The 144,179-nt window shown below is 32.7% G+C and overlaps 2 protein-coding genes and 2 long non-coding RNA genes across 27 annotated transcripts; 2 read left to right on the forward strand and 2 right to left on the reverse strand.

Annotated features, from left to right (window-relative positions):
* The first annotated feature begins 38,126 nt into the window (after window positions 1-38,126).
* LOC127711228 (metalloproteinase inhibitor 2-like) lies at window positions 38,127-63,747 on the forward strand. The gene is made up of 5 exons (XM_052217221.1): window positions 38,127-38,300; window positions 41,847-41,929; window positions 47,441-47,543; window positions 62,349-62,473; window positions 63,352-63,747. Exons 1-5 carry the CDS (start codon window positions 38,177-38,179, stop codon window positions 63,490-63,492), a joined length of 576 nt encoding a protein of 191 aa, XP_052073181.1. The 5' UTR covers window positions 38,127-38,176; the 3' UTR covers window positions 63,493-63,747.
* Window positions 63,748-73,386: 9,639 nt separating this feature from the next.
* Window positions 73,387-99,175, forward strand: LOC127711220 (pescadillo homolog). Of its 23 annotated transcripts, none has more exons than XM_052217197.1 (18): window positions 73,387-73,491; window positions 78,574-78,653; window positions 80,923-81,076; window positions 82,372-82,481; window positions 82,944-83,071; window positions 83,612-83,655; window positions 84,257-84,346; window positions 85,240-85,308; window positions 85,499-85,546; window positions 87,954-88,019; window positions 88,814-88,903; window positions 90,179-90,312; window positions 90,647-90,772; window positions 93,387-93,571; window positions 95,541-95,645; window positions 96,196-96,275; window positions 97,046-97,222; window positions 99,055-99,175. In XM_052217197.1, the coding sequence occupies exons 1-18, from the start codon at window positions 73,468-73,470 to the stop codon at window positions 99,136-99,138; spliced, it is 1,794 nt and encodes a 597-aa protein (XP_052073157.1). In that variant the 5' UTR covers window positions 73,387-73,467; the 3' UTR covers window positions 99,139-99,175. The 23 variants fall into 23 exon arrangements, with proteins under 23 accessions (XP_052073157.1, XP_052073156.1, XP_052073155.1 ...); XM_052217196.1 differs by lacking the exon at window positions 85,499-85,546 and adding an exon at window positions 85,658-85,705; XM_052217195.1 differs by lacking the exon at window positions 85,499-85,546 and adding an exon at window positions 85,706-85,753.
* On the reverse strand, window positions 85,755-86,342 carry LOC127711230 (uncharacterized). Of its 2 annotated transcripts, none has more exons than XR_007986602.1 (2): window positions 86,303-86,342; window positions 85,755-85,879 (listed from the first exon to the last, which is right to left on the reverse strand). It is a non-coding gene; the product is annotated as an uncharacterized LOC127711230 (long non-coding RNA). The 2 variants fall into 2 exon arrangements; XR_007986603.1 differs by lacking the exon at window positions 85,755-85,879 and adding an exon at window positions 86,040-86,116.
* Window positions 99,176-102,327: 3,152 nt separating the features above from the next.
* On the reverse strand, window positions 102,328-110,969 carry LOC127711231 (uncharacterized). The gene is made up of 2 exons (XR_007986604.1): window positions 110,908-110,969; window positions 102,328-103,499 (listed from the first exon to the last, which is right to left on the reverse strand). It is a non-coding gene; the product is annotated as an uncharacterized LOC127711231 (long non-coding RNA).
* Between the last annotated feature and the right edge of the window lie 33,210 nt (window positions 110,970-144,179).

Here is a 144,179-nt window from a genome sequence, read left to right on the forward strand (position 1 = left end):
TTATCTTATTGACGTTTGTTGTCTAATTGTAGTTTGTTATACCATTGACGTGTGTTATCTCATTGACGGTTGTTAACTCATTGACGTGTTATCTCATTTACGGGTGATTACACCTTGAAGTGTATAATATCATTGACGTGTGTTATCTCATTTACATGTATCATCTCACTCATTGAAGTGTGTTATCTCATTGTCATTTGTTATCTCATTGGCATTTGTTATCTCACTGACGATTATTATCTCATTGACGTGTGTTAACTCATTGACGTTTGTTATCTCATTGACGTGTGTTAACTCATTGACTTTTGTTATCTCATTGACGTGTGTTAACTCATTGACGTTTGTTATCTCATTGACGTTTGCTATCTCATTTACATTTACCTCACATCTATTTTTATTGACCATAAGTTAACACTTTTATTGTTGTCTTTGCATTCTATTCAACAGCCTTATTTGGAGTAATTTTGAAACGGACACCAACAGGTCAACACAATATTAAATACACAGTACGAGTCATGAAAGAATCAAAGTAAGTATCAGGATGGTTGTTGTTTTATAATTTAACATATTTAACATATTAGTGAGTTTCAGAAACAGCTGAAAACATATAAGTAGAGACGGATACAGTCATCTATCTATAGATAGAGACAAAAGAACCATTTAACATTTCAGCTCCAATTTTGGAAGGGTTAGTGTTGATCTATCTTTTATTTCGTTGAAGGTAGTAATCACTGTACTCTCTTTCCTTTTTGATTATTTTCTTCTTCGACTTATGATTAAGATTGATGACTTTGTGTCGTCTTTTTTATTTTTGCACTAACAGATACGTGTATAGTCAACACTAACATTTATTACATTTTGGGTTTTGATTGGTCCCTCGGTATCGTCTCCCTTTCTTTTATAACTTATAATAAAAAGTTGAAATTACGTTCAAAATGTAACTGACTATTGTGTGGTCTATTCCCTTGTGGACTATAGTCAAACAGCGCCACTGACCCAGTTGTAACAAAATTGTATAGTACCAATTTGCAGGCGCACTTCATGTGTTTCTTAAATGCTAGTTATCGTCATCAGGGACGATCAATAACATGGGTTTAGAAGGCAAAACTGTAAACCATTTAAGAGCATCAAAATCAATGAAGTATTGTTATAATTATTCGCCAACAGCAAAAAGCTTCATGTGGTCAAGTTTGAGATCTCAATCCTCTCCTATTTGATATTGAGCAGTGGACTAATAAAATAGAATGTGTATGGATGAGGGTCCTGCTGAGGGTCCAGTTGAGGATTTGTGCTGATTTGCTTTGACGACACGTAACATATTTAAACCAAAAAAGTATTATCCTTTTAATTACATGCGCATAATTTTGATAAAGAAGAAGCTGTTTTATATAAAGGGGGTAAATCATTGAAAACTTATGATAGATTATAACATGTCCTTTTTCCATATCGGCCCTGGTATCATTATGAGACTCCCATATCATCCCAAAGCACTAGCCGAGGGCTCATTTGGGTCAAGGTATGATACCATGGCTGATATGGAAAAGGACATGTCATAATCTTTTTAGCACATATCACACAAATGCTAAAAAAGTGCAAAGAATTTTGATCATACATTTGTTTTCCTCCACTGAAATGACTTCCTTACATGTATTACAAAGCCCCCAAAGGGTTCAAAACTACATTCCTTGAATATTATAATTTCAATGTCAGACCATCGTTTTGTATTAGACAAGTGTTATTTAATATTTCTATGATAAATTCCACTGTAATTTTATTAATCGACAAATGGCAAAACGAGCATCTTCGTTGTGTTGTTGTTCAGGGGCGCTTATGACATCATTAATAACAGGGCACAAACACCGGTTATTTGCCCTGGCCGAAATAACCTGTTATTTATCCCGAGAAGAATATATGACTTGGGCAAATCTGCGGTTATTGTATATGCAAAACTCAATGTTTTCGAAACAAATATGTGATAATAAAGTTTATTCAATATTCTAAAAATGCTTTGACATTGTATTAGTTTTGACAGGATCTTGTATGTTTCTATAGTTGCACTATCCGCCAGAGACCAAATGACGTAGATAGTTAAACGCGCGTCTGGCGTAAATACAAAATTTAATTCTGGTATCTATGATGAGTTTATTTACAACCACTGGGTCGATGCCACTGCTGGTGAAGTTTTGATTCCCCGAGTGTATCACCAGCCCAGTAGTTAGCACTTCTGTGCTGACATGAATTATCATTGATATGGTCATATTTATAAAATAACTGTTTACAAAACTTTTGAAATTTTGAAATAATAAGGCTTTTCTACCTCAGGAATAGATTACCTTAGCTGTATTTAGCAAAACTTTAAGGAATTTTGGTCCTCAATGCTCTTCAACTTCGTGCTTTATTTGGCCTTTTGAACTTATTTGGATTCGAGCGTCACTGGTGAGTCTTTCGTAGACGAAACGCGCGTCTGGCGTAAATACAAAATTTAATTCTGGTATCTATGATGAGTTTATTTACAACCACTGGGTCGATGCCACTGCTGGTGGAGTTTTAATTCCCCGAGGGTATCACCAGCCCAGTAGTCAGCACTTCTGTGCTGACATGAATTATCATTGATATGGTCATATTTATAAATTTACTGTATACAAAACTTTTGAAATTTTGAAATACTAAAGCTTTTCTACCTCTGGAAAAGATTACCTTAGCTGTATTTTGCAAAACTTTTAGGAATTTCGGTTCTCAATGCTCTTCAACTTCGTGCTTTGTTTGGCTTTTTAACTTGTTTGGATTCGAGCGTCACTGGTGAGTCTTTTGTAGACGAAACGCGCGTCTGGCGTAAATACAAAATTTAATTCTGGTATCTATGATGAGTTTACTTTTCGGAGGAATAAGCTTAATTAAGTACATTGTTAGTACAAAATTTTGCAATTATCATGAAGAAGAGGTTCCTATTTCTTTATCTTTAGTTTGCAGTTACACATTTTTCCAATGTGTGCGATATCTTTGTCTGTGTGTGGTTGTCCTTTAGATAACGGTATTTGCTTCCGTTAAACACAGTAGCGCCTGTATCTCCTTGTTTTTATATTTGATTTTGTAGAAAGTAAAATATTGACCTCATGTTTTAGGGAAATATTGGTGGTGTTGGCTCCGAATTTGAATTTAACACACCCTCAACCGGAGCATCATGTGGAGTGTCATATACTAACGGGACAATGGAGTTCCTCATGGGTAAATATTTTATATTTTTTTCTCTCCAATTGCATATCATTTTAAGATAAATAAGACTTTTACTTGCCAAGTTTTAGGTACAAATAACAATGTCTGTCATATCCACTGTGTATCATCGCCACCGGAAATTGGGTACCAACGAAGCGGAGAGGAAGGACAAAACATAAATAAACAAGGTAAGAATTTGTTTAATTTTATCCATTTCTACAGTTTCGATGAGGTTACCGCTTTTGAAACGATTTTCTAATATATAAAGCTTTAATAGTTTATGATAGCAAGTAGCGAACAAAGACAATATTTTGCTTGTTTTACTCCAGAACTGTGCACTTGGTACCAGAAAATTTCAAGGTCAATCGCCCTACGTCGCACCGTTGGCCAGCTAATCAACTTTTTTTTCTTCTCTTTCCAGACAAATTTTCAGATTATGATAGTGTAACTTCATATTTACTGAAATTCGCTATCAAAAAGACGTTTTCTAAAGAATATGACCAAAACAGTTTGTGTTTATTGTACGGCGAATTGCATGACGTTGTACGGCGAATTGCAAAATAACAACTTGTTTTCTGTACGGCGTCTTGCAATATACTGTAAAGTAAAGATGATATTAATCACTATATAGATAATAACAAGGGGTGGTATGGTGTACATATCAATGTGTTACCAGCTTAAAAATATACGAAATCAACTACATAGCAAAAAATGTATGCCGTTAATCTCATTCAGATGTCATAAAAAAAAATGAATTCTTCGAGATATTCTAAATATATTCATATATCGTTATATGTTTTATTAGTTATAAGGAAAAAGGATTTTTTTTTTCGAAAGTTCAATACAACACCTACCATTCATTTTTGTGGTTTGGTTTTTTTTTCAATACATTGTTTGATTTTAAATTTCTTGAATAAATGATTTAATTAATTACCTGTTTAAAAGGAAAGTGAGAAAAACAAAAATTTTATCGGGGGGATTAATAAAACACTGCGTTTCGAACTAAATGTCTAGTTCTTGTATATTATTGAAAAATAACTCATTTTTTTATATTTAAGTCGAAAAATCATGCCCCCTGAAAGGATAAACATTTGGTGCCTTAAAAATAATTTTATAAAAACAAAATCAGCAAAGAAACCGCCGGTTTGGAGGATTTAGTTCTTTTGTAGGACCTTGAACATCCAAACTACTATTACGACAAATAAATGTGTGGTAACCAAAGACAAAAAGTTACAGCTTGAGGGCTTGAGGTGTATGCTCTTAATAATATGTTTTTTTTTAAGTTATGATTAATTCATTCTAGAGATAACTTCTCTTATGCGTGCAACATCATTATCTCACTTTTAGGCCAGTTTGTGTACTAAATTTTAAAAGACGCACACCACCTATTTTTGACCCCATTTCTTTCTATGTTTAATTTTTCAATTTCAAGCATTTATTGGGGTAGGGGTCAATATACCGTTATTTATATATCAGAGCGTACTACTCATCGGAACAGGTACGTAGTAATTCTTCCCTCAGAAACAAGCAATACGCAATAAATGCCCTCCTTTCTAGATTTCATTCATTCATTTTTTTTATTTTTCAAAATTATCAGTTAAAAGGTGTTCTGCAAGGATCAGCAGTCTTTCGCCTTTCATTTGATACCTAAATTACCAATATATATTCTACATAGTTTGATGTTTACAACTATGGATATGAAAATTTTTTTTAAACAATATAATACTTCCCGGTATGTTCTTATAGACCGGGTCCGAGTTGGTGGTGTTACATCTTACAAAGTCTTCACGAATTAGTTGCCCTATGCATACGTTATTTTCTGCCAATTTACCTAATATATATCTCGATGTGCCCCTTGGTTGTCTTATTGTTTGCATTGTTTAGTGTGATTGCCGGGATAATTTATGACAGAAATGTTTGATTTCTTTGCCAGATTTATTTCATTGATATAACTCAATGGCTTTGTTCTTCAATTCAGTTGTGGCGTGTATATCCCGCAGCTCCTGTAGACACGTTCCGGGTCTTATTCTTTATCTAAAATTGTTCCGAAAATTTCTGCGGTGAGTGTTACGTCCTCTGTAACGATAGTTATCATGGTTTGAATAATTATCGTCTCTTGTCCAATTCGTCTTCTAGCTTATTGATTTAATCTTGCATATGTTCTTTTTCGCGTTGTAATTTGTATTGCTCATCGATAGCTTCACATCTTTGATTGTACATTCTAGACCTAGATTCTTCGAGATTGGTTAAGCGTTCCCGTAATTTTTCCATATCCTTTTGATCATCTGCACCTTGTGTTTGTGTTTGTGTTTGTAGTCTAAATTGCTTACAACAGTAGTATGTTTTTGTTTCAACTCTTTAAATTTTCTTTTCATAATGTACAATTTTGATTTTGAATTTCACTCTTTCTGAATTCACTCGGTCGTGCCTGAGTCTAACGTTATCTATGAATTCCTTATTATAATCTAAACTTGGAAAGAAGTCCATTAGTTCAATAGTATTAAGTTCTGCACAAGAAAAAAATGACATAGCTTTCTGTTCTTTGAATTTTGCTCATTCTTTCTGCGTCTCGAGGTAAATTTGATTTAGATTTCATCTTGACATCTTTCACATTCGGTTGTCCGTGAAAATTACACATTCTGGCGAAATGTCCAGAACTTCTGCACTTATAGCGAAATGAAGTTGCATCAATACGTGATGTATATAGCTCCTTAGATATAAACATAAACTAAAAACGTAACCAGTCACTCAAGCGTAAAATGTAGGTCGTTGTGTGAACGCTCTTTATTATCCAAGATGCATTCATTAATGACGTTTCATTAGTATGTGATGTATAGTGCACTAGATATACATGTAGACCGAAACCCAACACTTAATCACCCCGTTTTTCGGTGGCCGTTAATGTTCTTAACTGTGCAAAGTATATGTATTCAATGAAAAAATGTCATTGGAATGGATAAATTTAAACCTTCATATTTATATCCTGACAAACTATTAAAAAAATAGAATTGAATATTTTTAGCAATAAAAGCTCTTATTTTAACGGAATTCATTTTTGTAGTTTTGTTAGACTTTTAATCACAAAGTAAGCATTATCAAATCCTTCTGACTTTATTTAGTTTGTCAGCGAGTCGGTGAATTAACACTCTATTTGATGAAAATGAAAAAGATTTCTACTGTAAAAACTCACCACATATACAATAGAAATGAATCGCCCCTACAGTGAAAAAAAAAATCATTATTCCACAGTTAACATGAACACTTTGGTAGAATTTAACTCAATATCAATAAACTGAATAACAAAATCTGTTTAAAGTTATACAAGATTAATGCTTATGTTAGAAGGTATATTTTTCTGATAATATAACTTTACTGCAGCTTTCACGACGGGTGCCACATGTGGAGCAGGATCTGCTTACCCTTCCGGAGCACTTGAGATCACCCCCAGATTTTGGTTGGGTTCGTGTTGCTTAGTCTTTGGTTTTCTATGTTGTGTCATCTGTACTATTATTTGTCTGTTTGTCTTTTTATTTTTGGCCATGGCGTTGTCAGTTTGTTTTCGATCTATGAGTTTGACTGTTCCTCTGGTATCTTTCGCCACTCTTTTAAATCTGCTGCACACTCTGTTCGTGAAATATTCTTAATATTTACCTATTTGATTTCACACCTAGGTTGCTGTATGTGCTATATAAACCCGTCTGTATCTCTTATACCTGTATCATGACTTTATCAAAACGATCCATTTAATATATTATTTATTATTTTATTCCAAAATCATCAATTTTTCGTCTGTTTATTTATCATTCTACATTAGAAATTCGTGGCATATACAGTGAAAATGGTATTTCAGGATCAGCACTTTATATACACTGGATACTAGAAGTTAGTAACAATTTAAAGGGTTTTATTAACGGAAACTTCATGAAATGTTTTATTATGTTGTAAGGGTAAATATTGACATAATATGTATCAATGGTAAAACATATATTTAAGGATTTTCTTATCTCAGACATATAACCTTAGCCGTATTTGGCACAACTTTTTGGAACTTTTGGTCCTCAATGCTCTTCAACTTTGTACTTGTTTTGGCTTTCGAACTTTTTTGATCTGAGCGTCACTGGTTAGTCTTGTGTGGACGAAACGCGCGTCTTGCGTATTTAATTTTAAACCTGGTACCTTTTGTTAGCTATTATTCGTATGTTTCTCTGTCCGATACGTTCCCTCATTTATTTGTATTGTAGTCCTATCATGTAAAGTTGTCATTTTAATGTTATATTTAACATTGCCATAAAAGCGGGAGGTTTGGTTAGCCAAAAAACCAGGTTCAACCCACCATTTTTTTCTTAAAATGTCCTGTACCAAGTCAGGAAAATGGCCATTGTTATATTATAGTTCGTTTCTGTGTGTGTTACATTTTGATGTTGTGTTTCTGTTGTGTCGTAGTTCTCCTCTTATATTTAATGTGTTTCCCTCAGTTTTAGTTTGTAACCCGGATTTGTTTTTTCTCAATCGATTTATGAATTTCGAACAGCGGTATACTACTGTTGCCTTTATTTATCACCATCGGACTGGAATCTCTGCTGGTGGACAATGTGTCCCCGAGGATTCTACCAGTCCGGTAGCCTAACAGCATGAAAACTAGTAGAATAAAAAATATTATACTGGATGACACGCCGCCCAGGATAAAAAGGTGTCAATCGGATGTTGTCAAGGACACAACAACACCGATTTTATCAGGTGTCCCCAGGATCATCTTAAATGATGTAATGAAAATGACACATGTGCAGTCTTCTCAATCCTCATTGTACTATAAAAATTCAGACAAGTTTGTTTATATTCGGCCCTGTACTGTTCAACTTTCAGATATTTTAGATTTCAATGACGACCACCAATATTGCTCAATTTCCAAATGTAACCGTAAAAATTGTAAAACCTGTGATATACTGATATCGGATACCCACGGCCAAAGTAATTTAACCACCAAAAGTTACAATACACACAGTCATGAGGATTTGAATTGCACTGCTTCCAATATTGTGTACGGTAGTGAATGTACTCTTTGTGGACAGATCTACGTCGGAGAAACTCGACAAAGACTCAATTTTAGAATGAATGATCATCGGTCTAATGTAAATGATCCTAATAACAACAAGTTTCTCTATAAACATTTCAATCAGCCTGACCATTCTATTGTTTCAATGAAAGTCCGGATAATAGAGAAATTATATCATTCAACAAATGATCCCATATTGAGTACACCATATCGTTTACAAAGAGAAGAATTTTGGATAAGAGAGTTTGGAACAGCCATTCCCTATGGATGCAATGACAAAATTGATGGTGTAGGTATTTTGTCTAGTCCCAGGTGTAGTACTGTCAATACATTGCAATTATTTAATACTTCTGCTCGACGAAATAGAAGTCATGGTCACAGAAAATATATACCACCTGCTGTACACACCGTGACAATTGATAGTCTGTTAACGATTGTTCAAAAACCTTTAGGAATTCATCATATCAGAACTAAATTATTCTCCATTCCATTGTCAACACTTTTTTTACTATTTCAAAAGGCCCAAAATACTTCCGTTACTGATTCGCCTTCTGTTTTGTATAGATTAATTGCAATAGTCATGGACATTGCTAACCATAGACTATTCAAACCCGTATCGACTACATCCAAAAATGAGGAAAAACGTAATGTTCTTAAGGTAGAATTCGCCAATAAAGATTTAGATGCTATACATATTAGCAATATTTTCCACCAGAAATCTGTACAAAAAACTAAACCTGATTACTTCAAAAATAAAGCTACACCTGTTATTTATTATACTTACACTAAGTCTATTGCATTCAAGATTTTCAATCACAAGAGGGTTTTAGAGGCCTTTAACCTCAAAGATGAAATCCAAGCCTCCGGATTGCTTATGTGCATCGTCGCAATACAATTATAGTCCAGCTGGTCATATTATTACTGGCGACCTTGGCATCGTTACCAATAAACAACTAAGAGAGTTGTTAGCCAAGGGGCCAAAATATAGAATTCCCCAGCACATCAACTGGAAAAAGAACATCAGGTTACTGATGGATGCAGTTGAGGACTATGCAAGAAAATGGGTAAAGCGCGAACCAGACGAACCAGAACTGGACACTTTGTATGAATGGATCAAGGCTATTTGATCATGCATTCAGAAGCGTATTCAAAAACTACGATGTACTATGAGCACAAGAGTAACTAACCCTTTCAAGAATCCGGATGTTGTGGATGCTTTATCCTCTTTGCATGACAAATATGTCGTTGTTCCAGCAGATAAAGCCTCCAATAATATTGTCTTCATATGTGAAAACCATTATTTGCAATGTCTCACAACAGAGCTTGGAATAAATAGAACTACTGGTAATCCTACATATTCTTTAACGTCATATACCAAGGACGAAATTTTACAAAATCACAAATCTGTCCTTCTTTCTTTTGGTATCAACATCAAAGAAAACGAAAAAATCTACCATCATTATACTGGATATTAAAACTTCACAAAACTTCACAAAACTCCATATAAAGAACGATAAATAGCTGGGTCATCAAAATGTTCGACTAAACATCTTTCTAAAGTACTGACTACTATTCTTTCTACAGTTAAAGATGGGCTTCAAAATATTGTGATGATATATATTCTACCAGAGGTGTTAACCAGATGTGGATTCTCAAAAATTCGAAAGATCTACTGCTTAATCTTCGATCACCTACGCTTTACACTACTATTTCCCATGCTCAGTTAAAAGATCGACTTCACCATCTCATTAAACAGAGTTTTTTCTATAAAAATGGGAATCGTAGATACAAATTTCTTGTTTTGGGTTACAATAATTCATATTTTGTGAAGAACCACACTGAATCTACCAGAAAATATACTGAAGATGATATCATCAAAATGCTGGACTTTTTGATCGACAATATATTTGTCGAGTTTGGAGGATTTATATTTCAACAGACAGTCGGTATTCCAATGGGTACTAATTGTGCACCCCTACTAGCCGATTTGTTTTTTGTACTCGTATGAAGCAGAATTTATTCAGATCCTTCTAAAAGACAAAAAGAAAAAGCACCTTGCGAAATTCTTTAATTTTACTTTCCGATATATTGATAATGTCCTATCATTGAATAACCCATATTTCAGCCAATACTTACATCTCATATATCCCAGTGAACTTGAAATTAAGGATACAACTTTTACTAGAAGGACTGCTTCATACCTTGATCTTTTCCTCAATATTGACACAGATGGACGACTTCACATGAAAATCTATGATAGACGGGGCGATTTCAACTTCCCAATTATCCATTTCCCATTTCTCAGCAGTAACATACCCTCTGCCCCTTCGTATGGTGTTTACATATCTCAGTTGATACGTTATGCTCGTGCATGTTCACACTATACGGACTTCATATACAGGAGTGTGCTCCTAACGCAGAAACTGCTCCAACAAAGTTATGAGGAGGACATATTAAAAATGACACTCCGTAAATTTTACGGACACCATCACGAATTGGTCGATCCATATGATGTGTCTTTGTCCAAACTAACTAAGGACATTTTTACCACGTGTTAGATTGTGGTTTGACATTACGTCGTTTGATCTTTTAATTACCGAACGTGACTTATTCCCGATTGTGACTGTTTTGCTGAGTGTGAATTCGCATTGCTATAAGACGTGTCACGGTACTTTTCTATCCAAAATTCATGTATTTAGTTTTGATGTTGTACATGTTATATTTGTTATTCTCATCGGATTTTGTCAAATGTCTTATCGTTTGTAGTTGTAAATCTTATTTTTTTCTGTTGTATTCGTGTGTTATGGTAAAGATAATTAATCACCCAGTTTATTAATTAGATTTTAGTATGGGTCAACTAAATTTATACGATACATTTTAGTTACAGTTTGATTTAGAAGAAACACCGACATAGCTAGATAATACTATTAATTATCTAATAACTACCACATTGTATATTAATTAGTATTGTAAATTTCATTGTAATTAATAAATGTTATATGAGTATTTTAAACAAAATCTTGAATTCTATCCTAATTCTATCCTATTTTGGGGAAATTTCAGAAATTCAAATGTGACGTCACCTTTTTTTTTTGCGTTGATCTCTTTGGCTAACTCGGCTGTGAATTTTTATGTGCTGGTTTATGTTGTTTTATGTATCGATTTATGAATTTCGAACAGCGGTATACTACTGTTGCCTTTATTTGGTATGATGCTTGAGATCTAATTTAACTGTGTATCATAATATTGTGTATACTAAAATCTACAATGCCGTCACTCAAGTGGATTGAATTTCTATCAACTGTATAATTAGGTATATTTGAACTATTTCTTGAAAAGTCGGCATATAAATATTATAAAACTAGCAAGTTGCCATACAGTTCGAGAGCAAGTTGCCGTTCTCTTGGCTGGATTCGTTTTGACTGATAGTCTTTGGAAAACATCTTTTTGAAAGCGAATTTCAGAAAATATGATGTCACACTGTCATAATCTATTCTTTGTCTGGAAAAAAGAATGAAAAACAGTTGAATATCGGACCAACGGGGCGACATAGGGCGATCAAACTCGAAAATATCTGGTACCAAGTGCACAGTTTTGGTGAATAACACCAAATTTTGTCTTTGTTTGCTACTTGTTGACATAAAAAATTAAAGCTTTATATATCAGAAAAATGTTCCAAATGGTTAAAATTAAAGGAATTCTTACCTTGTTTAGTTATTTTTTCCTTTCTGTTGGCTTTGTTGGTACCTAATTTCCGGTGGCAATTATACACAGTAATATCAGTAATTAGAAAGGTGAGTTAAGAAGGCATTTTAAGTTCGGTTAAGCGCCATACTTTCGGAATAAAATCCGCCTAAAAAATGACAAAAGGTGTTCTTATTTTCTGGTAAGATTTTATAGTAATGGTGACCGGTTACTTCTGCCTGTGAATATATTCTCAGTATGACATACATAATGCCTTTATCAGACTTTTATACAAATTCAGTTATTGCGTATCAAAAACGCGTAAATATAATATCAGAAAATATTTGACTTTCTCAATAATGAAAAGGACTGAAAAAAGTAACTAATTACATGCATTCCAAAAAGGATTTCAGACGAAATTTTATGGGAATATGTGATAAGAAAATATAGGTCAGCGTGACCTGCCTTGCATTGAGATTGTCATACTGGCATAGGTTTATATGGAACGGGACTCAGAATTACATTTAAGCCTTAAAACAAGTCTATTAATCATAGAATGAAAAAATGAAGTTACATATTGGAGGTTGCTATACTCTCAAACGTTTATCTTTGTACCAAGTTCTATGATTGTAGATATCCTTTTATATTTTTTAAAAGACCCTATCTATGTTTTGAAATTTATAATGTGTCGTTTACATAGATTTAATTTTACTTTGAAAATAACTTTTTAAAATCGCTAGTTTTTTGTGTCTGATTGACATATAAACCGTTTATAATTTGTTTTTGCTGCATTTATAAACTCAAGATCTGGTAAATCACTATCACAAACTGACGAAATATGACTGCTATGGTGCTAGTAGGTAAATCTACGAACGTTTTTACATAAAAATTACTATATTTTATTAACTCCATTTTACAAACATCTGCGATACAGTAATCATCAATATAAACTATCAATTAAACAAATTATTAGATTATTTGAGTTGTAAATGATTTTTTGTTGCTTAAAGTTCAGTAGCAAATAGTTCATGCAAGTTCCTAATATAAAGTCCATCCGGGATGTTGTTCGGTGAAATTTTGACTGCCACTAGAAAATTAGGATATATTGGATAGAGACGGACAATTTGCTTTGCAAGGGGTCATCTGCGGACCCCTGAAAAGAGTTGTTGCAACGGTTCTTAACGTACAGAGAGCGTAGCACTCTCTCTACACGTGACATCGGCTTCACCAATCTAGTTCTGAACGAACGTGGCTGTGAACTTGTACATCCTGCACGGCCAAACGGACGCCCAACTTTTCCATTGGATTTACTGCTTGTCGGAAGACGACATAAGTGACCCTATATCTATTCCTCAGTCATTCTTGGGGATTCGAGTTGTAAATATGTGTTAAATTGTACAGCCAATGTAAATGTATATACTATGAAATTAAGATATTGATATTGAAATCTAGATATCATAGTATATATACCTTTCCATAGACTAACAGTTACATAGACCTGTATTTAAGACAAGTTCTCAGACACATGGAATTGTAAAAAATGGACAGCTTATAAATGTAATGTAATTAATTGGTTAATAGCAGCTGTGATATGACTTGCTTATTTTTGTGTAGAGATTTGTAAATGTATCGTAAGGCCATAACTGCCCTATTCCGACTAGTTCCGATTGTCCATTTTCTCTTATTATTTCCACCTGTGCTAAACGATAATAACTTATTTCTATGAAGAATAATTGACTGACTCTAATTTGGATTTACCCAAACTTGTACGAAGTACAGTCAGACGAATAATGTTTAATGAGTTACAGTGTGGAACACTTGAAGGTGGAAAGAGACAACTCGCATATTTGAACGGTTTGATACGATTATGTCCTTTTAATTTCTATTCATTTCAGGGAGTTCGCAATCGAATGGAAACACAATCGAAATTTGCAACATGTTTTTTCTAAAGACGTTTGAAAACTGGGTTTATCTCCTTACAAGAGGAAGAAACTCGTACATTCAAAATTGTAGATGCAAGGTATGGAAAATTGTGACTGTAAAATGTTCAATAAGTGTAGGGGTATATAAATGGTGGCAGCTATTTTAATATAGAAATTCAATTTATTTGCATGACTGCTTTACAAAATGAGGGCATTTCTAATATTTTCTTTTATGGTAAAATCGGATCAATGTCAAAATTCTTTATTAAAAGATAGCTTGATGCGGCAATGCTGATCTTTTTGGTTTTATATCATTCCTTATTTTACAAAAAAAAAATCTTGTATGGAGTCCTCACATGTCCTTTTTAAAAATTTTGTCCATCTGTCCATTGTTATAGATAATAGATTGGTGGCGATAAACCAATGTAAATCAATTTCAAATATATCTTCCAACTTAACTTTGCTTTTTGGAAATTATAATCTAATAATTATTAGCCTCATACAAATATATAGTAGATTCTTATCTATCACCGCATAACCTATTTCAGCTAAAATGTAAAAAACTGTTACAAATATCATATTTGATCAAACATATACTAATTTGAATACATTATCAATAACAAAAACAAAACTGCAACTAGACTAATTGTTCACCCACAATTAAATTTATCGACACACCGACCTCGTTCAAGACAGTGAATTAACAAAATATGTTAATAAAATTGAGTATATATATATTATATTTAGATGTATTATTTAAATGTATTATCATAAAGCTTTGCTCCAATAGCTATACCGAGTGTGTTTTCATTCTAGCTAGACATGTACGTATACCTCTAGAAAATTTATCTCAGTGAAATATATGCGAATGCGTAGGTTAGCATGGTCATCGCGGTTCTTTGAATCAAAGTAACTTACTTTGTATTTTATTTGATCAAATCATGTTTTTGCAGGTTCTAGAAGAGAGTGCTGCATCATCGCCAATGAGTTGTAGATTGTCAAGCAATTCAAAATCTTGTTACCTTGAGACCGGCATATGCAGAAGACAACAAGGAGGCAAGTGTGAATGGAAAAACGATGAACAATGTTCATAGCTGATAAAATAATGTTTTTTTGTTGTTGTTATTTTTAGTTTTTAAATAAAAAAAATATGAATAAAGAAACATAGATATATAGTTGTTGGTAGACATGGTATATACGATCAATTAACATTCAGATTAGGATTTCTTATTTCATTTATATTTTCTGTATTTAACATTCGTTGTACTATCATGTTGTGTTATTTGTTTTGTTTTTTATCGCTTGTTAAATTAATAAAATGTTACGTACATGTATGATAAATTTTACTATTTGACTTAGACAGATAATGAAGATTCAATGCATACTATAAGTGTTATTGTCATAATAATCTTCAAAAAAGGCTGTTTCTTTTCTCTTATGAATTGTTTCACATTTACATTTTTAAGTGTACTATACGGAATAGGTTTTAGAGCTAATTTCCTAATGCTTGTGGAGTGAAACTTTGGTCGGCTTGCTTGCTTAGGCGGAGTTAAATCTGTACATGTATACTTACATTTGATTGGATATTATGCTGTAGGTTAGGAATCGTAATATAATGTATACAGGTTTAACTCCGCCTATCTATATTTTTTGCAGATGTCAATCTTATATTACAATGCTTGAGCAAACATTTATACGAACAAAGCAAGCAAGCCAATCAAAGTATTTTTCTACAAGCATTAGGAAATTAGCTGTAAATTACAGAAGGCCTTTTGATGACCAGTAGTAGTTTATTTTATCTTATCGGACTTTGGACTTTGGTGATAGTTAGTTGTCCTATTGGTAATTTTATAACATCTTTTTTACACAATTCAGGAAAGCGCTTTGAACCATGAAATTAAGAAAATTTTGTTTTCATTTCTTACTGTTATATTCACAAGGTGCACTCAAGAAAAAAATCAACGAAACGGTATGTTAATCGGTTTACTGAAGTTCTTGTCTCTCTTATTTTACCATTAGTGGCATATAAAAGGTTACAGAAAAAACAACAAAATAGACTACATAACAAGCTCTTTAAAAAAAAATATTAAAGAGTGTGTTCTCCTGACTATCGCTCACATTTGCAACACCAAGGTCACAACTAGCGCCTATCGATAAAAGGGATTTTTTCAAAGTAGAGAATAGTGAAAGGATAGTTGGTTACATTTTACTTCACAAAGCATAAAGGAAACAACAAAACATCTGGTGAAATATTGTTCATTCTAATGTGTACAAAAAAATGAAAGACTCCTATTTTCAAATCAATTTTGAGAGGAAAAAAACTATTATTATCGTTAGCCTATCGTTATCACACTTTGTTTTATGTCTATATCTTTCTTTCGAATTAATATTTTGTTTATGTTTAATCTATAATTATTGATATCAATGTTGGTTTATTGGGTTTTTTTTATGTTCGTGAGAGTCGGACACCGCATTAAAGTGATCCGAATGGACAATGAGTGACCAGACTAAATCTTCAGCAAACTAGTTTTTCTTTTACAAATTAAATTGGTATATTTCAGTGGAGTTTAGAGTGTGGACACGTTTTATTTTTTTTTTTGGGGGGGTGGGGGGGGGGGGTGTTGTATTTTATATAATATTATTGACCAAAACAAACTTTGATTTAGAACATATTTGTTCGGTGGACATTTTTATCACCACACAGTGTGTATTACCATATCCGCTTTCTTCTGACTTTATTCGTATGACATATCTATTATACAAAGGCTTCTCATGAAGAATGGAAATATTTTTGTTTGATTCTTTACCATCACTTTCTGCTATAGTAATCATATGTAAAGACAAATGTGTTACTGAAAAAATCAGATTAATTTAGTGCATTACTCTATCGCTCGCATCTTTCCCAATGAAATTTAAACAATGGATACCACTATGAGATAAAGCTAGGTATGACTCATACCTTGACTTACACACAGAAATCGACGATTGGTGTCAGATGAAACTTAAATTTACGATAAAACATATGATTTCGATATTCGTATCTTTGTATTGATTTAGTAAATTTCAAGCCGTATATCATTTGTACATTGCATGCGGAGTAATATCTGCATCTTAATGCGATATTCATTGCTTGAATTTCCAGTCTGCATTTTTCTCGATATAACTAAAGGGTTCATTAAGGGTTAAGTTGAAGTCATTTTATTGACTAATATGTTCGTATAGCTTCACTACTACTTCATGTTGACAACGCCGAAGTCCCTTCCATTAAAAACAGTGCAGGGTATATCCAATGTACAACAGATATACATGTCTAGTATGATGAAGTCGTAGAAAGGCGGTGACAAAGTCTATGCTGGTTGTTTTAAAACAAAATAGACATTAATCTATTTTTAAACACTTTAATGGTATTTTTTTATTGTACCTCTTTTTATTATATGTGTAGCTATACTCAACTTTTTGATTCCTTTTAACCTAAAGCTTCAACCCCACACAAAACATATAAAAGATCGCTTAAAACGAAATGTAAAACCTTTTCAGTTTAGAAATACAAAACCATATTATTTTAGAGTGACCTGCCTTGGTTTGTCTTTCTCGTCGTTTTTTTCTGTTTGTCCATGGGCTTGGCTTGTCTCTTTTTCTTCGACTTGTGGTTTTCGACCTCCAAGACGTCATAATTATTTGGACTACAAGAACCCAGGTTAAATGCTTCCCCTTTTGACAGAGAAGCACTGTCTCGCTACAATATAATAAAGGGTCAATAATACCTTGTGTTTTCGTCCATGAAGAGCATTTTTTTTCAAACTAAACAAGCTATAGTTTTACGTTATCTGATAAGACAAATTGATTCAAGATAACAATAAACGGAAAAAAAATATGACAGACAGCGGCCATCGACAACCACTGAATTACAGGCTCCTGGCTTAGGACAAAAATGTAACGAATGTGGTGGGGTTAAACATGGTATTGGTGCTCAATTCTCCGGCCTAACACCGGAGAGTTGTGAAACAGCACAACACAAGAACTATCTGTAAAGATCAGTTGGAAAGCAGATTGTTACGAAGCAGATAAAACATCTAACATAAAAACCAAAAAATATAACATGCACAATTTAATTTAATTTTCTCATCGGACTATTGTATAATCTATTTGTTGCTTCTAAAGTATAAAAAGTATAAGAAGATAACCAGGAGCAATTAAAGTTCTAAGAACAAACAAGATTATGACCAAAAGTACAAAAGACGAAAATGCAAACATGCAACAGTGCATTACACGCCACACAGAAAACAAAAAATTGAGCAACAAAATCCTTGTGAAAATTAGTTTAGATTGGGGAACAATCGATGCTTAGACTTGATCATCATACATTGTAACATGAATACGGCGAAATATATCGAGACCAGTTAACGACCCTAGAAATCTCCTTCATACATGTACCATGCTGGCGTTTAGAATTTTGAAATGTGATGTTAGCTTTGTAATGCATGTTTTCAAGTTTTACTTACATAGTCGTTTTTTTTGCTCTACATGCAAAAATTGAAAAAGATGAATGTTTTGTATTAAGGTAAGTTGTGAACGAAAACCATAACACAAAGAAGAACATAAGAAAGGCTAACTGATTCAGATCACAAAATATTACACTAAAAAGTCTAAAAGCTAAAAGCTAAAAATTGGGGAACAACGAACCCCACCAAGAAACGAGGTTGAACTTGATGTGTGTTCTGGAAAGGTAAGTAGTTACCGCTCCACTGGTGTCAGTCATTCGTCGTAAAATCCGATGACAATTTGCATTCAGTGGTGCTACAATCGAGGAAAAGAGGACGGGTTAGTGATTAAAACAACTGGAACATACATCCGTGGCCACCTGTGACACACATTTATTCCATAAAAAACAGCCAAATCACGAAATCCGCATCGTAAACCACGTAAGCAAATGGTGTATTTGATAATATTATTCTCAAGAAACTTTTGCACATTGACCTGCAATGCTTACGCTATTAAAGCAATATGAGTCCTATTAATGTCTGTCCCTGCTTGACTTATGATAAACAATGCCTTTTGAAATTGGTATTTTCATATACTTTTTGTCGAAGAATTAGAAAGTAAATGTATTATTCAACATGAGTTCATTGGTATGCACCTAGTCATCCTTATTCCATGAAAACCTGCATATTTTTCAGTTCCAATTTTCATGTTTGGACAAGTTGTAAGGGTTAAAAAAGGAACATGCATACCCGATAGTATATAAATTTAGTGATTTCATATATAGGTTTCGGCAAAAGACTGTCGACCTGTCATGGAATAGAAGTTCCACCATAATATTTATTCCGAAGATAATTTATTATGTATCGAAAATGTTTAAGCATAATAAAAATACCGATGCCTCGGAATTTTTATCACATAAAATAAATTCCAACAGGAAGTTTTGTTACATAATAAAGTTTCTTTGGAATAAATATTATGGTGGAAGTTTTATCGAATGACTGGTATAACAATTTGACTTTTATCATTCTGCCAATTTGACATGTTATTCATTAAAGTGAAAGTAATCAGAAATCACGGGTAAATTGCATTAATAACATATTTACAAATCAGTACTAAAATGATGCACATTTTACAGGTAAACAAATTAGAGTTATTTGGATTTTTTAAGTATAGGGAAATATTCATCAATCCTATTTCTCCTCTCAATTACTTTTCTCTTTGGTCTGCATACATGGGAATTTTTCTTTATCAGTTTCGATTTGCTTATCATCAGTGTCCTTTATTGGTGAAGGTGATGGCATTATTAAATCTTATATGCCAATATCAAAAGTATTCTCATTAATTTCATTCATATATGATGATTTAAAGTATTATGTAAATTATCTATTCCGAATGGCAAAAATATTATGTAATATCCATTCCAAAAGGAAAACATATTATGTAATATCTATTCCAGACGGAAAAAGTATAATGTAATATCTATTCCGAATAAAAAAAGTATTATGTAATATATATTACGAATGGAAAAAGTATTATGTAATATCTTTTTCGAATGGAAAAAGTATTATGTAATATCAATTCCGTCTTGAAAATATAACTGTTATGTTCTATCTATTACGAATGCCGGAATGGTAAATTGGTATGTACAATTATTATTCTGATATTGCTAGTAGAGAGAATACTAGTAAAAGAACAGGTATCGTTAATATGGGAAATAATTGTTCCCAATGAAGTTGACATTCAATAATTATTTCAAATTATCCACAATTACTGGCATCCATATTTTTCATATAAATGATATTTGTCTCATTACAATTTATATCTATATTTCACAGCTGAACTTGTTAATATATTAACTTACCTTCAACATATGATCCATCATTAAGAAACATAAATATTTTTTCATATTCATCAGCCTCCATGTTTGTTTGTACATACAGGTATTGTGTACAGGTGAATATATCTAACCCATTAACACTTTTCAAATTACATAATCAGCATGTAAAACACTGTTTTGATTTAGATAATAATCAATCAAGTGTAAAAAAAATCACCAGCTTAATAGGAACATTTGTTATATTAATCAGTATATAACATACGTTCCTAATATCAGTGGAACAAATATAATACAGATGGAAACAGTATTCCGTGACAGAAATTCCGCCGAACATATATTATTATAATATTGTGTCCCTCATGAATAAATATTATTAGGAACAAATATACGTTGGCAGACCAATTACGCTTTTGCGTGGTACTTAATTATACTCTAAACTTATATATGACAATTGCACGTGTTTATCCATGCATGCACGAGGAAAATGTTTCACTACTGAGCGGATATTGAGCTTCTGATCCTTTCAGAACAAAAAATCAGATGAGATCACTATTCTTAAAGTCCTTCAATCTTCATAATAACATTCACAGGATCGTATCTAATATTGTGTACATAAAGAATGTGACAACATTGCAGTACTGAATGTCATTTCAAGTCTTTTTGTTATGGAATACGATATAAATGTTAAACTTAAAAAAAACATGGTTTTTTTTATAGTATAATTCTTTTAACGACTGTTAAATATTCAAATACAATGTTTTACTTGAATTTCTTAATCATGCAAAATTGAAGTTAAAGAAAAAGGTTTCTCAACAGAAATACAGAGTAGACCCAGTAAGAGTCAATGTTACGGTAATCAGTCTATTTATATGATATATTGTAAGTTATATGTGATTTTATCTTTTAAATTTCCAAACTATTCAATGTAATCAATTGTAAATTGTGAATCAACGATCACGTTTAATGGCCATGATGTCAAAAAACAACATAAACAGGTTGAAAACAAACCCCCTATGAAACCGGGTGGAAATAGGCATCATTATAACAGCACTCGGTTGTAAATATTGTAAGGATTCTTTATTAAAGGTCTTAGGACTTCAACAAAATAACAGTAGTCTCATATAAAGACCCTACAAAACACAATTATAAAATACTATAATTACTAGTGCAAAGAAAGATAACTCTGACATGTTTATGAGCAAGTACATTGCACTGTATAACATTCTAAGTAAAATAATATTGTCATTCTCTTTTACATCTATATTTTCTGTCTCAAAGACTCAACTTAAACTTGTGTCTTACATGTATTAATTTATGTATCTCATAAACTTAACTGCGATAAATATTCTGTTACCATGTAAATAATATACTCTACATGAATTCATAAATATAAATAAATGAAGCAAAAAAGTAAAGCATTAAAACATCTACATGCAGCAACTAAGCAAAGCAAAATAAGCAAATTATTAACTAAATTATAAAACAACATAATACAACTCTTTGCTTACCTCAAGTGCTAATTTGAAGGTCACAAGACTAACATCATGTTTGGCTACATCAAATAATAACCTGAAGATAAATATGAATTTATAACTAATGTGTTCCATGTCTACAATATGACTTCATAATATGAACACATACCAAAAATAAGAAAATCTGTTCCCTTAGATACTAAAACATAATAAAGGTTTAAAATGAATATTTAACTATTTATTTACTTCTTACTTATACAGAAGAAAACTCTTTCTTTCTATTTAATATCATTTCACTCCAATGCTCCATTATAATCTATTATTTAAGATTATTTAATATTTTAATATTTTATCAATCTTTAATGATTTAAAGCATTTTATGGTTAATTAATTGTATTTATCATTCATAAAGGTCAGAATCACACTACAGATTCATTTCTTCATTCAATCAATCAATCTAACCAAATCTTGCATACTCTGTTAAAAAAACTCTAGGACTATTAAAATAATGTGAGAAAAGTATATACAACTGACCTGTAAAGTAGTAATTAAGATTCCCAAAGATTCAGCAATATATATTATAATCAAGCAAATTTACAAACTCCAGAATTGTAGAATATAACTGGTCAGTAAGACAGTTGAAATAAGAGTGTCCAGAACAATAGAAATTTCCCTCCAAAAAGAACATGTGACCAAAATCACTATCCATATAGAAATATAGCCTTAATTAAGATTCTAAATATAGAAATCAAGGTAACATAGACAAACAAGTAAACTTGTCAGTATAACAGTATTCAGACTGAACAAATTAAATACCATTCAATTTGTAACTAATAATATCAATAGTATGAAAATCATTTTATTCCAATAAATTTAATCAATATATACAAATTTACAATTACCAAAAATATACTAAATTTCACTCTACCACATACACCCCCCAGCCGGAAAATGACGTCTCGGCATTTCCTGCTAAGTAGAAGCATTGGCAGATGACTTCAAAATGTCCAGAATGGTTCGACCTGCCTCTGTCTGTAGATCTTGGAATAAAGTTGTCTGGTCTGCAAAAGATTTCAGACACTGGATCTTCTTTTCCCAATCAGACATGGTGGTGATTGCAGACTTTGCCATATCGAATTCACCAGTGGTAAACCGGAGTGGTGGTCTCCGCTCTCTGGTTGAACGACGAATAGGAACCGGTTCATCTTCATCATCTATATCCATCTGAGAAATATCCTGTTCAAGTGTATCTTCTTGGACAATCTCATCTTGTGAAGCGCTTCTTTCATCTTCAGAAGTCAGGTCCTCATCAACACTAATAGTGTCTGCTGAAGATTGGGCGTCCCCTCCTGTCTCTGTATTCTGTAACTCATCAGTTTGAACGTTGGGTAATTTTTCAATGATGGTTGAATCACTGTCTCCTTGTTCATCTCTGATGACATATCCCCAGTTTGATTCCTCATCAGATGTTGTATCCTCAGAGTAGTCATTCTTGGTGGTCGGTTCCTTCTGTTTTTGTCTCCTCTTGGCAGGTGTTGGTCTTTTTCGTGTTGTCCTAGGAGCAGGTGTTGGTGTGTCACTTAAAAATCCTATAGGAAGGAGTAAGTTCCTGTGTAGAGTTCTTATTCTGCCTTCGCCATTCTCCTTCTTAACTGAAAATACTGGTATGTCGCTGTTCGGTTGACTGATGACATGATAAGGGTCATGCTCCCATCTGTCAGCCAACTTGTGTTTCCCTTCCTTGAAGGCAACTATCTTCACCAGCACTCTGTCTCCTGGTTTAATTGTACCACCTCTGACTTTCATGTTGTACGCCTTCTTTTGTTTGGTCCTTGCGTTATCTGCTGCTGCAGTGGCTAGTTCGTGAGCCTGAGTTATCCTGTGTCGCAACTCCTTGATGTATTTCGAGCTTGGTTCCTTCTCGTTCTCTCTTAAGCCAAATACTACGTCAATTGGCAATCTTGGATTTCTACCAAACATAAGCAGATAAGGTGTCTGTCCAGTGCTGTCATGACGCGTACAATTGTAGGCGTGAACCAATGGGGCAACATAATCTTTCCAAGCAGCTTTCTTGTCTGGTTCCAAGGATCCTAACATTTCCAATAGTGTTCTGTTGAACCGTTCACACATTCCATTACCCATTGCATGGTAGCTGGTAGTTCTGGATTTTTTCATGCCAGTGATGTTACACAGTTCTTTAATCACTTTACTCTCAAAATTGGCTCCTTGATCCGAGTGTATTCTCTCTGGTATCCCGTAGTGGAGAATAAAGTGATTATAGAACGCTTCAGCTGTAGTCTTGGCTAACTGATTTCTTGTTGGAATGGCCATGGCAAATCTAGTAAAATGATCTGTAATCACTAACAGGTGCTGATGACCTCCCTTGGATGGTTCCAGTGTCAAGAAGTCCATGCAGACTAATTCTAACGGAGAACTAGTTGTGATGTTCACTAAAGGTGCTCGTTGAGTGGTAGGAGTCTTCCTTCTGATACATCTACCACACTCTGAAATCCAAGTTACAATATCACTGTACATTCCTGGCCAGTAGAAACGGTCTTTTATCAAGGATAAGGTCCTATCTTTACCAGGATGACCCATGTCGTTGTGGATAGCTTGGATTACAGTTGGTACATGTGCTATAGGCAATACTAACTGGTGTCTTTCTTCTTCATCTATAGATGTTGCTCGATGAAGTACTCCATCTATCAACTTCAGGTGGTTATACTGCTTGAGTAAAGGGTTTATTTTTTTTTTTTTTTTATATATATTAAAGTTCAAATTTAGACTACAAGATTATTTATGTAAGTTTAAACTAAATATTATTTATGTTTAAATAAGCCTTCAAAATATTTATAATATACCCTGTATAAATTTGAATCGTGTTCACAAACGATTACACACTAACACTGACAAAGTACAATGTAACTGACAAATAAACTAAACTACAGTACAAACTATATCTACAAAATTCACATACAAACAATGAGTACGGTTACATATATGACATACAACGATACTAACTACACAACATATACACATATATGATAACACACATCAGTAATGTAAGTAATAATAACAATAAATAAATGCTACATTGATTTAATATGTATAATGTAAGTGTGTGTGTGAATGTGTATATGTGTACGAAGCTGTATGTAAATACTCACAGAAAAATTATTTTCAGAAACTAAAATCCTTTTATGAAAATAATTTACATGAATATGAACAAAAAATGCAAGTCTCAATCTCGTATACCTTGTCAAAACCAAATTTTTAAATGTGTACCAAGTTTTTTAATGTACCTAAACAGCTGTGTAATGTAAACAAACCTACTTCCGGTTCAGTGACCTTGACCTCTGTGTGGGTGTGTCTGCAAAGGGGGTCGGGTCAAGTATCGATGACTGTCAACAAAGTCCACAAAGATCTACTAAGTGACTTTAAATTTTAAAAATGTCTTCAACTCTCATTGACATTTACCCAAGTGTGGTGTATAATCAATGCGTTATGTTTAAAACAATAAGCAACACTTGCTGTAATATTCACCAGTCACAAAATCAACCACAAATTCTGCACAAAAATTTCAAACTGTTTACGTTCAAATAACAAAGTTATTTTCACTCAATATTCAATACAAATGACACAAAACATACATGAAACACAAATGACATATAATACAAATGTAATAAAGTAAATGTCAAACCTTTTGAAGACACAAAAAGGTTGTAAACTATCAACAAATCTCCAAAGTTCATAAATTCCGCCGTCTTGTTCGATTTCCGGAAGTTGATAAATTCGGTAAATCCTAGAAACTGTGTGCTGATCCCGGGAACGTCTTTTAATGTCGTTATCACTAAGAGCTCTAAATCACGTTGGGCGCCATTGAAACCGGGTGGAAATAGGCATCATTATAACAGCACTCGGTTGTAAATATTGTAAGGATTCTTTATTAAAGGTCTTAGGACTTCAACAAAATAACAGTAGTCTCATATAAAGACCCTACAGAACACAATTATAAAATACTATAATTACTAGTGCAAAGAAAGATAACTCTGACATGTTTATGAGCAAGTACATTGCACTGTATAACATTCTAAGTAAAATAATATTGTCATTCTCTTTTACATCTATATTTTCTGTCTCAAAGACTCAACTTAAACTTGTGTCTTACATGTATTAATTTATGTATCTCATAAACTTAACTGCGATAAATATTCTGTTACCATGTAAATAATATACTCTACATGAATTCATAAATATAAATAAATGAAGCAAAAAAATAAAGCATTAAAACATCTACATGCAGCAACTAAGCAAAGCAAAATAAGCAAATTATTAACTAAATTATAAAACAACATAATACAACTCTTTGCTTACCTCAAGTGCTAATTTGAAGGTCACAAGACTAACATCATGTTTGGCTACATCAAATAATAACCTGAAGATAAATATGAATTTATAACTAATGTGTTCCATGTCTACAATATGACTTCATAATATGAACACATACCAAAAATAAGAAAATCTGTTCCCTTAGATACTAAAACATAATAAAGGTTTAAAATGAATATTTAACTATTTATTTACTTCTTACTTATACAGAAGAAAACTCTTTCTTTCTATTTAATATCATTTCACTCCAATGCTCCATTATAATCTATTATTTAAGATTATTTAATATTTTAATATTTTATCAATCTTTAATGATTTAAAGCATTTTATGGTTAATTAATTGTATTTATCATTCATAAAGGTCAGAATCACACTACAGATTCATTTCTTCATTCAATCAATCAATCTAACCAAATCTTGCATACTCTGTTAAAAAAACTCTAGGACTATTAAAATAATGTGAGAAAAGTATATACAACTGACCTGTAAAGTAGTAATTAAGATTCCCAAAGATTCAGCAATATATATTATAATCAAGCAAATTTACAAACTCCAGAATTGTAGAATATAACTGGTCAGTAAGACAGTTGAAATAAGAGTGTCCAGAACAATAGAAATTTCCCTCCAAAAAGAACATGTGACCAAAATCACTATCCATATAGAAATATAGCCTTAATTAAGATTCTAAATATAGAAATCAAGGTAACATAGACAAACAAGTAAACTTGTCAGTATAACAGTATTCAGACTGAACAAATTAAATACCATTCAATTTGTAACTAATAATATCAATAGTATGAAAATCATTTTATTCCAATAAATTTAATCAATATATACAAATTTACAATTACCAAAAATATACTAAATTTCACTCTACCACACCTATATGGTGATAACACCTGCATAGAGTGATTGCCCTTCTACAGAGGGATAGAATAATCCCCCTGTAGAGGAAAATATTTGTTTAGACTGGATTTAAAGCAGGAAGGTGGCAAAAGTGTCTATTCTAGTTATATTGGCTATAATCTATAATATAGCATTGCAGTGGAATCCCCTGTCCGCGCGTCCGGTGGTACCGTGCATACCTGATTTCGTCATATCCGCAACGTGACACACATAGAATCTTTCTTGTAATTGTTTTAGTCTTCCGACAGGACAAAAAAGATTAAAATTGATAAGTTCAAGCATAAATTTATAATTGCAATCCCATGATGAACCATATTTAGCCATTTTCCATCAACAAAAATTACATTATCAGATAAAATTAGTTTTATTTTAAGTCAAATGTTTATCAAAATGAAATAAATTTTGCTCTGCATCCTTGGCAGTCTGTTTGGTTCAAATTGAACTATATTTTGTACTTAAAGATCTTTCCTGTATTCAAAATTAGCTATTTTTAGAAGGCATGCACGAAATCACCTCACCGGATATTTTAAGAACTGTCACAACAGGGGTTTCCCTATTTTTGGACACACAATAATCAGTCAGGGATATAACTCTATAGGGTTATTAGAGAAAATATCTTGCATGTGTTATTTCAGATACTTTCATGAGTTGTCTACTTTATATTCCTTACATTTTCTAAATCTGTAGTAACATACGTTTGTTATTTGTTAAATCAATCATAAATATTTAAATTTCCCGCACCCGGAGTTGGTCCTCAGCTGGCCCCTAAATAAAAGTGTGTACTGGTTCAGTGAAATTGGACGTCACACTAAACTCCAAAACATACAAAGGAACTAAAATTTCAAAAAAACATAAGAGACTAACAAAGGCCAGGGGCTCCTGACTCTGGACAGGCGCAAAAATGCAGCGGGGTAAAACATGTTTTGTGAGATCTCAATACGCACAGTAAAACTCAGTTTAAAAGAAGTCCGAGTCCGATGTCAGAATAGGTAACAAAAGAAACTAAGCAAAATGACAATGATACGTAAATTAACAAAGGACTATTAGCAGTTACTGACATGCCAGCTCCAGACCTCAATTAAACTGATAGAAAGATTAGGTCTTCATCATATGAAAATCAGGTATAATCCCTCCCGTTAGGGGTTTAGTATCATACCATCATAAAATATATGAGAAGATCATAACCCGTATCATGCCAACAACTGGTTTTAGAATAAATGTGTTTATTTCCAATGCAAAGACCCTATGAGTGAATCAATATTAATACCAAAATATGCAACCCTTAATGACTTGACAACAGTATCGTAACTATATCCTTTCCGAATAAGTATGTTTAAAGGTTTGGTTAGCTTTTGAGATGAAAGCAGACATGTTTGTGCTTTGTAAAGAATATTACCATAAAATATTGGATGTGAAATACCTGAACGTATAAGATGTCTGCATGTTGATTTATATTTACGAATGATGTCCTTGTACTGATGATAAAATTTAGTAAATGTTTTGACTAGTTTGTGATATCGAAAACCCTGGTGTAAAAATGTTTCAGTAATACAGAGATTTATTTCGTTGAAATCAAATACGTTGTTACATACACGTGCGAATCGAACAAGTTGAGATATATAAACACCATACAGAGCTCCAGATAAGAATTCACAAATTGGGGTTTTTACCCACCATTTTTTATGTAATCATGTAATTGAGTGAAAAAGTTTTTTCAATTACATTATTAATTCCAATTCACCTCTCAAGGAAATATCAAAATGGGTTTTGTCATCATCAAGATATTGAATTTAGGCATGTCATAATGAAATTATATCAAACCGAGATGTTCATCCACCGTAAATATGTTTTTTTCATTATATATGTCATGGCTGTTTTATTTGGTTTATACCCTGACGAGCAATCGTTCGCTTAATTTGTATCTGGTTTGTTTTAGTTGTTCTGCCAGTTTTGTATTTTCTCTAAATTTATATAAACTGATGTACTGTCACTAGTGGGGCATTTAACTAATGGCCTTCTGAGAGAACATTCGATCACCCTTCGGTTTATTTGGGTGGGTGTGGCTAGGTTTTTAGATTTTTATGTAGTTCTTGTGAACATTGAATCCTGTAAGACAGTTTTGCCAGTCCTGTCAACTGTTTGTCAGACCTACCTTTTTTTAAAATATTAAATAGTTCCCAGTTGGATTAAGATACACCTCAGTAAAACCTTGATGACCATGGGGTGGATTAATGAATGAGACCCATATAAATAAATGACAATGTTGTATTACACTTGCCAATAACTATCTATAGTTGTCTTATTGGCATATGACCAATTAGGTCAAAAACAAAGAAAGTGGCCAGCTACATTTACGTCAAAATGAATATGTGTGTTCACTCATCAACAGAAATGGAAAAAAAACTCTTTTAAAACTAAACAATACTTGAATATTTTTGTTTAATTGTATTTACATAAAATTATCTGGTCATTAGTTGTCGCTTATTAGAACTTTTGGTTTCTAATGCTTTTCAACTATATAATTGATTTGGCCTTTCTCTGTTCCAACTGATTTAATTTTTGCACAACTGAGACGAAACCCGTTGTTGTCGTACTAGTAACAATGTTCTAGTTAAGGCGCGTATACTCGCCCTGGACGCATGCTCTTCTGTCTGGCCGCGCTATGCATGAACCCGTGCGTCCGAGGAACGCTTCCTGAAAACTAGCTGAGTCGTGTTATCATAATTATCCCTCAGCTATCAAAAGGAAGCTGAACATATGAAAAAATGCTTCTATTCAATATTATTACTGGAAGTTTACTTTCGTTTTAATTCATTCATTGACATAAATCCTGAGCAATACGAAAATAATTATGATCACTTACGCTAATTGGATCAACGCAAAGAAGATCGAAATATGTTTACATCAGCACGTTTACCTTTTTGAGCAACGGGCAATTCCAACAGGGACCAAGATCAACTATTTGATGTAACGCTCTATTTTTAGAACGAAAGGAGATTTCCAATTATCAATATTCCAAAAATAGATTTACCCAACGATAATATATAGATAAGGGTACCCAACGATTATATAAAGCATTTCACCGAGTGTAGGGGTATATAAATTGTTGCAGCTATCTTATTTTTGAAATCGGTGGTGTAGATTTTTAGTGAAATTGGCAAACGTTAATATAGGAGTGCAATAAATAAGCTGCTTTATTAAATGAGGGCATTTCTATTATTTTGTTTCATGGTAAATTGGTTAATACGAAAGATATAAGATAACTTTTTCAGGCACTGTTGATCTGTTTGATTTTTTTGCATTCATTATTTTACCCCCCCCCCCCCCCCCCCCCCTTTCCCCCCCAAAAAAAAAATTTAAAAAATTCGTGCATGGAGTCCTCACGTGTATGTAGCTCGTTAAAGATAGTGAATTTACAAAATAAGTAAAATTCCATACTATGGATTCATTATTATTCGTAAGCTACCAATTTTTGTGGATTCGTGGGTATCACAAAACAACGAAATTAAATGGTCAACGAATCATACATTTTTTAAAGGCTTGAATGCAGACTTTTGATAAACCACGATATCAAATATCCACGAAAATACAATTTTTTCAATCCACGAAAATTGGTATCCACGAAAATAAATGAATCCACCGTATATGTTTTCAATGTATTATAATACTTTACTACGATAGGCCAAATGTGTACCGTGTGTGCTTCCATATTACCTATACACGAACCTCTTGAAAGTGTATCTTTGTGAAATATATGTGACTGTAGAGGTTAACAGCGACATCGGTTCTTTGAATTATAGCAACTTATTTTATAACTTATTTTATAACTTATTTGATTAAATCATCTTTTTGCAGGTTATTAGAGAGAATGATGCATCGACGCCAATGAGTTGTGAATTGTCCAGCGATTCAAACACTTGTTACCGTAAGACCAACTTATGCAGAAGAAGACAAGGAGGCAAGTGTGAATGGAAAAATAATGAACAATGTTAAGACTTTATAACTGATCGGTTTATGTTAATACTCGGTCTTTTCTTTTGTTTTTTTAATTTGCTATTTTCAGTTTTTGAATACAACAAACTTGAAAAAAGGTATATATGCTGTTGTTAGTAGATAAAAATCTACATTTGGGTTAGGATTTCTCATTATATACATTTTATATTTTACTAGTATTTAACACCCGTTTTTTATCATTGTGCGTTGTTTTATTTTGCATCTCTCGGTATATTAATAAAATATAACTAATAATAAAACTCACTAGTTGACTTACACAGAAAATGTCGTTTTTTAGTGCATGCTACAAATGTGCTACTGTCATAACCATCAAATATGACCGTTAGTTTTCTCTTACTTTACTTTACTTTACTATAGCTTACTATACGGTATAGGTTTAGGTAATGACAGAAAGCTGTATGGTAACCAGTAGAGTTTCATATTGTCGTCCTTTTGACTTTGATGGATAGTGAGTTGTCTCATTTGTACAATATTATACAATATCTTCTTATTCTTATACTTTTGTATTCACAAAGAATACTCAAGACTATCATCAAAAGGAGACAAACAAACTAAATATTTTGAACCCAGTGGTGCAGAAATGAACAGCTTCAAAATCACTTCAAATACTTTTATTTTCAAACCAATGTAATTAAAAAACAAATGAACCTACGAGCTGGATACAGCAGGATCAATTACACCACGCCATCACGAGTTGGTGGGCCGTTATTGATTATCTGTTACACATATGAAGACGGATATGTTCCAATTGTCGTAGCCACAATCCTGTCTTCTTTTCCTCGAAAGTGACCTACCAAATTAGACTTATTGCCGGATTTTGTACTTATATGAGCAATACTACGGGTGTCACATGTACAGCAGCATCTGTTTACCCTTCCAGAACACATGATATCACCTCTGATGGGGTTCCTTTTTTACAGTCTTAATTTTCTATGCTGTGTTTTGTGTACTGTTGTTTGTGCTTTTTTTTTTTTTTTTTTTTTTTTTTGCCATGGCATTGTCCGTTTGTTTTCGACTTATGAGTTTAAATATCCCTTTGGTATCTTTCGCCTCTTCTCTTCTACATGTAGTCAGGAATACAGGACCTTTTTTTTAGTTATAATTTAGACTTACGAATCCTCAAACCACTTGACTTCAACAGCAATTCGCCATCCTCGGACATTTGAGTTTCTGGATTGTTTATACGGACACTCAAATGCGACGGCGTAATTCGGTTTAATGAGGTTCTTGTCTCTTTTATTCTGCCTTCAGTGGCAAATATAAAATACAGAAAACAACAAAATAGAATATATGATAAGCTCTGATAAAAATAATTAAGCTCGGGTATGTTCTTCGACTGTTGCTTTCATTTTCCTCTTACATAAGATTTTCTTACCTGATAAAGCATATAATCAAAAACTATGCATGTTACTGGTGAAATATTGTTCATTCTAATTTTGTCGCTTCTAAAGTATAAAGAGTAAGAAGATAACAAGAAATAATGAAATTCTATAGGACTAAATGTAAACTACAGGCTCTAACGAGAATGTATTGCTCACCTAGGTCTCTATGCATCTTCTGCAATGGACACTCTCCAACATTGTGGACTAGAATAGAATTCATGACAAAATCTCTTTTCTGTTGATCTTATATTGCTGATCAGTTTTTTTCAGTTTACAGATTCTCTCTATCTTTTTTAGTTTTTGCCCAAACCACAAAACTATTTAAAGTGTCTATCTACATCTACCTTTTATAGTTTTCAAGATAATGGACAAAAACGTAAAATATTAGTAAAAATTGCCATTAAAGTGCAAGAACTCCGATAAAGAGTCGATTGACGACTTTGGCTTTGCTGACTTATTTGTAGATCTAGTCTTGCTGATTGTTTCTGCTATCTGAAGTAGCTATCTATCTATGGCAGTTTTAAGATTAGAGGCAGAACACTAAAAATGGGTGAAAATCCTCATTAAAGAGCAATAACTAGTACTTCAATAAGGAGTGAACTAAAGATATCGGCCAGTAGACATATTTGTAGATCTTGTCTCGCTGGTCATTTTTGCTAATTTAAGTTTTTATCTTTCTATTATAGTTTTTCAGATATTAGGCAAAAACGCCGAAAATTGGAAAAAATTGTGTCATCCGACAATTTTAACATCTGATCGTAATTGTAGATCTTGTCTTAATTATCATTTTTGCTCATCAAAGTTTTTATCTATCTACTATAGTTTTTCAGATTGAAGGCAAAATGAAAAAATACTGGTAAAATTTTTCATTCAAGGGCAATACATGTAACTCCTATAAGATATCATCTGACAGTAGAACAACCGGAAGCGTTTGAGTATGGATTTCGAATTCGGTGCTAAGTGATACAATTCACTAGACGACGCTGTCAACACGTAATGGCGGCCATTGTTTGAAGTTGGTTTGGGCATTCCACGCTGTAAAGTAGCATTTATGACATTATTGGATGCTTTAACTTGCTATGCTAAAAACCTAAAAGGTAAAGGCTTATTTGAGATATTCACCTAATGGTTTACTTTTACAAATTGTGACTTGGATGGAGAGTTGTCTAATTGGCACTCATACCACATATTCTTATATCTAATTAATAATTTCGAATAAGTATGATTTCAAAAAATGATTTAAACGGCAAAAATAAAGTGTAAAAAGTTTTGAAACATGAAATCCCATTCATCATCATTTGCTATTCATATATTGAATCCACTATTTACAACCAACGTTGGTGAATCAAATTTGGATGTCATCCTTTAGAAGATATCCGCCCTTGATTCCGGAAATATTATATCTGGGAACACGACGGGTGCCACATGTGGAACAGGATCTGCTTACCCTTCTGGAGCACCTGAGATCACCCCCAGTTTTTGGTGGGATTCGTGTTGCTCAGTCTTTAGCTTTCTACGTTGTGTTGTGTGTACTATTGTTTGTCTGTTTGCCTTTTTTCTTTTTTAGCCATGGCGTTGTCCGTTTTCAAATTGTTCAAGTTAATCTTCACAGTCTCCCTGGAAATTATTGATTTCTATCACTTGGTGCTCAGATACTAGCACATGATAGCCTCAAAACCCATACCAGAACGAATCAAATTTGATTGCACGGGTGATCATGTCTCATGCCGACTGTAAGTTATCCGGAAAGGGCATCTTTTTCCCCAAATATACCACAGCAAATTTGTTACTTTTTTAATTTGCTGACTGTCTCAGGTTCATGTCAAAAGTCCATGTACCAACTCATAAGAATGTAAGACATAATTGCTTTAACTTTTGAATACTTTTTACCTAGTCTAACATGTCTAATATAAATATTTGTCCCGGTTCATAAAATAATTTACACCTGAAATTATATAATATAAATTTCCATAAAGGCAATAGAAAATTTAACTTGAAAATTAAACTTAATGTAAAATACAAATTGAGAGAGATATCTGAGGGGTTGACCATTTAATTTTCTAGGTGTGGGAGACGAGGAATTTAAGGGGACAGAATATTCATTTTCTTAATTTGTTAGTATGGCTTATTAAGTTCCCATTGCCACATGAACATTAATTTTCAATCTGTACACAATAATTTCCTGCATTTTATTGGACAGAAAATTCATTTTCATTATGTGTCAACACTCTTGAGCAATGTGTATATTATTTTCAGTTATTAGATATAAGAAGATGTGGTATGAGTTCCAATGAGACAACTCTCTATCTTAGTAACTTAAGTACTCGCGAAGGGGTATTTTGTTTTATCCTACTGGTCGAGCAAACAGCCAAAAAAATTGTAGAGGTTGCGACGCAAAACTTAAATTATCTTGAAAAAAGGGGATTTTTCAAAGTGCAAAATTGAATAAAACTGAAAAAGTTTTAACTTCCGTCTTTTTAAGCGATTCGAAACATACAACACTTGAAAAACGAATCCTTCTACAATTTTCGAATGTAAAGAAAAGGTATGGTTTTATCAGGAACGCTCAATCCAACCATTGAAGCCAAGAATTAAAAGACCTATTTAAAACGCAAAGAGCTATATAAACAGTCAAATTCATGTAAGGTCAACTTTGCATGAGAGTATACCTTAGTTTCTTAGTGACGTCTTAATTCATTAACAAACATGGCAGTACCAAAGCTCAGACTATTGAGTTGTTGATACCCTCGGAGACTTACAGTACACCTACAGTGGTATCACCCCAGTGCTAGTAAATTAAAATAATACTTTACGAATTTTGTGCGGCAAAACACTGTTCTGGGTTTACCTTTATCAGGAACGGTCAAACCGAAACATTTGAAGGCCAAGGATGAACAAGTCCCGAACACGAAAAGAGCTATACGGCCAAAAAAAGGACCTAAAAAATAGCCAATGAAGTAGTTTCAAAAAAGATGCTTCATATTTTCTTTCTGTTTATTGTTCGATTTTTGCCTATTGTCCATGCATGCATGTCGTACCTAAAATACCACAAAACATTTGTTTCAAAAGATGTAAATTGACACCCAGCAAAACAAATTTAAGACATCAATTTCTCCGATTAAACTATCTTCCCTTTCTGATAAGCAAAACATCAAGTACTTCCGTCACATATTGTTTTACTTTTGTCATTGTGTTTTGTTAACATGAACGTTTGTTAACGATCTATCACCAAATTTAGTTATATCCTGTTATATTGATTGTCTATCCAGCTGATACCAAAACGCAGAATATCGATTGTGCTACATTGAGAAGATAAAGATGTTGTAACTTTTAATAATTTAATTTTGGATGTAACACGTCTTCTGATTTGCTGAAAGTTATTTTTTCATGGGACCGTTACGTCAGCGCCTTTTTTATGATTTGCTCTTTGAAAATGGAATTTAGAACTAAATTATAAGGAATTATTGTAATATTTTTTCTGTCTATTCGAAATAACCTACGCGAGTTATTTTAAAATGTGCACCACTTTTTTTTATGTTATTTCTTCATAGACATGCAGAAAACAATATTACAATCATTCCTCAAATGAGATCAAATAATCAAGTTTTTCAGCCTGAGTGAATAAAATATATAAATATGTATACGCTACTTAAAAAGTTTCAGATAAATATCGTCTGACCTGTTACTGTATCTGTATTAACAGGAAAGACAGTAACAGAATAAACAAAGTTCTATATGATTGTATAATGGCTGTTGTGAAATAACCACATCCATTTAAGCAGTGATCATTGTTTTCCTCGCTATTTATGCTTTAAATAATTCAGAATTCTGTAGCCCCTGCAAATCAAGATACGATCAATATATTTAGTATTAATGTATTGCTCCTTTGAGTAAACTGTTAGTTACACATTGAAGTCAGATATGTATGCCCCCGTCGCCATTGGAGGGGGCATTAGGTGTTACCCTTGTCCGTCCGTCCAACCGTACGTACGTCCAGAAATTAGTTTCCGTTATGTAACTTTAGTTTGCCTCAACCAAATGTTATGAAACTTGTACACAATACTTATTACCACAAAACACAGATCAAGTTCGAATTTTGGTGGCGTCACGTTTATCGTTCTCGAGTTCTGCCACTTAATAACGTTATATGCAAACGGAGGCATCATCTGTGTCCCATTGGCACATTCTCCATTTATTTAGTTTTGTCTTTACGGCATAACCTATACCATAGTCAGCTATATATAAGGCCCCGACATGACAACCTATGAAACAATTCAAACGAAGAAACCAACAGACTAGATTAGACAAAACAATAATCGAAAAACAGATATGACAGACATTAACAAACGACAGACAACCACTGAGTTACAGGCTCCTGACTTGGGACAGACGCATACAGAATGTGGTGGTATAAACATGTCTGTGAGCGCCCAACCCTCCCCTAACCTGGGAAAATGGTGTAAAGCACAACATAAGAACAAACTATAAACAGACTCATCAGATCAGTACGAAGCACAATACCACATATAACATAATGATGAAATACAAAAGGTACGGATCTAGGAGTACTTGCAATGACTGAAAGCTAGCTCAAAACCAATGAAAACTAATAAATACATCCTGTTTTCCTAGACTAAGGAGATCAGAGATGTCATCAACAGTCTGAGAAAAGCATCACCTTGTGCAATGCCACAATAAAAGTACATGATATCGAAAGCATGTAGGATCATAATTTTTCATCAATGCAAAGAAACATATATTTGATTATAACGAATTAGAAATTAAATATTAAAATCAATTTTACAAATATTTTAACCCCGCCACATTCTGTATGTGCCTTTCCCATTTCATGAGCCTGCAATTCAGTAGGTTGGTTCCCTCCGAAAATATTCAGTATGCTTTCGGAATATACAAATATTAACGGCATGGTACCAGTCTAGTAATTCAGTGTGTTTCGTTGCATGGTTGCCGTCTGTCATTTTTGTGTTTGTGTTTTAGTTTTGTTAAAAATAAGGCCATTGAATTTTTTTTTTTTTTTTTTTTTTTTCGTTTTAAATTGTTCACTTTGTTCATGCCGGGGCCTTTTAAAGCTGACTATTCGGTCTTGGATATGTGTTCATTGGTTAAGGCCGTCAGGTGAACCTAAACATTCTGAAACCCACCCCATTTTGGACTCTAATGTGTAGTTGTCCCAATGGCAATCATACCATATGTCCTTATTTAATATCGACAGTGTTTCACTATTGTTTACTCCAAAAAAGCGGTACGGTTGTAATAGAGTGTTATTTTGAAGACAACTGCAGTTTTTTACAAAACTACATGTACAGTAATTTGGAAGAAGGTATTTGAATTCTAGACGTTACTGGGGTTTATTCACTTGTTGTTGTTGATTTCTCGTTCATTGACGTTTGTCCAACATCTCATTTTATGTATATCAAATTTGGGCCATCGAGTCCTCATTTTACAACATTAGCGAACTAAAATAGGAAACAGAATGATACATACTTAGAGTTTTATATTCATACTTTTTTATATATATACTTTATTCAACATATGTTCAATGATAAATGAATTCATGCAAATAATATGCAATTATAAAGCATTTCTAATCAGATTTATACGCGGAAGTAGCATATAACTGGTTATTTCATACAATTAAATGGTAATTTAGTATTTAACAATTTACTTTAACTATGCAAATAGAACTAATCTTTTATGGAATGTGGATGCATTTGTAAACCAAACTTCGTGTAGTATAAAACACACATTTTAGTCTTTCCATTGTATAGTTGATACAAGTAGTTGTCTATACATATCTAAGGATGGGGTGTATGATTGGTGTTGTATTTGTTTTTGTAACCTTATTGTCATGGTTTTCACCAGATGTTTCTGCATGTTCCTGCTTTCCTACACATCCACAAACCATATTCTGTCAAAATTCATTTGGTAAGTATTTGAATGAAGTATATTTTAAAATACAATGTGAAATTAATCAACTTTTTTCAAAACCAGTTGCAAAGTTGATCTTCAGTTTTAATTCGCTTCGAATTGTTTTGATTTGACATAAGACAACATATAGAATGAATGTAACTGATAAAATAGTTTGAAATTTCATTCGCATTTTAACATTCGCGCTTCGGACGCATGAAATTAATAACGTGTTCATTTTTCACAGTACTGGGTCGATACCTCTGCTGGTGGACTATTAGTCCCCGAGGGTATCATCAGCTCAGTAGTCAGTACTTCGGTACAAACATGATTAATAACAAACCTTTTTAAAAATTGTCCATTTATAAATTTTGAAATTATGAAGAAACTAAGGTTTCAACTCCCTCAGGCAAAGTTGACATTAGATGGATTTGGCTATTTTTTAAGTACTTTTTGGTTACATAGCTCTTCAAATGTGTCAGTTCTTATACATCCTCGGCTTTCAAATATTCGGCTTTGAGCGTTCTTGGTGAAGGAAAATCCAGAAAAGCGCTTCGGACGCATGGAATTAATAACGTGTTGTTTTAATTTTTTTTAAAACTGTGAATTTATTTAGATAATGTGGTGGTGCTTTCAGTCATCCATCATCATCATATTTGTGAGTTATGAATATGTCAAAGGGTAAAAACTGGTTTTTTTTAAAGTTTGAATCGTTGTACTGTTATCGCTAACTATACGATATGTGCTTTGCTCATTGTTGAAGGCTGAACGATGACCTGTATTTGCTTACATTTACGTCTTGTGGACTCTGGAGGATAGTAAACTGTTGTGTCGTTAGAAATCATACTACATATTCATTTTCATAATGGTCGCTGTTTGATCTTTAACAATGAGCAAACCAAAACCGTTTACTAAAACGACCACTTTTATGTTACAAACTATCAACGATAACAATTATGGAAGATAGCGACAAACGACAGTCACAGACTCCTGAATTGAGACAAACGACAGTCACAGACTCCTGACTTGTGACAAACGACAGTCACAGACTCCTGACTTGTGACAAACGACAGTCAGTCACAGACTCCTGACTTGGGACAAACGACAGTCAGTCACAGACTCCTGACTTGAGACAAACGACAGTCACAGACTCCTGACATGTGACAAACGACAGTCACAGAATCCTGACTTGGGACAAACGTCAGTCACAGACTCCTGACTTGGGACAAACGACAGTCGCAGACTCCTTACTTGGGACAAACGACAGTCGCAGACTCCTGACTTGGGACAAACGACAGTCACAGACTCATGACTTGGGACAACCGACAAACGACAGTCACAGACTCCTGACTTGGGAAAAACGACAGTCACAGACTCCTGACTTGTGACAAACGACAGTCAGTCACAGACTCCTGACTTGGGACAAACGACAGTCACAGACTCCTAACTTGAGACAAACGACAGTCACAGACTCCTGACTTGGGACAAACGACAGTCGCAGACTCCTGACTTGGGACAAACGTCAGTCGCAGACTCCTGACTTGGGACAAACGACAGTCACAGACTTCTGACTTGGGAAAAACGACAGTCACAGACTCCTGACTTGGGACAAACGACAGTCACATACTCCTGACTTGGGACAAACGACAGTCACAGACTCCTGACTTGGGACAAACGACATTCACAGACTCCTGACTTGTGACAAACGACAGTCACATACTCCTGACTTGAGACAAACGACAGTCACAGACTCCTGACTTGAGACAAAAACGACAGTCACAGACTCCTGATATGAGACAAGCGACAGTCACAGACTCCTGACTTGGTACAAACGACAGTCAAAGGCTCCTGACTTGGGACAAACGACAGTCACAGACTCCTGATTTCGGACAAACTCCAGTCACAGGCTCCTGACGGGAAAAACGACAGTCACAGAATCCTGACTTGGGACAAACGACAGTCACAGGCTCCTGACTTGGGACAAACGACAGTCTCAGACTCCTGACTTGGGACAAGCACATAAAAGAATATGGTGGGGTAAAGATGTGTGAGAGGGCTAAACTCCCTAACCTGAATCGGTTGTGTAACATAAGAACCAAACAAAACAAAATTAGCTGGAATCGGCATGACTCTTCCGATCAGTACTAAGCTTAAAATCCACTACTAGTAACAAAATGAAAACAATACCAAAACATCGAACGGTTTTATGATACCCGCTGATATAATTCATGCCGTCAAAAGCTCTTTAAATCGGTACCTTAACTTCACAATAGATTTCAAACAGCAATGGCATACACAATATAGTCTAACAAGATCTTATGCAGAGTTTCATTGTAGAAAAAATAAACAGAACATTTCAGTCGTGATACAAACTATAAATTAGCGAACTGATTTTCACCCATATTCGCTCTGTCTTTCTCTTAGAAAACGAAAATTTAATCAAAAATATCAAACGCAAGGACTGTATAACAACAGTATAATACCAGCCTTTTGGAATACTATCAAGTGAAATCAAAGTAAAACTATGTAATTGCACTAAATCTATGACTGAATATCCCTTATTTAGCTTAAAGCTGGGGCTATTTATTATAACTTGATAAAATTGGACAAATACTATTTATTGTTGAAGGCTGTATGTTCACCATAGATAGTATTAGGTTGTTTTGGCGTACTAAGATTGTTATCTCATTAATGTTTGATATCGCATTGACGCAAGTTATCTTATTGACGTTTGTTATCCCATTAAAGTTTTTTTTATCTCGTTGTCGTTTGTTATACCATTGTCGTGTGCTATTTAATTTACGGTTGTTATCTCAGTAATGGGTGATTACATCTTGAAGTGTAGTATATAATTGACGTGTGTTATCTCATTCACGTGTATTATATCACTCCTTGACGTGTTTTATCTCATTGACATGTGTTATCTCATTGGCGTTTGTTATCTCATTGACGATTATTATCTCATTGACGAGTGTTAACTCATTGACGTTTGTTATCTCATTGACGATTATTACCTCATTGACATGTGTTATCTCATTGGCGTTTGTTATCTCATTGACGATTATTATCTCATTGGTGTTTGTTATCTCATTGACGTTTCTTATCTCAATGACATGTGTTATCTCATTAGCGTTTGTTATCTCATTGACGATTATTATCTCATTGACGAGTGTTAACTCATTGACGTTTGTTATCTCATTGACGATTATTACCTCATTGACATGTGTTATCTCATTGACGATTATTATCCCATTGACATGTGTTATCTCATTGGCGTTTGTTATCTCATTGACGTTTGTTTTCTCATTGGCGCTTGTTATCTCATTGATGTTTGTTATCTCGTTGACGTGTGTTATCTCATTGGCGTGTGTTATCTCATTGACGTTTGTCATCTCATTGACGTTTGTTATCTCATTGACGTTTGTCATCTCATTGACGTGTGTTATCTCATTGACGATTGTTATCTCATTGACGTTTGGTATCTCATTTTTGTTTACCTCACATCTATTTTTATTGACCATAAGTTAATACTTTTAACGTTGACTTTGAATTCTATTTCAACAGCATTAGTTGGAGTAATTTTGAAACGGACACCAACAGGTCAAAAAAATATTAAATACACAGTGCGAGTCGTAAAAAGAATAAAAGTAAGTATCCAGGTGGTTGTTGATTTATTTTTTTACATATTAGTGAGTTTCAGAAATATAAAATACAACTGAAAACATATAAGTAGAGAATCAACATCATAGACAACGAGGCACGGATACAGTCATCTCTTCGACTTATGATTACGATTGATACCTTTGTGTCGTCTTTTTTTTTAATTTTGCACAAACAGATTCGTAAAATTGAGAATGGAAATGGGGAATGTGTCAAAGTTACAACAACCCGACCAAAAAGCAGAAAACAGCCCAAGGCCACAAATGGGTCTTCAACACAGCGAGAAAATCCCGCACTCGGAGGCGGGCTTCAGCTGGCCCCTAAACGAAAATGTGTACTAGTTCAGCGCCACTGACCCAGTTGTAACAAAATTGTATAGTACCACTTTTCAAGCGCACTTCATGTGTTTCTTAAATACCGGTAATCGTCATCAGGGACGATCGATAACATAGGTTTAGAATGCAAAGCTGTAAACCATTCAAGAGCATCAAAATCAAAGAAGTATTGTTAGAATTATACGCCAACAGCAAGAAGCTTCATGTGGTCAAGTTTGAGATCTGAACCCTCTCCCATTTAAAATTGAGAAGTAGACTGATAAAAGGAGAATGTGTATGGATGAGGGTTAAGCTGAGGGTCTGTACTGATTTGCTTTGACGACACAAAATATATTTAAACCAAAGAAGTGTTATCCTTTTAATTACATGCACACAATTTTGATAAAAAAGAAGCTGTTTTTTAAGGGGTAAATCATTAAATACTTATGATTGATTATAACATGTCTTTTTCCATATAGGCCCTGGTATCATTCCGAGACTCCCATATCATCCCAAGGCAATAGCCAAGGGATCATTTGGGTCGAGGGTTGACACCATGGCCGATATGGAAAAGGACATGTTATAATCTTTTTATTCACACGAATGCTAAAAACGTGCAAAGAATTTTGATCATACATTTGTTTTCCTCCACTGAAATGATTTCCTTACATGTATTACAAAGCTCCCCAACATTTCAAAACTACAGTCCTTGAATACTATAATGTCAATGTCTGGCAAATCTTTAATATTCTGACTGGCAAGATAATGCATTGATTTTCTCCATTGGAATAATTTCATTATTATGAAGCTCCCCTAATATATCCGTCATAATTATACATTTCTTAGTTTGTAATATCCAATTTTATGGCAAGCCGTTCTCGTCAAAACTATGTTTAAACCATTTTTCGAAAAATTTACACACTGAGAATTAAAAAAAAACACACTGAGATTAAAAAACCTAAAAATACACACTGAGAATAAATTACACACTGAGATTTCATAAAAACGCACTGAGATTACAAAAAATGAAAAACACACACTGAGAATTGAAAATTACACACTGAGATTTCATAAAAACGCACTGAGATTACAAAAAATGAAAAACACACACTGAGAATTGAAAATTACACACTGAGAATTGAAAGTTACACAATGAGATTTCAAAAAGACACACTGAGATGAAATAAACTGAAAAACACACACTGAGAATTTGAAACTACACACTGAGAATTTAAAATTACACACTGAGATTTGTGCGCACTTTTTATGCGCACATATCTAATTAGCATACTTAATCTGAATCTATTACAAGCTTAAAACAACTAAGGGACAGAACTCGTTAGTCCTTCAATTTGGCGCTAAATGTTTTATAAACAAACATTAAAAATACAACGTATAGAAAAACTACGTTATCAAAGACCAATTAGAACAAAAAAAATACCCACTTACTCTCATTACAAAATATAACCAAATGGTGAAAAACGTTATTAAAATTATAAGAACACATTGGAACAATCTGCAAAAATACAAACAATGCAGTGAATTTTTTCCGAAGTGCCTATTATAGCATATAGAATGCATTCTAAACGTAACAAAAATATAAAAGATTACCTTGCGAAATAAGGGTAACAGTTGAAAGACTTTTGAAAAGGGACCATGCTTAAACAGTTTATAGCAAAAAAAATCGCGATATACTGTTAGTAATAATCTGAATTATAGGCAACACACTTATGAGTATGAGTTATAGCAAAAAAAAGTTGTTAAGTCTTGAAATTTATTACAAATGTTAGTTGTAGGAACCGCATTTCATTATAATGACAAGAGTTCGGAAGACGAAGATATTAATCTGTTGAATTATTCATCTCATGAATAATCATTAGTAATTTGCATATTAATCTCAGTGAATATTTTGGGAATCTTATTGTGTAATTTTAAATTCTCAGTGCGTGTTTTTCTTTTTTTCAAATCTCAGTGTGTAATTTTAAAATCTCAGTGTGTAATTTCGATTTCTCAGTGTGTTATTTTAGGTTCTTAAATCTCAGTGTGATTTTTTTAATTCTCAGTGTGTAATTTTTTCGAAAAAATGGTTTAAACATAGTTTTGACGAGAACGGCTTGCCATACAATTTCTTAATTTGTAACATGCAATTTTTTAATTTGTAAGATAAATATGCTAAGTCGTTATTACAACTTAGCTAAGTCATTATAACAAGTTAGCTAAGTCGTTATAACGACTTAAAAATAAAACTCCACCCTGACACTAACCGGCTTCCGTACAATTCTACATTTCTTAATTTGTGAAATGTTATTTCTTTGTTTGAGTCACGTTTTGGAAAATGTGTCATTGTTATTGCTACCGCTACCAGCCAATGAGAAGTTCCGTTTCTCAAGAAAAACTACAAGTTACAAATAAACAAGTTACAAATCAAGAAGTTTCACAAATCAAGAAGTTTTACAAATCAAGAATGAAATAGTTCCACAATATTCCGCACGAGGTCGCTGTGGATTCATGTAAACTCGTACCTTAGCCAACTCGTACTCAACCAACTCATATTTCTACCAACTCGTACCAAATATTTTATTATTTATATGCATTAAAGTTGTTATGTTCTTTTATATGAAATATAGAACCCTACAAATAAAATAAAGTACAACTTTATTGATTGGTAATCTGATGCAATTTGTTTCCGAATCATAAATATCTAAAGTTAATCATTCGTCTTGGACAACCAGCTCTATATTACTGGCACTGTATTTGACGAATCTACATGTAGGTCATGTAGGACAGAGCGTTCCAGCTCTTCGTCAACAAATCATGACACCACCCCAAAAGGGTTTAGTGATACCCCACCTAGCAAAAGACAGCGACAGGGGCTGTCCCCTCATCCGACGAACGCAAATGCTCCACCGACTTCTGGCAGATAGGGGGCCTATATAAAAAGAAATTGATCAGTAATGGAACTGTAAATATTGAAAATAAATTGAACAACGATAGCTTAACGTTTTGTTTCTTAAATGGTTGTGGGCTGAAGAATAGACTGCTGTGTCCGGATTTCAGTGACATTTTGCTTGGACATGGTATCTAATTGTTGAAACGATGTTAACTGACGTAGATAATTTAAACCTACCAGACGATTATATTTATGTTTTGGACTATATGTTCAATTCCTGTGCTGGCTTTATCGCTTCAAAAAGATTCGAAATGCCTTCATATATAAACTAACAAGAAAAATCTTCTTGAACACATGTTCAACGCAAAAATCAGTAAACAAATCAGTGAAAAAAGATTCATAGAATAAGAGAGAAGAATATTGTTTACTGATTTTTGCGATGAACATGTGTTCAACAAGATTTTTCTAGTTAGTTTATAAAAGCGATAAATCCAGCACAGGAATATAGAATATTGTCAAAAGTTTTTACATTTACAGTTATTTAGATACACAAATGTAAGATCATACATCCCCCCCCCCCCCCCCCCCCCCCCCCGGCTTGGCTTTTACAAAGTTAATAAGTAAAACTCGGACTTTGGTGCAGCATTTTTTCCGAAATCTGAGTTTTCATAAATCCTTTTATGTTTACTTTTCATTTAAACAACCCCATTCTTTTTTTGTAGGTCCTAGCCTATTATTCACTAATCACGCGCGGGTCCAACCATTTTTAAAAGGAGGTTTAAACACATGCAAGTCATATAAAAAGGGGGGTTCCAACCCCATGTCCCCATACAAAAGCATTAGTTGTCAAAAAAATAGGGGGGTTTCAACCCCCGGACCCCCCCCCCCCCCCTTTCCCCTTGACCCCGGCCACTGACTACAATGATCAGTGATTAGAACATTGTATGAATATAATTATTCAACATGTATATGAGATATAAAATTATCGTTCAAACAATTTCATAAAATCAATTACTTCTAAAGATGAATGACTAACTTTAGATATTTCTGATTTGAAAACAAATTGCATCAGATTACCAATCAATAAAGTTGTACCTTAATGTATTTTGAAAACTTTACTGCGTATAAATAATTAAATAATGGATACGAGTTGGTAAAAGTACGAGTTGGCAGAAGTACGAGTTGACATAGATCCACAGCGACCTCGTGCGGAATATTGTGGAACTATTTCATTCTTGATTTGTAACTTGTAGTTTTTCTTGAGAAGCGGAACTTCTCATTGGCTGGCAGCGGTAACAATTACACGGACACATTCTCTCAAAACGTGACTCAAACAAAGAAATTATATTTCACAAATTAAGAAATGAACAATTTTATGTAACGAATTTTCTTCGTTGACAAATTAAGAAATTGCATTTACACATTAAGAAGATTCATTTCACAAACCAAGAATTGTAGAAATTCATGTAACGGATGGAAAAAATACATGTTATAAATTAAGAAATTACAATTTACTGTAGATTAATAAAATGACAGAAGAATTTATCATAGAAATATAAAATCACACTTGTCTAACACAAAAAGAAAGTCTGACATTGACATTATAATATTCAAGGACTATAGTTTTTATGGAAGGGAATATCCGCCATAATTATACATGTCTTAATTTGTAAAATGCAATTTCTTAATTTGTAACATGCAATGAATATTACTTAATTTACAAATGACAAAACGAGCATCTGCCTCAAGTTGTTGTTCAGGGGCGCTTATGACATCATTAATAAAACAAAAACCGGTTATTTGCCTTGGGCCGAAATTATTTATCCCGAGAAGAATATATGACTAGGGCAAATCTGCGGTTGTTGTATATGCAAAACTCAATGTTTTCGTAACAAATATGTGATAATAAAGTTTATTCAATATTCTAAAAACTATTTAACCTTGTATTTGTTTTGACAGGATCTTGACTGTATGTGTCTTTAGTTGCACTTTGTTTTGACAGGATCTTGTTTTTTTCTTTAGTTGCACTTTGTTTTGACAGGATCTAGTATGTTTCTTTAGTTGCAGTATCCACCAGAGACTTACAAAATTTTGCAATTATCACGACGAAGAGGTTTCTATTTCTTTATCTTTAGTTTGCAGTTACACATTTTTCCAATGTGTGCTATATCTTTGTCTGTGTGTGGTTGTCCTTTATGTAACGATATTTGCTTCCGTCAAACGCAGTAGCGCCTGTATCTCCTTGTTTTTATATTTAATTTTGTAGAAAGTAAAATATTGACCTCATGTTTTAGGGAAATATTGGTAAGGTTGGCTCCGAATTTGAATTTAAAACACCCTCAACCGGAGCATCATGTGGAGTGTCATATACTATCGGAACAATGCAGTTCCTCATGGGTAAATATTTTATATATTTTTTTTCTCTCCAATTGCATATAATTTTAAGATAAATAAGACTTTTACTTGCCAAGTTTTAGGTACCAATAACAATGTCTTTCATATCCACTGTGTATCATCGCCACTGGAAATTGGGTACCAACGAAGCGGAGAGGAAGGACAAAAAATAAATAAACAAGGTAAGAATTTCAAAAAAAAAAACCCACATTAATGTCATCAAAAAAATGGATTCTTCGACCTAACTATCCTAAGTATATTCATATATCGTTATATATTTTTAACAACTAATGTTTTATTTGTTATAAGGAAAAAGGATTTTTTTTTCGAAAGTTCAATACAACACTTTAAATTTCTTGAATAAACGATTTAGTTAATTTCCTGTTTAAAAGGAAAGTGAGCAAAATACTTTTTTTGTCGGGGGAATTACTAAAACACTGCGTTTCGAACTAAATGTCTAGTTTCTGTATATTATTGAAAAATAACTCATTTTTTATATTTAAGTCGACAAATCATGCCCCCCTCAAAGGATAAACAGTTGGTGCCTTAAACATAATTTTATAAAAACAAATCAGCAAAGAAACCGCCGGCTTAGAGGATTTAGTTCTTTTGTAGGACGTTGAGCATCCAAACTACTATTACGACAGACTATAAATGTGTGGTAACCAAAGACAAATTGTTACAGCTTGAGGGCTTCAGGTGTATGCTCTAAATAATATGTTTTTTTTTAAAGTTATGATAAATTTATTCTTGAGATAACTTCTCTTATTCGTGCAACATATTTATCTCACTTTTAGGCCAGTTTGTGTACTAAAATATGAAAAAGACGCACACCACCTATTTTTGATCCCATTTCTTTCTGTGTTTAATTTTTCAATTTCAAGCATTTATTGGGGTAGGGGTCAATATACCGTTATTTATATATCAGAGCGTACTACTTATCGGAATAGGTACGTAATAATTCTTCCCACAGAAACAAGCAATACGCAATATATGCCCTCCTTTTTAGATTTCATTCATACATTTTTTTTATTTTTCAAAATTATCAGTTAAAAGGTGTTCTACAAGGATCGACAGTCCTTCGCCTTTCATTTGATACCTAAATTACCAATATATATTCTACATAGTTTGATGTTTACAACTATGGATAGGAATTTGTTTTTTAGATATATTTTATACTTGATTTTGGTGTCAGTTGGGGTGAGACTATACTCGACTTGGTGTAGAGGGAGGTCGGATGAAACTCGTATGTGTAAGTGGCTGACAAGTAATTTGTATGCTGTTCGTGTTTTTTAGGACTTTATCATACCACTAGGGTTTCTGAAATTGTCCGGTTACCTTTAAAATAAAAACACAAAGTTCTGTTCAGTTGGAATACACAGATCAGTTTTGTTTATTATTGTACAATACTAAATATCAAATTAAAATACAAATTAAAATAGTAATAATTAACAAATACAATAAAGTTGTAAATAAATCAAATAACATTGAACAAATTAAGCTTTCATTAAATTGATAAAATTAAAAGAGTACATTGTTTCTATTTTCAGATTACAGTTTAAAAATTTACTTTTAACCACAAATTCTTTCTCAATTTAAATGATTAAATCGTTACAAAAAATGTGTAAAGTTTACTAACCTTTAAAATAAAAACACAAAGTTCTGTTCAGTTGGAATACACAGATAGTACACCAACTGAACAAACTTGTTTATATAGTACCCGGAGAAATTATCCCATTAATCAAATAAAGTAATAAACGTCGGTACTAAAATTTTGCATCTTTGAAGTGACCGTTGAATTACCCTTATTTAAACTCTTAACCTTCCCAATACACTTAAAAGTAACATGTGTAATGGGGTTTACGTAACATGGTCATTTAGTAATCTGAATCGAGTGTTTACTTACATCATAAACCCCACTGGCTAAATTTGTACATGGTCTATAAAACTTTATACATGGACATTTATCTATGGACAAGTGCAACTAAACTATGTATACATTATATTTCAAATTTTGAAGAATATTTAATGAAAACTTCTCTATAATATATATACTACTTTCCGGTATGTTATTATAGATCGGGTCCGAGTTGGTGGTGTTACATCTTACAAAGTCTTCACGAATTAGTTGCCCTATATATACGTTATTTTCTGCCAAGTTATCTAACATATATCTCGATGTGCCCCCTTGCTTGTCTTATTGTTTGTATTGTTTAAAGTGATTGTCGGAATAATTTATGACAGAAATGTTTGATTTCTTTGCCAGATTTATTTTATTGATATAACTCCATGGCTTTGTTCTTCAATTCAGTTGTGGCGTGCATGATCGTTAATTTGCCTATAATTCCGATCAGGTATTCGCCCGAGTTCTCTTTTTATAGTAGTACTTTTTCACGTATAAGATGTTTAATACGTGTATGTCTAAATTTTACTTTAAATTTATATTGTGTCAAAACGAATTTGTTATAAATCAATACAAGTAAGACCAAAAATTGCATTAACAGTTATAGCAGCACGTAGTTACTTTGTTTTCAAACACACATTCTCTGTTTTTAGACTTATGAATGTATGAAACTCGACCTATATATTTGGTTTTATAGAAATGTGAATTTTAAGTGTTTGAAAATAAATATTCTGCAACACAAAATGCAGGAATCAATTGTTTACAATTTTTTTTTTAAATAACGGGGAAAAAATAAGTATGCGTAGCAACGGATTAAAAAAATATTCGATCCGGATAAAATCCTCCTGATTATTCATTTGTTCATTGTTAATTGACTACATTACATTGCCTCGCATATCTCGTTAACTTGGATATATAAGAAATTTAATGTAATCTATAAAACAAATAGATACCAGTGTATATAAAGTGTGAACCAGATAGTTCATTTTCACTGTCATATGCGAGTATTACTATTGTAGAATAAAAATGATGGGAAAAACTGTGTTCATAGATATAGGAAGATGTGGTATGAGTGCCAATGAGACAACTCTCCATCCAAGTAACAATTCATAAAGGTAAACCATTATAGGTCAAGGTACGGCCTTCAACACGGAGCATTCTATATAAAAACGAGAAACGAGAAACACGTATGAACTACATAAACAGACGAAAACTACTGTACATCAGATTCCTGACTAAGGACAGGTGCAAACATTTGCAGCGGGATTAAACGTTTTAATGGTACCAAACCTTCTCCCTTTTCTGAAACAATAGTATAACATCACAACATAGAAAGACACACTATAAAATATCAATTGGAAGGCTTAACTCAATCAAAAAACGTAAATTAACACACAATGAACGAATAAAATTGATCTGTGATACCTGAATGCAAATACATAGTTTATAAAAATTATAAGGGATAAATAATTAAGGTCAAAAGTAAATAAACAGGTTTAAACAAAGTTAAAGTATGATACAATTGTGAAATTTTGTTTACGTTTTGAAAATACAAAATAATTAATTTGAATGTACTTTTTAACACAATTTCATTAGAATATGACTATACTATATATACAATAACATGATTTAAGTCCAAAAATATGTTATTAAAGCAACTGAATCTAGAATAAAGTTATTGAAAGCGATTCATTTTGACATTTGTGCGATGCATTATCACTGTAAGTGCGATCATTTCTGATGTGGGATTTTTTTAGGTGCGAATAATTTTCATTGTGGTTTTATGTGATAATTGGACATGTAAAAACTGACCATATTCATTTGATGATTAAATATCGATGATCTTTATATTTTAAAAATCTAAACTTATCGTACATGCTTAACCACCGTACAATTGATTGCGGACATTGTGCGTTTTTAAGCGATACAGAACAAGCTGATAGAAGCCGATATATAATATCAAAAATATTCTGAGTTATGTACACACTTTGTATACAAAAATTTAGCACAAACTTACAACTTCTCGTCCAATGAAATTGCTTGAATTTGCCTTCTAATTTTCATGGTACATACTTTTTCCGTGTACTAAGTAACTACGCATGTATGACCACAAGGGTAAGATTTCATTGTATCGTAATCAAAATATTAAAACAAAAATTGCCACTGGCTATTTTGAAAGAAAATGCTGTGTTCCAAATTAAATTAAATAGTTTGTAATTAGTTTTCACATTGATTTTTTTGAATATCCTGCTATTTAATCTTTGGATCTAAAAAACGTTTTTGACGATTGTAAGTTTCTTTCATTTAAATAAAGAGTAACAAATATGGTTTTTTATACCTTGATTAGAGTACAAAGCCATCTTAAAATTGTGATAATTTATCATCCATGCAACTACTTTGTACACAAAAAAAAGTGTGTACTATGAAACCTTGTGGAGGGAAATTAAGGCAACTTGATCTATTTCGTCATGAATTGATTGATTGATTATTGGTTGCTTAATGTCCAGTGGCAAATATTTCATGCATGTTCAGGACGACGTCATGAATTGAAAAACCGTGATAATGTCTGAAGAGAATGTGCCACCTATATACATGTATATATATATAAATACATGATAAATCTTTTAGTTTTTACTTTTGAAATAATAAAAAAAAAAAACATAAACCCTTGTATTTTTGATCTATTGGTAGTTGCTTTTCAATGGCTATCCGATAGACTATCTATGGGGACAAACCAGGGGCGGATCCAGCCATTTTTAAAAGGGGTTCCAACCCAGGATAAAGGGGTGGTCTAACCAAATGTCCCATTTAAAAGCATTGATCGTCCAAAAAAGGGGGTTTTCCAAACCCCAACCCCTGGATCCACCACTGCATACTATCTATATGTTTCAAATTTATTATAGCTTTAGTTTTAATGTGAAATTGAAAAATGTTTTCAAGACATGAAAAGCTTCCACTGCAATTTAATTATTGCCTACTTTTGGTCAATTTGTTTTGTCATCTTACCATGCAAAGAAGTACATGATGTTAAAACACCGCTTTATATCAATAAACATACTTACACCAGCAGCTGCCATCTTTTCATTCTGGAGTCAAGGGCCTTTTAAAATCACATAATTTACAATGATACTAGTGAGTAGATTTACAAAACTTCGTTATTGAGCTCCGTTTTAAAACACATGTGATACAAGTAGTCAGCTAAAATAAAGTATCAATAGAGCAATTAAAAGATTACTCGAGTTGTAAATATGTGCTAAATTGGATAGTCTATGAAAAGGTATATACTATGAAATTAAGAGCTCGGGGCAAGCCCCTCGCTCTAAATTTCATAGTATATACCTTTTCATAGACTAACCTAGACATATTCTGTACGTTGTATGCATGTTAAGTGATCAGTACTAATTAAATAATTCCAATTTTAACTCGAACTGTACTTACTGAATAATAAACTCACGTATTTTTACAAACATTGGTCACAAAAACTCGCTTAAAAATGCTTCAAAAATGCAAACATTAAATAACTTTAAAATACAACTGATATATGTGCAGGTTAGTGAGTGTATCTTTCTACTGAATATATCCCACATACTTAGTTCATTGTAATTATTATAATTTTTTTTAAATAGTCATCAGTTTCTAAAATTGTTTATACTGTACCGTTCGTTGCGCGTTTTCGAACAGTACTGTACCCTTCGTTTCTAAAAATATCGAAAAGAACATATGCTGTCTCCTTTGCAATACCCATCTTTTATTGTTTGTAACGACTTAACTATTTGACATTTTTAGCATTTCATATTGAAAATTAAAGCACCTGAATTTTGTGTATGTTCAATGTGGGACCAAGTGAATTCCCCTCATCGGGAGCACTTGATGAGGGTGTGGATTGGGGTCTTTCATTTCTGTATCATTAATTTTTCGCTCATTATTCTTTATCTTAAAAAATAATGGCTATTCTCATAATTCTGTAATTACTTGATAACTGTATGCTGGACATTGTTCTTTTCTGTAATCAGTATATGTTTACCCAACTCTTAAATTTTTGCAGTTATTCTTTATATTTTAGCACCCCATTATTCTCTATTCTTTATTTTTCTTGCCCATTTTTCTCTATTCTTTATTTTTTTGGCCCAATATTCTGTATTCTGCAAACCCCATCCATACCCTCCCTTTTGCAATCCAGTTTCTGAGAGATTTTGCAAAAATAACTCTAAAAATCTAGGATTTTGATCTTGAGGTAAAGTTTACACGAAGATCGTGATGATATGCGACACATCGTCCTGAGTTAGCTATTACTGTGTCAGAGATTCGAAAATATTCGGGAGAAGAAAATCCAGGAGTGCAACGTATTTTTACGACAAATTTTCCTTAAAAAGTTGTTAAGTACTTGATTGAATAAGCTTTGAAAAGTTTTCAAGCAGTATTATTATGTTATGTACATATTTTTACCATATTGATCGCTGCTTTTAAAAATTCTATAAAGACAACGAAACATGACGAAATTCGGAGTTTGTTCTTTACACATGTATAAATGAAATATAACAACGGGTTCCTCATTCGTTGTGACTATTTTCAATAGACGTGTGTATAAATTACTTGTAAACATCGCGAAATAAAGATTCTGTGTAACAAAAGCTTGATTAAACTTTTAATAAAAGCATGGTATGTTTACTCGAAAACTAAATGTGATCGTGCTTTTAATGATTTTTGTTGTTGTTTAATTAATGATGGGTGTTCAGTTGTAGGACTCTAAAGTGCGATGGTACTCTAAAGTGCGATGGTCACGCTAAAGTGCAATGGTATACGCTAAAGTGCGATGGAGTCAAACGCTAAAGTGCGATGGCATGACACGCTTAAGTGCGATAGTATAACACGCTAAAGTGCAATAGTATAGCACGCTAAAGTGCGACGGTGTAACGGGAATGGGGTACAGGCAATGGTTTTCGTTTATTATTATGTTTATTAATCAAGCCGTTGTCTGTCTCTTTTTTTTTTTTACACTGGTCATTGTGTGGCCCTGTGTATATATAGATTGCTATGCGGAGTAGGCTAAGGCTCCACATTAAAGGCCGTAGTTATATTAGTTGCATATATCGACATTTGGTCTTGGTAGAATATATGTCTCATTTTTTTATTTAAAGAAGTGTAATGGTTACATTGCAGTTGCTAGTGTTTACTTTATGAACCTGTCTTAAGCCATATTCATAACGTCTGATTACAAACATAGAAGGTGCTGTTAAATTAAAATTGATCGAATTTTATTCCTCAACATCCAAGTGAGCCAGCTCCAGAATTTTCTTTTCCTCTTAGGTTAAATTATATTTTGTGACCTTAACATGAATAGTAGAAATACAAGAATTATTTCAGTATAAATGATCAAATGGTCATGCGTATGATTGTCCTGTATATGCATGTGATATTTGCCACTGTACGTTTAACAAGCAAAAAAAAAAGTTTATATTACTTTATTAATTAATTTTACCGTATTACTGCAAAATATGGTTTTCTAAGTGTTTTATACACATCATCAATTTTAAGGTAATTCGTTTTTTTCATTTTTGTTGATTTCCATTGTTGTCGGGAAAACGTACTTTAGCGTATTGAGGCATCGGACATTAGCGTGTTCCATAAAATAGCACAGACCATCGTACTTTAGCGTATCAAACTATCGCACTTTAGCGAAGACCATCGCACTTTAGAGTCTTACATATAAATAAACAATGCTGTCAGGAAGCAATGAACTTTGTTTTCCTAAACATGTTATACCTACTGTTACGGCCATAAGTCTTCGGAAAAAATATTTGGACGTTCTATCTACACAGCAACGTCCAAAATCAACTGTACGGTTATGATACCAGTGATATAGAACCATTAAAACTTGTAACAATAAACTGTCCTCAATTTGTCATTGTAATTTCAAAATTGCGTATACTTTTTATGCCCAGTATATACACTCTGATGAAGTTGCATCGATACGTGATGTATATAGCTCCTTAGATATAAACATAAACTGAAAACGTAACCAGTCACCCAAGCGTAAAATGTAGGTCGTTGTGTGAACGCTCTTTATTATCCAAGATGCATTCATTAATGACGTTTCATTAGTATGTGATGTATAGTGCACTAGATATAGACCGAAACCCAAAATTTAATCATCGTTTTTCGGTGGCTGTTAATGTTCTTAACTGTGCAAGGTATGTGTATTCAATAATTAAATGTCATTGGAATGGATAAATTTAAACCTTCATATTTATATCCTGACAAACTATTAAAAAAATAGAACTGAATATTTTTAGCTATAAAAGCTCTTATTTTAACGGAATTCATATTTGTAGTTCGTTAGACTTTCAATCACAAAGTAAGAATTATCAAATCCTTCTGGCTTTATTTAGTTTGTCAGCGAGTCGGCTGAATTGACGCTCTATTTGATGAAAATGAAAAAGATTTCTACTGTGAAAACCCACCACATATACAATAGAAATGAATCGCCCCTACAGTGAAAATAAAAGTATTGTATCATTATTCGACAGTTAACATGAACACTTTCAAATTGGTGGAATTTAACTCAATATCAATAAACTGAATAACAAAATCTGTTTATTGTTATACAACATTAATGCTTATGTTAGAATGTATATTTTTCTGACAATAAAACTTTACTGCAGCTTTTAAATCTCCTGCACGCTCTGTTCGTGAAATATTCTTAATATTTACCTATTTGAGTAACGATTTCACACCTTGGTTGCTGTATGTGCTATATAAACCCGTCTGCATCTCTTATACCTGTATCATGAGTTTATCAAAACGATCCATTTAATGTATTATTCATTATTTTATTCCAAAATCGTCAATTTTACGTCTATTTATTTATCATTCTACATTAGAAATTCGTGGCATATACAGTGAAAATGGTATTTCAGGATCCGCACTTTATATACACTGGATACTAGAAGTTAGTAACAATTTAAAGGGTTTTATTAACGGAAACTTCGTGGAATGTTTTATTATGTTGAAAGGGTAAATATTGATATAATATGTATACATTTGGTAAAACATATATTTTTGGTATGACGCTCGAGATCTAATATAACTGTGTAGCATAATATTATGTATACCAAAATCTACAATGCCCTCACTCAAGCGGATTGTATTTCTATATCAACTGTATAATTAGGTATATTTGAACAATTTCTTGAAAAGGACGGCATATAAATATAAAACTAGCAAGTTGCCATACAGTTCGAGAGCAAGTTGCCGTACTCTTGGCTGGATTCGTTTTGACTTATATTCTTTAGAAAACATCTTTTTGAAAGCGAATTTCAGAAAATATGATGTCACACTGTCATAAGGGAGCTACCATTTAATTTTTATGGGGGGGATGGGGGCTAGGATGAAAAATGTTGTCCTGCAATTTATTTTAGTTGTAATCTCTGTCCTGCCTTTTTATTTCTCACTGTATTCGGTCCTGCCTTTTTTTTTAAGTTTAACCTGCCTTTTTTTTACCTAAATTGTCATCCTGACTTTTTTTTTTGCAAGTGTCTCATCCTGCCTTTTTTTTACTCAAAACTCCTGTCCTGCCTATTTTTTTCAAATTTCATCCTAGCCCCCCCCCCCCCCCCCCATTAAAAATCAAATGGTAGCTCCCTAATCCCTAAAACTTTGTCTGGAAAAAGAATGAAAAACAGTTGATTATCGGACCAACGGGGCGACATAGGGCGATCGACCTCGAAAATTTCTGGTACCAAGTGCACAGTTTTTGAGAATAACACCAAATCTTGTCTTGTTTGCTACTTGTTGACGTAAAAAATTAAAGCTTTATATATCAGAAAATTCTTTCAAAAGCGGTAACCTCATCGAAACGGTAGAAATGGTTTTCTTACCTTGTTTATTTATTTCTTCCTTTCTCTCCGCTTCGTTGGTACCCAATTTCCGGTGGCGATGATACACAGTGATGTCAGTAATTAGAAAGGTGAGTTAAGAAGACATTTAGGTTCGGTTAAATCCGCCTAAAAAAATGACAAAAGTTGTTCTTATTTTCTGGTGAGATTTTATAGTAATGATGACCGGTTACTTCTGCCTGTGAATATATTCTCAGTATGACATACATAATGCCTTTATCAGACTTTTATACAAATTCAGCTATTGCGTATCAAAAATGCGTAAATATAATATCAGAAAATATTTGACTTTCTCATTAATGAAAAGGACTGAAAAAAGTAACTAATTACATGCATTCCAAAAAGGATTTCAGACGAAATTTTATGGGAATATGCGATAAGAAAATATAGGTCAGCGTGACCTGCCTTGCATTGGGAGTTGTTTATATGGAACAGGACTCAGAATTACATTTTAGCCTTAAAACAAGTCTATTAATCATAAAATGAAAAAAATGAAGTTACATATTGGAGGTTGCTATACTCTCAAACGTTTATCTTTGTACCAAGTTCTATGATTGTAGATATCCTTTTGTATTTTTTAAAAGACCCTATCTTTATTTTGAAATTTACAACGTGTTGTTTTCATTTTTTTACATAGATTTAGTTTTACTTTGAAAAGAACTTTTTAAAATCGCTAGTTTTTTTGTGTCTGATTGACATATAAACCGTTCATAATTTGTTTTTGCTGCATTTATAAACTCAAGATCTGGTAAATCACTATCACAAATTGACCAAATATGACTGCTATGATGCTAGTGAGTAAATCACGTACATATTATACGTTTTTACATAAAAATTACTATATTTTATTGAACTCTATTTTACAAACATCTGCGATAAAGTAATCATCAATATAAACTATCAATTAGACAAATTATTAGATTATTCGAGTTGTAAATGATTTTCGGTTGCTTAAAGTCCAGCAGCAAATAGTTCATGCATTTTCCTGTTATAAAGTCCACCCGGGATGTAGGTCGGTGAAATTTTGACTGCCACTAGAAAATTAGGATATATTGGATAGAGACGGACAATTTGCCTGCGGACCCCTGAAAAGAGTTGTTGCAACGGTTCTAAACGTGCAGAGAGCGTGGCACTCTCTCTACACGTGACATCGGATTCACCAACCCCATTCTGAACGAACGTGCACTGTAAATAAAAGTGTTAAAAATTTGAACACTTTTTGAACGCCCTTTTGTAACACTTCTGGAACGCGTAACAGTGTTCTAAATATTAACATTGGTGTTCCAGTTTTTAACATCATGTATGCATATTTCGAACGCTATGTGTTATTCTTGAACGGATAGTATGTACTACTTGAACGCCTAGTGTTTGAATCTGGAACGCGTAACAGTGTTCTAAATATTAACATTGGTGTTCCAGTTCTTACATCATGTGTGCATCTTTCGAACGCTATGTGTGTTGTTCTTGAACGGAGTGTGTACTCCTTGAACGCCTAGTGTTTGAATCTGGAACATGTCCTTGTGCGCAAAATTGTACGCCGTTACGCGTTCCAAGCCTTGTTACACTTCTGGAACACTCGGACTGTGTTCCATAAATATGTGTTAATATCCAGAACACATAGTGTATACTACTGGAACACAAATTTACATGTTCCAGAAAAAAGTGTTCCATTCTCTGAAACATAATTGTGGTCTTGTAAAAATAATAATTTAATTATTGATTAAAAACATCTTTAATTGATTAAAAGAGGCAAAATTAATAAAACGTACAAAAATGTGAAATATTGAAGCAACTTTAAAATGACAAGTTAGGCAAGTTAGAAATATAACATTTGACAACGAAAAATTACACTATAATTTGATTAGCAAAATGTGTCCAAATATTTAATCAGACAAAATTTTCGTCACATTCAAAATTATTATGTTACAACAAAGTCTAGTGGCTTAGTTTAACTCATCGTTTTCAACTTCTTAAGTCATGCACTGTCCTGAATTTCTTTACTAAAAACTGATGTCAATGGCTCGTTTATCACCAATATTTCCATAATCCACAGCCTGCATAGCACTCAGATAGTCAATATCAAACATAAAATACCCTGTATATATGCTGTCAGTAGTCGAGTCGGTGTTCATTTTACACTGCTAAATGTACCTTGGTATTTTTAAACATGATTTGAGTCGTCTACAGCTGTTTTTGAGCTTCCATTTTTAAGAGGATTCGTCTCCTTGGGTTATAACTATTCTTTAACTTTGTTGTCCATCAACCGTAAGTTCTGAAATGTCAAATATAAAGTGTATGAGTAAATAAATTATTGATCATGTCGATATTCCTTAAGAATTAGAAACTTTTATTTCGTTTTTGCAATTCCATTATATTTGTCAGCATTATTAGAATTTTTTTGCAATATTTGATAAGATGCATTTGTTAGAGAGTGGTATACATTTATTTTCAAGTATAGGGGCTCTCCTGTTCTATAGCTTTTTGAAAAAAGATGATAGGAAGTGTACAGCAAATGGTCATAGGTGTTTTAGGCAAAAACTTTTTCTTTAGACTTGTCACTAAATTAACTGCTAACATTTCAAGAAACTAATGACTATTTGCCTGTTTTCAAAAAGATATGTAGGAATTTCACTTATGATCTGTATAGGGTTAATTCCAATTTAAATTGATGTAATTACACTGGATTTAACTAAATTAGTTTTCTGATTCATGTACACAAGTGAATGGTGCACATTTTATTGATAAATCTGCATTAACAAAACTTCAAAAATTGTAAGAAGTCAATGGGCACTCCTAAAATTCTTAAACTTACATAAAGTACTTTTATGGTGCAGGATAAGTCGTCATCTCTGGAACTGCGAAATTTTCTCTTCATTCTCGAGGTATGCACGAACAATTACCCCTAAGTACTGTAGTTGTGTTTGTACCCTATAAAAGTAACATAGGAATACATTACAATATGAAGTGCACAACAGCGGACATTTACTAAAATGAATTACTAAGAATTAAGTATTTAAGAATGAGAAAGCTATTAAAAACAGATACATTAGAAATTTAAAATTAGTGTGTTAATTTGCAGTGTGCCTTTTTACAAACCTCTGTCTTGGCATTGCAATGTCATGACAGTTTTTGTATATGTGAACAAATCCTTAAACACCAATCAATCAATCAATAAAGACTTGGGGTGATCTGAGATGCTCCGGAAGGATAGGCAGATCCTGTTCCATTTTATTAGATTTGCAATGCATATCAGTCAATTCCTTACAATTCGTGCAATGTCATGACAGTTTTTGTATATGTGAACAAATCCTTTTATTTTATTAACAAATGTACATCCTCAAAAGTGTGGATAATCGCGTGATCTTCTTGTTGCTTTCTATACACAATGTTTGGAACACATGGCGTTCAGGGAAAACGATTAACTGGAACGCATCATGTTCGAGACCAGAACACATTTACAATAGCAACGATATCATTAGCATTTACGTATAAATTACATTGGTTAAAAATAAAAAAAACATGATCATTTAAATGTATTCTCTCAAAGAACCTCCTACTTTTTTAATCGAATTATGGCATAACAGCACAGTTATGTGTTCAAACAAAATGTTCTACTTCCATTTATACTTCAGTGTGTCCCGTCAAAGTAGAAATGTGTTGACTGAATACTAAAAAAATAAATTTTAAGTTCGTAATTTGTTATAAATATAGATGTACATACCTATTAAATCATGTTTTGTTGTTAATTTTCTTCAGTGAAGCTTCTTCAATCGCGATCAAAAACCAAACTTCCGGTACATTAATACGTCACGCGCTGTTATGTACGCAGACATGTTTGGAACACATGGCGTTCGGGGAAAATGGTAAATTTTAACGCATCATCGTGTTCGACACCAGAACGCTTTTACAATAGCAACGCTTTCATAAGCATTTACGTATTTACATTGGTTAAAAATATACCCAAACAACTTTTAAAGTCGTTTAGAAAAAAGATGTATATTAAAAATCAATCATTTGCACGCTTATAAATACGCTCTTGTAACATTTTTTAATTTTGTTTTTACTAAACTGATAATTTGCTTAATATGTTGATACAGCTAAAATACATTTATCGTCAAATTATAATACGAATCACCCTTATTCATCGTCTGTTTGACTCTGAAGCGATGAAATATTTGTTCACTCCCCATTACAATATTAGAACACTAAAGTGTTCAATTTAGAACACTGGTCTTGAACATATGCGTTAAAAGACTGAACACAATGTGTTATATTCTTTAACGCTGGCGTTCAATGTGGAACACTAATGTTAACAACCGAACATAATTGTGTTTAAAATTGGAACGCGTCCGGACGCGTTAGGCGTCCGCAATATTTACAGTGTGGCTGTGAACTTGTACATCCTGCACGGCCAAACGGACGCCCCACTTTTCCATTGGTTTTACTGCCTGTCGGAAGAAGAACATAAGTGACCCTATATCTATTCCCCAGTCATCCTTGGGGATTTGAGTTGTAAATATATGTTAAATGGAAATGTATACTATGAAATTATGATATTAATATTGAAATCTAGATATCATAGTATATATACCTTTCCATAGACTAACAGTTACACAGACCTGTATTAAAGACAAGTTCTCAGACACATGGAATTGTAAAAAATGGACAGCTTTTAATGTTATTTAATTAATTGGTTAATAGCAGCTTTGACATGACTTGCTTATTTTTGTGTAAAGATTTGTTAGTGTATCATAAGGCCATAACTGCCCTATTCCGACTAGTTCCGATTGTCCTTCTTCGATCTCTTGTTTTTTCCACCTGTGCTAAACCGTAATAACTAATTTCTATGAAGAATAATTGACCGAATCTCATTTGGATTTACATAAACTTGTACAAAGTACAGTCAGATGAATAATATTTGATGGAACACTTGAAGGTGGAAAGAGACAACTCGCTTATTTGAACGATTTGATATCGATATATACTTTCTTTAATTTCTATTCATTTCAGGGAGATCGCAATCGAACGGAAACACAATCAAAATTTGCAACATGTTTTTTCCAAAGACATTTGAAAACTGGGTTTATCTCCTTACAAGAGGAAGAAACTCGTACATTCAAAATTGTAAATGCAAGGTATGGAAATTTGTGAATGTGAAAAGTTCACTAAGTGTAGAGGTATATAAATGGTGGCAGCTATTTTAATATAGAAATTCAATTTATTTGCATGACTGCTTTACCAAATGAGGGCATTTCTAATATTTTGTTTTATGGTAAAATCGGATCAATGTCAAAATGCTTTGTTCACAGATTAAAGATAGCTTGATGCGGCACTGCTGGTCTTTTTGGTTTTATATCATTCCTTATTTTACAAAAAAAAAAATCTTGTATGGAGTCCTCACATGTCTTTTTTTTAAAAATTGTCCATCTGTCCATTTTTATGGATAATAATTTGGTGGCGCTAAACCAATGTAAATCAATTTCAAATATATCTTCCAACTTAACTTTACTTTTTGGAAATTATAATCTAATAATTATTAGCCTAATACAAATATATAGTAGATTCTCTAACGATTCTCATCTATCACCGCATAACCTATTTCAGCTAAAATGGAAAAAACTGTTATAAATATCATATTTAATCTAATATATACTAATTTGAATACATTATCAATAACAATAACAAAACTGCAACTAGACTAGTTATTCACCCACAATTAAATTTTATCGACACACCGACCTCGTTCAAGACAGTGAATTAACAAAATATGTAAAGTAATGTATATATATATATATATATATATAATTAGATGTATTATTTAAATGTATTATTATAATGCTTTGCTTCAATAGCTATACCGAGTGTGTTTTCATACTAGCTAGACATGTACGTATACCTCTAGAAAATTTATCTCAGTGAAATATATGCGACTTCGTAGTTAGCATGGACATCGCGGTTCTTTGAATCATAGTAACTTACTTTGTAATTTATTTGATCAAATCATGTTTTGCAGGTTCTGGAAGAGGGTGATGCATCATCGCCAATGAGTTGTAGATTGTCAAACAATTCAAAATCTTGTTTCCTTAAGACCGCCATATGCAGAAGAAAACAAGGAGGCAAGTGTGAATGGAAAAATGATGAACAATGTTCATAGCTGATCAATTAATGTTAATGGTCGGTCGTTTTTTTGTTGTTGGTATTTTTAGTTTTTAGATTAAAAAAAATATGAATAAAGAAACATAGATATACAGTTGTTGGTAGACATGGTATATACGATCAATTAACATTCGGGTTAGGATTTCTAATTGCATTTATATTTTCTGTATTTAACATTCGTTGTACTATCATTTTGTGTTATTTGTTTTGTTTTTTATCGCTTGTTAAATTAATAAAATGTTACGTACATGTATTATATATTTTACTATTTGACTTAGACAGATAATGAAGATTCAATGCATACTATAAGTGTTATTGTCATAATAACCTTCAAATAAGGCCGTTACTTTTCTCTATGAATTGTTTCACATTTACATTTTTAAGTGTACTATATGGAATAGGTTTGAGAGCTAATTTCCTAATGCTTGTGGAGTACGACTTTGGTCGGCTTGCTTGCTTAGGTGGAGTTTAAACCTGTATACTTAAATTTTATTGGATATTATCCTCCGGGATTATCCTGAAGGTAAGGAATCGTAATATAATGTATACAGGTTTAACTCCGCCTATCTATATTTTTTGCTGATGTCAATCTTATATTACAATGATTGAGCAAACATTTATACGAACAAAGCAAGCAAGCCAACCAAAGTCTTTTTCTACAAGCATCAGGAAATTAGCTGTAAATTACAGAAGGCCTTTTGGTGACCAGTAGTAGTTTATTTTATCTTATCGGACTTTGGACTATTGGTAATTATACAACATCTTTTTTACACAATTCAGGAAAGCGCTTCGAACCATGAAACGAAGAAAGTGTTGTTTTCATTTCTTACTGTTATTTTCACAAGGTACACTCAAGACAAAAATCAAAGCAGACAATAAAAACATAAATATATTGGAAAAGAGTGGTACAGAAATGTCACCATAATGACATCCATTAAGATGATGCCTTTTAGAAATACAGAAAACCGACCAAGTTAACTACCGTGATTGTAAACAGAATATTGTAAAAACAAATATGTTGACTATATTATTGGGGCATTTCTTACGAAACATAAAAACTGCAGCTTTAAAGCCACTTCAAATGCTTTTATTTTCAAACCAATGTAATTTAGAACAAACGAACTGGAAACAGTTGGGTCTCTTGTATACGTGTTTTTGTGGAACAAAGGACACTTTTGAGACCCACGATACTTTGGACTAACTGCGAATCTTTCAACCACTTGTCTTCAACAGCAATTCACCTCTGCACCTACTCAGATCTACTCACCTCGGACTTTTGAGTTTTTGGATTATTTACATGGACCGTTAAACGAGACGGTATATTAATCGGTTTACTGAAGTTCTTGTCTCTCTTATGTTACCATTAGTGGCAAATAAAATACAGAAAAAAAAACAACAAAATAGAATACATGACAAGCCCTCTTAAAAAAAATATATTCTAGAGTGTGTTCTCCTGACTATCGCTCACATTTGCAACACCAAGGTCACAACTAGCGCCTGTCGATAAAAGGGATTTTTTTTCAAAATAGAGAATAGCGAAAGGATAGTTGGTAACATCTTACTTGACAAAGCATAAAGGAAATAACAATGCATCTGGTGAAATATTGTTCATTCTAATGTGTACAAAAAATCAAAGAGACCTATTTTCAAATCAATTTTGAGCAAAAAAAAAACTATTATAATATAATTATCGTTATCCTATCGTTATCAAATTTAAGTTTGTTTTATTTTTATCTTTCTTTCGAATTAACATTTTGTTTATGTTTATTCTATAATCATTTATGTCAATGTTGGTTTATTGGGGGTTTTTTTTTTTGTTCGTGATAGTCGGACATCGCATTAAAGTGATCCTGATGGACAATGAGTAAATCTTCAGAGAACTAATTTTCTTTTACAACTTAAATTGATATAATTCACTGGAGTTTAGAGTTTGAACACTTTTTGGAGGGGGGGTTGTGTTTTATATAATATTATTGACCAAAAACAAACTTTGATTGAGAACATATTTGTTAGGTGGACATGTTTATCCACACAAAGTGTGTATTACCATTCCCGCTGCCTTCTTAATTTATTCGTATGACACATTTATTATACAAAGGCTTCTCAAGAAGAATGGAAATATTTTTGTTTGATCCTTTACCATCGCTTTCTGCTATATTAATCATATGTAAAGACAAATGTGTTACTGAAAAAAATCAGATTAATTTGGTGCATTACTCTATCGCTGGCATCTTTCCCATTGAAATTTAAACAATGGATACCACAGATACAGCTAGGTATGACTCATACCTTGACTTACACATAGAAATCGACGGTAGGTGTCAGATGAAACTTAACTTTACGATAAAACATTTGATTTCGATTTTCGTATTTTTGTATTGATTTAGTAAACTTCATGCCGTATATCATTTGTACATTGCATGCGGAGTATATATCTGCATCTTGATGCGATATTCCATGGCTTGAATTTCCAGTCTGAATTTTTCTTGATATAACTAAAGGGTTCATTAAGGGTTAAGTTAAAGTCATTTTATTGACTAAATATGTTCGTATTAGCTTCACTACTACTTCATGTTGACAACGCCGAAGTCCCTATCATTAAAAACAGTGCAGGGTATATCCTATGTACAACAGAATATATTCATGTCTAGTATGATGAAGTCGTAGAAAAGCGGTGACAAAGTCTATGCTGGTTGTTTTACAACAAAATAGACATTAATCTATTTTTAAACACTTTAATGATATTATTGTACCTCTTTTTATTGTATGTGTAGCAATACTCAACCTCTTGATTCCTTTTACCTAACGCTTCAACCCCACACAAAACATATAAAAGATCGCTTAAAACGAAATGTAAACCCTTTTAAGTTTAGGAATACAAAACCATATTATTTTAGAGTGACCTGCCTTGGTTGTGCTATATTCAAGTGCGACCTTTCTCCATGCACTTGCCATGAGCAACACAATGGGTGTCATAAGTAAAACATGAGCAACACAATGGGTGTCATAAGTAAAACATGATTTGATTACCGTCTTTAGCACTTGATATGACCCTTATTTTAAATTTGTGATGTTTGTCTTAAATTTATTTCTCGTCGTTTTTTTCTGTTTGTCCATGGGCTTGTCTGTTTTTCTTCGACTTGTGATATTCGACCCCCCCCCCCCCCCCCGGGACCCCTTGATAACTTCTGGATATTTGATAGATTATGTTTAGGTGTATGGTATTCTTATGTTCGCCTTAGGGACCGGTCAAAATTTCTTGATGCATGGGACCGGTGCAAACTGTAATGGGACAAGCACTTTTTGCAGTGTTTACAGGAATGGGACTCAATGTTTTTTCATTATTGGCAAGCATGGGACATGAACTTTTTGAAACAATGTCTGTATATGAAAAAAAAATTATTTGATAAATCTATAACAAACAAAAATAACATCATGAACATCTAGCAATGTGAATTTAACAGTTACAACATACCAAATTCATTTTCAAGATTTAGGGACCGGTCAATATTTACTGTGGGGTTGGGACCGGTGCAAAACACAGTAGGACACACATTTTTTTAACTTAACTTTTGATAGGACTTCTACTTTTTTGGTTTTCAGCACTGATAGGACAGCAATATTTGTATGGCATATGTATGAATGTAGAAAATAGTCTATACAAATTTAATTACAACAAAATAACAAGATTAATTAAGGAACAAACAAGTAACATATGGTGTAAATCAGCCCATCTAACTAAATTAAATATAGATCTATCAAAATTCCAGTTTTTTGGTAGTTTGGTTCATTGCTGTGAAATTGAAGAATTAAATTAATAGGAAAAAAAAATTTGATGAAATTCAGATAGTCATCTTTAATTATTTTTATAACTTTTTCAAATCAACTTGGATTTTCATCAAACTATACAGCTATCTTAGTTATATATTGATCTTACTGAATCCCAGGTCGTTATGTAGTTTGTTGTATTGCTGTCAAATTTAAGGATTAAATTAATCTAGGTAAAAAAAAATAGAATTTGCATTTTGGACTAAATTCAGATAGTACACTTTAGTGTTTTTTATAACTTTTTCAAATCAACTTAGATTTTCATCAAACTATACAGCTATCTCAGTTATATACTGATCTTACTGAATCCCAGGTCGTTATGTGGTTTAGGGTATTGCTGTCAAATTTAAGGATTAAATTAATCTAGGTAAAAAAAATCTAGCATTTGCAGTTTGGACTCAATTCAGATAGTACACTTTAATTTGTTTTATAACTTTTTCAAATCAACTTGGATTTTCATCAAACTATACAGCTTTTTCAGTTATATATTGATCTTACTGAATCCCAGGTCGTTATGTAGTTTGGGGTATTGCTGTCAAATTTAAGGATTAAATTAATCTAGGTAAAAAAAGATAGAATTTGCATTTTGGACTAAATTCAGATAGTACACTTTAATGTTTTATATAACTTTTTCAAATCAACTTGGATTTTCATCAAACTATACAGCTATCTCAGTTATATACTGATCTTACTGAATCCCAGGTCGTTATGTAGTTTGGGGTATTGCTGTCAAATTTAAGGATGAAATTAATCTAGTTAAAAAAAGCTAGAATTTGCAGTTCAGACTAAATTTGGATAGTTAACTTTGAATTATTTTCTAACTATTTCAAAGCAACTTGAATTTTCATCCAAATCTACAGCTATCTTCATTATATTTTTATCTTACAAAAAAAACAGGTTATTTGGTAATTTGGTTTATTGCTGTCAAATTTAAATATTTAAATTATAGGTTTCTATCTGAATTTTGTCAAAACTGAAAATTTTAGCCTTTTTTTACAATACACCAAAACCCAAAACAACCTGGTATTTTGTAAGATAAATATATAATAAAGATAGCTGAAAAGTTTGATGAAAATCCAAACTGATTTGAAAAAGTTATAAAATTTTAAAAATGACACCTTTGTTTTGTTAAAACAAGAATTTAATATAATCATGATAATAGAACTTTCATTACAATCCTTGATAACCTTTTAAAAAAGGAAATGTGTTCCAAAGTTACAGTAAAAATTTATTTTAATCAAACTTAAATAATTTTTTGTCAGATTTAAAGACATGGCATACAAGAGGCACTTTAATAAGGTTTAATTACATCAGTACATGTGTGTTTTACAGGTAAAAAGAAAGCCGTACTTTTCTTAAACTCGTGTATTACTTATCGAATGTAGGACAGAAAGTCACAGGACAAAAAGTCACAGACAAAAAGCCACAGGACAAAAAGTCACAATTCAGTTTTGAGATTATTTTTCTTTAACAAGAAAACACTTATTTAAAAAAAAACATTTTTGTACTTTTCTTGAACTTTAGTATATAACGCAACTTTGTAAACAAAATGTATATAAAAAAAGTATTTATAATGATCAAATAATTGTTATGAAAACAAAATGTCAAAGTGGGTTGGTACTTAAACGGCTTCATGGTGCCAAGAAATATATCTTTTGCATGATTAAAATTTAATAAATCTTTATTTATCAAGTCTAATGAACAATTTCCTCAACTGTAAAATAAATATATGTAATAAAAAGTAAATATTTAAAGATCTTTCTCTAAAATATTCAAACAAGTGTATACATATTATTTGTGACTTTTTGTCCTATCAAATTTGTGACTTTTTGTCCTGTGACTTTCTGTCCGTTTACCTACTTATCTAGTGAATTCAAAAGGCCTTGCGATTTAAGTTTAACAGGATGTTGCAATTTTGAATGAATGTTATTTAGAATTTAATACTCTCTGGTAGGTGTGATCTTTTTGCCCCAAGCAGGAGGTATTGCTTTAAACTCCACCACTTTAATCAGAAGGACAATTTTAATAATGTCTTTAATGTTTGATCCCTTTTTGATATATTCATATAATATATATCAACATATCGAGACAATGTCGAGACTAGTAAAGTAAAATGTGAGCACAAAATCTGGTCTTTTCAGACTCTGGGCAGATTGTAGTGTAGATAATGAACAAATCCAAAGTGATGAAGAAGATGACCTTGTAATAAGAGCCTATGACAGTTCTGACAGTGATAATGACAATGATGATAATAATACTAAATGATGAATACAGTAGTAATAGTAGTAGTAGTGGCAGTGAAAGTGAAATTGAAAAGGAATCTTATTTGCCTTCTTCAAGGAGGAGATCATTTAAAATTCCAGACAAATTCAAAGACTACTATATGTGATCTATGTTAATCTGATAAAAATGAAGTTAAATATAAAAAAGAAGATGTGGTATGATTGCCAATGAGACAACTCTCCACAAGAGACCAAATGACACAGAATTTAACAACTATAGTCTGTTTGATTTATTCATAGATTAGATAGGACATATACTTATTTAGTAGATATTTCAGATAGGACAGAAACTTTTTTTGGTATATTCAGAGGGTAAGGACATAGCTTTTTTTACGGGAGAAATATGAATTGCACCGGTCCCTACCCCCCCAATAAATATTGACCAGTCCCTTAAAGAACAGTGAAGGCAACAAAAAAAAGCTTTGGAACAGAATAAACATGAAAAAATACTTTGATATAAAATTAAAAAAATATGTAAAAATTTGATTAGATATTTTACATGTATAACTGTTTAACAAATGTAAAAAAAACTAATTCATGAATAGTGTTTCTGCACAAAAAAGCATGATTGTCAAATATAATTCTGTCCTCCCATAAAGCAGAATTTACCTACCCACTGTTAATTTAGAATAGTCAGATTGTAAATTAAGCTGCAATTTTTTTGAAAAAATGTATTATACCATACACTTCATACATGTTAATTGTTTAATATTGCATGTATTATTTATTATAGTCAATAACATATTGTCATCTGTTTGGGCTTCTGTGTTGGCAATAAAATATGCTTTTGTATTGTTTTGTTTACATTATAACAGCAATATAGATACAGTTCACACATAGTAGCATTATTTTTCAGCTATCCAAATACATTGTAGCATGAAATGTAGCCACAACTTTGATAATGTTTTTTGTGCTTTAACATGGGACACACACTTTTTTACTAGGAAACGTGCATGGGACAAGCATATTTTTATTCTGCCAGTAACCATGGGATCAAGAGAATTATTTCAGACAATTTTCTTTTTGCACCGGTCCCATGCATCATGAAATATTGACCGGTCCCTTATATCGTTTGGTAATGGGTCTTTTTCTGGTTACTATTCTCAATTTCAAATACAAAAAACTTAGTCCAAGTCGTAGGAAGGCGTCACATAAAAACTCTAAAAAAAAGCCTTCCAAGACGTCATACTTATTTGGACTACAAGAACCCAGGTTAAATGCTTCCCTTTTTGACGGAGAAGCATTGTCTCGCTACAATATAATAAAGGGTCAATGATACGTTGTGTTTTCGTCCATGAAGAGCATTTTTTTTCAAACTGAACAAACTTTATAGTTATACGTTATTTGATAAGACTACTGATTCAAGATAACAATAAACGGAAAACAAATATGACAGACAGCGGCCATCGACAACCACTGAATTACAGGCTCCTGACTTGGGACAGGAAGGTAACAAAACATGTTATTGGTGACTAACACCATAAACACCGGAGAGTGGTTAAACAGCACAACACAAGAACAAACTGTAAAAATCAGTTGAAAAGCAGATTGTTACGAAGCATATAAATCAACTAACACAAAAACCAAAACCATATACCATGCATAATTTAATTTTGTATTTTCTCTTGGGACTATTGTATAATCTATAATATCCGTCGCTTCTAAAGTATAAAAGAGTATAAAAAGATAACCAGGAGCAATTAAAGTTCTAAGAACAAACAAGACCTCGACCAAAAGTAAAAAAGACGAAAATACAAACATGCAACAGGGCATTACACACCACACAGAAAACTAAAAATTGAGCAACATTTAAAATCCTTGTGAAGATTAAAATTGAGAATGGAAATGGGGAATATGTCAAAGAGACAACAACCCGACCAAAGAGCAGATAACAGCCGAAGGCCACCAATGGGTCTTCAACGCAGCGAGAAAATCACGCACCCGGAGGTGGTCATCAGCTGGCCCCTAAATAAAATTGTGTACTGGTTCAGTGAAAATGGACGTCACACTAAACTCCAAAACATATAAAGGAACTAAAATTAAAAAAAAACATACAAGACTAACAAAGGCCAGAGGCTCCTGACTTGGGACAGGCGCAAAAATGCGGCGGGGTTAAACATGTTTTGTGAGATCTCAACCCTCCCCATATACCTCTAGCCAATGTAGAATAAAGGAACACATAGCAATACGCACAGTAAAACTCAGTTTAAAAGAAGTCCGAGTTCTATGTCAGAATAGGTAACAAAAGAAAGTAAGCAAAATGACAATGATACATGAATTAACAAAGGACTACTAGCAGTTACTGACATGCCAGCTCCAGACCTCAATTAAACTGATTGAAAGATTATGTCTTCATCATATGAAAATCAGGGACAATCCCTCCCGTTAGGGGTTTAGTATCATACCATCATAAAATATATGAGAAGAACATAACCCGTATCATGCCAACAACTGTTTTTAGAATAAATGTGTTTATTTCCGATGCAAAGACCCTATGAGTGAATCAATATTAATACCAAAATATGCAATCCTTAATGATCTGACAACAGTATCGTAACTATATCCCTTCCGAATAAGTCTGTTTAAAGGTTTGGTTAGCTTTTGAGGTGAATGCCGACATGTTTGTGCTTTGTAAAGAATATTACCATAAAATATTGGATGTGAAATACCTGAACGTATAAGATGTCTGCATGTTGATTTATATTTACGAATGATGTCCAAGCTTGTACCGATGATAAAATTTAGTAAATGTTTTGACTAGTTTGTGATAATCATATCGCAAACCCTGGTGTAATAATTTTTCAGTAATACAGAGATCTCTTTCGTTAGAATCAAATACCTTGTTACATACACGAGCGAATCGAACAAGTTGAGATATATAAACATCATAAGATGATGACAAGGGAACGTCACCATCTAAAAATGGATAATTAACAATAGGAAATGAAAAATCATCTCTTTTATCATAAATTTTGTTTAGTAAGCTTCCCGTTAAAGATATAGATATCAAGTATATATATAGTTTATATTGGGGAACAATCGATGCTTAGACTTGATCACCATACATTGAAACATGAATAGACCAGTTTACGACCCTAGAAATCTCAATCATACATGTACCATGTTGGCGTTTAGAATTTTGAAATGTGATGTTAGCTTTGTAATAAAATTGAGAATGGAAATGGGGAATGTGTCAAAGAGACAACAACCCGACAATAGAGCAGACAACAGCCGAAGGCCACCAATGGGTCTTTAATGCAGCGAGAAACTCCCGCACCCGGAGGCGTCCTTCAGCTGGCCCCTAAACAAATATGTATACTAGTTCAGTGATAATAGACTTCATACTAAACTCCAAATTATACACAAGAAACTAAAATTAAAAATGTGCATGTTTTCAAGTTTACTTAAGAATATACACAAACCAAATTCAGCTAAAATAATTCATAGTCGTTTATTTTTGCTCTAGATGCAAAAATTGAAAAAAGATGAATGTTTTGTATTAAGGGAACGAAAACCATAACCCAAAGAAGAACATAAGAAAGGTTAACTGATCCAGATCACAAAATATTACACTTAAAGCTAAAAATTGGGGAACACGAACCCCACCAAGAACCGGGTATACGCAGTAACTGATGTGTGAATTTGAAAAGCTCAAAAATTGTTCCTTTTTCATGTTTGTAGCTTGTCAATAGGAACATATAAATCTTCAGATTAACTACCTTAATGTTTTATTGTCTTCCACTTAAGCGGAAATAAATTGTTGGTATTTAGTTACACCCATCTCCATTTACCTCCCTTTTTACCGGAACTTGAAAACAGTGTTGACATCAAACACGTGTTGCAGTGTTTTAGAAGACTAAAACATGGTTGGAGAGAAGAAAAAGAAGGTATGTATGAGCAAAGAGTCGATATTGAGATTTGTTTGTAAAATAAAAACGGCGTACTAGCAGTGTGTGCCTAAAAACAGTGTTGAAGCCGATCACGTTTAATGGCCATGTAAAAAAAACCAACATATTATGATATTATACAATTATAGCCTTGGTATGAGGTCGATACAAGGATATATTGACCTGAAAGAAGTATATGGACTGAGGACGAAGTCCGAGGTCGATATACTTCTTTGGGTCGATATATCCTGTATTGACCTCATACATAGGCTATAATTGTTATATTATTAATTTCCGACCATATTTGTATGAAAATCGTCGTTTGATTTTGTTGGAAATTTATAGATATCATATTGTCTCCTAGACAATAACAACATATTAGTTGTTATTTCATTTATTTTTTATGTTTGTTTTTTAACATCTCATTTATTTGAAGATTTTTTTTCTTCAAATAATCGATCAAAGATATGTTTTAATAAAACTTTTAACAATATCATGAAATTCATTACATGACGTCACAAAGTATATCGGTTTTTAGATATTCTAAAAATAACCGTGCAATATGCTTTTTTGCTATGCAATATGCTTTTTGCTATCCGCCGTTTTCTGTCTACCTTCGAAAATATAGTTTAACATGTGACTATCCCTGAACGAATCAAATTAGTTAAAATATACGAATTAATAATATTAGTTATTATCAACAGTAAACGCTAATACGAGGGCAGGAGTGTTATATATAAAATAATTGCTTACCTAATGAACAGTGGAAAGATTTTTAGATTTTTTAGATTTTATGATAACAACTAAACAAGGATAGTGTTTGAACAGTAAACTCTATTACGAGGGCAGGAGTGTTTATCCTGTTTAATATATAGATACATATATAGTGAAATCTGGACAAGTGGATTGAGTAATAAATAGTTAACTTCTTTACATGGTGATGGATTAGTCCGCATGCTGTATATATGTTACTGTTTCTAATAATAACGTTTATGAACATATACTATAACCAATTTTATGAGTGCCCTGTGTGTAAGGGTTAGGGTGCAAATAAAGAAGTACGCTGTAGAAGCGAAGCTCCTGCTAGAGGAGGAAGATAAAGACTAGGTAACAGGTATTAGTTCTTTATTTTCCAATCAAGGGCCCCTGACGGGACATAATGACAAGAATACACAATACATTCTTTTTCATAACACATAAACATATAAATGAAGATACAATTAAAGTTCACATAAAGTGGATGAGATTATCAGTCTAAGACTAGTCCAAATAATTATGACGTCTTGAAAGGCTATTTTAATTTTTTTCACAGAAAAAAATTAAAATAGCCTTTCAAGACGTCATAATTATTTTGACTAGTCTAAGACGGTCTATCATCATGATCATAGAATATATATAATCATATAAAATATCACAACATAAAACATGTTATTATTTTTTTAAATTTTTTTAAGGTGGTACCCAACACCTTGACTAATATTAATTTGGCTCGTTTAATTTTCCTAAAATTTTGACAAAATGTTTACTTTGACCCTTTGACAAAAATATAAAAATTTCAAATAATTTGAACCAACCACTTTATCAGAAATATTTCACTGGTTATATAGCAGTTTGACAAACACTAATTTTGATCATTGAGAAGCTTAATATTTCCATAACAGTACAACGTGATTAAAACGTTTAGTTGATTTTTACAGAGTTATCTCCCTGTAGTGTTAGGTACCACCTTAATAAGTTAGTTTAGTTCTTTCAGAGTTTTATATATTTGATTTCACTGCCATGCCAGAGTGCCAATACAAATAATATAATAATTTCATCATATAGTTTGCTAACAGAGGTCCACCTTGTCTCTTTTCGAGATAAGAACATTGCATTTTCACAGTTTGAGGAAGGTATTATCCCTATAAATTGGTGTTATATTCTCCAAAACGGGTATCAATGTACTGTTATCATGGTTATAAAAAAATGTAACTTTTAGGTATCATCCTGATAATAACCATAATGTGGATAATACCCATTTTGGCTGGGAACCGTACACTGCTGTAGGTCATCAAATTGTCAAAAAATATCACAAACCAAAACAGTTCTGCAGTAATACCCATTTATGAGGAAATTACAAAACCTTTATCATGTTTATCATGTCTTGTAGATAAACAGCTCTTATAATTGTAATGCATATTCAAGAACCATACCAGTAAATATTTCTTTATTCCAGTTCCCTTTTAAAGTGGGACATTGACAGTTATACAATGTATATAAAGTATACAGTGTATGAACATATATATATATAAGTAATTGTACTGTAGGTGTTGGTCACTTTCAGTTTTTGGAAAGTTTGCTATAGCTTGCTATAGCAATTAACTTTCCTATGGCATCGGCCTCAAACCGGAAGTTGGACAGACTATCTTACTATAGGATGTGTGTTCTACTCCTAGATAATGTAGTACTTGTGTTTGAATACTAATGATAGGAAGATGCTTTTGAAATTTTGAGTTACTTTGAGAAACTAATGTTTATTAAAGAAGTAAAAGCCAGAGTGTATCGAAAGTATCCTCATATCTAGGCCCATAACAAACTCGGCCTATAACATAATCGGCCTCACAAAATTGGACAATAATAACTAAATATATATACACCCTATGGGATTTTATTTTTTTAAATTTTCAAATGACTATAACTGGAAAACAGTAAGTGATAGACACACACGGTCTTTAGTAATGATCACAGGGCAATAAAACAAATAAAATATGGGGTGAGTCCCTGGGGGTCACCCCCACCCCCATCAATTTGAGAATGAGCTTTTATCTTGTAAACGGTCAAGATCCCCACCCCTAAACCGTATATATCCTTGTGTGGGAAAATAAAACAAATCAAATCAAATATTGAGGTCCCCACCCCTAAATCATATATTTTCATGTATGGGACAATAAAATAAATCAAGTGAAATATAGGGCGAGTCCCTGGGGGTCACCCAACCCCCTCCTGTTTGAGAACTTGTTAAAGGTCGAGGTCCTAAACCATATATATTCTTGTATGGGACAATAAAACAAATCAAATGAAATATAGGGAAAGTCCATGGGGGTCACCCCACCCCCTTTCTTTTTGAAAACTTGTAAACAGTCAAGATCCCCACCCCGAAACTATATATATTCTTGTATGGGACAATAAAACAAATCAAATGAACTAAAAGTCAAGTCCCCTGGGGTCACTCCCACCCCCTTCTGTTTGAGAACTTGTAAACAATCGAGATCCCCACCCCTAAACCATATATATTCTTGGATAGGACAATAAAACAAATCAAATGAAATAAAAGTCGAGTCCCCTGGGGTCACTCCCACCCCCTTCTGTTTGAGAACTTGTAAACGGTCCAGATTCCCACCCTAAACCATATCAAATGAAATATAGGGGAGTCCCTGGGGGTTACCCCCAACCCCTCCTGTTTGAGAACTTGTAAACAGTCGAGATCCTAAACCATATATATTCTTGTATGGGACAATAAAACAAATCAAATGAAATATAGGGAAAGTCCAAGGGGGTCACCCCACCCCCTTCTTTTTGAAAACTTTGTAAACAGTCGAGATCCCCACCCGAAACTATATATATTCTTGTATGGGACAATAAAACAAATCAAATGAAATAAAAATCAAGTCCCCTGGGGTCACTCCCACCCCCTCCTGATTGAGAACTTGTAAACAATCGAGATCCCCACCCCTAAACCATATATATTCTTGGATAGGACAATAAAACAAATCAAATGAAATAAAAGTTGAGTCCCCTGGGGTCACTCCCACCCCCTTCTGTTTGAGAACTTGTAAACGGTCCAGATTCCCACCCCTAAACCATATCAAATGAAATATAGGGGAGTCCCTGGGGGTTACCCCCACCCCCTCCTGTTTGAGAACTTGTAAACGGTCGAGATCCTAAACCATATATATTCTTGTATGGAACAATAAAACAAATCAAATGAAATATAGGGAAAGTCCACGGAGGTCACCCCACCCCCCTTCTTTTTGAAAACTTGTAAACGGTCGAGATCCCCATCCCGAAACTATGTACAAATGTATATTCTTGTAAGGGACAATAAAATAAATCAAATGAAATAAAAGTTGAGTCCCCTGGGGTCACTCCTTCTGTTTGAGAACTTGTAAACGGTCCAGATTCCCACCCCTAAACCATATCAAATAAAATAAAGGGTGAGTCCCCTGGGAAGAAGATTTGAATGACATACAGGGTCAATCTCTAGGCGTCACTTATGCATATCACTTTACTAGACCAAACCAATTTGAACTGGACTTTGCCCAATGTCAGGCGACCATGGGAATGACGAATTATGGGAGACTTCATCACAGCATCCTGTAACAATCATTTCTTGTTAACAATGTGTCACTCATCACAGAGGCAAAGATAATATCAAATGAATGGCTGTAAACTAAAAATCTCAGAATGTCATTGCCTCAATGCTGAATTTCACATTTACATGAGATGGGCACAAAAAAAAATTAACAGAGCTTTCTGTATATTTGATTATTTTAAATCTACAGTTTAAGGTTGCAATAGAAATTATCAAAATTTTACATGACAAACATATAAAAAAAAGTGATTTTTAATAATTGCTGATGAGAGAATGGTTTGATAATTGCTGATGAGAGAATGGTTTCGGAAAAAAACATGTGATTAGATACATATTTGAAATAATACACATCTACTGTTCCAAACTTTCCACAGGTGCTATCTAGCACTTTGATTTGCTGTAGACATGATCGATGTCAATATGAAAATCATGAACACAGTTATTTTGATTTGTAGCATTCTGTTTTATTTAATAATTTTAGGTTTTCACCACTATCTTTTATTTTAAGTCTGTTATTTATGATGAGTTTATTTATCTTTCCCCGTTTGGAAACTTCAGTCTTTATATGTACCATCTGACATTTATATACGCATGTTTTAGTATTTATATAGGATTGGAGAAGGGCGTGGTAAGTTTATTTTAAAAACCTATTATAAAGTAATGCAGACACATGGCAGAGTGAGTTGATTTACATGTTATGTTGATGTACATGTATCATCTGATTATTTCAGTATGAAAGTGGTTCAGCAACAGCCTACATTTCAAGGAATCAAGCTATTAAAAAGTTACAACTCAACTTAGCTGATTTTAGGTTTGTACTTACACATTTGGGTTTGTTATTTTCTGTTTTTAATTGTACATGATGAAAATAACACTTACAAATTTGGTGCATCATCATGATCATTAGTGCTTTTCAGGATTTACCTTTAGCATGTGTAGGAATGGTCAAACCCAGGAAATTAGAGCCAAGGATTAAAATACACGAGGAACAATTAGACCAACAGGGATCTAAGAGCTTGAAAAGAAATTTGATTCATTATATAAATTACACATCAACCTAACAACATGAACATCAGAGTAAAACCTGAAACGACAAAAGACATAATTTGTGTTCTAAAGGCTATATCTATGACAGTCACAAATCTTAACCTTTTTGACATGTTGCAGAACGTTTAATGATGATAAAATGAATGCACAAATCATAAAGATTATACACAGATTTAAATGTAAGAAGAAAAATATGAAAAACATCATGAACATTTAAAAGTTTTTACATTCAATTTTTTCCTGTTAGAATTTTGTATACCGGTATATACATCATGTATATGTATATACTATATTGTTGTACAATAACATAAGTGAGAAGAGATGAAATTTGCCTGTATATAATTACCAGGTTTCTATTTTCTTGGAGCCTAGTAGGAAAAGTGCCAATATCTTGACACTTGGTGTTCTTATTTAAAAGTAAATCTAAACTAATATTGGCAAGTTTTCTCTTTTGGAAATATTTGCATTAAAATATTTGCTACACCAGTTAGGGGACTTATTGAAATAAGTGATTTTTAAATCACTTATTTAAGTAGCAAATTGGAAGTTTTGTCACAAATTGTGATTTTGTAGTTTTACCAAAATTTTAAACACATAGGTTTAGATTTGATTTTTTCATTAGTTAAATTGAAAAAAATGAACTTTTTGCTTCTTTTAAGCAGCAAGGTTTATGCCTTTGATGCAATCATTTAGCTGCAAATTCTATTTTAGTTAAAAAAATGCTATAAAAATGGCTTTACATAATGAACTGATACTTTCTTAACAGATTTTTCCCAGCAGTGGGATTATTTTTCCTGTAAAATTCAAGGTTTCATCTTATAGATTATGTAATAAAATTCTACTGTTCGCGATCAAAATTTCACTGTTCGGGGGTGTTGAAATTAGTGGGGGTTATTAAAATAATGATACTTAAAGAAGTGATTTTTTGGAAGGAAATTGAGGTACGATACTTAAACAAGTGATTTTTATGTCATTATCCTAGATTTAGTACAAGGTCATCACCTGACATGACCCGGTCATCCTATGATAACACAGATGTTTGTTCTGATAATTTTAGCAACATAATTAGTCCCTGGATCATTTGTATTCTATATTTAAAGCTACAATAAAATTAAATCACTTAATCTAGTGATTAATTTGTACTACTTAAATAGGTGATTATTAAAGAAAGACAACTCTTACTTCCAACCTTTATGGACATAATGTTACTTGAATCAGTGATTTAGAAAATCACTCATTTAAGTAAGTCCCCTGACTGTACACTGATGTCTTTGTTTACCATGTTGTTTTCTAGGTTTGTTGATTATTTTCGTCTAATATTAAGGGCCTGAAATGTTTCAATGTCTTTCAGGGCTACTGTGGATTTATTTATTTATTGTAGGAAAAGTTGTATAATCTAGCATTTGATTTTGTGGTTTTGACAAAGTTTGCATATAAGCATATATTAAATTTGTACTTTGGTGAACATCTACATTCATGGTTCACTTAACCTATGTATACCCATGAAATCAACGAAATTCAGTATCCCACGAATAATAATGAATCCACAGAACTTTATAAGTTGTGTCCATTGTCCCTGTTGTTGCACTAGTACATGTATGACCTCTAATGCTTTATATAGAACATAAGCATGATAAGGGGTAAAATCAACAAATAAATTCAATTAAAAATTTCAGGAAAAATCCTGTTTGTGACATATTGCTTTCAATCCAAAACTTGAGTACTCCAACCATTGCCATTATTACTTTTTATATAGACACTTGATTACAAATTATGAAAAATTATATGAAAGTCCATACTAGCGATCTCTGAATAAACAACTACATGTGTATGATACTCTTTCAGAACTATGGCTAATGTACCCCAACCACCTTAAACTAGGGGGGTAAAAAAAAAACTTTGTAAAATAAAACTTAAACAATCCTCATTTTGATTACTGTCTTTTGTATTGTATAATTCTGAAGAAAATGAAAGTGAGCATGAGAACCCTACTTGATCCTGTTGATCGAGTAAATAATTTATGTTTATTTCAGACGGTTATGTATACTAAAAGGTATCTACCCACATGAACCTCGACACAAGAAGAGAGTGGGTAAAGGCAGTACAGCACCTAAGACATACTACTTTGCTAAAGATATAAACTATATATCACATGAACCAATCATACACAAGTTCAGAGAATTCAAGGTAAATTTAGATAAACTGTATATCACATGAACCAATCATACACAAGTTCAGAGAATTCAAGGTAAATTTAGATAAACTGTATATCACATGAACCAATCATACACAAGTTCAGAGAATTCAAGGTAAATTTAGATAAACTGTATATCACATGAACCAATCATACACATGTTCAGAGAATTCAAGGTAAATTTAGATAAACTGTATATCACGTGAACCAATCATACACAAGTTCAGAGAATTCACAAGGTAAATTTAGATAAACTGTATATCACAAGAACCAATCAAACACAAGTTCAGAGAATTCAAGGTAAATTTAGATAAACTGTATATCACGTGAACCAATCATACACAAGTTCAGAGAATTCAAGGTAAATTTAGATAAACTGTATATCACATGAACCAATCATACACAAGTTCAGAGAATTCAAGGTAAATTTAGATAAACTGTATATCACATGAACCAATCATACACAAGTTCAGAGAATTCAAGGTAAATTGAGATAAACTGTATCACATGAACCAATCAAACACAAGTTCAGAGAATTCAAGGTAAATTTAGATAAACTTTATATCACATGAACCAATCATACATAAGTTCAGAGAATTCAAGGTAAATCTATCATCGTCAACACTAAAAACCAACTCAATGGTAAACCCTCACTTTGATATGGAATATTGTTTAGAGGAGCAAGTCTTTTACAAATGTAGTGGTTTAAAAAAAATTGAAAGGGTGAATTTGGAATCAGAGATGTGTGTGTACAACATATAATGTTGAAATGCTCAAATTTGGCTTACAATTGTCATATCAGAAAGGTATCAAATGTTGAAAATTCATTTAATTTAAACATATTTCTCAGACATAATATCTGAAATGCATTTTAATTTACATCTATCAAGAATTCTGTCTAGCAGGTACACATAAGTCACACGTAATATGAGATTGGCATAAAAATTGTCCATATATTACTATAGGAATCACAGAATTTAGATATTATTCCTGCGAAAAAAAATCAAGGAAAAAAGAGGGTTCAATATCTAGGTTATCATTTTATACCTTAAAATCCTGTTCATGAAAGTTATTAGTGAAAATGATATACATGATATCTGTCTGAGATAAAAATACTGATCATTTTGTTACTTTTTTTAAAACATAAAAGTGAAAAGCAGATGTTTGGTAATTACTGATGAGACAGCAACCTAACTACACAATACATTCAATAGACATTAAGACATTTTAAGATATAAGCATTAGAGTGATAAGTATTAAAGATTGAAAAAAACTCATTTCTTTTCAGCATTTTGTGAGACGGTTGAAGAAAGCCATTAATAAGAGGAATACAGATGCCGCAAACAGAATCAGAGCTAATAAACCTAAATATAAACTTGATCACATCGTGAAAGAGAGGTAAAAATAGGATAGTGAGGGCTAATAAACCTAAATATAAACTTGATCACATTGTTAAACATGTTAAAGAGGGGTAAAAATAGGATAGAGAGGGTTAATAAACCTAAATATAAACTTGATCACATTGTTAAACATGTTAAAGAGAGGTAAAAATAGGATAGTGAGGGCTAATAAACCTAAATATAAACTTGATCACATCGTTAAAGAGAGGTAAAAATAGGATAGTGAGGGCTAATAAACCTAAATATAAACTTGATCACATCGTTAAAGAAAGGTAAATGTATGATAGAGAGGGCAAATCAATTTTGATTTTAAACTTGATTGCATTGTCAAAGAAAGATAAAAACTGGTCAACCAGAATATGAATGGAAACATTTCTATAACAAAACTTAAATTATATTTAAAATTTTGTTTGTAAAACATTTTCCAGCATATGGTAAATAATTTGATACCATCTTTCAGGTATCCTTCATTTATTGATGCTCTACGAGATGTTGATGACTGCCTATCCATGTGTTTCCTGTTTGCTACATTCCCTAAAACAGCACATACATCATATGACTTCATACTGTTGTCACGGAGATTAACAGGTATACCTAATAGATTGCAACCATACAATTTTTCCTTCTGTTATCACATTCATAAACTGTAGCATTAGTTGTGGTGTATTTAATGAATATTATTTTTTTATTTCAAAGTAAGACATTGTCTACGTCTACATTTATTGCTTATATAATTCAATGTATGATTGATGGATGCTTGGTTAATGTCCAGTGGCAATTGTTTCATGCATATTCAGGACGATTCATTGTTTAATGGATATATCTTAAACTAAACAGTACATACTCAGAATTCTTAAAAATTAATAAACCATTTAACAGATATTGTTAAGGCAACCTATAAAAAGTATATGAATGTAAAAAAGGAATTGAATGTCTGATTTCATATGTGCCTAAAATTAGGTCAGAAAATGAATAAAAACTGATTTTCATGATCTAACTTTTCTTTTATGTCCCTGGTTGTACAGATGATCAGGAAGAATCAAGACTGTTTGAATCAATGCATTGTAAGATTTAGAAAAAATAAATGTGTATTTTATTCTAAGATATCATTATGTATTTTATTTTTAGTGGAGTTCATGCATTATGTGATAGCATCAAGATCATTGAGAAAAGTAAGTCGCACTAATTAACAAAATGATTTAGTTATAGAAGAAAACGAGCCATGGGGTATATATTGGTTTGTTTAACTCAGTTACTTTATACTTTTCCTGAACTTTGATAAGATTTTAAATCAACATATGATTCTCTTGATTTATGAACATGATGAAACTTTTCTTTCTTTTCTCTGATTTCCTCTTGTGATGTCATGAAAAAAAGGTAATTTGATGAATGATAAAAAGAACATGCAGATCATTAGAATTGAAAAACAAATTTGCATTCACATTGTCTAGATATCCATCAGAATAAAAATACTGCTACCAAATCTCGTGCGAAACACTATTTCTCCATGTATACACATATCATTGTACATTGTAGTTAGTATTTCAAGTTTTGATCTTTCAAAACAAGTCAAAAAAAAAATAACTGTGCTAAAGTTATAGTTGAATTGTTAGTTTTTGTAGTTTTAGCAACTTTATTTTTTTAAGCCTTTATAAAAGATATAAGTTGCTGTCTTTGTTTTCAGGTTTCAGATTGAATGTGTTGTTATTTTTTCAGGTTTATTTAAATTTGAAATATGACCAACACAATAGTTGTAATTTTGCCTTTTTGCAGGTATTTATATCTATCAAAGGAATATATTACCAAGCAGAAATAATGGGACAGACAATATCTTGGGTTGTACCACACAAACTGGGATTTGATGTAAGTATCGTATTTAAAATGAGCATCATAAGGATTCATGGAAATACATAACACATGAAAAAGAAATTTCTTGTTTAAGGTCAAGTTACACTATAAAATGGGATATGTCACAGATTTTGGTAAAAAATTTTAAAAACTTTTGTGTAGAAAGCACATTAAATCAGATAAAAACATTCTTAAACTTGTTGTAAGATTATCAAATCAATAGATTTAAAAAAAAATTTGTTGTGATACATAAATTTCCATTTTAATGATGTAAAATTATAATTCCTATTTACCACCATTTAACATCAGACATTCAATGGTCAGCAGACCTTTTTTTCCCGAACAGTCTTCGTTACCAAAACCAAAAAATAACCACCCAACTCAAAACCCAGTTTTTTCTACTGCAATTCCACAAAGATCCAAAATTGGCTTATGCACTCATATTGCTTCTTGAATTATCAGATTGCTTGTTTAACATCCAGTGGCAAATATTTCAAGCATATTCAAGATGAGATTTTTATCATGTTTATATGATGGAATTTAATAAAGAACATTTATTTTCATGCATTCCTCAATTTTACTCAGTTTATTAATCTATTCAAAAAAAGAATGGAAACTTGTTTAATATCAAATTGTCTTTAAGTTGGAATATAAATTTTTACTATGGGACAAAATAATGTTAGATTCGAAATTGTTTACTGTTAAATAACCAGTTTCTTATAAACAAATGCACCTTTTGTTTTTTTCTGTTAAATCCCAATGAAGTTAGAATTTAACTGATTTGGCTTTTATGTTAAATGAATATAAATTTCTCCACTTGCTTCAGATTTTTCCTGGCAGTGCATGTTGTTTTGTTTACCTCATCCGATCATTTAACAAGTTGAAATATTTATGTCTGTATTTTTCAGCACCCAACAGAAGTAGATTATAAGATTATGCAGACTTTTACAGAGTTTTACACCACATTATTAGGATTTGTAAATTACAAGTTATACACAGATTTTAACCTTCACTATCCCCCTAAGGTAAATTACAAGTTATATACAGATTTTAACCTTCACTATCCCCTAAGGTAAATTACAAGTTATATACAGATTTTAACCTTTACTATCCACCTAAGGTAAATTACAAGTTATATACGGATTTTGATCTTCACTATCCCCTAAGGTAAATTACAAGTTATATACAGATTTTAACCTTCACTATCCCCCTAAGGTAAATTACAATAAAATTGAGAATGGAAATGGGGAATGTTAGATAACCTTCGCTATTTCCCTAAGGTAAATTACAAGTTATATACAGATTTTAATTCACTATCCCCCTAAGGTAAATTACAAGTTATATACAGATTTTAACCTTCACTATCCCCCTAAGGTAAATTACAAGTTATATACAGATTTTAACCTTCACTATCCCCCTAAGGTAAATTACAAGTTATATACAGATTTTAACCTTCACTATCCCCCTAAGGTAAATTACAAGTTATATACAGATTTTAACCTTCACTATCCCCCTAAGGTAAATTACAAGTTATATACAGATTTTAACCTTCACTATCCCCTAAGGTAAATTACAAGTTGTATACATATTTTAACCTTCACTATCCCCTAAGGTAAGTTACAAGTTATGTACATATTTTAACCTTCACTATCCCCCTAAGGTTAATTACAAGTTATATACAGTTTTAACCTTCACTATCCCCCTAAGGTAAATTACAAGTTATATACAGATTTTAACCTTCACTATCCCCCTAAGGTAAATTACAAGTTATATACAGATTTTAACCTTCACTATCCCCTAAGGTAAATTACAAGTTGTATACATATTTTAACCTTCACTATCCCCTAAGGTAAGTTACAAGTTATATACATATTTTAACCTTCACTATCCCCCTAAGGTAAATTACAAGTTATATAGATTTTAATTCGCTATTTCCCTAAGGTAAATTACAAGTTATACACAGATTTTAACCTTCACTATCCCCCTAAGGTAAATTACAAGTTATATACAGATTTTAATTCGCTATTTCCCTAAGGTAAATTACAAGTTATACACAGATTTTAACCTTCACTATCCACCTAAGGTAAATTACAAGTTTTACACAGATTTTAACCTTCACTATCCTTCTAAGGTAAATTACAAGTTTTACACAGATTTTAACCTTCACTATCCTTCTAAGGTAAATTACAAGTTATACACAGATTTTAACCTTCACTATCCCCTAAGGTAAATTACAAGTTATATACAGATTTTAATCTTCACTACCCCCTAAAGTAAATTATAAGTTATATACAGATTTTAACCTTTACTATCCTAAGGTAAGACAGGAGAGTGATATTCTCCTTAAAAATTACAGTATAAAGTTCTTGTATAAAGTTTAATTTTAGTTAACTGTTGTCTAATTCAAGACTTCTGTACCTTTTGTTAAAAAACATCAGCAACTAGAGCTGGAACTTTTTATGCCCCTGCCGTAGTGGAGGGGGCATTAAGTTTTACCCTTGTACGTCTGTACATACGTACGTACGTCCCAAAATTGGTTTCTGTTCTCTAACTCTAGTTTGCCTCAACCAAATGTTTTGAAATTTATACACAATGATTATTACCACAAAATACAGATCAAGTTTGAATTTTGGTGGCGTCACTTTTACCTTTCTGGAGTTATGCCCCTTTACAAATGGAAAAATTGCTGAATTTTTCGTTTCCGTTCTCTAACTTTAGTTTGCCTCAACCAAATGTTATGAAACTTATAGACAATTCTTATTACCACAAAACACAAATCAAATTTGAATTTTGGTAGCGTCACTTTTACCATTCTAGAGTTATGCCCCTTTACAAATGGAAAAATTGCTGAATTTTTTAGTATCTGTTCTCTAACTATAGTTTGCCTCAACCAAATGTTATGAAACTTATGCACAATGATAATTGCCACAAAACACAGAACAAAAATTTTGGTGACGTCATTTTTACAATTCTAGAGTTATGCCCCTTTACAAATGGAAAAATTCAGCATTTCCGTTCTCTAACTTAAGTTTGCTTCAATCAAATGTTATGAAACTTATAAACAATGCTTATTACCACAAAACTCAGATCAAGTACAAAGTTGGGTAGTGTCACTTTTACTGTTCTTGAGTTATGTTCCTTTATAACATTATATGCAAGCAGGGACATCATCTGTGTCCCATTGACACATTCCCCATTTATTTAAGTTATTGCCCTTGTACCTTCGATAGATAAAATATGTGCAACACGTGGGACATTGGAACTCTGTTCTTTTATTTCATTCTTATTTTACCCTCTTTATTTTAACCTTGTTTTAACATGTTCTATGTGACAATTCCCGAGAAGAGTCCTGCACAGTAAAGGAAAAAGAATTTCCATATATCAAAAGTAATTTTCATTGTACATGTATATATATTGACTTTAATCATGGTAATTAATATATTAACATCTTATTGCATTGTGAAAAGTGACTTATCTACCATGTCAAGTAGAAAGATAACAGAGAAACTGACGAATGCCATTGGCTTTAACTTTAAACATATTGTAAATGGTTAATTTACTACAATAACATAAAGTATGTTCTCTTTTGGAATATAATTATCATGATTATATATTTGAACAGTTAGAGTTAGAAGACCAAGACAGTAAAACAAAAATGAATGCTGAATTCAGAGAACAACATGAAGAGGTAACACTCATATGTATAAAACAAAGTATGGGGTATACTGTAAATTCAGAAATTATTGCCTGCATTTTTTATTGCGATTTTTTTAAGAAAGGACAAAATGTGAGATTAATTTTTGCAATTTCAGGAAAATCTGCATACAGATATACGTTTCAGATACCAGAATGCGAGTTCTTATTATTGCAATACTCATCCTGTCGCATTTGTCACATAAATAAAAACCTCACAATAATTTCTGAATTTACAGTACATCAATAAGACAGTCCCCCAACAGCACAAAAAACTAAGATATCTAAAGGTCAACATAAGATTTTCAGTAAGGAAGGAAACCCGACTTGTAATACATAACTTAACCAAAGGAGGAAATGTGATAAAAGGAATAGATGCAAGTTAAATTTCTGTTATTATTACTATCAAAATTTACTTAAATAATGATAATTCTGTCTAGAAATAATTTCAAATCTATTGATTATATAGGCATATAAAATATTCTATTATATAAAAGTTAGTTTTTAAATCTCTTTTTAAACAACTCAAAATGTCATGACTTGGCAAATTCTGAATCAATAAGTCTTTCTTTTCATAGATTAACAGATCAGAATCAGCCTGATTTGACTTGCAGCTTCTCATTAGTCAACAAGATATTTCTTTCAGAAACTAGTAAAACATTGATCTTGAAGACATCCAACATGAATTTTTCTCATGATCAGTAAAGCAGGGGAGACATTTCAACTCATGGCCTCTTTGTTTATAGAGATTACCATTTTCTTTTCAGTAATTATGATTTTGTCTTTCAGAGATTAGCAGCTCTAAGTCAGTCATTACAGACACTTCATGCAGGAAGTGAAGAAGAGGAAATAGAAATGGATGAGTTCCCTTCAGAAAATGTATGTTTGTTTTTAGACTAAGTGTCCTAGTGATGTCGAAATTGATTAATATACATAAGAGTACAAACGAAACAACCTTCCAGTTCTCCCATTTTTATACGACAGCAAAAATTTTGCGGTCGTATATTGGTATGACGTTGGCGACGTCGTCGTCGTCATCCAAAGGCACATTAGTTTTCGCACTATAACTTTAGTTTAAGTGAATGAATCTCTTTGAAATTTTACCATAAGGTTCAATACCACAAAAGGAAGGTTGGGATTGATTTTGGGGGTTATGGTACCAACAGTTAAGGAATTAGGGGCCAAAAAGGGGCCAAAAATAAGCATTTTTGTAACTTCCAGACTATAACTTGTGTGTAAGTGTATATATCTCTCTGACATTGTACCACAAGGTTCCATATCACAAAGGGAAGGCTGGAATTGATTTTGGGGGTAATTGCCTCAAAATTTTAGGAATTAGGGGCAAAAAAGTGGCAAAAAACAAGCATTATTCTAGTTTCATGACAATAACTTGTGTATAAGTGTATGGATCCTTATGAAATTGTACTACAAGGTTCCATATCACAAAGGGAAAGCTGGGTTTGAGTTTGGGGGTAATTGCCCTAAACGTTTTAGGAATTTGGGGCCAAAAAGGGGCCAAAAAACAAGCATTTTTCTAGTTTCCAGACAATAACTTGTATCTCTATGAAATTGTACTGCAAAGTACCATACAACAAAGGGAAGGCTGGGATTGAGTTTGGGGGTGATGAATCATAAGTGGGTTCAAAAAATTTGGGGGAGGGATTTTTTTTTCCTTTTTTTTTTCTTTAAAATTTTCCATTTTAAATTGTTTATTCTGATTTATATATAAAAGCAAATAATAATGATATGGTTTGAATAGGTAAATTAAAAATTTTTAAGTTCTTCGTTCGACCACATTCATTCTGTGTTGGAAACCTATGCTGTGTCAAATATTTAATCACAATCCAAATTCAGTGCTGTATCAAGCTTGAATCTTGTGTCCATACTTGCCCCAACTGTTCAGGGTTCGACCTCTGCGGTCGTATCAAGCTGCGCCCCAGCGGAGCATTTTATTACCATTTATAGCTATATTTTTTAAATACTTCTATTAAACAAATATGAACCAAGTTTATGGGTTGGATTAAATTTATTTTGTTAATATGTATTGTCCCACATGTACAATGATGAAGGTAATTTAATCTATTATCATGTTTACTAGAAAGATGAATAATCTGATGTACTAGTAAAACTGAGTTTGATTTTTTTCTTTTCTAGACAGATGATCCAGACCGGATAGAACAAGTCAAAGTAGAGGCAGAAAAATTGAAAAAATTACAAAATTTATTCAAAGGATTAAAGTTCTACTTTAGTAGGGAAGTTCCTAGAGAAACATTAGTATTTTTGATAAGGTAAATGTTTTTTTTTTACATGTTACACAGTTTCGGTATGCAACATGACATTGAAAAAAGGCAATGGAAGGGCTTTTGTAATTGATAACAATCAAACCAAGCAACACACAAAAATAACTCAGTTAGTTTTGCATTTAATTCATGCTAGCAAAATAAACACTAGCAGATACCTACAAATATACCCTGTGGGATATCAATTGTTTGTTTAGTTAACATTATTTCATTATTAGGCTTTATTTGTCCATGCTAGTTGTGTTGTAAGTACAATTTACATGTATACTGTATATTTGGTTTTAGATATTAGAATTAAATATATAATAAAATGTGATAACAGGTCATTTGGAGGTGAAGTATCATGGTGTCACACAGTTTGTGTCGGGGCTACATATAGTGAAGATGATGAAACCATTACACATCAGATTGTTGATAGAACAGAAATGCCCAATCAGTACCTGTCAAGGTAAGAAATCAATTACAAACAGAAATGCCCAATCAGTACCTGTCAAGGTAAGAGACCAATTACAAACAGAAATGCCCAATCAGTACCTGTCAAGGTAACAAATCAATCACAAACAGAAATGCCCAATCAGTACCTGTCTAGGTAAGAAATCAATTACAAATGGAAATGCCCAATCAGTACCTGTCTAGGTAAGAGACCAATTACAAACAGAAATGCCCAATCAGTACCTGTCTAGGTAAGAAACCAATTACAAACAGAAATGCTCAATCAGTACCTGTCTAGGTAAGAAACCAATTACAAACAGAAATGCCCAATCAGTACCTGTCTAGGTAAGAAACCAATTACAAACAGAAATGCTCAATCAGTACCTGTCTAGGTAAGAAATCAATTACAAACAAAAACGCCCAATCAGTACCTGTCAAGGTAAGAAACCAATTACAAACAGAAATGCCCAATCAGTACCTGTCTATGTAAGAAATCAATTACAAACAGAAACGCCCAATCAGTACCTGTCTAGGAAAGAAACCAATTACAAACAGAAATGTCCAATCAGTACCTGTCTAGGTAAGAAACCAATTACAAACAGAAATGCAAAATCATTACCTGTCAAGGTAAGAAACCAATTACAAACAGAAATGCCCAATCAGTACCTGTCAAGGTAAGAAACCAATTACAAACATAAATGCCCAATCAGTACCTGTCAAGGTAAGAAACCAATTACAAACAGAAATGCCCAATCAGTACCTGTCTAGGTAAGAATCAATTACAAATAGAAATGCTCAATCAGTACCTGTCAAGGTAAGAAACCAATTACAAACAGAAATGCCCAATCAGTACCTGTCAAGGTAAGAAATCAATTACAAACAGAAATGCCCAATCAGTACCTGTCAAGGTAAGAAATCAATTACAAACAGAAATGCTCAATCAGTACCTGTCAAGGTAAGAAACCAATTACAAACAGAAATGCCCAATCAGTACCTGTCAAGGTAAGAAACCAATTACAAACAGAAATGCCCAATCAGTACCTGTCTAGGTAAGAATCAATTACAAACAGAAATGCTCAATCAATACCTGTCAAGGTAAGAAACCAATTACAAACAGAAATGCCCAATCAGTACCTGTCAAGGTAAGAAATCAATTACAAACAGAAATGCTCAATCAGTACCTGTCAAGGTAAGAAACCAATTACAAACAGAAATGCCCAATCAGTACCTGTCAAGGTAAGAAACCAATTACAAACAGAAATGCCCAATCAGTACCTGTCTAGGTAAGAATCAATTACAAACAGAAATGCTCAATCAATACCTGTCAAGGTAAGAAACCAATTACAAACAGAAATGCCCTATCAGTACCTGTCAAGGTAAGAAACCAATTACAAACAGAAATGCCCAATCAGTACCTGTCAAGGTAAGAAATCAATTACAAACAGAAATGCCCAATCAGTACCTGTCAAGGTAAGAAATCAATTACAAACAGAAATGCCCAATCAATACCTGTCAAGATAAGAAATCAATTACAAACAGAAATGCCCAATCAGTACCTGTCTAGATAAGAATCAATTACAGACAGAAATGCCCAATCAATACCTGTCAAGGTAAGAAATCAATTACAAACAGAAAGGCCCAGTCAGTACCTGTCAAGGTAAGAAATCAATTACAAACAGAAATGCCCAATCAGTACCTGTCAAGGTAAGAAATCAATTACAAACAGAAATGCCCAATCAGTACCTGTCAAGGTAAGAAATCAATTACAAACAGAAATGCCCAATCAGTACCTGTCTAGGTAAGAAACAAATGACAAACCAAACTGTACGTATATTTATATTTGAAAGCAGATCTATACCTTTCAAGATAATAAAACAATTATGCACCAAACTGTTGATTGAAAGAAAAATATCATCCATCAAGATACGAATCAGATTGCTGATCCAGAAATATTGAATTAGAATGTATCCACATGATCAAGGTTTATGGCAGTTTAGAATATAGCTCTTCCAAGTAATAAATAACAAATTATACCCCCACTCTAGGAGTGGTGGCATGAAAGTATGAGCTTTATTGCACTCACCTTGTTCCATCCATTCACTTGTTCATTTGTCAAAACAAATATGTTGACACACTTTTCTCAGGTACTTTTGATTCGAATGACATCATATTTGGTCAGCAGCTTGACAGTGATGGGTTGTAATTTGTCAGCACTTTTACCATCTGTTAGACACCTACTTTCTGTTTTTTCATTCTTTGAGTTATGAGTGGGGCTATACTTAGCTCTACAATCCTTTCAACTTTTGTGAGAAAAAAAATTAAAATACAAACTTGTTAGTATTGTCTTTGTAAGAACAAGTGTTTGCTATTTGTGGGATATATAGTTAAAAGGGAAAAAAAAAAGAAAATGTCAGAATCTTCTCAAGCTACTAAAATGTGTCTTCATTGGTTTCCTAAAGAATTATATACATTTATTCTGACAGGTTTTTCAAATCCTATTAAGTGGTGAGCTAAATGTAGATTATGAAATTTATCCATGGAAGTTGATTTATATAAAATATGGCATCTTCTTCAAGAGTAATTTGAAAAAAATATTTAAACTGTTGAATAAATATGAAATTCTTCTGCAGGTACTATATTCAGCCACAGTGGGTGTTTGACTGTATAAATTCCAGACAACTACTTCCTGTTGAGGACTATTTTATTGGAGCTGTGTTACCACCACATCTGTCGCCATTTGTTCAGGAAGAAGAAGGGGATTATGTACCTCCAGAAAGGAGATCTCAACTGACTGGACAGGCAGCTATAGATTCTGGTAATACATTTATCAAGTGTTGTAAAAAACCTTTAATTGACACAGTGAATCTTATGGTCCTGTATTGTTTAGTCTCCGTAAATAAGTCAAGATTTATCTGCTGTCAAATTTTCAGACCAATTGGACCACCCATTGTAGGGTTACTGTCTGAAATAGTTTATTTTTATGAAATATTACTGTTTTTGGTTATTATCTTAAATATTATAATAGATAGAAAGAAAGTGTAAATGGCATAAAGTTTCAGCTAAGTAGGATTTACAAAAACATCAAATGATCAAAATACTCAATTGACTCGTTAAGGAGTTATTTCCCTTGGAATGTTTATTTTTTACATTTTTTCATGCAAGTCTACTACTTTTTCAAAAATCTTCAGTTCTGAAACTACTGGGCCAAATACTTCCAAACTTTAACTGATGGTTCCTTAGGGTATCTAGTTTATAAATTGTATTCAAAGTTTTGATCCATCAACAAACATGGCCGCCATGGCTAAAATTAAAACATAGGGGACATAAGCAGTTTTTGGCTTATATCTCAGAAACTACAGCAGCTAGAGCAAAAGTGAAAGGGAGTTAAAGTGATAAATGGGTCATGATCTATCTATTATGAAATTTTCAGACAATAAATGTTCAGCTAAGTAAGATCTACAAATAAGTCAACATAATCAAAATAGTCAAGTCACACCTTAAGGAGTTATTGCCCTTTAAACGTTTTTTATTTTACATTTTTTGTGAAAGTCTAATTACTTTTTCAAAAATCTTCTTCTCTGAAACTACTTGGCCAAATACTTAAAAATTTAAATTGAATGCTCCGTAGGGTGTCTAGTTTATAGATTGTATTCGGGGATTTGATCCATTAAAAATCATGGAGGCAGTTTCTAAAAATAGAACCGAGGGGTCAAATGAAGATTTTGACTTTCATCTCAAAAACTAAAGCAGTAAGAGCAAAACTGACATAGGTGAAAGTGTTAAACAGGTTTAGATCTACCTGTCAAGTAATCTTCAGACCAATAGGATAACTTATTGTTGGGTTACTGTCCAGAAATAGTTAATTTTTAGGAATTATTTTGTTTTTGGTTATGTTTTATCTTTGATATTATAGAAAGTGAGAAAGTGTAAATGACAAAATTGTTCAGCAAAGTAAGATCTACAAATAAGTCAAATGCCTAAAACTGAAATTACAGGTGAGCGATATTAGGCTCTCACGAGCCTCATGTTTATAGGTGTGAATCAAATGACTTAAATTTTATTATAATTTATAAGCCAGAAACATATGGATTTTTTTTAAGTAGGACTACATAAGAAGTTTATCTTTTCCTTTTTTCCAGGGACCAAGTTAACCTCAAACTTTACCTTTTATTTTTTTGGAGCTCATAACTCTTTTTTCTATTATTACAAATAACATGAATATGAGAGGGGTTGAATACTCAACAAAGCCAAAGCCCTATCTTCCCCTTTAACATGTTTAATAAGGATTTGGAGCAGCCCCTACTCCACAATCTTTCTCCTTTTGATAAGGAGGAGCAAAATACACTCAAAACCTTCTTTACTACTTTAAAAAAGGCCAAATACCAGACAAAGTCCTACCTTTATTTTTATTTACCAAATACTTCTCAAAACATACCTGCAATTATTTTTGCATGAAGAAAGACACCCATAACTTTCTCCTTTCTTTTTTAAAAGATATTTTGCATGATGAGCATCTGTAACTGTTATATGAATCTTCTTCCAGTATGGGGGTACCTCAAGTGATGAGTAATCCTCAATCATAAATAAAAATTTATATATCCTCACGTTAAAGTTGAATAATTTTCGCCTTCTGCAGTTGACTACAAGCTTTCTACTATCAGTTTTTTAGACTTATGATTGAAAATTATACGTAATACTAAAGTTATATAGGTAGATCAAACATGTTCATCTAAATCATGACAAAATGGGATGTATAGGTGTTGACAATTATCTGCTTTTTTGAGGTGTAGAAGTTGTGTCAGATGAAGAAGATAGTGATGATGAACAGGAAGAAGACCAGGATGAAAAAGAAAATGAAAGCGATGAAGAGGAAGCAGATGAAAGTGAAGGTTATTATTTGCACTAATTTAATAATGCAATACTTAAGAAACAGAATGAAATTTTATAACAGCATTAAAATAGATCTGGTTTTGTTGGGTCTTGGATTTTATTTTATTATCTTTTTTTCACATAGGTATCAGTTGATAACAATCTTTTAATGTTGATACTGTTGATTCAGAATTTTTTGCATTTATTATTACCATTGTTGAATAATGGACAACAATGTGACATTAATTATTACGAGGTCAGTGAATGTTGCAATCAAAAAATGCTTTACAAATCAAAATGTGTAATTTTAGTTTTGCAATAATTATATCTAGTCACAACTTCCGCAATAATAAAAATATCCCCAAAATTTCTGAATTTATAGTATTTAGTCATTTTGTATTTTTTTGTTTTTTTTATCTTTTATCTTGCCTCAAGTCTTTTATATTTTTGTGTTTTATTCTGTTTATAATCATGTTGAAACAATATTATAGTATAAAAATTTAAATATGCTGTTCAATGAATAAATGTTGAATCATTTTGTAATTATTTTTTTTTCTAATTTTCAAAAAGCAGAAGAACAACCAACAAAGAAAGGAAAGAAAAGAAAGCTTGATACTTCTGGAAGTGAAAAGAAAGAAATACCAACAAAGGTAAGATAAGTGACAGTAAATAGCATGTAATTCTTATTGGCAGTCTATAAAACTGACTTTAAGCAACGGTTGATGAAAATTTTGTGAACAAAGAATTGTCAAAGACATTGGTGTTTTCAAATTCTTATTATCGACTTCCTTTTTATGATGGAATTCTTGAGGAATTAAACATCAGTTCTGACAGTAAAAGTAATAATTTGCTTTGTTCTCTAGGAATTCAACATCTGTATTTTGTCAGTAAATGCAATGATTTGTTCAAGCTATAATTTGTTTTTATTGTTTTGGGATTAAACACTCGTTCTATGTCAATCAAAGCTATAATTTGTTTTATTCTTTAGGGATTAAACACTCGTTCTATGTCAGTAAAAGCTATAATTTGTTTTATTCTTTAGGGATTAAACACTCGTTCTATGCCAGCCAAAGCTATAATTTGTTTTATTCTACAGGGAGTAAACACTCGTTCTATGTCAGTCAAAGCTATAATTTTTTTTATTCTTCAAAGATTAAATACTCGTTCTATGTCAATCAAAGCTATAATTTATTTTATTCTTCAGGGAGTAAACACTCGTTCTATGTCAATCAAAGCTATAATTTGTTTTATTCTTCAGAGATTAAATACTTGTTCTATGTCAATCAAAGCTATAATTTATTTTTTTCTTCAGGGATTAAATACTCGTTCTATGTCAATCAAAGCTATAATTTGTTTTATTCTTCTGGGATTAAACACTCGTTCTGTGTCTGTAAAAGCTATAATTTGTTTTATTCTGTAGGGATTAAACACTCGTTCTATGTCAGTAAAAGCAGGAGAATTGGAGGTAGACAATGTTGATTTAAGATTACAGAGACAAACTAAAGAAGAAAAACGACTAGCAGAAATGATGATCCCTAAAAAGAAGAAAAGGTTATATGACAAGATGATGTATTCTAAAAAGAAGAAAACACAGGAGGTAAGTTAGGGAATTTTTTTTCAAACTGAAGATTAGGTTTGGTAATCTGTAACCAGATCTACATGATATATACAATACTGTTGATTCGTATTTACTCATGGGATACCTACTGTTGATTGATTATTACTCGTAGGATACCTACTGTTGATTGATTATTACTCGCTGGATACCTACTGTTGATTGATTATTGCTCGTGGGATACTACCCGTGGGATACCTACTGTTGATTGATTATTGCCCGTGGGATACCTACTGTTGATTGATTATTACTCGTGGGATATCTACTGTTGATTGATTATTACTCGTGGGATACCTACTGTTGATTGATTATTACTCGTGGGATACTACCCATGGGATACCTACTGTTGATTGATTATTGCTCGAGGGATACTACCCGTGGGATACCTACTGTTGATTCATTATTGCCCGTGGGATACCTACTGTTGATTGATTATTACTCGTGGGATACTACCCATGGGATACCTACTGTTGATTGATTATTGCTCGTGGGATACTACCCGTGGGATACCTACTGTTGATTCATTATTGCCCGTGGGATACCTACTGTTGATTGATTATTACTCGTGGGATACCTACTGTTGATTGATTATTACTCGTGGGATACCTACTGTTGATTGATTATTACTCGTGGGATACCTACTGTTGATTGATTATTACTCGTGGGATACTACCCATGGGATACCTACTGTTGATTGATTATTGCCCGTGGGATACCTACTGTTGATTCATTATTACTCGTGGGATACCAACTGTTGATTCATTATTACTTGTGGGATACCTACTGTTGATTCATTATTGCTCGTGGGATACCTACTGTTGATTCATTATTACTCGTGGGATACCTACTGTTGATTGATTATTACTAGTGGGATACTACCCATGGGATACCTACTGTTGATTGATTATTGCTCGTGGGATACCTACTGTTGACTGATTATTACTCGTGGGATACCTACTGTTGATTGATTATTACTCGTGGGATACCTACTGTTGATTGAATATCTTGTGGGATACCTATTTTTGTAGATTTATTGGGTAAAGGTAAACTTGGAATATAAATGTTCAGCAAAGTACAATATTTTTATAGACATATGCAAACTGTGGCATAATCACAAATTTAAATATTCATGAAAATACAATTTTGTCTCAATCCACCAAAGTTGGTACCCACATAATGAATAAAGTCACAGGTTTTGTTTTTTGGTGTCAGAGCCTTTGACCACACTTTACATGAGAATTGCAAATATCAATAGTTTACTCTTGAAATATGAACAAAGTGAACAAAAAAAGGCAGAAGAAAGGAACAAATATAATCATATGTCAAAGAAAATCCACATAAAACAAACAACAATGTACAAAACACTACACAGAAAACTAAAGATTGTGCAAAAAAATCCCTATAAAATGATAAAAAAAACATTGTGTGATCTCAGGTGCTCAGGAATGTAAGCAGATCCTGCTTCACTGTCAGGTTGCTCAGGGCAAGTAAACGTTCACAATCTGTGATGTCACAATTGAAGAAAAGAAAACCAGATTGTGGCTACCAAAATACATGAAATAAGACCATATGAATGGTCATTTGTGACAGATGTTCCATATTATGATTGGGAACAGGTTATTACAGGTGATTGATTCAATTTTTGGGCTGAGCATCTTTTGAAATTATGTTTGTTTAAGATTGAATAATATGCCATCAATATAAATGTCTGATAATATTTACTCACGTTTGTTGAAAAATGGAAAACATTATCCTCTTTCATAGAAACTTATCATGCCTACATGTTATGCTAAAAATACTTTCATTTTTTGCAGGCTAAGGTATTAGAAGAAAAGAGGAAATCTATTGAACTGTCAAAAAAGTCAGAGAGAAAGAGAAAGAGAAAATCTACATCCTAAAAAATATTGTCTAATTTAATAAAACATGTTAAGAGGACTTCACACTGGTTGATTAATACTAATATGAAATAAAGAGATGTGGTATGATTGCCAATGAGACAACTATCTACAAGAGACCAAATAACGTAGATGTTAGCAACTACCTATCACGGTACCACATACCAAGCTATGGAAGTCTCTGACATGACAAAAAGGAAAACAATTGTAAGGAGAAGACAGATGACCTGATTTATGAACAAAACAACAAATGAAAAACAAGAATGATATACAGCAACAAATGTCAACTTCTTAATTACGGCTCCTGACTTAGGACAGGCACATACAGAAGTGGCAGGGTTAAACATATTCCTTTTAAATTTTTGAAAAATAGATAATAGTTGTTTTTGACCTGGACTATAACATTGATATTTCATTTGTGTAATGGGCTTTATCAAATCTTATCCTAGCTATACATTTTGTCCATAAATCTGAGGAGCTTATCATTTGCAACATCAATGTACGAAAAATCTGGTAATAGATTTATTCAGTTTTATTTTTGTGGTTTTCATGATTAAAACTATATTTTTCCTGTATTTGGCATTACCAAGAGGAAGAAGACTAGATTTTTATTGTTTGTTATTATGTTGGGCTATTACTCCACTGTCCCATGTCAGACGGAGTATAGGACGAACATAAACATGTTTAACATCGCCACATTCTGTATGTACCTGTACCAAGTGAGGAGTCTATTATTCAGTACTTGTCTTTTGTTGCTGTATATCATACTTGTATTTTGTTTATTGTTTTGTACATTAATCAGGTCCTCACATTTCTTGTTTAAATTGATTTACATCTTGATGTCGGGGCCATTTATAGCTTGCTGTGTGGTATAGTTTTTGCATTATGCACCAGGCAACGATGCTGCCATTTTGATGCAATAGTGCTAGATTTGAGCCCAAACTTTGATGAAAATAAATATTTGATTTATGGAAGAAAACATTAGCCACCTGCATTAGCTAACATAATATTTTCTGAAATGATTGTATAACATGCATCTCTTTAAATTTTCTTTAATATTTTTTTTTGTCCAATGGTGGTACCAATGTTTCCAATAAGAAAAAAGACATCGAAAATAGACCTAAAAAACAAAAGATCCAGCATCAATTGCAAACATCCTTTAAGTGTGAATGAAGGCTGAAAGCATACCTAATGATATTCTAATATATTACATAATTTAATGCTAAACTTCTGCCTGGATGAATGCTGATGTGTTGACAAATTAGATTCTATAATTTTGACTATTTTACTTGTAGTGTACATCTCAGATGACCAGTGTGAGCTATTGCCACACTTGTGTCCGTCGTCTTTCTGTGATCTGTCAGTTATGTGTCCTTTTTATGCCTGTCTTACCATAGTAAATGGCAGTATGATTTTTGGTCTGTTCGTTTGTCCTTTCATTTGTCCTATCATGTATCAGGTTAAATTTTTTGATTAAGGTAGTGCACCCTGACGTTAAGGTCACATCAACTTGAAACTAAGTACACTTGTACATTATGATAGTTCACTGAAAATAGTCTTGTGTAGTATGAATATTGTACATTTTCAGGTTAGTTTTTGTCTTGCCTTGACAAAGTCAAGAAGGGAGACATAGGTATGCTGTTTCCGGCGTCGTCGGCAGCGTCAACAATGTATTAGTTTGTGATTAGGTCTAGTTTATTGTGAACCACTAGTGGTAGATCAATGATATTTGGTATGCAGTTGTATTAGCATTGGCACATCTCGTAACCATGGAGATTATTTGGCCCCGGCCCCTCAGTCATGGTCTATTGACTTTGAAACTTTGCTAAGTTTGTGATTAGGTCAGTTTAGGACACAAGCAGTTACAGTTAAGTCTGCCTCATATCTTGACTTGCATATAGAAATTGACAATGAGGGTCGGTTGAAAACAAAACTTTATGACAAAAGAGATGATTTCAGCTTCCCAATTGTGAATTTTTCATTTCTATGTAGCAACATTTCCGCAGCCCTGCATACGGAGTATATATCTCCCAATTAATAAGATATTCCCGGGCTTGTATTTCCTATCATGATTTCCTTAATAGAGGGTTGCTGCTCACAAGGAAGCTATTAAACCAAGAGTTCCAAATTGTGAAGTTGAAATCATCACTTTCGTAAATTTTACGGACGCCATCACGAGTTGGTTGACCGTTATGGAATATCCGTTTCACAGTTGATAGAGGATATGTTCCTAATGTCGTAACTACAATCCTGTTCCCTTTTCATGAATGTTACCTACCGAATTAGACTATTTACCAGGTTTGTACCAACATGAGCAACACAACGGGTGCCACATGTGGAGCAGGATCTGCTTACGCTTCCGGAGCACCTGAGATCACCCCCAGTTTTTGGTGGTGTTCGTGTTGCTTAGTCTTTAGTTTTCTATGTTGTGTTTTGTGTACTATTGTGTGTCTGTTTGTCTTTTTCTTTTTTAGCTATGGTGTTGTCAGTTTATTTTCAATTTATGAGTTTGAATGTACCTCTGGTATCTTTCGCCCCACTTTTACTTTTGACATTTCCATGGAGATTATTTGGTCCCGCCCCCTCAGTCATTGTCTATTGACTTTTAAACTTCTGCTTAGTTTTCATGTATTAGTTTGTGATTAGGTCAGTTTAAGGGGAACCGTTAGTGGTAGGTCAATGATAATTGGTATGCAGTTGTATAAGCATTAGCACATCTCATTTCCATAGAGAATATTTGGTCCTTACCCCTCAGTCATGGTCTATTGACTTTGAAATTTTTGCTTAGTTTACATGTATTAGTTGGTGATTAGGTCAGTTTAAGATGAACCACCAATGTTAAGTCAATGATATTTGTATGCAAATGTATTGGCATTTACAAGTTTCATTTCCATGGAGATTATATAACCCCATCCCCTCATTATGGTTCATTGACTTTGAAACTTTTACATGGTTTACAAGTTAATGTTTGTGTTTAGGTTTGTTTACAGGGAATGACTTATGAAAAGTCAATAGTATTTGGTATGCAGTTGTATTAGCATTGGCTCATCTTATTTCCATGGAGATTGTTTAGCCCTGTAGCTTCAGTCATGGTTCATTGACTTTGAATATTTGCATAACTTACATGTTAAGGTATTGCAATTTTAATTTCAACATTTGCATTATCAAAATAACAAATAGGCGAGACATATCTCTGTTTTAACAGTTTATTGGTTAAGATAGCTGACCGGAAGTAGTGGTCACATCAACTTTTATCTTAGTTCACATGTTCATTTTGAGGCCAATTTTTAAAATTGTATGGAAAATTAGATTTTAACTCCAATTTCTTGGTTCAGTAAACATGGACATATGTTAGTATGAGTTGGACATTGTTATGAACACTTATTCTTGTTTCGACCAGAAAACCAATTGGCAAATTGAATTGAAATTTAACAAGTGTGCAATATACATAGGATTTTTACTTTCGATATTGCCTCAAATTTGTCTACTTACCAACAAAAATCGCAAAATATACAATCAACATAACAAATAAGGCAAAATATAAGCCTAATGTCAACATTTAGTCACTGCACTTTTTAAGTATCCTGATGATTTTATGATATAGTTTTATATAAGAGTTATAAACTACCTTTAATTAGTTTTGTTTCAGTTGATGCATATTCATAATGAGTTTGGTCTTTTCAAATTTCAAAGATATAGTTTTCATAGAGTTTGGTATTTTGTAATTGAAGAAAACGATTTCTAATCTAACATTTCAATATGGTCAAAATTTGAATTTAGTAAATTATCTGAATTAATGAATTTTTTTCACAGTGTTATTGGATGGATATCTTACAGGATTAGTTCGTGTACAAATTACTTGAAAAGCTACAGCAAGTACTTGAAACTTATCTGAATATGTTCAACAATTCGTTCAGAGTAATTAAGTACACATTCAACTTGTAAATCTTGAATTTAAATCCCAATTCCGTTTATAACAACATTTATCACTGCAATAAGAAATGTCAGTATCAGCACTGTTGTGTTGATCCGGTCATTTAGGATGTCTCTTGATCTTCTAATATTGGCTTTTACTTCTATTTGATCTTCCGTTTCCATGGCACTAGATTCCCTATCTCTTTTTTTTAGATTTGAACTTTTCTGTTCTCTTGGTGCCAATATAACCAGCATAATTCCAGCTGTTACTTGCAACAATATTGACACACACAACAAAGCTACACCAGCTATACACTTATCATTATCTCCACATTTCCCTGTCTGCAGTAGATTCTTCATTAGAGAAACATTTGACACAAGTAACGCTGTTGTTAGACTGCCTTGTGATCCAGTCTTTTGGTGGACATAAGCGTTCTTCATTCTGTTTTCTTTTTTAATGAAATGTAATAAAAATACAAAACAGTAATTAATCACAGTATAAATAATATGGCATATGTAGATAATTACAATAACAATTTCTCCTCAACATAGTGGAATAAGTGAACGAACGCGAAAAGTGAAATATCTACTATTTCAGTTTGTGATTCAACTTTGAAGGTTCGCTCCTCTATTGTTCCAGAAAATCATACTTGTATCTATATGACCAGTAATAATTTTCGAACACTTTAAATATGCAAAACACTCACTTGCAAATCCGGCGCCACACTTTCTTAAAGATACCGTGTCATGTAAATTACCAAAATGGGCGGAACAACATGGGAGTTACTAAATACCAAGTTTTAAAGCTCTAGATTATAAAGTTCTTTTGCAATTTGAATTTAAATAAACATGGGATTTTATAGGAATACACCCTGTTTTGTAATTTTCTGACGCGCTTAGTCAGTGTTTTTCTAATTAGCTCACAAGGTAACAGTCATGATATTTCACCATGGCCACATGCAATATTCTGACTTCGAATCGACCATTTATTGAAAGAAGTCCAAAATAATTTGTTTTTAGAGGCGAAGTAACGAACTTTAAAAAAATATTTTAAAATTAAGCTTCACATGACCTGGAGTCATATTGTCGGCCCTTCCCTCTTGCGCTGGAGGCAGGTATATTAAAATATTGGGAAGTGAGCTACACTAATGTAAGTAAATCCAGAAAAGTGCATAGGACGTTCCAAATTTGTAAAGTGTTATTTTCATATTTTTTTTAATACACGCATAAAAATTCAAACTTAAAATTAGTTACGCGTGTCTCTTTCTTTTTTTCTAAAATGGGTATATTGAAAATGTTCACTTTGTCAGTTTCAGATAACTCATGATAACTGATCAAGTTTCCTTGATTATTGTTATATAAAGGAATGAAATAGTATATTCATCAATGAAGTCTTTTCAGGACGGTTACTAGATACCGCGAAAGATAAAAGGTATGGAAGTAAAAAAAGAATATGTCCGTGTTCTTGGTTTTATGCTTGATGTCGTTGCATTGGCGACGTATCATACATTATTCTGTCACGCGATTTATATCGGTAGAAATCAGTCTTACTGTCATTATTCAGTAACCTTTGTCCTATTGTAATACCTATTGTCTGACCAGTCGAAAAATTGTCAATACAATTTTTCCATTTAAATTGTACAAAAGGTGGTCAGTCAGCTACCTGTAGCTTTACCTGGTTGGTTTTTACCCCAACAATTTTTTTCCTTGAGAGTTTTTGTGTTGTATTTCCATAACAAAGTAAAGTTATAAATCTGATGTGAAAAAAAAAGAATAAAAAAATAGGTTAAATGACCTTAGACAACAGTTTTGGGCCTCTATTCTTTGGTAATTAAAGATAATCTAGCTGTCAATAGGTCCAGTTCCATAAATTTGTGTTATTGGGTTACTTTCTAGTTGACGTATGTGTCAAATCTCTTTTTATTCATAATCTATTACAGCCAGTGTGATATCAAAGGGATAATATTTACTTCACTTATTTATGAATGAGAGAGAACTATAAAAGTAACCAGTATATTGCACACAATGTTACTATAAGAACAAAATCTTGATGAGTAATGTATATTTGTAATAGACATAATAACATGAACAGGATATATGTATTAATGGCCATAAATTCTGAACCAGTGAGGCTAAGTATATCCACAATGATGAAAGATGTTTTCAGAACTTGTTCAATTGATGTTGTTAACAACAGAGTTACAAATAGCCAGTTCCATATGCTCTTTGTAATAATGGTTTCTCCCTTTTATGCCATCTTTAATGAGATTCAAGCAATATTCACAAGTGTTTAGTTCAGAGTGACAAGGGGGCTGATATTTAGAGTTTCACCATTAACTCTAAATAAATGCTGAAGTTGATTTTGAATTAACCTTGAATGATGGAATTTACAGATATCTATTTTCACAATATCTCCAGGTGTAAATATAGGTGACCCATAGAACCTCTGGTGGAAAACCTCCACAAAAAATTAATTAATGCAAATTATCTGATGGTCCTACAAAATGGAAGTATTCTTTTACAGCACGACTGTGCATTAAATTCACCATTAATCTTGCACTTTATGCATAGCGTTGAACTTCAGTAGGTTCATGTCCATATAAAGCATATCCATTTTTTTATTTTTTACTCTATTTGTGCTGTTTGTGGTTCCTTTAGAACTACTCTGATTTTCTTTCTAGTAAACAAAAGATAATTTTTAAAAGACTTGCTGATTGACTTTTGACTTGGACAGTTTTCAATTAGACACATTCCAGTGTCTATCAAATTTTGTTAAATCTTTTGTAACTGGATGGAAGGTTGTCTTTCAGTAAAAATAAAATACATTCTATAATTTCATTTGTCGTAATCTTTCTTGTATTTCTTGGAACAGTAATTGTTGGTTTATTGTTGTAAAAGTATTTGTAAACTGTTGGCATGGGTATTCCAGTAGTTTTCACTATTTTGGATATTGTGCTACCTTTTTTAAATAGCTTATTGTTTTTGTTTTTTTTACTTTTTCATCAATACATATACCAGGTTATAAAACTATTTTTTTTAGATATCATCATATTAATTTAAACAAGAGAGTAAACACTCTTCCAAATTTATGACCTACTAAATGATAAAATTTAAATGACTGATAGCTAGCTTGCTTTCCTCAGGTATAATGACCAGTGTCCTGAATGTACAATTCTATTTAGTTATGGGGAGATTAACATTATATACACGATTTTGTCTTTTTGATAAATATCTTTATTGTAAATTTACTTTATTTTGCCAGAAATAAGTCAATTTTAGTTTGAAAATTTGTAAATATTTTGCAAAATGAGGATAAAAGTTAATTTCTATACACTTCAATATACCTCTGACCCCTTTGAAATAAAAAAAAAATTGCCAGTTGCAAGCACCTTCTATAAAGCCTTTTCTTTTGGTGTTTCTAAACAGTCAAGAAGGAAATTTCAATCAGTGAATTTTTAGTTTAATTTGGGCCAGAGTTTTTGAAATATGAAGAAACATTTCTGGAAAATAAGTTTAGGGATAGTAGTTCCATCGTGCCATGGACATATATATATATGGATTTAGATGCTATATTTTGTGAGTCGCCATTACCATTGGATAGAAAACGAAAAATTCAAATGGCAGTAAGAAACTTAAAAGCTGCAACAACAGTATATCCAGTTAGTGTGGATCAGCCTAGACTTAGTATACTGCCTTCTAATGAGGTAATAGAGCAACATCCAAACGGGATGGAAAAAATCAGAGAGCAAATGTGATATTAAATAAAAAGAGAGAACAAAATGTCACTTAAATGCTGGAAGAAGGGATATACTTTTATAAATTTTGACTTGGATGGAGAGTTGTCTCATTGGCACTCATACCACATCTTCTTATATCTATATATGGATGTTATAGTATTTGACCCTGAACCAATTGGTCCATACAAAATTACCAGGTGTGGAAATTGCCATTTGCATGGCATGGAAAAGAGGCTGATTGGAACATTGACAACAAACCCTGTTCCCTTTCGAAACGCACAAACAGGAAATACTGTGACCAGAGGGATAGATATCAAGTCTACAAAAAAAGAGTCAAAACAGATATAGAAGGATATCAAAAATGTTGATAAAGAAATTGAGGACTTCAAAAATATTGTCTTTTCAGCAAAAAAAAAAAAAATAAAACCAGCATCTTTCATAAGTGTATCTAAGGAACATTTAAGGGCTACCAAAAACAGAGATACCTGAATACACACAACCTGATGAGAGATGTTATAGCTCTTAAAAACTCAAATGAAAATGAGATACCATTTCATCCACATTTCCAGGACAAGGAAAACTTTTCTTCCATTCTACGTAATCAAATTTACAAATATACTGCATGATACCAGGTGCCAAAAGTGTCCTCTTGTTATGGAGACATTTCTGACATTGATGAGTTGCCTCCTTTGATTAATCCTGCAAAAATGTTGATGCCATCTGCAACCATCACCAGCTCACCACCTCTCAGTAACCAAACTCTATATGTTGTTGCCCCTTTCACCAGTAATCAGCAAATGGCACCACCAGTTTTCAGGTCTTCAACAACAAACCAAAATGAGAACATAGTCTTCCTTTACAGTCAACAGTGTCAAAATCCATATGCATTTTATCCAGTGTATCATATATTTTATCCATATTATTATTCATATGCATATATGCATACCAGCAAATTAAAACATGCATGTTCATCCACCATTACCCTTGGATCCTCTACCAAAAAATCCTCCACTATCAGACTCGGAATAGTTCAAAAACAGGATATAATGTTTACTTAATGGTGATATCAATGTAGGATATATTTTAATTTTAAGTTTCTGATTCCTGATATGGACTTTCATCACTGATTTTTATTAAATTTGTATTCAACTAAAGCGAAGAACTGCTAATGAAAATAGAAAAAATTTCGACGATTTATTCCACACGATGCAGAAGTTTAAACTTTATTTATAGAAAACTGGATTGCGATAAATCAAACTGGACTTTAAAAAGTTTTTGACTATTTAGTATTGTAAAATCAGCACAGTATGTCAAGTAATTTGAAGTCTACAGTGTTTCATGTAAATTTCCTATATGAAAATTTTACTGAAAGTGAATCATGCAAGTGTACTACATACCAAGTTTGTATTTAAAAAAGCATGGACACAATTACCAAACATCATAAATTAAAAAAAAAAAATCTATACGCTTATAAAATGAACAATATCCTCCTCCTATTAGATTATATATAGAATATGGATGAAACATTGAATGCATTTACTTATCAATTTGGAGTGTCTTTGAATCTAAATTATGCAGTGCCACACATTCATCTCTGTTTTACTCACTATATATAAGGAGATATGATAATATCACTAATGAGACAACAATCCAAAAGAACAAAGATGTAATCAACCTCACCATTTTGTACATGGCACAGTTTTCAATGATGGGCCGACCCTTAACATGTCATACAAAAGGCTGCAAAAAACAAAATGTGAAACAATACAAAACAATACCAATGATTGATGTACCAATAACTGATGTAAGCTAATATCGGTTAACAAAAACAATTAAAAATAACAGCAACTAACCACAACCAGTGGACTGCAGGCTTCTGGTTCGGCCTGTACATAAAAAAAAATAATTTGGCAGAGTTGGACATATTTGTGAGTGCTCGATATGATTCTCAACCCCTACCCTTGGGCAGTATTGTTACAGCATAAAATCATAATTTACTGTTAAAATGAGTTTGGAAAGGAAGATAAAAAGACTGGAAATATTGAAGTTTTTGCAGTTTCAAGCTAAATTTAAACTTATGGATAAGCTATATAATTGTCCATAATCTATAATGTAATGATATATTTATCAGTTTTGATATCATCCTAATCCTTTCTGCTCACTCATAGTTCAAATACTAAGGTATTTTAAAGCTATACAATCAACTCATTTCATAAATGCAAATTGTTGGAATAAATTGCAGATAATCTGAAACTGATATGACCCAATACTCTTAAGAAATATTGTAGAAGAAAATGGGATTGTTCATTTGAAAGCAGGATGCAAATGACAAAATATTCATTATTTTTTGTATTATATCACTTTATGTCAACTAAATTCTAAGGGCTGTAATTCAGAGAAAAATATGTCATATGGTATGAATCACATTAAGTACAGTTCAAATGCTGTGAATGTAAATAAAGGAAACAGTAGCATACCGCTGTTCAAAAGTCATAAATCGATTGAGAGAAAACAAATCCGGGTTACAAACTAAACCGAGGGAAACACATCAACTATAAGAGGAAAACAACGGAACAACAGAAACACTGAAGTGCAACAAAAACAAACGCCAATGCAACATACATAGAAACAAACTATTTGATAACAACTGCCAGACATTTTAAGCCTTCAACTATGAGCGAAGACCATACTGTATAAATCAGCTATAAAATACCCTGACAAGACAAACTGTGTTCATTGATAAAAAAAAGCTTCTTATATTCTATTTTATTATGACAACTATTCGATTTCTTAAGCTCAGAATGACAGATATAAATAACACTATAAAAATCAAAACCAATTTTAAGTTTTATATAAGTACATATACATTTGAAATACCAGCTTTTATGATTTATTTCTTTATACTTTAAGATAAAAAGATAACTTTTATTGCGTAACTATGCCGTTTGTTGCTAAAATTTGTTTTTAAATTGTTTTTTTTAATTGGAGTTATGAATGAATTAGACATGAGCTATATACAATATTAATCATGGGTAGGTAAATTTAGTTGCTGATACAATTTACGACACAGTAACTGTAGATCACAGGTGATTAAGTCATTATTCAATAGTTGAGGAACCACCTGTTGATAAGCTCTCACAATACCTTTTGTAAATTTAAATGGACAAATTGTATTGACAATTTTTCAAACTGGTCAGACAATAGGTACTACAATAGGACAAAGGTTACTGGATAAGGACAGAAATTACCTGTCAAAAAGTAAAGAAATTATAAAAAGAATTTGAAAACATTTTGTCAAAAGTATTATTGATATGAAAGGCTGTATATTAATTCAGAAATGTGAGAAGCAATTTTTTCGAACTTGTATATACTAAAGCAAAACAAGGACATCATTGGTGTCACCTGAGACTACTGTAATTATTACAAAACAGTAGTCTCAGATTTCACTAACAAAGTACTTCAATTGAATATTATACTTGATTTTCTGAGAATTGATTCTTTTTCGTGAAATTTATTATGTTTTTCAGGGATTCGTTTTTTTTTACTCACGTGTAAAGCTCCTTCAAAAATTGTATTTTTTCTTTTCTCAATATGTTATCTGTTTTCATGTGCTCTAAATAATATATTTGTTTTTATAACGTTCTGCATGCGGTTCCATAAAGATGATAAATGTTTGGTGTACCTACATTACATAATTTTATATCTACTGCATTGACGTCCTAATACCGTGATACAAGAATTACGGAGCAACTGAGCAGAGTGATATAGGCATGATAAGCGAAGGGAAGGACGATAAGCACATTTATGAAGAACTGGTCAGAGCGATAAAGCACAGGAAAGACCGATGTCATATAATGTCATGTTTACAATAATGCAAACTGTGATATGTCACATGTCATGTTTTCGTGAATGTAAACTGTGATATGTCATATTTCATGTTTCGAGAATGTAAACTGTGATATGCCATATGTCATGTTTACAAGATTTCAAACTGAAATATGCCATTTCATGTTTGCACAAATACAGGCATGTATAATATTGTATGCGCATGAAACTTACTGCAAACTATACAGAAATATGTAGAATATGTAAACTAAAAAAAAAAATAAAAAGCACTCACCCTCAATCTACATCAATTTCATTCTAATAATAAAGAAAGATACTATTTACCTGTATAACAAAAAGAAGAAGGAAGCATTAAAATCGTTACGACTCAATAGACAAGGACTAACAATAAGAACGGAACTTACACCTAACCAAACTGAAGTTTTTTTTTATAATTTGTAATTTACAAAAGGTTCACTTTAAGACCGAAATGTTTAATAATATACAGAATTGGATATACTGTATAGTTCACTGAATCCAGTCGATTAAGATTTGTTTAAGGTTTTTTTATCCAAGTATGTCAAGTCTAAAGTTAACAGTTTGATAAATCCAACAGGTATAATATAGTTCACAAGAAGACTGTCTACATATTCCACAATTAATTAAGACATCCAACAGTAAGTAATATTGTCAAAAGATGATAATAACTCTACCTATGAAAATGTAAAATCCACAATGTACAAAAAATGTAGTAACACCTCTGATAACAGAACCAGTTGGTACATTCACTGTATTTGGTTTGTCATGATTTTTGTTGGAGGTTTCCCAACATTGACTTATTTCCTTTCCTAAATATAATAAATCAATTTAAGCAGCGAGTTTTTTCTACTTTAAGATAGAGTTTTTATACGACCGCAAAATTTTTGCGGTCGTTTCATGCTATGACGTCGTCGTCGTCCGAAGACATTTGGTTTCCAGACAATAACTTGTGTACAAGTGAATGAATCTCTATGAAATTGTACCACAAGGTTCTATACAACAAAAAGAAGGTTGGGATTGATTTTGGGGTTATTGTCCTAAATGTTTAAGAATAAAGGACCAAAAAGGGGACACAGACAAGCATTTTTCTTGTTTCAGGACAAGAACTTGTGTATAAGTGGATCTCTATAAAATTGTACCACAAGGTACCAAACCTCTAACATGTCTAAAGGAAGAGTGGAATTGATTTTGGAGATTATGACCCAAACCGTTTATGAATAAGGGGCTAAAAGGGGCAAGACAACTAGGATTCTCTGGTTTACGGACAATAACTTGAGTATAAGATTTTTGGATCTCTATAAAATTGTACTACAAGGTTCCATACCAAAAAAAGGAAAGTCGGGATTTGGAAATGGGCCTGAATAATACTTTTCTAATACTTTGTATAAATTGCTTATTTCTTGATCAATTTCAATGGGGTTTAATTCAAAGTCTTAAATTCCTGGGGCTCTTTAATATGCTGATTCCAACTGTGTATTTAGATTTTGGATTTTGGGCCCCGTATTTTAATTGGTCCACATTGAGGTCCAAAGACTCCAAAATTAAACTTAGTTTTGATTTTAACAAAAACTGAATTCAAGGGGTTCTTTGATATACTGAATCTAAACATGTATTTTGATTTTTTATTTGTAAATTTTTTGAAGAATTTCTTGGTTGGTTTGTTAGTTATTCCTATATATATATATGATGAAACGAACCCCTTTAAAAATTGTCCAAATTCAGAGCAGTATCAACCACCACACACAAATACTAAAAAGAATAAAAAAGAATACATAAGCACTTATGGTATCATAACAATATGTGCAGGTGTGAACCGTGAAAAACTCTAGACAGTATAATTCGAAATTACAACAATAGCACAAGGAATATGGCAATCTTTATTTAGAAAGGCCTAAACATACAGGTAAAATTTGTCAGGTCAACTTTATTCTTCAACGTTTGTATAAGTTATGTTTTTTTTTTTTGAATAATTTGACATGGAGTATAACTGAAGAGACAATTATTGTCGAAATGCGCATTTGTTTCAGTACAATCGGTACCGTTAATCATTTTACCGAAAGATTTACATTTCAGTTATACACAGGTACTTATGCACGTGTGCTTTAGCAGTATTATAAATATAAAGTAACAGAACATGTTCCTAAATAATGTAGTACTTTTTCAGTACTTTGAATTATTGAACTATTTCAGTAGTTTTATACTTTTATTGTGTAGTATATTTTAGGTACAAACCATTGTTCGTTCCAGTTCAGTACTTTTAAACTAGTTTTCCAATCAAATTTTTGTAAAAAAAAAGCACTTTATATGTATTGAACATCCATGTTAATATGCGGCGTACGTCAAATTTGTTTTAAAAAGTCTACTACTGTAAAATTATTCTTCAAAAATAGGAAAATAGTTTAGAAGTACTTTGAATGTTTGCATTAGTTACATTTTGTGTCATATTTTATAATTCAAAACTGACTACCTTGTATTGTTACGCCTTTAAATGGAATTTATACTCCACAGCCTTTCCTAGTAAATCTTCCGATTAATATCACTGTTTGATTTATGTCAATCAATCACCATAATGGTGACGACGAAAAGAAAAATCACGGTTTTAAGTTTGATTTATTCTTTCCAACTATATATAGTAGATAAAAATAAATTACATAGATTGTGTTCTTGGACAAGAAATAAGTAATCACATCAGTCATCTCTATTGTATTAACAAATCATGGGAACAAATAAGTTCCAATATCATTTCTTGTAACTTCTTCGCAGTACGTTTCTTAGTTTTATAGAACTATTTAAATCACCTAATAAAATTGTTATGAACAAGCAGTTACTGTATTGGACTCGTATAGATTGGTATAGATTCGCGGTCAGCTGTATTGTTAAAAACACAACAGATTCTGTGTGTATTTTTGCTTACAACTTGTCGATTAACACGTTATTAGATATTTACATTTCCAGTAAGAGTGAGGGTGTTGTCCATCAGTACATTTACATTCTATAGCCCATTTGAAATCTTCATAAAAAATGATGTTTACTATAGATGACAGGAATTGCTTGTCCAGCTAATCATACAAAATTGAACGGCTCGTCATACTTGTTTAACCAATTCCGTCAAAAAACAAAATACAGTAGTCATATAGCTCTTCAACTGTTTCGGTTCTTATACATCCCTGGCTTTGACATATTCTTCTTTGGACGTTCCTGATATAGGTACATTAAGAAAAGCGCTTCGGACGCATAAAATTCATTAAGTGTAGTTTTATTTTTTTTTTACAAAAATCCATATTTATTGTAGAATGTAAATATAAAAAAGAAGATGTGGTATGATTGCCAATTAGACAACTCTCCACAAGAGACCAAATGACACAGAAATTAACAACTATGTTTATGGTTTTATTATTTTCTAATATTTTGGCATCAAGAGCATCATTAAGAGATATTCATTATTGAATTGCTCTCCTGATGAAGTAATATCGGTACCGTTAATGTTATTATGTTTAATAACTTAAATAACAGTTTATTGCACTAAAGCACTAAAGTTTGTTAATTACTAAAAAGTAAGGGAATACTATTTAGATAATGCAAAGTTAAAAATAATGAAAACATTTATCAATGCTTTATCAGGAAACGTAACGTCGGTTTAAGGTTCCTCATAAGGCATAAACAATAATGTTGTGTTTACAACAGGTTAAGCCATGCCTGTTCGAAAATTGTCCTGACGCAAAGGCTAGTCAGCAGTAACGAGTTAGTTTTGTTGTGTAAACACGGTCATGTTTGTCAATACTTTATTATGATTCTTCAACTAACTGGTTTAGGCCAGTACAATAAGAATAGTAGTAAAAAGTGTATAACTTACAGGTACCAACAGATCTATGAAATATCGGTAGATCTACAGCCTTCTCCGTTATATAAAGTAAATTATACTAAGACCATCCCACTTTTAAAACATTCAATACAAATTTATTTTAAAAGGCATATTGGAAACCCGTAAAGAGTAAAATACCATTAACTTGTCCTCCGGTGGGGATGTATTTATTTCTGTGACAATACATGTTTTTCCGTTAAATGTAAAACAAAAATGATCATATAATTGGTTTTTAACATGAAGACTACAATCAGTTCCGGGGATTACGTGACGAGCCTGTATGAGTAAATAAAATATTACACTTTACCGTTATTCTACGTCGCTACCAATAAAAAAAAAACTGCAATGAACATGTGCTTAAAAAAAATATAGCTTCAGCACTTTCCTTCTTGACATGTTTGTCTTTTCTGTCCTTTTGAATTTGTATACCCAAAGGGAAACGTCTTCAGCAATAGTCAGTTGTCTACATGTATACAATATATCAATTTCTATATCGTCTCGAGACTAAAACAGTTGAAAAAATTTAAAGCAAAAAATCAAATATCTGCCATCAACACCAAGGTCAATAATATCGGTATTACATGCATTTTGATATAGCTACCCCAAAGTCCAGAAAACCGTCAGATATTATCAGTAATATCTTAAAGTTTTTGGTTATTGGGATAATTTGGTGTTGATGGCAGATATTTGATTTTTTGCTTTAAATTTTTTCAACTGCTTTTTCATATTAACTGGATTTTTCTCTGTGCATGTTTTACTTTGCGCAATTTGTGATTCGACAGTTCTAGATAATAGTGGAATGACTTAGTACTTAATTGTGTTTTTTGTTTAAACTCATCGCATGTTCTAGTTCAAACTATATCATAAATCTAGTCAGAAAGTGACTAAATTTTCTAGTGAAAATGTTAAAAAAAAATACGCAAAATGTTGGGGTTCTCGTGATAGAGTGTTGGCTTGGAGTTCGTAAGGTCATGTTCAATTTCAAGACTTCAGAATTGGTGTTTTCTGCTTTTTCACAAAGAACTCGGTATTTATGAGTAAGATCAAAGACTAGTCTAATCGGAGTCCCCTGCTTATATATTTCTATAAGGTATTATCTTTGAATCAAATATCTAATCGAAATGAGTTAGGAGTCCAACAACACAAATTAGACTTCTAGATGTCTTTTTGTTATTAGTTTCGTTGGGTTGTTGTGTCATTGAATTTATAGCCCACATCTACTTTCAACTATAAACATAATAAGTAAATGTTGTCGTATTTTTTTAAGAGATTGACAAGCGTCTCCTCAAAATCAATCCAACATTTACTGATGTTTAAAGCGATGTGTATGCTTTATGTATACAAAAGCAAGGGATATAGTCTCGAATGCAGTTTCTTCTAACTTCTGACTTCTGTCTTTGTGATGTATGTATTAGTACCATATTGAAAACAGTTATTTCTGTTTTTAAGTTTAATATGTTCAGTATCCAGTGGGTGAACTGATTTGCACATGCTAATACAAGGAATATCACTTTTCCCAGCTATCTGCCAGATATAACGCCTTTTCATAGCTTGAACAGATTAAAAACTTAAGCAACGTAATCTCTTTGAAAGATATATTGGTAAAAAAAACCTTTCTTTTGCAAACATTGAGATAAGGATATACTACTGAAGATAAGTTCATGGTATTAAGAAATAATTAAAAATTACACGTTTGAAATGTTGCCGATGAAATAAATTACGCACCTTACAACATCGTTTTTCAACTGGCAATATACGTCACTGGAACACGTACAGAATTGGTATCTACATGTGTATATGTAGGTAGGTTCAGGAGAACGTATACACAAATTCGATAGATATGCTGCATATATAATTTTAAATATAAGTCACTGTGCAATTCAAAAAGAGCTAATTCCGAATTAAAAAATTAATACAAATCAAATGGAGAAGATCGCAAATAACTGTATTAAATCAAAATAACATATTTTTTAAATTGTCACAAAATAGTCTTTTAGTATTTAATCAGTTTTATGGAAAAATAATTTCCTCTTTTGTTTTTACTTGAACATATATAACTGTTAGACTAGATATACGGAAAAGACGCTTACTTTTCACTTTAATGCACCAACTTACACACAACTGAAGGTTTTACAAGTGATAGATTGATATCGAAACATCTTGTTTGCCCGTTTGTAAAAATCTCGTACGGCGCAATAAAGATAAAATTGACGTCTCGTTCTTTTTCCCAAAAAGTTCACCGAAAAGTATCAAAACCTAATAATTTAATTTTGGATGTAACGCGTCTTCCGATTGGCTGACGTTGTTTTGTTTATCACCTCATAGACATAATTTTGTCATGTGACCTTGACGTCATCAACGTTTTTTCATGATTTACTCCGGTTTAAAATGGAATTAAGAATTAAATTATAAGAAATGACTGTAATATTTTTTCTGTCTATTCGAAATAACATAAAAAATGTGGTGCACACTTTAAAATAACCTGCTACGCGGGTTATTCAGTGTGCACCACATTTTTGATGTTATTTCTTCATAGACAGAAAAAATATTACAGTCATTCCTTAAATAGATAAATAATCGGTGACTACTGCACAAAGAATACGAGATGGTCTTGAGTTATCGATTCTAGATGCTGAACTTTTTTATTATTTTATTTACGTTACAGTTTTCCCTTGATTTGTCTTCGTACTATTATGTTTCGTTTGGACGTATGACTATTTACATTACTCGGTAATAATGCATCCCGCTATCGGGTGTTTACCCTTGGGGCGTTCCTGGTGCAGGTGGGTCCTGTTTGCGATTCGGGCGCAAAATGATTTTACAGTGTTGTTTCCATTTTGTTTACCCTTGTATTTATATTTTACTAAATTTGTTCTTTATCTAGAAAGTGTATGTACTATCAACTACACAAATTGTCCATCGGCGTCTTTGTCAATTTACTATCAACTACCAAAATTTTTGTTGAACCTTCCAAGTTATATATGTCATCTGGATTTTATCAAAAGAGGCAATGGAATGATTAATAAATCAAAGCTTGAAAACACATTTGATTTGGTTTGCAAATAAATATGTTTAAACCATTAGTGTATTCACAAAGTTTGACTATATATATAAAAGATTACAAAAATGGCTGAACGTCTTTAAGAGGTAAGCTCAGATAATATATGAATGCAAGAGGATTATAAAAATTATCGTTTTGCATTTCTTAAAAGTAAATTTAACAATTCTTTTCTTTATTTTGTTTTTATTTTCACAATGATTTTGAATTAATTATAAAATTAACCAGGTTTTACATATATCATTACTTGTCGATGTCACTGTACTGATTTTCGTAGTATCCAATGGCCTATTCATGTGTAATAACCAAATTTTGAAATTATCGTTTTTGAAATATTTTATGAAATTTCTAGTATTTTGGAATGAAATACTAAATGCTTCAAGAAATGAAACAGTTGTTTACCGCTTGCCATTACACTGATGATCTGCTTGAAATAATCCGAAATTTTATTATTATACTGCGGATAAATCTAAGGAACTTACCTTGAATACATCTTAAAGTAACAGCAATAATTGTCAACACTGAAACTGTATACAATGTGTAATGCAATTTACTTTGGTTCATCCGTGCGGTGTGTACAATGTATATTTCAAATCGTTTGATATGGTCGTGTCTGTAGTGATGTTTTAGATATCACTGAACGTGAACTGTTTAAAACTGAAAAAATAAAACGTTTTTGATTAATTTTATACAAACTGATTAACACGACGGGTGCCATTATTGGACAAGGATCATCTAACCCTTCCGGAGCACCTCAGATCACCTTAGTTTTTGGTAGGGTTCGTGTTGCTTAGTCTTAAGTAGTGATAGATAAACTTATTTGTCTTTTCGTCTTCTTTCGTTATATGCAATGCTGTTAACTGTTTAGTCCGTCTTATGAGCTTAATGAGAAACTAGTTTCTTCATTAGATTTGTTTTGGAACTTTGACTGTAGAAATCGTATAACAAGTGTATTACCACATCAATCTATTATGGAAATGTTGTTATATGGGTAGTAAATGAAGCTACTTTGCATATTAATTTATTCTTCCATTGAATAGACTATTTCTTAAAGGTTACCAATTTAGCATTGCAACTAAGATCTTTAAATATGGTCTCTATCGGTACAAACATTGGCTTTATTTTTGATAGTTTAATTCATAGCACAACATCACAATCTCATTTTGTTGTTTTTCCAGGTCAGCTTATCAATTGAAAGTTAAAATCTTAAAGAACGTTTGAAAGTGTAGTATTCAGAAAACCTCATCATAGAGTTGATGTACTTTCTTGTAGCATTTTGTGGCAGATATTATAGGAATTTAGAAAGATTCAATATTTACACATACTGTGTAATTTATACTGTTGATCCATGAGATGATTTATAGCATTCAAATCCTGTAGAGGCAATGGGTGTTAATTATCACACTGGTTTTATAGAATATATCGGTATTTATGATGGTGTGCTTAACGTTATTATATATTGAATAGAAAGCGTCTGCAAAAGATTGTTGGACATTTTTATACAGTAAAATTAACTTTGCTTCAAACTTGTTTCGACATTTTTTTTTTGTGTTTTGAAGCTTATAAGTACGAAGATAGTTTGAATTGAATCGTAGTTTTATTTTAATGTTAAGCTGACTGTCAGTTAACAGAGTAACTACGAAAATTATTCCAACTCTTTGGCGCATTTCAGTTTTCTTTTCATGTTAATAAAGAACAGAAAAAAAGGTTAGGTCACACAAAAAAAAATACACACAACAAAAATAAACGGCAGAAAATTAAAAAAAGTTCCAGAGCTCTAGACGTGTAGGCAGGTTCTGCCTCGATAGCTTTACCAATCATTAATAGTCTGTTGGTAGTAAAAATTTTCAAAATATCTAAATGATATTCTTACGTTCTTTGATGCACGTTTCTTTGATATTGGAGTACATTTTCTCATTGTACATTTACTTTGGAGACGTTCTGTACGTAAATAATCCGTTTATATCAAAATATCATATAACCTATGTTTCTTTCAGAACTGAGCGAGATATTTGATTTAAAAGGGTAAACAATACTACCCAGTTTTCATGATGTACACATGCACCCTGTAGAGGTTATGACAAAGCTCGGTGGAGGATGATCGATTCCACATCTCCCGACCACATTAAGTATGCAATTTATCAATGTAAACCACCCAATGATGCAACTGGTTGTGTTTTAGGTCTCGGTTATTCGATTCAATTTATTTTGGACTTTATTGAAAATGAAGAAGGACCACCCAAGAAATTATTGACGAAGTAATAAATAAACATCCTGTCATCAATGGGAGAAACATCTCATTCCGTACGGGGTAATTCCATAGCTCTGAAAAGGGCTGGAATCTCCAAAGACATTTTAAATTAATACTGGTTGTATAATTATGAAAGATTCGAAAACTGACCGAATATCTTTTGAAAACGCTGGGAATGAAAGAAACAAGTGTTTTGTGCATTTCATGTCTGCAGTGGCAGCATCTTCCTTTTGTATATCTGAATGCGACGCAAGAACATACTGGAAACAAAACCATCATAGAACTTGGAAAAGGGTATGGGATGATGATAAATTAACTGTTCGAACTGTTTTATGACTATGGGCGTATACTAGTATGAAAGATACAGAGCAAATACAAAAGTTGAAAGATTTGCATACTAATAGTTATAACAGAAACAAAAGTTTTTTTGTTTTTTTTTTTAAATCAACGAAATAAAGTATATTCAGATGGAATAGAAGATAGTACAACAGCTGGATGTTGGAACCGTATGAAAAAAATCTTCAATTACCTGGTCTAGTGAATAACATTGGCTTGAATTATTTTACATAGGATAGGTTGCAAAATTACAGCTTCAAGATTTTGACTTTCATATCCATGAAATAGGTAACCGTGGAGTGCAAGAGGTTTTACATGCAATTGAAAAAAAAAAACAAAAGAAATAAAGGGCATCCGTCACTGCATGACTCATTTAGAGATTGTAAACGAACGCGATATTCCCAGATTCTAGGAATTTGGTGTAATTGCTGAATTCAAGGTTACTGGTATATTAACTCTACCGCAGGAAAGAGACACAATTATACACGCAGTATGTGAAGGCAGAGCTAAAGATTTTATACCAGTGAAAAGTTTGCTGGTACAGGTGCTGTCGTAACACTATGTAGCGATTGGGATGTAGGTAGTCTTAACCCGTTTATTATTATTCAGCATACTACACAGAGAGATCCGCAGTCAATTTCTGTTAAATCTGCAATAGAAATGAGAACAGTAAATGCAGCTTATGCAATGCGACAAGAGAATGAAGTTGGCTACTGAGGTCGTTGTATAGCTGCTGATGTTGATGCTGTCGATAAGGACATTTTTAGCATTCCAATTAACGAAATCAGTACCGCGAAGGTCATGCTTACAGTATTCCAAGGGAAAACAATTTATTCATTGAGCAAGAAATAAACAATTTAGAACATTACAATTTTATATTCTGATCAAATTCATAATGAATTCTTTCTTCCTTTTTTTTTAGTAAAATGTACGTATTTCAAAGAATTGGACTTTATTTGTTAATTATATAACATACTAAATAAATTTAAAATAAGCATTATTTTGAATAATCAAATTGCCGTCATACTGTTCATATGACTATTGAATACTATCAGTCATCACCAACATGGTGAACTATATATAAAAAGCCTCTTCCCTCAAGATGAAATACGATCGTCGTCATCCTTAAATTAAATTATACTTGAAAAGCGAATCAACTGTACAATAATCGTTAAAAACTGCTAGTTTTTAAGAGATGAGGTCACCGTACGGCCTTCAACAATGAGAAAAATCCATACCTTTTAGCCAGGTATAAAAGGCTCGGACATGAAAAATGTAAAACTTTAAACGAGAAAACTAAAGGCCTAATTCATAACAATACAATTTACGAAACACAAATACGACTGACATGAACCAACGACAACCACTGAATTACAGGCTCTTGACTTGGGACAGGCACATTAAGAATGTGGCCGAGTCAAATATGTTTGTGAGACAGTTGTGTAACAGCACAACATAAGTACAAGCTGTAGAATTCAGTTGCAAATGGCTTAATTCAATAGATCCGTACGAGGCACAACAACAACTTACATAAACACAATAGACACTCCGTTATAAGAGTACTACCAGTTACTGAAAGTTAGTGCAAAGCCAATTAAAATTAAAAAAATAAATTATGTTCTACCAGACTTTTTTTGTATGTCCGCTAACCGAGTTATTGTGCTAACGTCAGTTTAATAGTGCTCGTACATTAAAATGTTAACTTGAGACTGTCACAGCTAATGTAGGGGCGTTAAGGTACGTTTTCGGCCCAACCAAATGAAGTTTTTTAGAACTATTTAGAATTTAACATAATGTACGGAAATGCATAAGAACAAGAGATCTAAATGATTTACGTCATATTTTTGAATGTAATGACGTCAAAATTACGTCTTTTAATATATGCCTTTTTCATGAATATAAAGTAAAATGCTGAATATATGCAGTTTTCCGTTCAAACTTCCTTTCGGGAAACGTCGTGCGCAGCCAAGAAACAATTTAACAATTTTAGAAAAACTTTATTATAACTATTTACATAATCTCACCAAAATTTATTCAGTTGTTTCTAGGGAGCGCACGTGCTTTTCCGATCCCAGCTAAATATACTAAAAAGTTGGTGTGAAGCAAGCCTTATCAAACAATTTTACAATAAGTACAAATTTCGTCATTATCTGTTGCAATGGTGACTTGTCGAATGTGAAAATTGTTTTCTAATTTAATAACGATTACCTAATTATTGTTAGGACAAAAACAGTGATATGTCTCTGGTGTACTATAACTGACTTTCTTATTTGTATATTTCGGAGTTTAGTGTGACGTCCATTTTCGCTGAACTTGTATACATTATTGTTTGGGGGCTCGCTGTGTTGAAGACCAATGGTAACCTTGGGCTGTTGTCTCTTTGACACATTCACCGTTTCTATTCTCATTGTCTATCAAAATTCATGTTCTATGGTTTAAGCATTACACAGCATATGAAGTGACGTAATAAATTCTGGTAACTTTTTTCACAATATTGTTCAAACCTCTACATTTGATTGTTAAATAAATGTAAATATTTCTAATGAAGTTATCTTTATTAAGTATATCGAAGCTGAAATACGATATGTTGTGGTTTGTATTTTTATATAACATCAGACCATCTATGGTTTTTTTTTAATTTAATGTGTCCATTAAAGAAATTTGCGCATAAAAAGGAAAGAAAATTAGAGGAAGTGAAAATAACTTATAGATCGACAACTTTCAAATGAAGACTTTCATTTTTACTATCTCTAGATTCCAAATCGACACAATGAATGCATAAAACATAGGAAATAAACTAATTACTAAAATTTACGACAGGAGGGATGATTTTTCGTTCCATATTGTTATTTTTGTTTTTTTGACGGTTATGTTCTTTTGACACCATCTTACAATGTGCATATAGCCCAACTCGTTCGCAATGTTTGCAGTGGCGTTTTGAATTTTAATGAACGTAATCTATGTATGACTGGTAAATTATTCAGTCAAGGATTTTGTTACCACAAATTACCAAATCTTTACTAAATTCGTTTATGCATACAAAGATTTGGTTTGGAAGTTTGGCTGTGAATTTTTTTTTATTAAAAACGGGATAGCACATGCTAATTTTTACGGTGATGTTGTTTACCGAGCCTGTAAACTTAGATACGATCCGGTAACTTATCGATCATTTAAATACACTTATTTTAATAGAGATTAGCAAAATTTTATATTTTCAATAAGCTGGTTTAATTCAATCGAATATTTGTGTGGGTGTTGCACTGTTTAGCTCATTGCCATATTTGGCATCGCAATAGATGGCGCTCTCACATGGAATTTGAATTTTGGAATTCCTGTATCTGGCACTTGTTAATTTGTTGTCGACAACGAAGCAGGTGCTGCAGGAAATAGTTGAATTATTTAAAACCAAAATATGCAAAACAAAAGAAATGCCATGGGATCGCCATCAAGGGCCATTGGAAAGAAGAGGCAGACGACCTGCAGGAAAGGAGGACAGGGAGTTAGGACCGTATACATGACACAAAAGAAGGATGGAGTTGGACGTAAACGATTGGACAGGAAAAGACAAGAGACCGAGGTGAAACACGTGGAGACACAAGGACAAGAAGAAGCTGACATATTATCAGGTAATGAGTCGGAGGAGGATGCACGGGCATTCCTCCCTTTTATGCACGACCCGTCACACACAAATTTTGAAATGGCACGTAATACAATTGATTTCACCCGACACAAGAGGCTATTGATTTGTCCATAAACGAATGGACTTCAACATTCATGGTTTTTATGAGTGTTTACATTGAGAAATACAGGACTCTGGCACAGGAATTGTTAAAATATATGCGTGATATTAGATTAGCTGCAACGAGGTCAGGAAACTGGGCCACCTATGACGAGCAATTTAGGCTAAAAATAGAAAAGAATCCAAATTTATGTTGGGGAACATATACACGGTGAATATTGGCTATTACACATCACATCTCCCACAGTACAAACCAATACGTCAATGCAATCACAGGGTTATAGAACAAATACACAAAATCGTGGTCATTATAATTCAAATGCAGCTACACTTTCCAACACTTACACGAGAACAAATCAGCAATCACAGGTAACTAGTGGTCGTACAAATATGTCCTGTAAATACTACAATAATGGTAATGACTGCCCCTACTTCCCTCGTTGTACGTTTAAACATGTTTATGAAATATGCAATGGCAAACACAGAAAGGCTCAATGTAATAACCGGGCCCAAGGAAGACGTAACAAAAAGTATTAATATTTATTCATTAGGAAATACTCCTGTCTTGGAAAATTATTTAGAATTTCACCCACATAAAAATGTAGCACATGAAATTATATCTGGTTTCAACTATGGTTTTTCATTAAAATATTTTGGCTTCAGGGAAACAAGGGAAAGTTCCAATTTAAAAAGTGCAATATGGCTACCCAACATTTTGAAAGAGAAATTTTCAACTTGGTCGCATTTCTGGTCCTTTCAGATTCCCGCCTTTTCCCACACTTCAGGTATCCCCAAAAAAGGATGGGGATTTTAGACTTATTCATTTATGCTATCCTGAGAATAATTCAATAAATGATTTTATTGATAAAGATCATTGTTCAGTGCAGTACAGTTCAGTGGACGAAGCACCATGTTTGATTAATAGACACAAAACATTTGCCCGTTTAAGCCAGTGTGATGTAAAGGTGGCTTTTCGCTTATTGTCTATTGCCCCGCAGGATTTTGACTTGTTGGGGATAAAATTTCAGGGTGAATACTATCTTAATAAATGTTCCAATGGGGGCTTCATTCAGTTGTGCCCTTTGGGAGAAATTTGCATACGTTTTGCATTGGATAATACAGCAAAAAAGTGGAAATGATAATATCCTCTATTATTTAGGTGATTTTCTTTTTGTCGAGTCGAGCGAAACGTCAAAAGTTGGCAATACTTTGAAGATATCTCAAGAGGTATGCGATGAAATACGTATTCTTCTTGCTAGTGACAAGACTACTTTGCCTACTACATTACTCACTTTTTTGGGTATAGAATTTGATACGCAAAATTTAATCATGCGGCTTCCAAATGAAAAACTTGTCAAACTCTCACAAAAAATCAGAGATACCTTAGACAGTTCTAAAATTATTGGACATGCAATCTCTTCTTGGGCTCCTGAATTTTGCTTGCAAGGTGGTTGCTCCAGGCCGCACCTTCTGCCGCTGACTCATAAATTCAACAATGGGAGTAAGGAAATCATATTACAAAATTCGAGTAAACAAGCAGATTAAAGCCGATTTAGAAGTTTGGTTAGACTTTTTAAAACAACACAATGATGTCACTGTAATAACCGACAATGTATGGGTTTCAAACGAAAAAATAGAGTTGTTCACGGATAATGCAAGGAGGGGGGTCCAAAGGTGGGTACGGAATCTATTTTGCAGGTCAGTGGGCCCAAGGCATATGACCAGAACATTGGGTTGAAACTGGAATCACCAGAGATTTGACATTGTTAGAGTTGTTTCCAGTTGTAGCAGCACTTATGTCCTGGGAATCATATTGTGTTAACAAAAAAGTTATTCTTCATGTTGATAATCAGGCGGTTGTTCAAATTATAAATATGAAAACTAGCAAATCAAGTAGAGTTATGACTTAAGTAAGACAAACGGTTTTAATGAACTTAAAAAAAATACGTCAGTTAAGGCAATTTATATCCCTTCAAAACAAAACCATATTGCTGATTGTCTTTCTCGTTCTCAGTGGGAAAAGTTCAGAAGCCTAGCTCCAGAAGCAGACCAGTGGCCAACCAAAATTCCAACACAGATCTGGAACATTTAAGTCAGGTGGCGGATTATATTGTCAACCAAGGTGTGTCCAAAAATACACAAAAATCATACAATCTGGCTCTGTCAAAACTTTGTAATTTTAGATCATCTTACAAATTGAAACAGCTATGGCCAGTGCCAGTCAATGATTTGCTAAACTTTATAGCTTTTTTGTCAGTACAAGGTCTTTCAGGGGGTACCATATCATCTTATATACAAGGCATACAGGATACTACAAAATTCTTTATAATTGGCAAGGCATTAGAGGGAATAAAAAGAATTCAAGGAGTGAAATGTAATGACATTAGAGCACCAATTACAGTGCAATTGTTATCAGATATGATAAGTTGTTTAGATAAAGTATGTAAAAATAAATATGAAGCTGCTTTATTTTCAGCAGTTTTTTTCAGTTGCCTTCTTTGGTTTGCTTAGGGTAGGGAAAATCACTACTTCAAAAAATAAGTCTGTTATAAATGGCTCCAACTTAACAATTGCTGATATTTCAGTTAAGAAAACAGTCCTGGAGCTGAGAGTAAGGTGGTCAAAAACTTAATTGATACCTGGGAACAGAAAAAAAATTTCCACAATGCTTCAATTATTAAAATTTTGTGGAGGTGAGAACCCAAATCAGATTTGGTAACTAACTTGGGCCCTTATATTTGGCGGTCCAGGGAGACTGGTAGTGATTTGGGGGATTATTTCACTCGGCCCTTGCTCTGGGCCTGACAAGTTCTACAACTTGCAGGTTTGGAAAACGTGGTTAGTGGTAACGGTGGGGTCTACAGATGGGTACCTCTGGGACCTCCTCCACCTCATCTTTTAGAGGGGAGGCCTACACCTACCAACAGGTGGGGCACTAATAACTGGAGCATTGGTAACATGGGTAATACGAGTGTTTTCCCCGGTCACTCCCCATGGAAGGTGGTGGTGTAACCGTGTTTAACTAACAGGGGTTTTATGACACTATGCCAACATAGGTCAGCTGATAGCCGTTGTGTATAGATAATCGGTAGTCACCCTGGCGCATCAACAAAATATTATAGAATACTCTGTAGCCAAAGTAATGCCACAAAGTAAAAATGTATATTCTTGTCATGAAAATGTAAATACAAGTTGGTGTAATAAAATGTATATTTAATTTGAATGATTGTTTTTTTTTGTATAAGTGGTAAAGGTTATCAATGAACAACAGAGGATGGAACCTCTTCACAACTGATTACAGAAAGAGTAGAGAAAGTCAGTAGCATTTTTAATCTTGGTATCTGTTAATTACACTAACAACAAGCAAGAAAAGACTTCAACAAAGTTTAGAAAAAACGACAAAAACTCTTGATCGTTGTTCTTCATCTCATTGTTATTCGATCAGTCTTATTTTATGGTCTTCTTATTGCAATTAAAAGTTGCCAATTCAACACTGTATTTATATCTTTGAATATTGTTTTTTTTTATCGGTATAAATATTGATTTTGTTATGAATGAATTGAAATCCAACTAAATGTTATTGTTATACACATACATGTACATTCACAGTCCTACAATATGTCGATACAAAATGTTGGAATTGCACAATATCATGTTTTTCTCTGACAGTTCAAATTTTATATGGTCTCCAAAATATGTTGCTATTAGTGAGTTTTTAATGACTGAAATTGTATCTCTTTCTCGAAAACGCGTGGGCTTACAGGGAGCTTCGTTCCCTGGCAACCCATACCAGGGCCTAAGTCCCCTGGCCGAGATTCGGGCATACTTTTAAAAATGGCCTAGCTATGACACTGATTGTCTAAATATTACAGCACTGTCTAAGTAGACTTTAAATGAAATACTTTCGACAGTTAGTAAGTTGGAACAAATATCTTTTATATCAGACCATCATTTAGATCTAAATTCAAATACATGTATCTGTTATTTTGTTGGAAGAAATTTCTTCCATCAAACTAATACTAAAATGAAATACATGTATTTATAAATTAGTTGGAAAGAATTTCTTCTAATAGACATAGACCTGAAATGAAATAATTGTGGCAGTTAGTAAGTTGGAAGAAATTTCTTCTATCAAACCAAAAATGAAATTCCATGAATGTTATTTTCCAAAGTTATTGATGTCTAAAAAAGGTTAATAAAAAAAAAACCAGATTCTATCTAAATATTATCTGCCAAAAACAGTTAGTCATTAATCTATCAGAAAAAGAATGCAAAAAGGTAGTCATTAATTTATCAGTCACCATTTTCTACATAAGGAAATGTCTGTATCAAGTCAGGAATATGAAAGTTGTTTTCCATATTTTTGATTTGCTTGAGCTTTTGATTTTTCCATTTGATAAAGAACTTTCCGTTTTGAATTTTCTTTGGAGGTCTGTATTTTTGTTATTTTACTTCGCAATTAATGTCGTGTATTGATATATTGGATTTTAAAGAAAAAAACGTTTGTTATATATCAAAAATAGATAGTCGAAATGTCATATGTCATGGATTGAATTATAAATATACATGCCATTGATAATAGTTGAAATGACTTATTTTGACACAAAATATTCACAAACCGATATCTGTTCTGGATTGTTTTACAGCGAAAGACACAAAAGTTGATAAATAATGCGTATTGAATAATACCTTGCAGACACAGGCACACACAGTACAACGAATGTAAAGGCATTAAATTCTATTACTGGTGATATTTTACTCCTGCAGAAAGATGGTAATATGTTTCATGGTGACTTTTGACTGTGTTTTTATTTTTACAGCGGTCTTAGGTAAGACAATTGTTTTTCATTCATGACAATTTATCAGCTTATTTTACTTTTGTTTATGCCGTTCGGTATTCACCAGATATATGTACCGCCGTGGAAAATAGTTTTCTATGTCATAGTTATAGTATTTTGTTTTGTTTGTTTCTCTACCTGGTATGTTTACGATCTTAGTATTGACATTAGTCATATACAAGCCCGTTGTGTTTTCGTTTGACTTTTTCCACATTTTATCATAGTTGACTATGCGGTATAAATTTTGCTCATTGTTGCGGACCTACAGTTGGTAAGATCCAATTTTTTTAGTGATCATACCATATCTCCTTATTTATATAGAATAGTTGTTCAGATCATACATTCTCTTCGAATGGCGTGTGTATTACAACCTAACGCTTGGCACTGACCATTGTGACACATTACAACTTCAATGTTCTGTTCACGTTTTTCCATTTCCAAATTTCTCCAACTTTCAAAGTTTGATCTAAATGATGTCAAGGAACCTCAAATTCCAAAAGTACATATTTTTTTAGAACATTGTGAATGAACGATTTTTTTATAAACGTTACATGTATGAATGATAATTTCTACCTTTATCAACTTGATTTTTGAACTTTTAAAAATATGTAACTTCTTAATTTAATGATAGATAAAGTCAAATTTGTCCTATTTTCTTTGATACCGCTGCATTCTAAACAATAAATGTTAACAATATAAAAGCTTAGTCACTGTTTCATTAACTACTTAAGTAAATCGCACAACTGACTTTCAATACATTTGTAATAGTTATCTCCCATTTAACAGGTCAACACTGAAGAAGTCTTATCACTGAATGTGTATTTGCATGAACAACATGACGTGTGCTACATATGAGGCAGAATCTGCTTACCCTTTCGATGCACCTGAGATCAACCTCGGTTTTTGGTGGGGTTCGTGTTGCTTTAGTTTTTCTGTTTTCTGTTTTATAGAAAATTGTTTTCTTTTAGTCGTTTTTCGATTTTTTTGCAATGGCGTTATCAATTTATCTTTAACTTACAAGTTTGCATATCCATTTGATACGTCCGCCTCTCTTCTACCAAAAGCGCACTGCTAAATGTATTTTTTACTGTTACTGTTTCAGTTGCTATCATTAGTCATAATGGTTTTCATTTTTCAACAGTGTACAAATATTGTGTAATAAATATGCATGTATGACAGATTTACATTTGTACTTTTGTTTCATAACAATTATATATTGTGAAGTTCATTTTCAGGAAACCGCATAAATGAAGTTGTTATTGGTACCAATACGAATCGTTCAAATTATGTTGATGGAAAAGACATTTACAAATACTACACAAACTTAACACCGTTTGGGCTGATTCCGTCGATTTCAGAAAATGTAACCAGCGTCGAAATGTACCCCTTTTGCCATGGTGGTTGTATCATTCTCAATGACGCCGTCAATTTGGGAGGAAACAATTCATATGTGATTTGTTTTCTTGCTTTTCATCAATTGTTAGGCATATCCAGAATGACAGGCGATGATAACGTGGTGTTAAAAGTTATAGATTATAGAAAGGTATTCACTTGTAGAAATTACGATTACACACCGGTGTGGGTTAGTTGGTATGATGGTGTGATTGCATTTGGTACCGGTAATGTAGGTATGAATGTGGAAGTAACTACAACGGATTCTAAACCTTTCATTGTTCACGGCGTTGGCGTCACGTCCTTTAACAAGGCTGGATGGAAAGTCAATATTAAAGGTAAAATTATCTCAGTATCATCATAACATCTTGTTATCAAAACTTATCTTACAACATTAAAGATACCAGCCAAACAAGTGTTCCATTTGCATATAATATTCAAAACAGTTGGAAGTTACAAATACAAAGTAGGAAGTTACAAATACAAATTTGAAGTGCTTTCAAACCAAAACTTAACATTTCGAAAATGTGTGCCATATAAGTCTCAGGTACACTATGTCTAGGAAAGAAACAAGAATGTGTCCATAGAACACGAATGTCCCACTCGCACTATCAATTTCTATGTTCAGTGGACCGTGAACGTCATATGGCAAAATCAAAGGTACTTTATTTAAATCATTTGCACCACGTGACTGTGTCCCTTTTGATCAAATTACTTCCCTTAGCTTAAGATTGAAAATATAATTTATTATAGATTTGCGGATAATCCAGTCCTTTTCCGTCATGTATCTAAAACTAATGTATCTTTAAAAACTTCCTTTGGCGGATATTTACAAAAATGCTGTGTAATTCTAAGGGAAAATGCTTAAAATTTGACTTTTTACGAAATGGGAAGGTTGAAATCATCATGTTTTTAAAAAGAATTTGGCCGAAAACTTAAGAAAGCAGGTAAGTTAAAAGTTATTTAACTTTAAAATTCAACCTACAAGGTGTTTCCCTATATGCGAACAAATCATGGACAATATCTTCTTGCATGTGTATTTCTGTTTTGAATCTTGCTATTTTACGATTTTACGTCATTTTATTTGATCTTATATAGCAATTACACAATGGTTACGCTTCCGATTTTTAAACTAAAAAGGCCGAAAGATTTCAGAGTAGACAATGTCCATTTGTACACGGACAGAAGCCTAAAAACACGTACAATTCACCTATATGCGAACAAATTGTTCATTCGACATAGGTATTTGCATATTGGCATTTTTATTAAAAGGGCTTATATAATCCTATTGTAATGGCTGCCGTCATGATAAGGCAAAATGGCCGCTATGCAAATTAGCAAATTACCCCAAATTTTGCCATATGTGGGGTCAAAACTCTAATTTGGCATTAAAATTAGACAGATGTTATCATAGGGAACATGTGTATACTATGTTTCAAGTTGATTGGACTTCAACTTCATCAAAAACTACCTTGACCAAACACTTTAACCTGAAGCGGGAAAGACGGACGGACGGACGAACGGACGAACGGATGCACATACTGAAAAACATAATGCCCGTAGGTGGCGCATAAAAAGTGTTTCCAATGCTTACAATAATTCAACTTAACATAAACAGAAAATAAATTTAACATTAACGCCATCAATTTTATTCAATCAAATGCTCATTGCTACAATAAATGTTTCCTCAGTGATAAGCGAGATCAAAATATAAAAAAATCCAAAATATAATAAAAAAAGGTATAACAAAAATACCGAACTCCAAGGTAAATACAAATAAAGGGAAGTCCTTAAAATCTGACACACTCAAATGTTCTCAATCAACGGATCAATCGAAAAACAATTGTCATATTCTTGACTTGATACAGGCATTTTCCGAAGAAAATGATGGATTAAACCTGGTTACATTAGTTAGCCAACCCTCACTCTTGTTTGACAGTTGTTTATAGTTCCGTTATATTGACAAAATTGGGTAAGCAACCTTCAAGAGCTGATCAATCTAAAAGACCTAAACTTTTGCCAAATCTGCACAATCAAGTAATCAGCTTTGTATGGAGAGATATATTCCTTAATTCAAAATGATTTCTTTGATCGCTTAAAAGCAAATTTAAATTGTTCCATATCCGAATTTTCATGCAATACCAAAGCACTGGTTACTGGGATGGTGATACCATTGGGTTATAACAGTACAACAGCAGAGGTATCGACTTAATAGTAGTAATAACAGAAACAGTAGCAATTTTATCAGGTTATTTAAAAATCTGGCAATATATAATATTTACGGTACCAAGTGTACTGCACCAGATGCGCATGTCTACAATTTATGTCTTTATAATTTTGAATATCATGAATTATTCATATAAAATTAACTTCCAATTATTTCATTTAATGCAAACATTGATTGTTTTCCTCTTTTATACTGACCGGAGCCTTTCTTTAAACCAACACGAATGACGAAAAGGATGTTTTTTGTTCTATAACACTAAAATAAGTTAAGGTGGTACCCAACACCTTGACTAATATTAATTTGGCTCGTTTAATTTTCCTAAAATTTTGACAAAATGTTTACTTTGACCCTTTGACAAAAATATAAAAATTTCAAATAATTTGAACCAACCACTTTATCAGAAAAAATTCACTGGTTATATAGCAGTTTGACAAACACTAATTTTGATCATTGAGAAGCTTAATATTTCCTTAACAATACAACGTGATTAAAACGTTTAGTTGATTTTTAAAGAGTTATCTCCCTGTAGTGTTAGGTACCACCTTAAATGGACTAAAGGATAGTAACAAACATAGACAGGAACCATATCACCATCAATTAAATTAAATTAGTAAAAGAATAAATAAGAGTCAAAAATCGATCCTTCAATATTTGAGTTGATATCACGGATTCAGTGAAGGAAAATAGTAAGAAAAAAAAAGTGAAAAAGAACTGATTATATTTCAGGAAATTAGACATTGCTTTATCTGATTTAAGAAAAAAAATGTACATGGTTCATTTTGGTTATCTCGACATGGAGTTTAAAACTGTAAAAAGTAAAATAACAAAAATACCAAGGGAAATTCAAACTGGAAAGTCCTTTATAAAATGACAAAAATCAAAAGCTCAAACACATCTTACGAATGGAAAACAACTGTCATATTCCTGACTTGGTACAGGCATTTCCTTATGTAGAAAATGGTGGATTAAACCTGGTTTTATAGCTAGCTAAACCTCTCACTTGTATGACAGTCGCATAGAATTCCATTATATTGACAACATTGTGTGAGCAAAACAAACAGACATAATAGGTAAAAATGTCAAAAATTGGGGTACAGCAGTCAACATTGTGTTATAATCTTAATCACTATAACAACAAATAACTGTTACAACAAAGAAACACAAAATTGTAATTAGACAAAGTACATAAGCAAAAATGAAAGACAAGGACTCAAAATTGACCATACCACAATAACAAAATAGCGGGATGTATAAGTACCTATCCACGTCATGAGTATATAATCAAATATGGATAAACAGTAAAGGTTAAAAATATACAAGGACAAAAAATGGGGAACTTTAACTCGTAATTAAGATGATAAACAACGTCAGTACCTAGAATATATATACTTCAAGACCATCATGTATCATTTGTGAACTTGATACGGAATATTGATCAACAAGGTCTTTGTATCTTCCAAAGAACTGTTTTTAGAAACAGGACGAGACATTCTTTGACATAACCTTTGACATAAAACTTTCTGCTCAGACACTGGTGACGGTTTATAAAGTCTGAGTAGCATCTGCAAGCTCTTGAATACCGAATGAGTTGGGAAATGTATATTCCATATGCAGGTGAAGTTGGTATATTGCTGCTAAGGTGGGGAAAATTTATAATTTCAAAATTAAAATCGTCTTGCTTGTCATAGATTCTAGTATTGAGATGACCACTTATGTCAAATTCGAGGTATAAGTCTTAAAATGAAGCGGATGAAGCCGTGTCTGTTGTATCTTTAATTTCTAGTTCTGGGGGATATATTAATGGAACCCAATCAGAAAAGTTTGGATTGTTAATGGAAAGAACATCATCAATATATCTGAATGTGAAATTGAATGATCGGGCTTCTTTAATATTCTTGTTTTTGATAAGTGTCTAATTTTCACATAACATAACAAATATCGTTTTGGTCATCCCAATCCTTATTTCAACTTTGGAAAAGACTCACTAAAAGTACATCCAGTTCACCTTATCAATACTTTTCAGTCCTGGATAAGAAAGATCAAATTCCCTTTTTGGAGAGAGGTTAATGTCTCTAGATTTTTTCAAAAAGACGACAGTTCGAGAATTCAATTTTAGAAAAAAATAGAAAAAGATAAGAACGAAAAGCAAAATTGACAAATATTCAGATACCTATTTTAAAATAATAAAGCAAAACATAACGAGCATTGATTGCTTGTAAAGTTTTCAATATAATATAAACACATTTTGCTCGGTAAATACAAATTATTAGTGATACAGGAAACAAGAAGAAGCTAAAAAATGTGTTCCAATAAATCGAATGTTTTTTTTTTCTTTGAAAGGGGAACATGTATTGGATATTCAAAATGTTCTATATTTTACCTGCCCAGTATGTACTTCGGCATTGGCATGACTATACGGATACTTTTTTGTCTTTATTTGTAGTTATACCATTAAATAAAATGTATGAACTTCAAGAATGCATCTTCCTCTTTAACAGTTTTCATTTTTTGACAGGATTTACTTGCCATTGGATTTACATTTGGTTTGTTTTAACATATCTATTATGTTTTTGATGTCCTCGGGATTACTGAAGAGATATTAAAATTTAGAAAAGAAAAGGGGAATGTGTCAAAGAGACAACAACCCGACCAAAGAGCAGAAAGCATTCCAAGGCCACCAATGGCTCTTCAACGCAGAGAACATCCCGCACCCGTAGGCGGTCTTCAGTTGGCCCCTAAACAATAATTTATATATGTTCAGCGAAATAGACGCCACACTAAACTCCGAAACAGATACTAATAAATGATCTAACATATAAAAAAAAAACCACACAAGACTCATAAAATCTAGAGGTTCCTGACATGATACAGGCGCAAAAAATGTGGTTACACATGCTTTGAGAGAGCTCATCCCCCCCTCCCCCCCCTTATTTTTTACCTCTGGACAATGTGGAATAAACAAACACACAGCAATACGCACAGTGAAACTTAGTTCAGAAGAAGTCCGATTCAGACGCTAGCATAGGTAACAGAACCAAACTATTGGAAATGACGATGATCACCATAAATTAACGAAGGACTACTAGCAGTTTCTGACATGCCAGCTTTAGACCTCATTTGATCGAAAGATTATGTCTGCATAACATTATTTTTTTTTTGCAATGCGTATCTGTTGCATTGTAACATGTAAGAAGAAATGAAATAATTTGGTGTCATTTTTTATAAAGCCCTGATATTTTAACATTTTATTTTCTAACAAATATATATGTAAGAAAGTAAAAGTGAGTCATTGGGAAACAATTCAGTAATGTGTTTATAAGTTATTTTCATAAATTAATGCTTTTGAATCATTCATTTAATACAGAATTTAAATAATAGGGCAGTTGTGAACAAATAGATAGTGCAATAAAGAATTTGTTAATGTTAAAAAAAAGTATTTAATTATATTTTAAAACATGGTTGAAACTATATGAGAATATTCAATCTCACAAGTCGAAAACAAACTGACAATGCCATGCCGAAAAACGGCCAAAAGACAAAACACAATCACGGAAACTTACTAGAGAGCAACACGAACTCCACCAAAAACCAGATGTGATCACAGGTGCTCCGAAAGGGTAAGCAAATCTTGCTCCACATGTGGCACCCGGAAGAGTTACGTCCCTTAACCTATGTTGGCCTACTGAAACATTAGTATTTCATTTTCAGATAATTCACAACAGTTTAAATGTTTGTTTTTTTTTAATAATAAATGTTATCTATCTTTTAGCCAATCCTACCGGATATTACTGCACACTTACGTATACATATTGCTACACGAATTTATTGTCAGTATCAACGCAACAGATTAGAACATTTTGTGCTTTAGAATGTCAGATGTCTAACGACTGCATTGGATTCAACTACCGATATGGACGCATTATGAACTGTGAACTTATTGAAGGTGGAGAATTAATTGAAACAGAATTTGATTATGAATGGCATTACTACGCAAAATGCTTACAAGACAAGAGTGCCTGTCTCGCGTGTCGTTAAAATTAAATGCTCTCAAGACAATTTTGCATGCTTGAAGTACCATTTGACGTCTACTGGCCTTTTTGAGATTTGGTTTGTGCAATGAATCTGTCAAAATAAAAAAAAATATTAAAAATCTGAAATAAAGGGGTATTGAATTGACGACTTGTTTTTCATTCCATTGTTTTTCTAGTCGATCATGACATTTTCAACTTATTGTTAAATTGCTGTTTGGTATCTACACCTTTCTTATTACCTTTGTTTACACAATAAAGGAAGACGGAAGGATCTTTTTCGGGAATTAGGGATGACACCCCTCCAACGCCACCTGATTACATATCAATCTGTTTTCCAACTTTAAGTAAATCATTTGAAAATCAAGTCGCCTTATATAGTGTTTATATAATTGTAACTTGCCATTATGACACTATTTGTAGATATATACCTTAGTAGAATTCAAAATTCATACGTCGAAGATAATCTGATTATATCATGACAACTGAAAGAAAAGACGGATAACAGTATGAACAACAGTGTACAAACACTACATACAAAACTATAGATAGAGTAACACGAACCTTTACCGGACAACAGTATGAACAACAGTCTACAAACACTACATACAAAACTATAGATAGAGTAACACGAACCTTTACCGGGCAACAGTATGAACAACAGTCTACAAACACTACATACAAAACTATAGATAGAGTAACACGAACATTTACCTCCCCTTTCCTCAATCAATTGTTAAGTCAACAAATTAGAGCACATCCGTGGTCATCTGTGACACAACTGTTCCGTAACGGTCAGCCAAATCATGATGACCCATACATATTTTCAAATCAATGGTTCAATAAATCTATTGTAAGCATCAACTCTCTGTCAATGAAATCGATATAGGAAAAGAAAGCTCTGGAATGTCGTATCAACTGGAAGATATATACTTCATATGCAGATGATGTTGTTGGAAAGTACGCAATTGGAAAGCAGAAATTATGTCTTTTGTCGTAGAGTTGTTTACCCTCATAGTCATGATGTTAGTCAATGCATGAGGTAGTGGGATAGATGAGGTTAAGCTAGTCACCAAACTTAAGTTATGTAGTGAGAGAACATCTATATGGAGAACCCGAAGTTGAAGGATAGCAGGAGACATTTACCCTGTTGATGAATCGGGTCCCGCCCCTTTTGTAGTTTATGGGATCTCATATGGTTATGTTTATTACCATTGTTTGTCTTTTCCTAATTGATTTACGATATTTTAATATTAACGAATCATATAATAATAACTATTGCCTTCTTATTTTGACAGACGATTTAATCACACAGAGACTATATAGGCTAGCAAAAAGCAAAGTAAATATGGACATGCTCGATACAATTCTAAAAGCAACAATCAATCAAGAACTTCATTGATAAATTAATAGTAATTTACATATTTTATATCAAATAAACTCATTAAAGATACTAGGCTTATGATTTGTTAAGCCAGACGCTCATTTCCTCTCAATAATGCATATCAGTTACATTCGAATCAAAACAGTTGGCAGGCCAAACCTATTACGAAGTTGAAGAGCATTCAAAACCGACAATTTCAGAAAAAGTGTGTCAAATACAGCTGAGACAATTTATTCCTGGAATAGGATAACTTAGTGTCTCGAATAATTCAACATTTATAAACTGTCTTGAAATCAACTACAAAATTGAACCTGTCAAAGTAATGTATTGTTCAAAGTTTTCAGATAATGTTAAGATCAAAATGATAAATTGTATATATGTATAGGAATACATTACTGTTTCCAGCAATTCTCAGCCGATCAAATCAATTCTTCCAATGGCTTAATATATAATTTAAATATCAGTATAAAAGTACAAGTTTCAAAGAGACAACTATTCATCAGGGTACCAAATGATCACCTTCAACATGTTTTGAACTCGATATCAGATAGTAAGTCATAAAAAGCCCCGACATTCGAAAATTTAAAACAGTTCAAACGAGTAAAACCCACGACCGGGCTCGTGATTAAACAACAAACGAAAAGGAAATATAACAAACAAAAACCAACAACAACAACTGAATTGCAGGCTCGTAACTTGGTCATTCTAATATAGAATGTGGTTGTATCAAATATGTCTAAAAGCGTTAAATCCTCTCCTTTACAAACAAACAATTGTTTTAATGTAAAACATGTGAAAATGAGAACAAAAAGAAAAAAAACATCAAGAAAAAAATTACATGATCAGAACTAGCATGTGAAAATTAGGCCAACCAATATATGTAAACGACACCACGTACTGCTAACAGTACTACATATATATATTCAGTGCATCGTAATATATGCGTCAAAACCTCGTTTGGCATATAATTCACAAGTAAACTTCATATTGAATATGCTTTCTTCGCCTATAGTCCTGTCAAAACTAGTCGCACCGATATAGCAAAAAGTTCTGAAATTCAATGTGGGGTTAATTACCAACAGTCGATCAATCAATAAATCATAGTAAACTACGATAAACAAAAACGTTAGCCTAATAGAAACGAGTAAACAAATGTCCTGTTCTCTCGTACGATAGAAACGAGTATACAAATGTCCCCTTCTCTCGTACATGCTCGTACGATAGAAACGAGTATACAAATGTCACCTTCTCTCGTACATGCTCGTACGATAGAAACGAGTATACAAATGTCCTCTTCTCTCGTACGCGGGGCAATGCAATTGTATTTTGCTCTTTGTTGTGTAGACAGTAAAATTGAAATGAGTACTAAATGTTTGTTTTAGAATCAAACAATAGAAGTATTAAGTTACAAAGATCTAGTTATCTGAAAATATCATTTTTTTTCAAGCTACGAAGGAAGGAAAACGATCAATGGTCTTTATCAATGTAAGCTATACCGTGACTTCGTGACTTTTTTCAATATTTGATTTCATAGGAAAAAACTATTTGCTACGTGTCAAACAAGATATGGCATTATTTTTAAAGATTTGAATTAGAAATTGTTATTGAAAATATAACGAAAATATATACTGCTAACAACTACAAGGACACAAATTTACACCGAAAACAAATTATTAGTGATATAGAATAGTTCTTAAGAACATAAAATAGGACATAGGAATGTTGTGACTTTTTTGTTGTGCCGATTATCGTAAAGGGGTTCTAGGTAAGATTTATCTTATTATTCCTTTGTTATTTTTCCTGATTTAAACTTTCGGAAATGAGAGCCTGTCAGAAGAAACAAGATGGACATTCAAACTCATAAGTCGAAAATAAACTGACAACGCCATGGCAAAAAAAGAAAAAGGCCAAAAGACAATCAACAGTTAACAGAACACAAAATAGGAAACTAAAGACCAAGCAACACGAAGCCCACCCCATAACCCTTATGCCATATGAGGTATGAGAAGGCATTCACAAAAAAATTGACGTCGTCTTTTGGTTTTTCTTGAAATTGTAATGGCAGTATTTTTCAGACTTGTGAATTTTGAATGTCCCCTTCATATCTTTTTCACATCATTTTCAGTAATTTTATGATTTTGTTGTATTTTGCTTTGCAATCGTTTTGTTTCGAGCGCCACTTATGACTCTGATGTAAAGAGACGTCACACGTTACTGGTGTTACTTCGAGAAAAACGTGCGCTACCTATTCTAAAATATATGTTAATAGTAATATAAACAATGAACTAATACCAGACGATATATCAAAAGAAATCTTGTTTGCTTATCTTTTTAAATATTGCAAGCATTATGCAGTGCGATGATAAGGTTATGAGGAATAAAAGTCCAAAGCTCGTAAAATATTGTAAGTGTGTCCTGTCCAGCGTTACATTTTGCTTGATGCTGTTCGACATAAAATTAGTCTAGTGGATTTTTTTTTCTCGCGACATTACTCCCTTTCCCCCTCCTTTGATGAACTGACGCATGAGGTATGTCCCGTTTCGGTTAATATTGCGAAATTTAGCTTTATATCAGATTTTAAAGATAAAAATGCTACAAAGAAAATTAGCACAAGTATGATGTTTTTAACATAAAAAAAAAATGTACATTTTTTGTACTTGTTCTCACTTTGAAAATTAAAATAAAATTTGTGTTCCGTTATTTGTATGAAATATATATAGATGTCCAAAGAATTGTCCCCTTAACACAAAATGTTAGCTGCTGCGTTCCCTACGTATTCTCAGTGCAAGAAACAAGGTTACTGATTCAAATTCGAACAAGACTTGGAAAGTACAAATACTCAATCACGTATTGATACAGGTATGTTGATCGTGCTCAACAGAATAAAAAAATATCAATAAACAGTTGTTCCCAATTCAATACCCCACTCCCTGATGATTAATCAGAAGAAGCAGCTCTGTCGTTAAAATCCCTAGAGTCCGTCGGTTTTTTAGTTTCCATTTTTATTGACGATTCTGGCTTTATTTAGAGAGGGAAAAGTTAAATGAATCTTCCGCAGAAAATCTGCTCTTGACGTTATAAATATAAAAACAAACGGCGTAAGCGTGTTACGGTAAGTGACACTAGTATCTTGAGACGTCTCTAACGACTCAAATTATAAGCCTATATAAAAATAAGAAGATGTCGTATGATTGCCAATGAGACAATTCTCCACAAGAGACCAAATGACACAGAAATTAACAACTATACGTCACCGTACGGCATGAGCAAAGCCCATACCACATAGTCAGCTATAAAAGGCCCAGAAATGACAAATGTAAAACAATTCAAACGAAAAAACTAAAGGCCTGATTTATGTACAAAATAATGAACGAAAAACAAATTTGATATACAACAACAAACGACAACCAATGATTTACAGGCTCCTGACTTGGGACAGGCACATACAGATTGTGGTGGGGTAACAGGCTCCTGACGTTGGACAGGCTCATACGGAACGTGAATTACGGACTCTTCACGTGGGACAGGCACATACAGAACGTGAATTACAGGCTCCTGATTTGGGACAGGCATATACAGAACGTAAATTACAGGCTCCTGACGTGGCACAAGCACATACAGAACATGAATTACAGGCTCCTAACGTGGAACAGGCACATACAGAACATGAACTACAGGCTCCTGACGTGGGACAGGCACACACAGGACGTGAATTACAGGCATTTTACATGTGTTACTCGTTGTAGTACCAGTATAATCAGGTCGATGTTTCTTATTTCACATTTGTCTTTTTGCCGTCTTCTATAGCTGATTATTGAGTATGGTATTTGCTCACTGTTAAAGGCGCCGAAAGGTGATATGTAATAGTTCACATAATTTCCAGTTGGTCTTTATGGATAGTGTTCTCATTAATTTGCAAGCATGTCTTATCTTCGTAATTTTAACTTTTCATCAGAATTAAATTTGACATGCTCTTTTATGTTGTACAGTTATGTGTACCTTGTGATGTAAAAACAAAATGTAACACTATTTGATTAATAGAGCCGACAAGTTTCAAAGTGACTCATAGAATTGACTTCCTGTTTTATAAGAGTTATGGGTCAAGGTATTACCGATAAAAATTGTCCGAGTAATTGATCATAACGGGCGTTTTGTAGCATGAAGCTCAGATTACAACACATTTTCCAACAACGAAATGTAAACTTCTAAATTTCTCAATTTATACTGTATGCAACTAATGTCAATTTACGTCTTTTTAGGTTATCGTATAAATGAGGTATATATTGAAACATTTTTAAATGATACAATGACCGATCTTTCAAAAGACGCCTACAAAGGCTGCACCAACCTTACACCATTTGGATTGGTCCCGCCAGTTTCAGGAAATATAATCATCTTAGAATTTGCTTGCTTTGGTGGTTGTATTCTACTTACAGATGCTACTGATCTGGCAGGAACTCAATTCTATGAAATTTGTTTCGCATTCTATGGTAATTTGATTATCATGTGGAGAATTTCAGACGGGGAAGTTGTTGAACTGGCACGAAAAGTTGTCCTTAACCTTCTGGCTTGCTTTGAAATGACTATGGTATGGGTTACATGGAAAAGTGGAGTAATAACGTTTGGTACAGGGAATCCAGAAACAACCAGCAATGGACTTCTAACAGCAATAGATAGCAGACCCTTTTCGATTCTCGGTGTTGGTGTGACATCTATCACACTTGGTGTGTGGAAATTCATTATCAAAGGTAAAATTCTAAGTATTCATATAAACTTTATCTATCTAAACTTTATCTAAAATAATGATTTAAAAATACAATTTCTAACCACTTTTTCTTTTTTAACGGTTTGGTTTTAAGTAGTTTTTACAAACATTTTAATAAAAACTCTATGTTTCAACAACATTAAGGCTATTAATTTTATAGTTTGTTTAAACATAATTAGGCCTAAACAGATTTAGGTCCGAGATGTAATGAATGCACAAACAGTAAAATCCCACGTTTTTTTTTAATAAATGCTAATCTTTCGTAAACAAAAACATATTTACAAAATTTGGAATGCCAAATATATCTGTTCCTAGTAGATAGTTGGCCAAAGTCAATGCAACAATTTGAAATCAGAAAAACAAATGTTACTTTTTTCAGCGAAAGTAATAAATATATAGTTACAATAATTATATTGCTCTTTTCGGGGTTTTAAAATTTGGTTTGAAGTTATATTTTGATTATACCTTTGGAATACAACCTACCATAATTGCACTTTGCCTTTTTATAACTTGCTTTACCTTAACTTTACTACTGCAGTCACATATTAAATATGAAGTGTCATTTGTCATTGGATGTAGAAAATTCTGGCGATCTAGACAGCAAAAACAGTGATAATGACATTGTAATAAAAAAATTCCTGGTTTTGGTGCTTGCAAAAATCTCTCTTTGGTTGGTGAGAATAAGTTGAAACTATGAAAGCATCATATTCAATTGCTATGATATTTTTTCTGAAACAACTATTTCTGAACAAATACTATCATATTCTAGTAGGTAAAGCAAAATACAATTACACAATGACAATATAATATATGGAAATGTGGTATGATTGCTAATGAGACATCGTTTCAACAGTGTCCAAATGATATGAATTAAATAGAATTTAGGTCACCATACAGTCTTCAACAATGAGAAAAACTCATACCGTATAGTCATCTGTAAAAGACCCTTATTTGAAACCAACAGCACGAGGCATGAAAAACTGTAATGATTTTATGGGTATCATGCAGACGTTACAAATTAATTGCTTTCTTTGCGTTGTGTCAATCTGATGCGACAACTATCAAGGAAAGACCAAATGACGTAGATTAAACAGCTATAAGTCACCGTATTGCCTTCAACAATGAACAAAAACACAATCCTTATAGTAAGCCCTAAAAAGCTCGACATGACAAAAAAATGTAAATCAATTTAAACAAGAAAACTAGCGGCCTGTTTCGTGTACTAAACAATTAACGCAAAACAAATATGGCAGACAGCAACCAACGGAAACCACTATATTACAGACTCCTGACTTGGGACAGGCATATACAGAATATGGCGGGGCCAAAAGTGTTTGCGATCGACCAACCCATTACCTAACCTATAAAAGTAGTGTAACAGCACAACATAAGAACAAAAGTACCTGTTTTGAATCGAGCGTCACTGACGAGTCTCTTGTTTGCGAAGCGTCTGGCGTTTAAAATCTAAATCCTGGTACCTATGATGAGTTTATTTGGTTATTGAGCTCCACGCGTTTTTAATGTCTTTAAAAAAACTATCGCTTTGAAATGTTTGAATTTGAGCGTTCTTGATGAAGGTTAATACTGAAAAGCGCATCGGACGCACGTAACTTTTCAAATGTTATTTTTGTTTACAAAGTTTAACATA

Source organism: Mytilus californianus, unplaced genomic scaffold (genome assembly GCF_021869535.1).
Source record: "Mytilus californianus isolate M0D057914Y unplaced genomic scaffold, xbMytCali1.0.p SCAF_8, whole genome shotgun sequence".
Lineage (NCBI taxonomy): Eukaryota > Metazoa > Mollusca > Bivalvia > Mytilida > Mytilidae > Mytilus > Mytilus californianus.

Coding starts and splice junctions, on each gene's coding strand:
- LOC127711228 (XM_052217221.1), top strand. CDS start 38,177: ATGGGGTGTATGATTGGTGTTGTATTTGTTTTTGTAACCTTATTGTCA. Junction 38,301..41,846: donor ATTCTGTCAAAATTCATTTG/GTAAGTATTTGA, acceptor CTATTTCAACAG/CATTAGTTGGAGTAATTTTG. Junction 41,930..47,440: donor GAGTCGTAAAAAGAATAAAA/GTAAGTATCCAG, acceptor CTCATGTTTTAG/GGAAATATTGGTAAGGTTGG.
- LOC127711220 (XM_052217191.1), top strand. CDS start 73,468: ATGGTTGGAGAGAAGAAAAAGAAG. Junction 78,654..80,922: donor CTCAACTTAGCTGATTTTAG/GTTTGTACTTAC, acceptor TGTTTATTTCAG/ACGGTTATGTATACTAAAAG. Junction 84,347..85,239: donor CACACAAACTGGGATTTGAT/GTAAGTATCGTA, acceptor TGTATTTTTCAG/CACCCAACAGAAGTAGATTA.